The 144,179-nt window shown below is 38.5% G+C and overlaps 3 protein-coding genes across 6 annotated transcripts; 1 reads left to right on the top strand and 2 right to left on the bottom strand.

Annotated features, from left to right (window-relative positions):
- Positions 1-1,169: 1,169 nt before the first annotated feature.
- Positions 1,170-11,552, bottom strand: gpatch11 (G patch domain containing 11). Its single transcript, XM_046835178.1, has 8 exons — positions 11,398-11,552; positions 8,388-8,614; positions 2,549-2,590; positions 2,329-2,449; positions 1,829-1,919; positions 1,605-1,715; positions 1,445-1,526; positions 1,170-1,365 (listed from the first exon to the last, which is right to left on the bottom strand). Exons 1-8 carry the CDS (start codon positions 11,445-11,447, stop codon positions 1,307-1,309), a joined length of 783 nt encoding a protein of 260 aa, XP_046691134.1. The 5' UTR covers positions 11,448-11,552; the 3' UTR covers positions 1,170-1,306.
- Positions 11,553-53,745: 42,193 nt separating this feature from the next.
- On the top strand, positions 53,746-133,884 carry LOC124398912 (signal-induced proliferation-associated 1-like protein 2). Its single transcript, XM_046869428.1, is given in 23 exon segments — positions 53,746-53,897; positions 61,913-63,619; positions 77,972-78,105; positions 89,556-89,744; positions 90,845-91,019; positions 91,266-91,369; positions 97,358-97,515; positions 97,744-98,320; positions 99,086-99,360; positions 101,057-101,308; positions 102,891-103,040; positions 107,369-107,481; positions 108,403-108,485; positions 108,570-108,605; positions 115,609-115,705; positions 115,708-115,919; positions 115,922-115,974; positions 116,360-116,513; positions 120,701-120,920; positions 126,502-126,633; positions 131,847-131,964; positions 132,495-132,576; positions 132,883-133,884. Coding segments are annotated over 22 exon segments (4,833 nt in total). The 5' UTR covers positions 53,746-53,897; positions 61,913-62,256; the 3' UTR covers positions 133,039-133,884.
- A 2,314-nt stretch (positions 133,885-136,198) lies between these two features.
- Positions 136,199-143,816, bottom strand: tsnax (translin-associated factor X). Of its 4 annotated transcripts, none has more exons than XM_046837110.1 (7): positions 143,700-143,816; positions 143,069-143,182; positions 142,694-142,768; positions 142,248-142,362; positions 139,231-139,361; positions 138,365-138,486; positions 136,199-136,773 (listed from the first exon to the last, which is right to left on the bottom strand). In XM_046837110.1, exons 2-7 carry the CDS (start codon positions 143,082-143,084, stop codon positions 136,405-136,407), a joined length of 828 nt encoding a protein of 275 aa, XP_046693066.1. In that variant the 5' UTR covers positions 143,085-143,182; positions 143,700-143,816; the 3' UTR covers positions 136,199-136,404. The 4 variants fall into 4 exon arrangements, with proteins under 4 accessions (XP_046693066.1, XP_046693048.1, XP_046693056.1 ...); XM_046837092.1 differs by lacking the exon at positions 143,700-143,816 and adding an exon at positions 143,435-143,581; XM_046837100.1 differs by lacking the exon at positions 143,700-143,816 and adding an exon at positions 143,357-143,575.
- Between the last annotated feature and the right edge of the window lie 363 nt (positions 143,817-144,179).

Here is a 144,179-nt window from a genome sequence, read left to right as displayed (position 1 = left end):
CTATTGTAAACAAGCTAACGTTCACTAGATAAGTCATATTTTAATCGCTAATAGAGCAGATTCATGGAAAATTACATTCGGTAATCAGCATTTCTCCCGCAACTAATTTATGAATGTGTCTGCATCAACTACATTAAAGAGAATCGTTTTATTTAAAGTGAATAAAATCCCGGAGTTGAACATTAATTGAGCTGCAGACACACACCTGACTCGTGTGTGTAGAGTAGGTGAGATGAACTGGGAAAGCAGGCAGTGGGTCAAACCACTGTGAGGAAGGGGAGGGGGAACTCAACTGTTTCTAAATGCATTTTTGCGTTTTTTTTTTCCTACTTACACAATTATTTTAGGTATACATACATATATTTTTCATATAATAGAGAACTGGACTTCTTTGGACTTTCTGTTTAACATGGTTGAGTGATTGAGTTTCTAATATCATTTCTGGCAGCTTTGCTCTGAACTCTATTAACAACAAGGCATTTACACACACACAACTGTGGCTCACTCAGTGTTTTTTGTTTTTTTCTCTACTCCATTATGTCTAAACTGTAGAGAATGTTGTGTCAGTAGTTTATGAAATAATCAGACCAGCCATTTAGGTACTAATATTTAAACATGCTTTAAGACTCTGTTTTGGCACCTCGTGTTGGAACAAACTTCCTCTGGATGTCTCAAACAGCTAAATCTCCAGCCATCAAATGAAGCAGAAAGACAAATCTCTTCCAGTGGTTCTTAAATTAGCACTATAAAAAAAAAAAAAACAAAAAAAAAAAACATCGCTTTTTAACTATAATCTCCCAACAGAGTTTTAGTCTGTGAACCAGATGAATTATGATTCATCATATTAGCTAGTGCCTGCCTGCCTGCCTGCATACAGTAGTTTTGGCATTTGACCTACTTCTTGTAATTCAACATTCTCAATAACATTTAGAATAATGTCTCATGTTAACAGTCTAATTAAACACTAGGGTGTTTTGTGTTTGTTTGTTTTTTTAATCCTTGAGTGATAGGAAAATCTAGGCCACTAGTGCACTAGCCACAAACAGTGGGGGGAAAAGAAAAAACTGATTAAATTAAGTACACAATTAAATTTGATAAAATGATACATATACAAACTTCCATTAAAACATTACAGATTTTTACAAAGAAAATTACAAGCCAAAAACAACTTCAGCAGAGCAATCAAAATATATTTAATAACAAAGCGATCGAAACAAAATATATAACTGTCCTAAAGGTAATAAAAGGCCTGCATGCAAAACAATAGTAAAAAAGGGAAAGAAAATATAATGGCAGATCTCTTCCTCTACTCATTGTGGTGTGATGCTGTAAAACCTGGACAGTTGGTGTTTATATCCTCCTCATCTGTAATGAGAGAAAAGACAGTTATATCATAAGATTTGTCTCCAAAACACAAAACAGGACCAGAAACCGAGTGCGCTACCTCTATATGCTGTCCCACACCATATGCAGTAGAAATGTACACTCCTCAGGTATGATGTGATAAGCTGTAGCTTCAGTATTGACTGAAAGTGCAAGGACATGTTATAAAAAACATTTTGACATAATACTTTTCACAACCATATTTATTATATAATTTTTACCGTCAATTCTTCATCTTTACTTTCTTCAGTGTTGGTTTCATCATGCTCATCCTCTTGATTATCATCATCTACTTCAGGCCAATACCAACTGTCCTTCGGGACACTTATTTTCTAACCAGGAACACAAAACATCACAACATATTTAAATATACTAAGAGACACAAACAGGGGTGTGCAGGAGCAGAGAAAGACAAAATATATCGTTTTTTCTTTGCTAAGCAGACCTTTTGTCTGTCCAGCTGTTCACAGGCAAACTGACTCTTCCTCAGGTCTCCTTCAATTTCAAGCTTTTCTCTTTCAGTTCTTTTACGCTCTCTGTAATTAGATTAGTATATTAAAATAAATAAAGATTACATTATGCACAGCGTGGCCCACTGGCCAATATAAAGCTGCAGTGTGCTTGCCCAGCTCTACATTAGAAAACTATAAAAGCATCACATCACATCCCTATAAACCGTACGCTATTCAGGACGCCCCATTATCAATTCTAGAGTATTTGACCTTCCAAAACCACCTTTTATTTTATTATTATGCATCAGATTAACCATTTATTAGTTATTTTTTATGATAATATGATATTGTAATTTGATTATTAATATATTAATGGAAAAAATATTGAATTATGACACACCTATGGTTAAAGATCTTGCTGTAATCTTTAAGTTATAATATTTAATAAACTTTGGCAATAATATAATGTTGAGAATGTTGAGAATCTGCAAACCTGAAATCCTCAAGAGACGACTTCTCCATACGTTGCTTCACCAGAATTTTCTTTCTGTATTTTTCCAAGTTCTCCTCTGCCTTCCTTTTCTTTAGTTCTTCCAACCCGATGCCCCCTCTACCTAATAGATACATATTAGTTTATTAGAGCACAGCTTATTTATGTGTACCGATTAACAATATTCATATTATATACGAACTAGACATAAAAATGTACCAACCAGTTTTTACATTAAGGGGAATTGGTTCAACTCGTCCAGTACCTAAAAGACAAGAATTAGTACAGAAAGATAAGACAGTGTAGGGAAATGGCACTGTTCAATACAAAGTGCACACCAGCAATATAACTGCTATACTTTAAACTGGATCATTCATTCTCAAAACATAATAATCAGTATATGTAGAAAGCTCATCTACACGCACCGGCCACTTTATTAGGTACACCTGTCCAACTGCTCGTTAACGCAAATTTCTAATCAGCCAATCACATGGCAGCAACTCAATGCATTTAGGCATGTAGACATGGTCAAGACGATCTGCTGTAGTTCAAACAGCGCATCAGAATGGGAAAGAAAGGTGATTTAAATGACTTTGAACGTGGCATGGTTGTTGGTGCCAGATGGGTTCAGAAACTGCTGATCTACTGGGATTTTCAAGCACAACCATCTCTAGGGTTTACAGAGAATGGTCAGAAAAAGAGAAAACATCCAGTGAGCGGCAGTTCTGTGGGCGCAAATGCCTTGTTGATGCCAGAGGTCAGAGGAGAATGGCCAGACTGGTTTGAGCTGATAGAAAGGCAACAGTAACTAAAATAACCACTTGTTACAAACGAGGTATGCAGAAGAGCATCTCTGAATGCACAACAACATAAAAGCATGGATCCATCCTGCCTTGTATCAATGGTTCAGGCTGGTGGTGGTGGTGTAATGGTGTGGGTGATATTTTCTTGGCACTCTTTGGGCCCATTAGTACCTACCTGAGTATTGTTGCTGACCATGTCCATCCCTTTATGACCACAGTGTACCCATCTTCTGATGGCTACTTCCAGCAGGATAACACGCCATGTCATAAAGCGCGAATCATCTCATACTGGTTTCTTAAACATAACAATGAGTTCACTGTACTCAAATGGCCTCCACAGTCACCAGATCTTAATCCAATAGAGCACCTTTGGGATGTGGTGGAACGGGAGATTCGCATGGATGTGCAGCCGACAAATCTGCAGCAACTACGTGATGCTATCATGTCAATATGGACCAAAATCTCTGAGGAATGTTTCCAGTACCTTGTTGAATCTACGCCACAAAGGATTAAGGCAGTTCTGAAGGCAAAAGGGGGTCCCGGTACTAGTAAGGTGTACCTAATAAAGTGGCTGGTGAGTGTATGTTATGGTTGTTAGGGTATTGCTATTTATTTATTGTTACTCTATAGAATTTTGGTATTCACACAGCAGCCAGTTTATTAGGTATACCAAGGTAAAAACAATACAGTGTTACAATAAATCCTACCTTAATATAACCCGTCACTAAAGCACTGTCTACCAATGTGTGTAATGACTTTATTAACCAAGGAACTCTCGAATCGAAGTAGCCTTGTTATCTAGTTGAGCTAGCTAGCATTCATTGGCATATCGCAACTAAAAGGTTGATCTTATTTTTCCTTCACATAAATGGAAATTGATGACCGGGTGGCAGGATGTAAATCCAAAAAGCGAGTTTAGAGAGAGATTAAAGGAGAATCACAGTGATGCGTGCGAGTCCCTGTGTTTAAAATAATACTCAATGCTCCTCTGATACTCTGCTAATTAATCCTAGGAATAGTTTACATAAGGTTTTGCATATTAATCAAGACATAAGTCTGACTGAATGAAAAAGTTTTAAGATATACTTGTTTATAAGTGCAAAGAATTAAACTCCATGAGTGAATTAGACCCTTTAGAACCCACTGCCGGGTGGTGGCAACTACTCATAAATATGATATGACACAGAACTCTCAGAGCAGATCCCAAAAAGAGTTTTTGCAATTTTTACACAAAATTAACAAAAGGTAAGTGGGCAAAAGCAAGAGGTTAAAATTGGTTGAACAAAAAACTATTGGTTTCTGGGCCCATGATACTGAAATATGATTCAAAAGCTAAAAAGATTTGTATGCTTTTATGCTGTTATGCTGCAATGCCACATTTAGACTAATCACTTCTCCTTCCACTGAGAAGAGGGAGTATGTACTACATATTATCCAAGTTTCATGTGTGTGGCAGGTACAGTTTAGTCTGTACAGCCTTCCAAATATTTAGGAAATTCCTTCCATAAAATGTAAATGAAGACAGATAATAATAATAATATTGCACAGTGTTTTACAATGAGAAATTTTAATAACAATAATTATAGATGCAAGCAGCTTTTACAAAGGCCAAGCACACAGATGCTCTACAACAGTTGCATAAGCTATCACAGGAAAGCAGTGCTGTACTTTTTATACATTTTACAGGAGGATTTAACAGCATGATATTGTAACACTACTGACCAGAAGGTGGCAAGAAATATGTTGTATCATCATGTTCCTAATTGAGACTGAGAATCGCTTCCTGCTTCCTGACTTGGTGCTCAGGTTCGTTGGCCAAATATTTTTTATTATTTTGGCCGAGAATTAAAAATTGGAACCAGTCTGTCACTACATAACTGTTGGTGTTAAGATGGACATTACACTGGTTTTCTAGACACATTCCTATGTTATTATTTCAGTCTATAGGGTCTTTACGAAGTAAGTATTTAAGGTACACTTTGTCTGCATCACACATCTTGGTTACTATGTCTTCTTACCCAATCAAGAATAGTTTTATGTTAAGTTTTTTTTTCCAGCATGTATATAAATTTGTCTGTTATCTGCAATAAATTGATGAAGAACATTTGTCTCATGCTGTGTGCTTCTTCCCTGATCAGAAAAGGCAACAACGGGCATCGTAGCTCTCATGGAAAACCTCTCCAAGAATTACGTTTTGTTTGGGCATGATAAAAATCTAACAATAACTCAATCAGTTGAAGACTATGGCAGTATATTATTTTAATAGTTTATCAATAGTAGTCAATAGATTTTGTAGAAGAAAATATTCCCTAATTTGCCAAAGCTGTAACTCTATATTCTTGATATCACACTGACACATTGACAAGAGCTGTGAATGGAATCTCTTGGATCACCTAAAGATTCCTCTACTGAAAACAGTCTCATTTATCATTCAATGTATAATTTCTCTTGGACCTGATATTTATAAAAGACTATAATAAAATCGTTGAGTCTTTAGTATGACCCAGCTGTTCATACTCAAGACCCCATCAACACACTCAATAGCACTTATAGACTTTATTTTAATTTGGCACATTTTATTGGATGCCCTTCCTGGTGCAGTGAGAGCAGTGAGAGTGGGATCCTTAGCCTAGCTATCTGGAATAGGTTTAATTATGAGTCTCCTCTTGAGGTTTATTCCTCATGTCATTACTGTGAGTTTTTCTTGTCACCTCTGACTTGCTTTTTAAAGATTTAAATCTACAAACCCAATAAAATAAACTAGGAACGCAAACATTTGTAAAATTCATAAACCCGTATTTTATTCACAATAGAACATAGAAAACATTTCAAATGTTTAAACTGAGGAAATGTACCATTTTAAGGTAAAAAAAAAAAAAAAAAAGGTAATTTTGAATTTCAGGGCAGCAATATGTTTTAAAAAATTGGGATGGGGCAACAAAAGTCTGGAAAAGTCAAGTGTTATTAAAAGGAAACAGCTGGATGAACAGTTTCCAATTAATTAGTTTAAATGACAACAGGTCAGTAACATGATTGGGTATAAAAAAGTATATCATACAGAACCAGAATCTCTCAGAAGAAAAGATGGGCAGAGGTTTAACAATCTGCAAAATCTGCATTTACAAATTGTGGAAACTATTTTAGAATAATGTTCTTCAACATAAATTTGTGAAGTATTTAAATCTCTCATTTCTATTAAATACAGTGGTACCTCGACATACAAGTTTAATTCGTTCTGTAATCTTGCTCGTATGTCAATTTGCTCGTATTTCAAAGCAAATTTCCCCATTAAAATTAATTGAAATGTCATTAATCCGTTCCAGCCCCCAAAATGCCACCCCAGTTGTTTTTATTACGTGTTTTTGAATAAGAAAAATTTATTTATAAATGACAAATATTGTACAAAAACATAATAAAAGAGAATGTAAAGAAATGGTTAAGCGTAGTACAAGCGCCCGTACCGCCTCGCCAAGTCAATCACTCACACACCTTGCTCATGTTTTCCTATGATTTCATGCTTTAATTCAATAGACATCATCTTCTTCTGAGCACTGACCTTTCCACTCACTTTCTTCGGACCCATGGTTATAAAAAGAAATGTGATAAAGTACTGTAATGTACAAAAAGCACAAAACGCGAGCACAACTTATCAAAGATGCTTCGACAGCGAGGCAAACAAGCACACTGACTGAGGCCAGTGTTGCTGATCCATCTCGAGATTCGTCACAGTCACGTGTTAGTGCGCACGCACATTCAAACCTTTGTTTGTGTGCGTGTGTATCAAGACGAATCAATCTGACTGAGGTGCGGGGCGCACTCGTATCTCAAAAAACTCGTATGTTAGGGCACTCGTATGTCGATGTACCACTGTACAGGCTTTAAAGCAACAAATGCTTCCATCCAGACATCATCTTTTTTTAGGAAAGGCTTTGAATATTTTAGCAAGACAATTCTAAACCTCTTACTGTATCTATTACAACAGAATGGCTTTATAGTAGAACAATTCAATTCAATTAATTTCATTTTAATACAATTTTATTTGTAGAGCGCTTTTAACAATGGACATGGCAAAGCAGTTAAGCGGTAATAAAGAATTTATAACTTTGTTCCTTATAATTGTATGTTTATCTCTAACGAGCGAGTCAGGGCATCTGTGGTGAAGGAAGAACTCCCCGAGATGGTATGAAGAAGAAACCTTGAGAGGAGCGAGACTCAAGAAAGAACCCATCCTCATGTCGGCACCGAATGTCCATTAATTACAGTTCGGGTGCTGAACTGACCTGCCAGCAGCCCAGAACTTTCACTAATTGAAAACATATGCAACATCATGAAATAAAAAATATGACAAAAAAGCCCCAATGACAGCATCTAGAACACAAATGGGACAGCAATTCCTTCACAAAACTCCAGCAACTGGTTTCCCATGTTTATAGATTGTTGTTAAAAAGTAGGGGATTCTACACAGTGGTAAATATGGCCTTTTTGATACGTGTTGCAGCAATTATTGAAAATTCTAAATTACCTTATTTTTTTACTTAAAATTTTACAAATTTTTTATATTAATTTTAACAATTGATAAGTTTTCTATGTTCTATTGTAAATAAAAAAAAATTGTTTTTGAAATGCAAATCATTGCATTATGAAATTCTGAAAACTTTTTGAAATTGGGGTTATAAATCCTTATTTCTGGAAAGCTGCTGTGCAACAATGTCCATAATAATGTGCTTAGTTAACAACACTGAACTTAATTATATGTATGTGATTTCCTCTTCTTCTTTTTTTTTATGATAATGATATGATGAATGATATTTCTCAGTCAGATTTCCCATTCAGCATGATTCACTGCTGGCCAAAGTGCTTACTGACCTACTATTTGACTCCTGTTGTTTTCCTGGGAACTTTAATACTCTTAAACGTTAAGCACATATCACACCATAGAGTATAATATTATAATAGAGCAGCATATACAGTTAGCATTGAATAGAATTATCTATGGTTTCTCAGAGCCTGAATAATAAATTCAATAGACTGCAAAATAAAGTAGGTTGTTTACATTAATCAGTACAGTGGCACAGCAAAACATCTCCCATAATACTAACGTAAATATAACATTTAACGCAGAAGAGATTCAACAACAAATGAAGAGATTTTGTGAGCACTGCTGTGTGCTGATCTGTAGAACAACTTCAGAGCCGAACAAAGACTTCAGCTTCAATCGCTTATTATAATTATTATTGTAGTTGTTGGATCAATACTGACCTTCTTTCCCAAGACCCTGTCCTGCAGTGTAGCCCATTTTCTGCAGCAAAGCAAAGCCTTTATTCTCACTGCTTAGAGAGCTCTGCAGGGCCAAATCTCGTCTGCTTCGCTCTTGCTCCTTGTAGCTTTTCTGCTGGTTAAGAATATTCTTCTCTTTCTGCAAAGTCTCTCGCTTTAATGTCTCCTTTAAACGTTTCGCCATTGGCACACCAGGCCGAACGTCCAATCTAAAACATCAGTCACAAACATAACACATTTTACAGATCCACAAAACAGAAACACTGAGAAAATTGAGAATTCATTTGAATCATACTGTTTAATGTAATTAATTAACAAACTGTTTAATTAAAAAAAAAGTAGAAATACTTATCTAATCTTTTGATAATCCATTATCAATATATTCTAATACTTTAGAAACAAAGACTCTGAAAATTTACTAGTAAATTCAAGTGGTAATAAATAATTGAAAATGAAATAAAAAGAAAATAAATTTAAAAAGAAATACAATAAAATGGGGGTGGCCGCATGGAACATGGTTTGGAACATTACACAAGCTAAAAAGCCATACAATGAAGGGGAGTTCATTAAAAAATGCCTCAGTGACGTTGTTGAAATCTTGTCTTCTGAAAACGACAAACTTAACCGCATGGTATCAGATGTGCAACTGTCCAGCCACACTGTTGAACACAGAATATGGGGCATTAACACGGCTGTTGAATCACAGTTGCACTCTGACCTGGAATGGAACATGCATAGTAAAAGAAAAACGCTACTGTAAATTATTATATCTTTGTTTGTGGACTTGGTTGAACTGAGAGTTTGTGTGTGTGAGACAGTACACACAATGTTTACTGTTGAAAATGACTGGCCTGTGGTCTTGTAGTGTAGGAGTCAATTTCTGTCATTATCATGTTGGTGTGTGACATTTACAATAAATCTGGCTGAGCAGAGGTGTGTGTGTGAGAGGAAGGGATGGGTGATGTTTGTGTGTGCCCATGTGTATGATGTGGCTCTTTGCAGTAACACAGTAAAAAATGTGGCTCTTGACTGGTTGGCCACCCCTGGTTTATAACATCAAACTTGCTTTTTTTTCAAGATAGACACAATCCTTTCTAAAATATTCTGGGTATATATACAGTATCCCACAAAAGTGAGTACACCCCTCACATTTCAGCAACCATTTTATTATGTCTTCTCAGGGACAATACTATAGAAATGAAACTTGGAGATTTTTAGATTAGACAATGTGCAGCTTGTATAGCAGTATTTTTTTGTCTGTCCTCTGAAAATAACTCAACATACAGCCTTTATTGTCTAAATAACTGGCAACAAAAGTGAGAACATTCTAAGTGATAACAGCTGTACAACATGTAACCTGGCAAAGCCACATGTCCTATTCAACAAGTTCATGTTTTGTCTGCTTGACAGGACAATAAAAATTTGTGTATCTCATAATAGAGCATTTAATTGTTGGTGTTTTGAGTGCAATTCTCTCATACTGACCACTAGATGTTCAACATGGCACCTCATGGTAAAGACTCTCTGAGGATTTGAGAATTATAATTGTTGCTCTCCACAAAGATGGTAGAGGCTAGAAGAAGATGGGTAACAACCTAAAACTGAGTTACAGTACAGTGGGTCATACAGAGGTTCCACTCGGAACAGACCTCGCAAGGGTCCATCAAAGAAGTTGAGTCGTTGTGCTGTGTGTCAGGTGCAGAAGCTGCCTTCAAAAAACAGTCACATGGGTGCTGACAGCATTGCTTTAGAGGTTGCAGAAGTGGAAGGTCCACGCTGTCATCCCAGAAGGAAGCCTCTTCTGAAGATGGCTCACAAGAAAGCCCATAAACAGTCTGAAGACAACTTGTCCAAGAGCATGAATTACTGGAACCATGTCCTGTGGTCTGATGAGACTAAGATAAACTTGTTTGGCTCAGATGGTCTCCAGCATGTGTGGGAATGCCCTGCTTAGGAGTACCAAGAAAACTGTGTCTGGCCTACAGCCAAGAATGGTGGTGGTAGAATCATGGTCTGGGACTGCATGAGTGCTGCTGGTGCTGGGGAGCTGCAGTTCATTGAGGGAAAACATGGATTTCTACTTGTGAAGCAGAACATGATGCCCTCCTTTCAGTAACTGGGCCGAAGAGCAGTTTTCCAACATAATTACAACCCCAAACACACCACCAAGATGACAACTGCTTTGCTGAGGAAGCTGAAGGTGATGGTGATGGAGTGGCCAAGTAGGTTTTCAGACCTGAACCCTATTTAGCACCTGTGGGGCATCCTCTAGCAGAAGGTGGAGAAGTGCCATGTGTCTAACATCTAGCAGCTCTGTGATATCAATATGGAGGAGTGGAAGAGGATCTCAGCAGAACCTGTGCAGCTCTGGTCAATTCCATGCCCAGGAGGAATAAAACAGTCCTGGATCACAATGGTGCTTACACAGAATATTGACACGTTGGACACAGTTTTGACGTGTTCACTTAGGCTGTACTCACTTTTGTTGTCAGTTATTTAGACAATAATGCTGCATGTTAAGTTATTTTTGGAGAACAGTAAATCTGTACTTATATACAAGCTGCACATTGACTTCTCTAAAATATATCCAACTTTCATTTCTATAGTTTTTTCCCTTAAACAGATATAATAAAATGGTTGCTGAAATATTAGGTGTGTACACACTTTCGTGAGATACTGTATAAAACAAATAATAAATATATATTTTTTATCATGTTAGTATTTACCTCTCGCGTTAGCATCCATAAATCCATTATTATCATTTAACCACCGTTGTGCAAAGCATTATGGGAATCATACTGTTTTATTAATAATATTACAGAGAAATCTGAAATATTTTGCACGGCATGACACGGTATAATAAATTATAAAATGATATAATACCGTATGGACGGTATGGTGGTATAACACGGAATGAGAGACACGATATGATAAGGCATACGATATATTATATTCGTAGAAATCATGAAACCTGCACATGAAAGTAACTTACACTGGATTTAGAAAGGCATCGGACATATAATCATCTTCCTCCTCCGACATCTTCTAGTTTATTTAGGTAACGTTATGTCGGAACAAAATATTGTAAGCGTTTTACTTCCGGTTAAGGGAACCGGTGAGACTTTTTCAAAATAAAAGCTTTCCATCTAAAATAATTATATAAACGAATTGCAATCAACAACAATACATTGTAAATGGAATTTGATACTGCTTATAACAGTTAATGTCTATATACGGTATAGGAGTTATTTCGAAATGTCAAAAAATGTGCTGTAGAATTGCTCCCGTGGCTGATCCAGCGTCCAATGTGATCGTGTAACTGCAAGTCCCAACCTTCAACCAGTAAAAAAAAAAAAAGAACTTAAAGTGACTACTTATAAACATAGCATAGTATTATTACCTACTGAGTTTAGCTCATAGTCACAACTTGTAATCCATAACTTTCAACCTGTAGTACTAGAAAGAAAGCACACAATTTAAATTACTTTACAACATATCTAAAATATAAACTAATCCAGTATAAACTAGTAAAAACTACTACAATAGCTTAGGGCTGCAATGGTCAAGAACAGTTTTGTGTGAACAGCTGATCACCTCAACAATGATGGAAGTGTAATGAATGGACATTTGGTGTCCCCCAGATGAGGATGGTTTCCTTCTGTTTTTATTTTTTGTTTGGTTCCTTACAAGGTTTATTCATTATACCATCTCAGGATTTTTTTCCTTTCAACAGTTGCCACTGGTTTGCTCTTTAGGGATTAATGTATGACACTGAAATGTATATTTGTAATCTATTTATTTCTGTAAAGCTGCTTTGGCAGTAATGTCCATTATTAAAAATGCTATACAAATAAAATTGAATTTAATTGAAAATCTAAACGGCTAGACACAAAATGTATAACCAACAAATATAATGATTATATTAATTATTGTTGTTGGTGCCAGACATAGCAGGTCATCTCAGGTTTTTGTGAAAGCATAGGTTCTTTAAAATAGTTTTTCATACAGGAGCTAATGATATATGCCTTTGACAGTCAGAGGTTACTTAGAGTAACATTATAGAGGTGGCAAAGGCTATGTCCGATGCTGTAATATGCACTGGCCCCATCCCAATGTAGCATACAGCAGGTTATGGTCGCTGAACTGCTGAATGTCCAATTGGTGTTCCAAAAACAATGTGGGCTGGCCTGTTCCATTCCACTTGGGAAGGTGCCGCTCTCATTTCTTGTAGTATAGGTCATATTCTCAGAACAGCAGTTGACCAGTGACTATCCAGAGCCAAGTCCAGGGAGCAGACAAACAGGCTAAATCGATTGTCAGATAGCTGCACAGAGTTGTCACTCAGGGTCCACCAAATTAAGACTGTATCTGTCTCCCGAGCAAAACCAAAATGTAGGAATTCTCAGAAAGTAACTTGATTAACATTAATTTAAATAAGACTGAATGCACAGCCAGCACCTCTGATTTAAAGATAGAACTGTTTCCTGAACAACAAATTGGATTACATCCGACTCCAGCAGAGAATGCTGCGTCTTTGTTTTCACAAAGACGTGGCTCAGCGACAGAGTTCCGGACACCACCATCCAGCTAGACGGGCTAACCGCGTTCCGTGGCAGTTCTGTGTGGTAAGACTTGCGGTGGTAGGATCACAAGTCAATCATCAACGGGTCATTAACATCTGGCTATGTACCAACTACCTTCAAGCGAGCAAGGGTCATCCCTATCTTGAAGAAACCTGCTCTGGATCCATCAGACATCAACAACTACAGATCGGTATCACTTCTTTCCTTTCTTTCTAAATCTCTGGAATGCACTGTTTTTAATCAACTGTCTGTCTATCTCTCACAGAACAACCTCCATGATCATAACCAGTCTGGGTTCAAAGCGGCACATTCCACAGAGACGGCCCTTTGGCTGTTTCTGAGAAACTGCATGCTGCTCGGTCAGCCAAGCTGTCATCTGTACTTATCTTCCTGGACCTTTCAGCAGCATTTGACACAGTCAACCACAAGACACTTTTGTCAACCCTCAAGAGCCTTGGTATCTGCGGAACAGCATGGGAATGGTTTGCTTCCTACCTGGAAGGTCGCTCATACCAGGTAACATGGAGGATCCACATCTGCCCGTGCAGACTCACCACTGGTGTCCCACAAGGCTCTGTACTTGGTCCCCTCCTTTTCTCCCTCTATACCCACTCCATTGGTGAAGTCATATCCTCACATGGGTTTTCTTATCACTGCTATGCAGATGACACTCAACTAATCTTTTCTTTCCCTCCATCAGATACCACAGCTTCCGCTCGGATCTCAGCATGCTTGTCAGACATATCTTTATGGATGAGTGCTCACCAACTAAAACTCAACCCCAGCAAAACAGAACTGCTGGTCATCCCAGGTGATTCATCTCCAGGTCAAGATCTCCAAATAACACTTCATGACTCTCTGCTCTCCCCTTCAGCCACTGCTCGTAACCTTGGGGTAACTATGGACAATGAACTGTCCTTCTTCCCACATGTCGCTAATGTTGCTCGTTCTTGTCGATTTCTTCTCTATAACATCCGAAGGATTCAACCATTTCTGTCAAAAGAGGCTGCCCAGGTGCTTGTTCAGTCTCTTGTCATTTCAAGACTGACTACTGCAACTCTCTGCTGGCAGGTCTTCCCCTGAACGCTATTCGTCCACTGCAAATGATCCAAAACGCAGCTGCACGACTTGTGTTCAATCAGCCCAAGTTCTCCCACACCACCCCACTGCTGCGCTTCCTTCACTGGCTTCCAGTAGCTGCACGTATCAGATTCAAAACACTGATGCTTGCCTACAAGGCCAAAATGGACCAGCACCATCTTACCTCAGTGACCTCATCACATCTCGCACTGCACCACGCTGTCTGAGATCCTCCAGCACTGCTCGACTGGTACCACCTTCTCTCAGAATGAGAGGTAAGTACACTTCAAGGCTCTTCTCTGTTCTGGCACCGAGGTGGTGGAATGAACTTCCCCTAGATGTCCGTACAGCGGAGTCCCTGACTATCTTCAAGCGATGATTGAAGACCTACCTCTTCCTGAAACACTAAAATTAGCACTTTCCAAGTTTGTAGAATTCGAGTTATATTTATATTAAGTTTGTAATCTGGCATACCAGTGTAGATTTATTCATTGCTAGAGACTCAAAGCAGTTTTGTACGTCGCTCTGTATAAGGGCGTCTGCTAAATGCCATGAATGTGAATGTAAATGGTAGGATGTGTGTTTGTATCAACACGGAATGGTGCAAGAACCCACTTGTGACCGTGGAGCCTCCCTCCCAGATGCACTGAACTAATTCTACGCCCGTTTGAGGTGCAGAACAACGAGAAGGCAAGAAAGACCACCCCTCCTCCCAGTGACCAGGTGACTATTCAAAGCTAAAGTGAGGAAAACGCTATGCAGAGTGAACCCACAGACATCTGCTGGACCAGACAATGGTTTTGGCAGAGTGCTCAGGGAATGTGCAGAACATCTAGCAGATGTCTTCACCAACATCTTCAACATTTCCCTGAGCAGCAATGTTGTTTCTACGTGCCTCAAGACAATGACCATCGCCCCCCGTGCCAAAGTCTACAGTCTCCTGCCTCAATTAATATCGTCCTGTCGCAGTCACTCCCATCATGATGAAGTGCTTCAAGAGGCTCATCATGAGACACTTCAAGACCCAGCTTCCACCCTCACTGGACCCCATGCAGTTTGCATATCGCCCAAACCATTCCACAGACAATGCCATTGCCACGACCCTCCATCTGGCCCTCACTCACCTGGACAATAAGGACACTTACGGACAAATGCTGTTCATAGACTTCAGTTCAGCATTCAACACAATCATCCCTCAGCACCTGATTGAGAAGCTGAGCCTACTGGGCACTTCCCTCTGCAACTGGATCCTGGACCTCCTGACTGGAAGACCTCAGTCACACCCTTTTCACTCTCCTGCCATCAGGAAAGACGTTCCAAAGTATTCAGGCCTTACATCCAGACTGTGCAAAAGTTTTTTCCTCAAACTATCCGGCTCCTCCACACACAGAACTGAACTGAAACACACACACACACACCCACACACACACACACACACACACACACTCACTCAACTGTGTTACTGAACTGTACAACACACACTCATTACTCATCTCAATTTATTCCACCACCATTTATTATTTATATTTAATCATATTATACGTACATATTTTACTTTCGACTGCTGTTACTGCTGTTTTGTATGTTAACATATACTCTCTTGTATATAGTCCTTTATAGTCCCTTTTACTGTATATTCAGAGTATACAGTAGGTTTACTGGTTGGCAATATTTTGTGTTTTGTGTATCTGTCCCACACTGTCTTTTGTTGTCTTTATACATTTTCTTTTTTTTTGTCTGTTTGCACTAGGTTGCACATGATGCACTTTATGTGGCAAGGACACTTACTTTAGTACTTAACTTTGTGTTCTGTTATGTAGCTTTATGTTGTGTGTTGTAGCTCTATGTTGTTTAATGTCGCTAGGGATCTGGAGGAACATTGTCTCATTTCACTGTGTACTGCGTCAGCTATATATGGTAGAGATGACAATAAAAGCTTCTTGTCTGGTCTTGTCTTGTTGAATATTAGATCTCTTATGTCAAAAGTGTTGACTATAAATACAATTATTACCAACCAGGAGTTTAATGTACTGTTTTGACAGAAAGCGTGGATCAAACCGAGCAATTTCTAGCATTAAATGAAGCAAGTCCTCCTGGGTATAGATGCATACACCAGCCCTGCCTAAATTGCAGAGGAGGCGGTGTCACAGCTATTTAAATACTAAAAAACTAAACACAGTTCTTTACACCAACATAAAATTTTTAGCATCTGAAAGCAAGCCAATCAGTCAATTCCATTAATTATTATTTATAGACCCCCAGGGCCCTACTCTTATTTTCTTGAAGGATTTGCAGATTTCATCACAAATCTAGCTACTTCTTTAGACAAAGCATTAATTGTCTGTGACCTTAATATTCATTTTGATAATTAGGATGACTCCTTAAGAACATAGATTTTTATTCAGTGTTCATCTGCAAAATTAGCAGGAAATAAAACCACTGCACTAACATGCAAACCATCAATAGGTAGTAATGATTTCATTAACTTTTTCAATGATGTTGAAAACATCCAAACTACTACTATTTTATAAAAAGACAATCAATTACAAACTTTTACTCCTACTCACAAGAATGACAATTTCATTTATTCCCTCATCAAAATCAACTTGTATTCTCAATCCCTTGCCTACAAGTTTCTTTAAACAGAGAATTCTATCCTCTGGATAATGTTCTCTTCTATTGGATACCATTCTGTACAGCTGGGAATGGTTTCTCATCAATAGCATGGGGATCCATGAAATCACAGGTGTTTTGAGGATGGATTTGAACTGTAGTTAATGTCAACACATTCAACGACACATAGAGAGGCTGTATGGTTTGGCATCCTATCTGATCTTAAATTTGATTGGCTCACAATCTCGCAGGCCAAAATCTCAGAAAGCACTGTCCTCAGTGCTAATATAATTAGCTCTGCTCACCAGTTTCATTTCACAGTTTTATGACTAAGGATGTTGGTGGTGTATGGGCCTTTTACAACATAAGTCCAGATACTGACATTTAGGCTAAGAACTTACCGATAGAGTCCGGTTTGCTACATGGACTACTGATGTCTGCTAGTGTTTTAGTGGGTTTTCGTAAGATGAGGGTGACAAGGAGGTTTTAGAAATGTTTGGTCAGACATGACTGTATTTGCATCAGTACTGATCTTAAATTTAACAGTCGTCCCATTCATTGGTAGCTTCACATGCCACTCATCCTCATTAGCATAACCAGAAACTGTCCCCAGAAACCATGTTCCCTGAGTTTCATGTTGACTGTCACTGGTCATTTCTTACTTCAGTCTTTGTTTTTGCAAGCATTCCCAAAAGGCCTGTTTTGTTACACCTGCAGCAATGTTGTTTCTACGTGCCTCAAGACAATGACCATCGCCCCCGTGCCAAAGTCTACAGTCTCCTGCCTCAATTAATATCGTCCTGTCGCAGTCACTCCCATCATGATGAAGTGCTTCAAGAGGCTCATCATGAGACACTTCAAGACCCAGCTTCCACCCTCACTGGACCCCATGCAGTTTGCATATCGCCCAAACCATTCCACAGACAATGCCATTGCCACGACCCTCCATCTGGCCCTCACTCACCTGGACAATAAGGACACTTACGGACAAATGCTGTTCATAGACTTCAGTTCAGCATTCAACACAATCATCCCTCAGCACCTGATTGAGAAGCTGAGCCTACTGGGCACTTCCCTCTGCAACTGGATCCTGGACCTCCTGACTGGAAGACCTCAGTCACACCCTTTTCACTCTCCTGCCATCAGGAAAGACGTTCCAAAGTATTCAGGCCTTACATCCAGACTGTGCAAAGTTTTTTCCTCAAACTATCCGGCTCCTCCACACACAGAACTGAACTGAAACACACACACACACACACACACACACACACACACACACACTCATTACTCATCTCAATTTATTCCACCACCATTTATTATTTATATTTAATCATATTATACGTACATATTTTACTTTCGACTGCTGTTACTGCTGTTTTGTATGTTAACATATACTCTCTTGTATATAGTCCTTTATAGTCCCTTTTTACTGTATATTCAGAGTATACAGTAGGTTTACTGGTTGGCAATATTTTGTGTTTTGTGTATCTGTCCCACACTGTCTTTTGTTGTCTTTATACATTTTCTTTTTTTTTGTCTGTTTGCACTAGGTTGCACATGATGCACTTTATGTGGCAAGGACACTTACTTTAGTACTTAACTTTGTGTTCTGTTATGTAGCTTTATGTTGTGTGTTGTAGCTCTATGTTGTTTAATGTCGCGCTAGGGATCTGGAGGAACATTGTCTCATTTCACTGTGTACTGCGTCAGCTATATATGGTAGAGATGACAATAAAAGCTTCTTGTCTGGTCTTGTCTTGTTGAATATTAGATCTCTTATGTCAAAAGTGTTGACTATAAATACAATTATTACCAACCAGGAGTTTAATGTACTGTTTTTGACAGAAACGTGGATCAAACCGAACGAATTTCTAGCATTAAATGAAGCAAGTCCTCCTGGGTATAGATGCATACACCAGCCCTGCCTAAATTGCAGAGGAGGCGGTGTCACAGCTATTTAAATACTAAAAAACTAAACACAATTGTAATACATTGGAGTTCTTTACACCAACATAAAATTTTTAGCATCTGAAAGCAAGCCAATCAGTCAATTCCATTAATTGTTATTTATAGACCCCCAGGGCCCTACTCTTATTTTCTTGAAGGATTTGCAGATTTCATCACAAATCTAGCTACTTCTTTAGACAAAGCATTAATTGTCTGTGACCTTAATATTCATTTTGATAATTAGGATGACTCCTTAAGAACATAGATTTTTATTCAGTGTTCATCTGCAAAATTAGCAGGAAATAAAACCACTGCACTAACATGCAAACCATCAATAGGTAGTAATGATTTCATTAACTTTTTCAATGATGTTGAAAACATCCAAACTACTACTATTTTATAAAAAGACAATCAATTACAAACTTTTACTCCTACTCACAAGAATGACAATTTCATTTATTCCCTCATCAAAATCAACTTGTATTCTCAATCCCTTGCCTACAAGTTTCTTTAAACAGAGAATTCTATCCTCTGGATAATGTTCTCTTCTATTGGATACCATTCTGTACAGCTGGGAATGGTTTCTCATCAATAACATGGGGATCCATGAAATCACAGGTGTTTTGAGGATGGATTTGAACTGTAGTTAATGTCAACACATTCAACGACACATAGAGAGGCTGTATGGTTTGGCATCCTATCTGATCTTAAATTTGATTGGCTCACAATCTCGCAGGCCAAAATCTCAGAAAGCACTGTCCTCAGTGCTAATATAATTAGCTCTGCTCACCAGTTTCATTTCACAGTTTTATGACTAAGGATGTTGGTGGTGTATGGGCCTTTTACAACATAAGTCCAGATACTGACATTTAGGCTAAGAACTTACCGATAGAGTCCGGTTTGCTACATGGACTACTGATGTCTGCTAGTGTTTTTAGTGGGTTTTTCGTAAGATGAGGGTGACAAGGAGGTTTTAGAAATGTTTGGTCAGACATGACTGTATTTGCATCAGTACTGATCTTAAATTTAACAGTCGTCCCATTCATTGGTAGCTTCACATGCCACTCATCCTCATTAGCATAACCAGAAACTGTCCCCAGAAACCATGTTCCCTGAGTTTCATGTTGACTGTCACTGGTCATTTCTTACTTCAGTCTTTGTTTTTGCAAGCATTCCCAAAAGGCCTGTTTTGTTACACCTGCAGCAATGTTTCCCTCGAGCAGGACAGACCCCGTGTTAGTGCACACATTCTTGACCAGATCAGTTAGCTACTTTCATCTCTTTATTTAGTGTCAGAATTTCTGCATTTGCCTCCTGTGTTTCTTTAATTGTTTTTTGTGTTTAGACATCACATGCACCTCGAACGTCCGTGCTTTGTAATCAGTTCTGACTGGCGAGCAATCTGTTTCACTTTCTCCAGCATCAAATCAGGCTCTAACTGCAGTTTTTCAAACGTCACTATCATTTTCCTCTTCCGCTGAAAATTTAAATGTGCTGAATATGGGTTCAGCATGTTTGCCATCACATACAATAGTGAATTCACCTGTACATCACCTTCTTCTTTGTCAAGTTTATTTGCAATCCTCAAAATGTGCAAAATGCTGCCTCCAGACCAGCTAACATGATGGCTGTGCAAAATTTTTAACTTCGGCGTGTGAAACTTTTTAAAAATCTCCTGTTCAAAACATTTTAATTATACTGATTATATGAGTAAAACTTTGCAACTTTATGGAAACTAAGACAAACCAGAATTTAATTTGTCATTTAGCATTTGTGAAGTGTTATGCATTTTATGAATCATTGTCACCTAGAGAAACAAAAAAACAAAACAGTCAAGGAGTAATTAACATTTATTCAGTGGATCTTTCAGTGGTTATAGAAGAATTTTAATTTACAGTCAAGGAGTAATTAACATTTATTTAGTGGATCTTTCAGTGGTTATAGAAGAATTTTAATTTACAGTCAAGAAGTAATTAACATTTATTCAGTGGATCTTTCAGTGGTTATAGAAGAAGTTCTGGTTAGTAGCTACAAAAGTGGTCCAAGAAGGGACAACTAGTAAACTTGGAAAAGAATAATAGGCAACCACGGTTCATGGATATGAGTGGAAAGAGTGAAGGACAGTAAAGGCATGTGGAGGTTTCTTTGACCACCTACATAAACATTGCAGACCAATACACCACTTTCTTGGCAACAGTATCCTTTGTGTCAGTGGCCTCTTTCTGTAAAATTATTCAGCCTTCCACATAGCAAAACTTCCACAGATTTCTCGGATCTTCTACAACATCTGCTGGATGTGCTGGACAAACACACCTGTTAAATGGAGCCCAACGACACCTTTAGAGGTTTTTTGTATTCCAGAATGTGCAACACCCAAGACAGTGAAGGATCTGCAAAGGGTAACATTTCTAGCTGTAGTTAGATATATTACGTGTGGCTCATTGGGAGCCACAAAAATAACCGGTTTGCATTGATTGCTTCTAAAGCTTGTGCAACACAATATTAGGATTAGGATCCTATTATTTTGTTCGTGCCATTTTCATTTGTTACTTTCACCAATTAATTTTGCCCATTTCAAGTTATTTTCAGTTTAAAAAATTTATTAAAAAAGCATTCTTAGAAAAAAGTGACTATAAGAGAATTAAATTAAGATATCTTCACATCATCAACAAAATGTCATGATTAGTGTTGCAAGGGCAATAAAGTGGCAATTGGTCAGGTGATCAGCAAAGATGACCAGTAGGGCAAAACACTTGGTGAAACATGAAACAAAGGCTTGGTTTACACAGAGACTTCATAAAATTCAAATTAACATAAAAGTGTATATATACACAAACTAATAAAAGGTTAAATTCAAAACAGCTGTAGGCAAACGTATGTAATAGAAACAACCAGTGACAGGACAGGGTGGGACATAATATAAATCAAAACAAAAACACACAAAGCTACATGAACACTAGATAAAAATATGTGTGCTGTAGCTCTGTGAGCTGGCATGCAATTTGTGAGCTGTCAGCGCTGGGGACAAAGGGAATAATCTCTGATAACATATCATATTCAACATATCATATTCAGGTTGTTGGAATAAGACTTTGGCCTCTTTGGCCGCTGCCATATCCATGGCTTGTGAGGCCATGCTATCAGCCCCTGGTGTGAGCAGGTTGTCCGAGCATGACTTGCCACTCCTGCTAAACAGTTGTTTATTCTAAACCAAGTTGATATTGAAAACACAAAATGCACTGCCTTAGTAAACTGGTCTAGAATAGTAAAGATGGTGGTGTTACCTTGGGAGAGTGGTAGGCCAGTAACAAAGACGAGTGCCAAGTGAAACCAGATTGAATAGGGATAGACAGGGGATGAAACAGGCATGCAAGGGGTTGATGATAGCACACAGAGCAGTGAGAGACAATTTTGTTCCACCAGAACTATTGCACTCAGACACACAAGATTATGACTGGTACCAGGATTACAAGTGAATGAGAATAAATTACCTCACTGGAGCACCTGTAAAAGCACAGAGTTATGGAAAGGCAAACAGCAAGTGGGTCAATTACCTGGGTCACCTTGAATGCTTTAAGCAATTTTAGCGCTGCCTCAACTTCCCAAGTGATGGCCCTCATTATCCAGAAAAGAGAAAGCATAGTGTAAGGACTAAAGGGGGTTCATCTTGGGCAAATTGCCATCTGAGGACATCAGGTTTGGTATTATTTAATCCCAGGGTGTTCTATGATAGTAAGGTTAACAACAAAGGAATAGGGCCTATTATGCCTGATGAAAATTCAGCTACGTGGCCATCTGGAAATTGGCCAATTTTCTGTGGTAAGTCCACACTATGAATGGCTGTTTATGTTCCTTGAGCCAGTGCCTCCAATCCTGTAGGGCCAACTTTATGTCCAGCAACTTGCCATAAATGCCATTAAGAAATACTTCCAGGAGGTCTGCAATGTTTCAGCCTGACTAAGGTTTGTATGTTGAAGGTGATTGCATATTTATTTAGTTGTTAAACAAACTGCAAACCTCTGCAAGTAAGATTAGAAATTAAATTACTTAGCCACACTGCATTGCCCTTGATGAAGGATGAGCAACTGTTTAGCAGCCTTCTTCCCTAGAACAGGATAATAAAACACATAAAAAGGTTCAAATTGGCAGTAAACAAGAGAAAAGGGGGTACACAGGGCTGGCTGACTGTTTTAAACTTTTGAAGCCATGCAGTCCCATTAGGGTAGGAAACCTTAGTCTTAAATTTGTTCTGTGGAATAGATCAGTCGCCACTGGCTGAGGGTTGGAGAGAGAGGGCAAATATGTGATTTAGATGCTGGTCAATTTGAATCATTTGTTCAGACAGGTTATGCTGGTTATTAGCAAGGTCCGACAGCAGCTGGTCATGCTGTCTGAGAGATTCTGGGAGCAAGGAACCTAGTTCTGCTATGTAATAGTCACCCGTCACATCTACAGTTGTGAAAGGACACTGATGTAAGAGCTAAAGACAAGTTGTTTATTTTAATCTAAGTGGGTAGAATTGTTGTATGGGATAGAACTAGAAAAAAACTAATGGGAAAAATGATGAACAGAACAATCTGGCTGTAAATGACTCGAAAAATAGAGTTTATATATGCTGCCGTCTGATGAGAAAATGAGAAACAGGTTTGTTTGCTGGTGAATTGGGAGCACAGAGAACAAAATTAAATTTAGAAACAGGGGAGAACAAAAGTACACCTGGACGGTAAGTTTAGCACAAGAAATAAATGATCTCAAAATTTATGTTCAAACATATTGTATTCAAGAATCATGGAAAATAATTCAGAAACTCTTGTCTGGATCATATATTCGATTTTGTTGTGTCCTTAGCAATTGATTTGAATGCACATTCATGTATATCACTTCTCTGCATTAAGCATCTGACAGATGAGTGGGCAGAGTATTAGGGCCATCTTACTAAACCAATGTCAGCTCCTCTTGCATTCCTTTCCTATGTTGTGCTGAGGCTGTATCTGTAGGCTTTTATGTATATGCTATTTATGTACAGTGGAACCTGGTATTGTCGATGTCCTAGGGGGTTGCCAAAAAGCATCGAGATAACCGATGATCGAGATAAACGAAAATCAAAATGGCGGCAATATATTAATGTGCTTGAAATTTCTTTATGTACATGATGTGCGTTAATAAATGAGAATGTGCATGCACGTGTTTTTGAAGGGTTTTTTTTACACAACAGCGTTGCTGCGATTTGTTTGATGAAGGCATGCTATAAAAATACATACAGTACATGCTTATCTGTCAGGAATCCACCTGCCACGCCCCCTTCGGCCTCCTTCAGCGTGTCAGGTGCTTTCTCGGCCGCTTTCTCTGAAGCTCCCGCAGCTTCAATCGCGCACATATGGTGCTCGTTTAGCATCATCACCAGCTCCTATTTAAACTTCCACACTCTCACTGTCCGTTATTGTTGGTATATGTTGGTTCACGGTGGTCGTTGTTATCGCTCATGTGTATCCCGGTATGTGCCTTCCCACCGGCACTCTCTCAACGGCTGTGCTTTTCTTCCCAAAGCGCACCGCGGATTCCCCCCGATCCTGCCGTTGTTCATTCTATGCTTTTGCTGCTCATCCCACGTTCCGTGCCCGTTCATCGCATAACATTTAACAACAAAAGGCATATGTGCACTAACTAACAGCAGAGATTCACCAGTATACAATACAACACCTGTAGCAGCTGTAAGCCTTGATTTTTCCGCCACTTCCGCGAGTTCTTCTGCGGCTGCACCGAGATAACCGACGTTAAATGGCAAATTTTCCCCCCCTTGTGCTCGAGATATCAGGGTTCGGCGACAAAAGAATCGACATAACCGATAAAAAATGCTAAGACAAAGCGAGAATTTGCCGGTTCCACTTCAAAAACGTCGACTTAATAGGGTTGTTGAGATAACCGAGGTTGAGATAAGCGGGTTCCACTGTATATGCTTTTATGTATAAGCTAAAAGTGTGGACTGAATAAACACTACCCCATTGCTGTCTCCTAAGTCTTTTTGGAGCCACTTTGTATCAGGTAGCAGAGGTACATAAGCACCTCTGGCTGAACATCAACATCAACAGCTAAGAAGGACTGTCTGGTCACTAAGTGAATAGTTCTTAGCCTACTTCACATTGAGGTACCCTTTAATTTTTTGATACATAAGAACATAAGGAGACATTTGAGAGCCACAGAGAGCTTAACAATCACTTTGAAGGAGCTGAAGTGTTCAGTAGCTTGGAGTGGAGTAATGGTGCACCAATGCAATTTGTAAAACTACCCATTTCTTTAAACACAACATCCTTGCAGTGTATGAAGAAGAAAAGGGTAATAATAAAATAGGTGGGGAAACATCAACTGCAACTTTGAAACTTTTTGGCTTTAGATGAATTAATGGCACTTGTTAAATTTCCATCATATTAGACTGTTTGCTCATTTGTATAAATATGTAAAAAATACTTTTGACTGGGTAGGAATTTATCTTTGCAATGGTGTCAACGTAAGGCAGCGTTAGGGCTAGACTAAGCCTAAATTCACATCAACCATCTCTCGCATCAACCTGCATCTATCCCCAGCATCTTCCTTAATAATGTATGGTCTCATGTGAACAAAATGGACGAACTGCTGCTCTGGCTAACAACTTCCAAATGTTTTAAATTATGTAGTGTCATCATTTTGTATGAAAACATGGTTTAACAATAACAACAGTGGGCTAGAGGGTTGCAGTGTTTTTTGAGCAGACAGAATAGCAAGTCAAGTCAAGAGTTATTGTCATAAAAAGGCTTTTGTCGTCATTTCTGCTATACACAGTGGTACACAGTAAAAAAGAGACAATGTTCCTCCGGAACCCTGGTGCTACACTAAACAACATAGAGCTACAACACAATACAAGCTACATAAAGTGCATCGAGTGCAACCTAGTGCAAACAGTGCAGACGAAAATCAGTACAGACAGACATTGCAGACAAACAACACAAGACAAGACAAAACCTGAGATAGCGCCAACTAGTAAACCTACTGTATACTCTGAATATACAGTACTGTGTGAGGAGAACTGTAAAAACTATAAGCGGGAGTGAATATAAACAGACACAATGTAGTGCAAAAAACAGCAGCAGTCAAGAAGTGCAAAAGACAGCAGGTAAACAGTATAGTATAATGACAGTATAGTATAATAAGTAACAGTCAAAGGTGCAAAAACAGCATGTAAACGGTATAATAGAGTCAAAGGTGCAAAAGACAGCATGTAGTAAACAGTAAACAGTGTAGTACTATTATACTTACAGTGTAGTATAATAATAAATAAATTATGGTGGAATGGGCTGAGATGAGTAATGAGTGTGTGTTAAGTGTTAAGTCCAGGTTATACAGTTCAGTAACACACACTGAATGTGTGTGTGTGAGTTTCCTTTCAGTTCTGTGTATTGAGGAGCCTGATGGCTTACGGGAAAAAACTGTTGCACAGTCTTGATGTGGCGGCCCGAATGCTTCGGAACATTTACCTGATGGCAGGAGATTGAAAAGTGTGTGTGACAGGTGTGTGGTCATCCACAATGCTGTTTGCTTTGCAGATGCAGCATGTGGTGTAAATGTGCATAATAGAGGGGAGAGAGACTCCGATGATCTTCTCAGCTGTCCTCAATATCCTCTGTAGGGTCTTGCGATCCGAAACGGTGCAGTTCCCAGACCAGGCAGTGATGCAGCTGCTTAAGATGCTCTCAATGGTCCCTCTGTAGAACATGGTCAGGATCGGGGGAGGGAGATGAGCTTTCCTCAGACTTCTCAGGAAGTAGAGACGCTGCTGGGCTTTCTTGGTGATGGAGCTGGTGTTGAGTGACCAGGTGATGTTGTCCGCCAGATGAACAACAAGGAATTTAGTGCTCTTGACGATCTCCACTGAGCATCCATCAATATTCAGTGGAGATTGGTCGCTCTGTGCAGGTTGTTTGCTCCACACCAGGCAGTTAATCGTTGCACCTCCTCTCTGTATGCTGACTCATCGTTCTTGCTGATTAGACCCACCACGGTCGTGTCATCTTGCCGACTTGATGATGTGGTTCGAGCTGTGCATTGCTACACAGTTGTGAGTCAGCAGAGTAAACAGCAGTGGGCTGAGCACACAGCCCTGAGGAGCCTCAGTGCTCAGTGTGGTGGTGCTGGAGATGCTTTTCCCGAATCCGGACTGACTGAGGTCTCCCAGTCAGGATGTCCAGGATCCAGTTGCAGAAGGAGGTGTTCAGGCCCAGTAGGTTCAACTTCTCGATCAGGTGTTGATTAATGATTGTGTTGAATGCTGAGCTGAAGTCAATAAACAGCATTCGTACATATGAGTCCTTGTTGTCCAGGTGGGTGAGGGCCAGATTGAGGGTTGTGGAGATGGCATCGTCCGTGGAACATTTTGGACGATACGCAAACTGCATGGGGTCCAGGGAGGGTGGAAGCTGGGTTTTGATGTGCCTCATGACGAGCCTCTCGAAGCACTTCATCACGATTGGTGTGAGCGTGACAGGACAATAGTCATTGAGGCAGGAGACAGTAGATTTCTTCGGCACGGGAACAACGGTTGTTGTCTTGAGGCACGTGGGAACAACGTTGCTGCTCAGGAAGATGTTGAAGATGTCAGTGAAGACATCTGCTGGCTGTTCTGCACATTCCCTGAGCACTCTGCCAGGAAAGTTGTCAGGTCCAGCAGACTTCCGTGGGTTAACTCTGCATAGAGTTTTCCTCACTTCTGCTGTGGTTAGACAGAGCACCTGGTCAGTGGGAGAAGGGGTGGTCTTCTTCGCCTTCACGTTGTTCTGTACCTCAAACAGGGCGTAGAAGTCATTCAGCGCATCTGGGAGGGAGGCATCACGGTCACAAGCAGATGATGTCTTGTAGTTAGTGATCGCCTGGATGCCCTGCCACATGCGCCGGATGTCTTCGCTGTCCTGGAAGTGGTCGTAGATTTTCTTTGCGTGTGCGTGTGCGCGCTTCGCCTCTCTGATGGCACGGGACAGTTTGGCCCTTGCTGTTTTTAAGGCCGTCTTGTCCCCTGTATGTCCCCTGAGTCTCTTTGTTTAAACAGCACATGCACATTTGCAGTAATCCACCGCTTCTGGTTGGAGCGTGTAGTGATGGTCTTGAAGATAGTCACATCATCAACGCAATTGCTGATGTAGCTGGTCACTGTCGATGTGTACTCCTCCAAGTTGATGGAATTGCCATTGGTTGCAGCCTCTCTAAACATGTCCCAGTCAGTGCATTTAAAACAGTCCTGAAGAGCAGAAGTAGCTCCTTGTGGCCAGGTTTTCCCCTGTTTCAGAACCGGTTTAGAGCGTCTGACGAGCGGTCTGTATGCTGGTCTAAGTAGCCGAGATGGGGGCGGGGCTCCACACAATACGCGACGGGGATGTTTGTGTAAACAAGATCCAGCATGTTCGCTCCTCTCGTTGCAAAGTCCACATGCTGATGGAGTTTAGGGAGTTTACGGTCAAGTCAAGTTTATTTCTATAGCGCTTTTCACAACAGACAATCAGCTTTACAGAAATCAACAGTGAATGGTGTGAAAGGTGAATGGTGTGCAATTATCCCTGATGAGCAAGCAATAACAAATAATGACTGTGGCAAGGAAAAACTCCCTTAGATGTTATGAGGAAGAAACCTTGAGAGGAACCAGACTCAAAAGGGGAACCCATCCTCATTTGGGTGACATCAAGAGTTTGATCATAAATTTTCAACAATACAGAACACTGGAGAGTGAAAACTAACATGAGCACTGGAGTATAAGATTATAAGTAATGTTCTTTCTACAGTCTTATATAGTCTTTATGGTTATAAAACTAGGAGCTACTGAGCTCAACATTTGTGATCATCACAGATCCAGCACCAGCTTCTCCATGCCAGAGCCTTTAAACACTCCAGGAGGTCCAATGTCAAAACTCCACACATGTAGTGGGATCCAATTGGCACTGGTACATCCCTAGATGGTAGAGGATGTTTGCGAGTTCGGCATCTACTTCTTCAAAGGTCCATTAACTTCATGAGGTGGGACGTGACTGGAGCTGGCCAAACCTCAGGATGCCTCGGGATGGGGAGAGAAAGAAAAGCAGTGGAGAGAAATTAGCGTAGCTGCTGTTCATGATATTTACAGCGCAAGTTAATAATGTGCATGTTAATAATGTTCTGGCTTTAATCTGCACTTAAACTGGGAGAGTGTGTCTGAACCCCAAACACTGTCAGGAAGACTGTTCCAAAGTTTAGGAGCTAAATGTGAGAATGGTCTACCGACTTTAGTGGACTATTCTAGGAACTACTAGAAGTCCAGAGTTTTAAGATCTCAGGGAGAGTGACGGATTGTAGCGTGTAAAAAGACAGGATAGATACATGGGAGCCAAACCATTTAGGGCTTTATAAGTAAGAAGTAGTAGTTTGTAGTCTATTCGAAACTTAACAGGAAGCCAGTGTAGGGATGATAAGATTGGGGTTATATGATCATATTTTCTTGACCTTGTAAGAACTCTTGCTGCCGCATTCTGAACTAACTGAAGCTTGTTTATTAATGATGCAGGACATCCACCTAGTAATGCATTACAATAGTCTATTCTGGACGTCATGAAAGCATGGACAAGCTTCTCTGCATCAGATATAGATAACAGGTTTCTTAGCTTAGAAATATTTCTAAGGTGAAAGAAGGTTTTTGTGACTTGGTTGATATGATTTTTGAAAGACGAGTTGCTGTCTAAAATAACTCCCAGGTCTTTTACCGTTGAACTAGTGGTTACAGAACATCCGTCTAAATGCAGGTTGAGATGCTGTATACTGGTTTTTGGGCCGATGAGCAAAATCTCTGTCATCAGAATTTAATAGTAGAAAGTTATGGGTCATCCAATCTCTTATTTCTTTAACAATGCCTGTACCGTAACAATGTCTGGTGGTTGTACACATGAACACAGCTGACTCTGGTGTCCATGTATTGTGAAAGGTCAGGCTAAATATGGTGAAAGCGCAATTTTTGGATCTAGAGAGGCCGCTGCGAGCTACTGCGGTGCCGCCATCTTGGATTCAAGTGGACTAATCCAGCCATTAGGGTGGTACAAGCCAGTGCACTCTTAGTGCTGGATGAAGAGTGGAAAGTCAGTTGGACCAGATGTAAGACCGATAGAAGCATGTAGATTTAGGAGAGATGGAAGTGGAGTTTTTAACCAGATTGTTTAACAAGATTTTGGAAGGTGAGAGGATGCCTGAGGAATGGAGGAGGAGTGTGCTGGTACTGATCTTTAAGTACAAGGTAGATCCTGTAGTAACTACAGGGGATTTATGTTGATCAGTCACACCATGAAGTGGAAGCCAGGCTGAGAGAAGAGGTGACCATCTGTGAGCAACCGTATGGTTTTATCCCGAGGAAGACCACCACAAACGCATTATTTGCTTTGAGAATGTTGATGGAGAAGTATAGAGAAGGTCAGAAGGAAGTGCATTGTGTGTTTGTGGATTTAGATTAAGCGTACGACAGGGTGCCGAGAGAGGAATTGTGGTACAGTGTGAGGAAGTCAGGTGTGTCATAGAAGTATGTGAGGGTGATGCAGGACATGTATAAGGACAGTGTGACAGCAGTAAAGTGTGCATTAGGAACAACAGACTGGTTCAAGGTGGAGGTTGGACTGCATCATATGTAAAGCGCTTTGAGTGCTGCAGAAAAGCGCTATATAAATGTAACAAATTATTATTATTATTATTATTATTATCAAGGATCGGCTCTGAGCCCTTTCCTGTTTGCAGTGGTGATGGACAGGTTGATGGACGAGGTCAGACAGGAGTGTCCATGGACTATAATGTTTGCGGATGATATTGTTATTTGTCGTGAGAGAAGAGAACAGGTTGAGATGAGCCTGGAGAGGTGGAGGTACGTGCTGGAGTGAAGGGAAATAAAAGTCAGTTGGAGTAAGACAGAATACATGTGTTTAAATGAGAGGGAGGGCAGTGGAGGGGTGCAGTTGCAGGGAGGTGGGGAAGGTGGAGGAGTTCGGGTACCTGGGGTCAACAGTGCAAAGCAATGGAGCGCGTGTTAGAGAAGTGAAGAAAAGAGTGCAGGCAGGGTGGAGAAGAGTGGCAGGAGTGATTTGTGATAGAAGGGTATTTGCAAGAGTGTAAGGAAAAGTGTATAGGACTGTGGTGAGACCTGCGATGTTGTATGGTTTAGAGACAGTGGCATTGAGTAAAAGACAGGAGGTGGAGCTAAGGTGGCAGAGCTGAAGATGTTGAGGTTTTCTTTGGGAGTAACGAGGATGGACAGGATTAGAAATAAGTTTATTAGATGGACAGCTCATGTAGGATGTTTTGGAGACATGGTGAGGGAGGCGAGATTTAGATGGTTTGGACATATGCAGAGGAGGGACATTGGGTATATCTGTAGGAGAATGCTGAGGATGGAGCCACCAGAAAGGAGCAAAAGCGGTTTATGGATGTGGTGAAGGAAGACATGCAGATAGTTGGGTTGAAAGAGAGAGATTTAGAGGACGGGGTATGGAGATGGATGATCCGCAGTGGCGACCCCTAATGGGAGAAGATGGAAGAAGAAGAAGAAGGAGAAGATGGAAGAAGAAGAAGAAGATGAAGAAGAGCAATGGACTCTGCTAAGTGCAAGGGTTCAGGTCTGTGCATTTATGGAGTAATGTTGCACCAGCCTGATTTGTAAAACCACCCATTAAATCCTTCAAACTGGCAGTTATCATAATTAAGAAACCTGACCTTGACCCTTGTCAGCTGTTCAACTACAGGTCAATATCAAACCTCCCCTTTATCTCCGAAGTTTTTGAAAATGTTGTAGGACAGCAGTTTTGCTCACATCTACTTAGAAATACAAATTTTTTAATGTATCAGTCAGGATTTAGGCCTCATCATCTCAGAGACAGTGCTAGTTAAAGTGGTAAATGACCTGTTATTGTCTCTGATCAGGGTTTTGTCACCTTACTTGTTGTGCTCGACCTTAGTGCAGCTTTTTACACCATTGATGATACTGTCCTCCTTGCTAGACTATAGAATGTTGTTGGAATATATGGAACAGCTTTCTCCTGGCTCAGGTATTATTTGACTGATCGCAATCAGTTTGTTGATGTAAATGGTAAGTTCTCCACACTCTCTGAGGTAAAGTTTGGTGTTCCACAAGGATCAGTCTTAGGTCCATTGCTTTTCACTTTTCATATGCTGCTTCTGGATGAAATTAAACAAACATGGTATTTGCTTCCATTGCTATGCTGATGATAAACAGTTGTATATTTCACCAAAGCCAGATGAGAGGGATCATCTTAAAATTGTTGAGGAGAGTGTAAAGGACATTAGAGAGTAGATATTTGATAACTTCCTTCTGCTCAACTGTAATAAGATAAAAGTACTTTTACTCGAACCACATGTGGATATAAGTAAACTTTTCGATTACGTAGAATCTCTGGATGGTGTTTCTGTCTCCGAGTGTACAGCAGTCAAAGACCTTGCTGTGATTATTGTCTCTAGTCTTTCCTTTGAGCTTCATGTGAATAACATTACCAGGATAGCCTTCTTTTTTAACTAGTTTATGTTTTTGTTACATCCAGATTAGACTACTATAATACTTTACTGTCTGGGTGTTAAAGTGCATAAATAAGCTTCAATTAGTTCAGAATGCAGCAGCAACAGTCCTTACTAGATCTAGAAAATATGACCACATCAGCCCTGTTTTAATAAGTCTACACTGGCTCCCAATTAAATATCGCATCGATTATAAAATACTACTACTGACGTATAAATCACTTAACGGTACCATGCCTACTTAAATCAAAAAGTGCAGGCTATTTGTTGGTACTTCAAATAATGAAGACTCCAGCAGGTGGCAGATTTTGCAGCCTTTCAATCAGTGTTTGACACTCAGACACAGTCTGTGTTCAAGTCGAGGCTGAAAAAATTTTTTTATTCAAGCCTTTCACTGGTAGATTTTTCTTAGGTAAAGGAGCAGATCTGGATGGATCGTTAGTATAGAGTGTTCAGTGAATTGGGATATTTGTATGTTGTCGTTCCCTCACTCTCACACATTCACTCAGATTTGTTGACGGTGGTGTGGTGGGCCGTCCCTTATCCCATTATCCCTCATCTCTTATTCCTGTCTTTCTCCTCTCCTCAGATCTGCTGGCTTCGTCCAGGCCTGCCCCTGGATGATGTTTTCTTTGATTGAATGCCACTCTGTGCAGCTGGGGATGGTTTCTTCCTAACGGCCTGGGGATCCATGAAATTATGAAGAACACAAGCTTTGAGGATTTGGATTTGGACTGTAGTTAATGTCAACAGTCTGCTACACTGACTCAGGACTACAGTTTGCAACTGATCACTATCACTGCACACCTCAACATTGCTTATGTGTTATAAATGGATATTTATTGCAACCCAGATGGGGATGGATTCCCTCTGGAGTCTGGTTCCTCTCAAGGTTTCTTCCTTGTGCCATACCAGGGATTGTTTCCTTGCCACAGTCACCATTATCTTGCTCATTAGGGGCAAACTTACACTTATAAACTATAATCGTATTGATAATTTTTACCATATTATCTGTGTAAAGCTGCTTTAAGACAATGTTCCTTGTTAAAAGTGCTATATGTGGCGGAGGGGAATATGCCACCGCCTTGTGGGGCAGACAACAAGCCTTTGACTAAGGAAGACTGAGTGGGCAACAGGATCCTAGTCCTCCCACCCAATGCTTTAGGTCTCAGTATAACGAGTGGTTAAATGTTGTTGTCTATCGTGTTGTCATGTGGGACTACAGATAAGGTGAGGTGGGCTTCAGGATCTATCTTATTCACGGTGGTAGCCTGAAGCGTACGTGAGTGTGGAGAATACTCAGGAAAACCCACCCTCCCAGATCTAACAGGATAGATGAGATGGCCCCACTCCTTAGTATAAAGGACTCAAGTTAACTTACAGACATTCAATTTAACTAAACAAAAATATTTATTTAAATAAAAACAATTAGTTTTATGAAAAGGCTCAGGGAGAAACATATATATATATATATATATATATATATATATATATATATATATATATATATAACCATAAAGAAAATAAGAACAATGTGACTATTTCAGTTAAGACTTAAACAACCACAAGGAAAATAAAAACAATGTGACTGTTCAATTGAAACTTAAACGTGTTCTTTTGCCACACTGAACATTTCACATTCACAATTAGTTGGTATCAAATCAGTTCACCTCAAATTTTAAAGAGTTCGTTTCAAAAATCAAGGGAAAAATTATACTCAGTCCTTTAATGAGTCAAAATGTCCAGAGACTGGCAACAAAAACGAGTCTTTGTGTGGAAAACTCACATATTAGTTTCTCGAACAACAGTTTCTTTAAACACAGTTCTGTTTTGATACTTGTTGAAAGGAAAAGGTAACTTGCTTATCAACTTTTAAGGAAAAATGAACAAATTATTGTACATCACCACCCTTAGGTCCTGGACAGAACGCTGAAAGGTGTCCGGATAGGCAGGGTACTGTACCCTTAACTATTTGATCCCCAATGATTGCCCTCGTGATCCTTTAACACAGAGCACGACCCGACGAGGCCACAATCCCGACTTTTTTATGTGCTCCCAATGGTGATCAATTAGAGGAAACAACGAACACACGATGCCATCCAACGAATCAGCTAATAGTCCCCGCAACAGCATCCACTACACTTTGAGTTCGTTTGAACTAACGAAAATCTGGATGTAAATTGCAAAAGAACCCAAAAATACGGGGGTATTCAACTTCCTCAACGAATAACTCAAATGACCTTAACAGGCCTGTTGTCCCGCCTTATTCAGAAGCACAACGAAAAACTTGCTAATAATAACAAACTATTTAAGATGAACGGAGACTTAGAAGCACGTCAGGTAGCTTTGATGCATGTCATCAGTCTGAACTAACTTCCTATGCTGATTAAGAAGTCCTTCTTCTCCATACATTTTTCGCGCACATGTCGGAGCAAAACAAAATGGCGGCGCCCATATCAAAATAAAAGTCCCCTCATAATTGAATCTGTATATCCACTACATATAGAAATAAAAATGGATTGAATTGAATTGAATGTTTACAAATGAGGAGCACAGACTCTACTGCTGCTCAAAGTAATTGCTTTGCTCACTTTGGGTATATGATGATTAGGTGCATCCGGAGGAATGTGCCCTGCAGTCACAGTAAAGGCAGTCACAGTAAAGGCAGAGAATTCTCTCTGTAAATATTACAGAGAGAATTCTCTGCCTTTACTTTGACTGCAGGGCACATTCCTCCGGATGCTAATGCTAAACTAGATATGGAAGAACTGCATACAGCAATCAGCAAACAAAAGTCTTCCCACAATGAAAGAGCTTTTATTGTTGCTGTAGACTTCAAGCATTTTTACTTAAAAAGTGTATTTTTAAAATTTCATCAGAATGTCTTCTGTTCTATCAGAGGGGACAACACAATGGATTAGTTATATGCAAACATTGCTGAGGCATATACACCTACTCCCTTCCCCCAGTTGGGTCAGTTTGATTACCTATTTTTGGTAATGCTAACTAATAACACACCACTCTTCAAACGTGTGTAACCAGCTGTGAGATATTGCCAGAGAGCGACATTTCTTCTCTACAGCAAAAGCGTTAGGATACTGACTGGAACATAATTGCCTCACAGACCACACTGGTGGACCATATCAACACGTGCATGTACATTTTTCCTAATCAGAAGCCACGGATGGACTCTGATGTTTTAAATGCTTTTAAATCTGGCTAATCTGGCTGGTGAACATACCACCTACACTGGACTCACCAGATTCCCTATCGCCCGAACAGGTCAACAGAGGATGCAGGTTCCATGGTTGTTCATTCAGCCCTCACCCACCTGGATAAGAACAACATATACTGAACAAAATTATAAACGCAATACTTGTTTTTGCCTCCATTTTTCATGAGCTTAACTCAAAGATCTCAAACTTTTTCTATGTACACAAAAGGCCTATTTCTCTCAAATATTGTTCACAAATCTGTCTAAATCTCTGTTAGTGTCAGGCTGACGACCCTGACGCGGAAGCGGAAGTAAGTCAATCATAGTTTATTCAACCAAAAACCCTCATAAACTGTGAAGAGAAACAAACAAAGGATATCCTCTCGGGACGAGTAATCCAAAGTCCGAAAACGAAAGTAACAGTCCAACAGCAAATAGTAAACCACTCGGGGACGGAGTCAGGAGACAGAACCAGCAGGAAAGGCTGGCGGTGCGGAATTCATGCAATCACCAGCATGACCTTCAAGAACCCACAGCCTGTGACTCGAGAACGTGAGTTTATATAGTCCTCCTCTAAACGAGCCACGGCTGTCGGGAATCAGAGCTGGCGTGGCATAACGAGGCAGCGTCACACCCGACGCCCCAAAACCCAACTACGCCAGGCAGACCATGGCTCTCCGAGGAAGGTCCCCTGTGGAGGTCCGTAACGGAGCGACGCCCATAGAGAAGACCGGAGGCTGAGCAAATTCCCTGGCAAAGATCAGAGGCAGAGTGTTCAGAGGCCGAGCAACGCCCACGGCGGGGAACCGGAACTAGATGGCGTCCATGACGAAAACCTGATGTTGGGGGGCGTCTCTGGCGGAGATCGGAGGCCGAGCGACGTCCTCAGCAGAGATAGGAGACCGAAAGATGCCCACAGCGGAGTCCTAAGGCCATGTGACGTCCCCGTCAGAGACCAAAGGCCTAACGACGCCCACGGCGGAGTCCGGAGATGGGTGACACTCATGGCAGAGTTCAGAGGCCATGCGACACCCACGGCGGAGGCTAGAAGCCGAATCACCATCAGGGAGACCGTGAGGCGAGCCGTTGCTTTCAGGGAGACCGTGAGGCGAGCCGTTGCTTTCAGGGAGACCGTGAGGCGAGCCGTTGCTTTCAGGGAGACCGTGAGGCGAGCCGTTGCTTTCAGGGAGACCGTGAGGCGAGCCGTTGCTTTCAGGGAGACCGTGAGGCGAGCCGTTGCTTTCAGGGAGACCGTGAGGCGAGCCGTTGCTTTCAGGGAGACCGTGAGGCGAGCCGTTGCTTTCAGGGAGACCGTGAGGCGAGCCGTTGCTTTCAGGGAGACCGTGAGGCGAGCCGTTGCTTTCAGGGAGACCGTGAGGCGAGCCGTTGCTTTCAGGGAGACCGTGAGGCGAGCCGTTGCTTTCAGGGAGACCGTGAGGCGAGCCGTTGCTTTCAGGGAGACCGTGAGGCGAGCCGTTGCTTTCAGGGAGACCGTGAGGCGAGCCGTTGCTTTCAGGGAGACCGTGAGGCGAGCCGTTGCTTTCAGGGAGACCGTGAGGCGAGCCGTTGCTTTCAGGGAGACCGTGAGGCGAGCCGTTGCTTTCAGGGAGACCGTGAGGCGAGCCGTTGCTTTCAGGGAGACCGTGAGGCGAGCCGTTGCTTTCAGGGAGACCGTGAGGCGAGCCGTTGCTTTCAGGGAGACCGTGAGGCGAGCCGTTGCTTTCAGGGAGACCGTGAGGCGAGCCGTTGCTTTCAGGGAGACCGTGAGGCGAGCCGTTGCTTTCAGGGAGACCGTGAGGCGAGCCGTTGCTTTCAGGGAGACCGTGAGGCGAGCCGTTGCTTTCAGGGAGACCGTGAGGCGAGCCGTTGCTTTCAGGGAGACCGTGAGGCGAGCCGTTGCTTTCAGGGAGACCGTGAGGCGAGCCGTTGCTTTCAGGGAGACCGTGAGGCGAGCCGTTGCTTTCAGGGAGACCGTGAGGCGAGCCGTTGCTTTCAGGGAGACCGTGAGGCGAGCCGTTGCTTTCAGGGAGACCGTGAGGCGAGCCGTTGCTTTCAGGGAGACCGTGAGGCGAGCCGTTGCTTTCAGGGAGACCGTGAGGCGAGCCGTTGCTTTCAGGGAGACCGTGAGGCGAGCCGTTGCTTTCAGGGAGACCGTGAGGCGAGCCGTTGCTTTCAGGGAGACCGTGAGGCGAGCCGTTGCTTTCAGGGAGACCGTGAGGCGAGCCGTTGCTTTCAGGGAGACCGTGAGGCGAGCCGTTGCTTTCAGGGAGACCGTGAGGCGAGCCGTTGCTTTCAGGGAGACCGTGAGGCGAGCCGTTGCTTTCAGGGAGACCGTGAGGCGAGCCGTTGCTTTCAGGGAGACCGTGAGGCGAGCCGTTGCTTTCAGGGAGACCGTGAGGCGAGCCGTTGCTTTCAGGGAGACCGTGAGGCGAGCCGTTGCTTTCAGGGAGACCGTGAGGCGAGCCGTTGCTTTCAGGGAGACCGTGAGGCGAGCCGTTGCTTTCAGGGAGACCGTGAGGCGAGCCGTTGCTTTCAGGGAGACCGTGAGGCGAGCCGTTGCTTTCAGGGAGACCGTGAGGCGAGCCGTTGCTTTCAGGGAGACCGTGAGGCGAGCCGTTGCTTTCAGGGAGACCGTGAGGCGAGCCGTTGCTTTCAGGGAGACCGTGAGGCGAGCCGTTGCTTTCAGGGAGACCGTGAGGCGAGCCGTTGCTTTCAGGGAGACCGTGAGGCGAGCCGTTGCTTTCAGGGAGACCGTGAGGCGAGCCGTTGCTTTCAGGGAGACCGTGAGGCGAGCCGTTGCTTTCAGGGAGACCGTGAGGCGAGCCGTTGCTTTCAGGGAGACCGTGAGGCGAGCCGTTGCTTTCAGGGAGACCGTGAGGCGAGCCGTTGCTTTCAGGGAGACCGTGAGGCGAGCCGTTGCTTTCAGGGAGACCGTGAGGCGAGCCGTTGCTTTCAGGGAGACCGTGAGGCGAGCCGTTGCTTTCAGGGAGACCGTGAGGCGAGCCGTTGCTTTCAGGGAGACCGTGAGGCGAGCCGTTGCTTTCAGGGAGACCGTGAGGCGAGCCGTTGCTTTCAGGGAGACCGTGAGGCGAGCCGTTGCTTTCAGGGAGACCGTGAGGCGAGCCGTTGCTTTCAGGGAGACCGTGAGGCGAGCCGTTGCTTTCAGGGAGACCGTGAGGCGAGCCGTTGCTTTCAGGGAGACCGTGAGGCGAGCCGTTGCTTTCAGGGAGACCGTGAGGCGAGCCGTTGCTTTCAGGGAGACCGTGAGGCGAGCCGTTGCTTTCAGGGAGACCGTGAGGCGAGCCGTTGCTTTCAGGGAGACCGTGAGGCGAGCCGTTGCTTTCAGGGAGACCGTGAGGCGAGCCGTTGCTTTCAGGGAGACCGTGAGGCGAGCCGTTGCTTTCAGGGAGACCGTGAGGCGAGCCGTTGCTTTCAGGGAGACCGTGAGGCGAGCCGTTGCTTTCAGGGAGACCGTGAGGCGAGCCGTTGCTTTCAGGGAGACCGTGAGGCGAGCCGTTGCTTTCAGGGAGACCGTGAGGCGAGCCGTTGCTTTCAGGGAGACCGTGAGGCGAGCCGTTGCTTTCAGGGAGACCGTGAGGCGAGCCGTTGCTTTCAGGGAGACCGTGAGGCGAGCCGTTGCTTTCAGGGAGACCGTGAGGCGAGCCGTTGCTTTCAGGGAGACCGTGAGGCGAGCCGTTGCTTTCAGGGAGACCGTGAGGCGAGCCGTTGCTTTCAGGGAGACCGTGAGGCGAGCCGTTGCTTTCAGGGAGACCGTGAGGCGAGCCGTTGCTTTCAGGGAGACCGTGAGGCGAGCCGTTGCTTTCAGGGAGACCGTGAGGCGAGCCGTTGCTTTCAGGGAGACCGTGAGGCGAGCCGTTGCTTTCAGGGAGACCGTGAGGCGAGCCGTTGCTTTCAGGGAGACCGTGAGGCGAGCCGTTGCTTTCAGGGAGACCGTGAGGCGAGCCGTTGCTTTCAGGGAGACCGTGAGGCGAGCCGTTGCTTTCAGGGAGACCGTGAGGCGAGCCGTTGCTTTCAGGGAGACCGTGAGGCGAGCCGTTGCTTTCAGGGAGACCGTGAGGCGAGCCGTTGCTTTCAGGGAGACCGTGAGGCGAGCCGTTGCTTTCAGGGAGACCGTGAGGCGAGCCGTTGCTTTCAGGGAGACCGTGAGGCGAGCCGTTGCTTTCAGGGAGACCGTGTTAAAATCCTATACGTTTTTTTAAAAAGCCATATTGCTATCATATACAATATGAACTTAATTAGAAATTACACATACAATCAAAGCTTAAACAATGACTGTGACTGATAGGTAAAGTCCTTAGATAACAATAGCTTCATCAATAATTACCCCAAACCACTTAATTACAATCTCTCTTGACCTTTCTTATTACAACAAATGAGCTTTACAAACACAGTTGGCACAACCAGAAAAAAATAATGTTAAAGGGTCAAGGGTCAAAAGCCCAACTAAAGCAACCACTGATCTCCAAAATGGTGAGGTCAAACAATACAGTTTCGAACAAATATAGTGTCAAAGAATGTTTTGTATATATACATTATGACAGATATAAATTCAAATATGTAAAGCTTAATATTCCTCTCTTTTAATTCAGATGGATTTGTCTAAGGCTGTGGGTGTATGTCACTTGTATTTTTGTTTCTTGTTCACAAATGTTTCATTCACTCTGTCAAGTGGACTATGAACTAATGTAGGAAATAGTGAATGAGGGTGTAGGGCAGTGCTTAAATTGAGAGGGGGCTGGGGGGGTCTGGGGGTTCAGGACCCCCATAAGGCATTAGGGACCCCCAATGACAAGTAAAAAATAGACTTAGGGGGTCCCCAAGATTAGTTTAGTAAAAAATATATGAATTACACAACAACTGGGGACCCCCATAAGATTTGACTCAATTCGAGCACTGGTGTAGGGTGTGATTTCAGACACATTCTCTAAATGTTGACTCTGAACACTGTTAAGTATACTGTTTATACTTTATCGAAAACAACTAAATTATCTAGAATGCATTGTTTTATAGGTGATTTTGCAGTTTATATGAAACAACAGCATGTTACTGCTGTTTTTACAGCAATTTTTACAGTCTATCTATCTATCTATCTATCTATCTATCTATCTATCTATCTATCTATCTATCTATCTATCTAAAACTATGGGACAATCAAATGAAATTCAATTATGTGAGGTAGAGATTAATATACTCAAACAGATAAAACCCATGCAAGGCCTATGTGGCTCTACACACATTTTTTAAAAGACGTACAAGACAAGATTCTAAGGTGATGTTCAAAGTTTGTTGTGTGGCCTTACAAGGGGGGAGGTTCAAATTGCTTTTTTCTCAAGAACTATAAATCTGTTTGAGTATGCTGTATACCCAGCAAAAAATCTATTTGGCACACATGTAGTATAGTGTAGGCAGCCCACAGTGGTCCCAAAAATGGTTAAATGGTGTCTCTAATGACATTATGCAAAGTCAAAACAGAAGGTATCACAGACAACGAAATAAGAAATTAAAACGTGCATTTACCTCTGTGTCGAGCTATGGCATCATAGAAGCCAGAGTGGGAACAACAATAGCAGTAACCCCAGAGTTCTCTTAGTGCTGCTAGATCAGCATATTTCTCCACCCTCATAGAAAATAACAAGCATAATCCTAGATTTTTATTTAGCAAAAAATTAACAGGGAATAAAAACACTGCACTAACATGCACACCATCATTAGGTAGTAATGATTTCATGAACTTTTTTAATAATAAAATTGAAAACATCAGGCAAGAAATCCAGACGGTTAATATAAATCCAAATTATTTTACAAGTAACCCTGTAGACAGCAGTGTAATTATAGCAGACAATCAACTACAAAGCTTCACTCCTATTCATGAGAATGACTTAATTTCATTAATCTCCTCATCAAAATCATCAACCTGCATTCTCGATCCCTTGCCTACAAGTTTCTTTAAACAGATAGCTCCAGAGGTAATTGAACCTGTTTTAAAAAGAATTAACTCTTCCATTAGCACTGGTTATGTGCCTAAATCCTTCAAACTGGCAGTTATCCACCCCTTATTAAGAAACCTGACCTTGACCCATGTCAGTTGTCCAACTACAGACCAATATCAAATCTCCCCTTTATATCCAAAATTTTAGAAAAGGTTGTAGCACAGCAGTTATGCTCACACCTACTTATGAATAACATTTTTGAAATGTATCAGTCAGGATTTCGGCCTCATTATAGCACAGAGACGGCGCTTGTTAAGGTGGTAAATGACCTGTTAATTGGCCTCTGATCAGGGTTTTGTCTCCTTACTTGTTTTGCTCGACCTTAGTGCAGCTTTTGACACCATTGATCACACTATACTGCTTGCTAGACTTGAGAACGTTGTTGGAATAAAGGGAACAGCTCTCTCTTGGCTCAGGTCTTATTTGACTGATCGCTATCAGTTTGTTGATGTAAATGGTGAGTTCTCCATACTCTATGAGGTAAAGTTTGGTGTTCCTCAAGGAGCTGTCTTAGGCCCACTGCTTTTCTCTTTATATATGCTGCCTCTTGGTGAAATCATTCATAAACATGGTATTCGTTTCCATTGCTATGCTGATGACACACAGCTGTATATTTCAGCAAAGCCAGATGAGCGAGATCAGCTAAACAATGTTGAGAAGTGTGTAAAGGACATTAGACAGTGGATGCTTAATAACTTTCTTCTGCTCAACTCAGATAAGACAGAAGTACTTTTACTAGGACCACATGCAGCTAGAAGTAAACTTTCCGATTACATAGCATCTCTAGATGGTGTTTCTGTTTCAGCATGTACGGCTGTCAAAGACCTTGGTGTGATTATTGACCCGAGTCTTTCCTTTGAGTCTCACGTGAATAATATTACCAGGATCGCCTTCTTTCACCTTAGAAATATTGCTAAAATTAGAAATATGATATCGTTACAGGATGCAGAAAAACTAGTTCATGCTTTTGTTACTTCTAGATTAGACTACTGTAACGCTTTACTGTCTGGGTGTTCGAGTAAGTGCATAAATAAGCTTCAGTTAGTTCAGAATGCAGCAGCAAGAGTCCTCACTAGATCTAGGAAATATGACCACATCACCCCTGTTTTAATCAGTCTACACTGGCTCCCAATCAAATCTCGCATTGATTATAAAATATTACTACTGACGTATAAAGCACTTAACGGTCTCGCATCGCATCTGAGTGAACTTCTGTACCAGTATGATCCTCCACGCCTACTTAGATCAAAAGGTGCTGGCTATCTGTTGGTTCCTCAAATAATGAAGACTACAGCAGGGGGCAGATCTTTCTCTTATAAACCCCCTCAGTTATGGAACAGCCTTCCAACCAGTGTTCGGGACTCGGACACAGTCTCAGTGTTCAAGTCGAGGTTGAAAACTTATTTATTTAGTCAAGCCTTTTATCAGTAGATTTTCTTAGGTAAAGGCTCAGATCTGGAGGAGCATGGATATAGAGTGTTTGGTGAACTGGTATATTTGTATGCTGTCGTCCCCTCACATTCACACGTTCACTCGGGTTTGTTGACGGTGGTGTGGTGGGTCGTCTCTTATCCCAGAGATCCCTCATGTCTGTGTTACCTTCTGGTTCTCCCTTTTAGTTATGCTGCCATAGCGAGTCTTGCCGGAGTCCAAACTGCACAGTGACATTAACTTTCATACACCAATAGGGACACTTAATAATCCTTATCTCTCTCTCTCTCTCTCTCTCTCTCTCTCTCTCTCTCTCTCGGTCGAGTTAAACATGCTCCTGAGGCTCCAGTGACCACTGTTCCTGCCCCTCTCCCTCCGTGGATCTTCACACTTCTGTGCAGCTTGGGACGGTATCTCATCAACACCTTGGGTGGTTCCATGTAATTCCGGAGTAGAACGGGTGCTTTGAGGATGGATTGGACTGTAGTTGGTGTCGGCGGTCTGCTGCACTGACTCGGGAGTGCAGTTTGCTTCTGATCGTCATCACTGTACCCCGCAACATTGTATATCTGCTTCAAATGGACATTTGGTGCAACCCAGATGAGGATGGGTTCCCTCTTGAGTCTGGTTCCTCTCAAGGTTTCTTCCTTATGCCATCTCGGGGAGTTTTTCCTTGCCACAGTTGCTCATCAGGGACAAACTTACTTACAAAGAACATATTTATGTTTAATCACCACATTATCTGTGTAAAGCTGCTTTGAGACAATGTTCATTGTTAAAAGCGCTATACAAATAAAAATGAATTGAATTGAATTGAGTTCTGAAGAATAGTGGCAGCAATCCCAGAGGGGGAGTGACAGTGGTAGTGAGAACAGAGGAGGTAGCAATTATGAGTTAAAAACAAAGCGGCAGAGCAATATGTCAAGCAAAGCCAAGCCAAGCAAAGAGGCTGAGCCAGGTAAAAGGGCAGAGTTATGTTCTCAGCCAAGTAAAGAGGATGCACAATGTCACAATGCCAGGGGAAGTTAGTGGTAAAAATCACACACCTATGCAGAATGTTACTAACTAGGGCGGGCCATTTAACTCTCATCCTATGAATTTATACATTTAAACAAGTCAGAGTACCAGAACAGCATAACCTGATGCTGGGCCACAAAGGTAAAAAAAACATTAAATTGCCTAATGGCCCATATGCATTGGCTAGGCACTGTTCACAGCTGGTAAATTAGCCATCCACCTCAATAACAACATTGTGACCATTTACCTTAGTCAATGTGATACCCAGAAGCAATGCCTTTGTGCAATATCTCAGCTTCTAGTGTTGATGAATAGTCTTATACATCCTTCTTAAAGTTGGGAGAGATCCTTTCACAAGCTACTGTTTATGAATTATGAATTTATGATCCACAAATGATTGGCCAGGTGGAGCAGTATAATCAGACGTTTAACTAAACTTTAAAAAAAGATGATTTTTTAATATAATGAAAAGATTTGTGGCAATTTTAGAGGCCCATGAGCCTCAATGGAGTTTTGCCTTTTTAACTAATTGCACACAGGCCTTGTGGCATCCTGGGTGTATTATGAAAAATTGTGAAGAGCGACCTTCTAATAGTAAAAGTTACATTTATTATGTTCTTGACCTGAAAGCAAAATTCCACATATGGAATTCAGGAAAATTAACAAAGAAAAATGTTTCAGGAATTGTCAATCAAAAGTTTTTACCTGAAGATACAGTGCTTATTTTGGTATACTAATCAAGCTGTAAATTACTTGCCAACTTGCAATTACTTGCTCTCTAAATTCTAATACTGGTAAATATCCTTGACTCCAATATTTCATAAAATTGCCTTTACCAATCTGTTTGGGTTAAACCAATTTGGGACTCTTCATTTTTTTCCCGTTTCATTGAATTAGATAGAATCCAACTTCCACATGTTGTTTACACTGCTGCATATTTAAAATGTAGATAATTATTTAGATTAATCAATGACAGCTGGCAGGTGGGACAGCAACGCCAAATAAGTGTTTGAATAGGTGGAAGAAGGGTACCTGAGTGGGACATGGGCAGGTGCATCCACAAAGAGATAACTCTGCAGCAATTGTGGATCCAAAATGAAAAGATTGTTTATAGAATTGGAATAATATCATCATATATAAATGTATAGCCATCAAATGGGTGGTTCTGACCCTTTAGAAATCATCAGCTGTAACAGGCCTTTAACCTCTGTTTGGAATATGCCCTGATCATGTGAATCCACCAAAGATGCCAACACATGGATTACTCATTGGTGTTGGTTCAGCCATTTGAGTGTGATGTGGTCCACAGGCCAGAAACTGTGGTGGATTTCCATATCACCATGTTTAATTTGTGCAGTGTCATGCATAGTGGTGACAAATGCATGCATTAAGCAGTCTACATATAAACTATTGTTTATGTTGTTTGCCCCAACATTGATCAGTCCTCGAATAAACTATACAAAAATGTTGTAGTTTTAAAATACAAGTAGAAGTAAAATGTATTCTTTTTGCATCATTGCTTTGTAAAAACTATTCGGTCCCCTGGTGGTCTAGTGGTTAAAGTGCTGCGCTCTCACCGCTGCGACCCGGATTCGATCCCCGGTCAGGGAACCATCTCCAGCCACTCTCAGTGCCGATCCCAAGCCCGGATAAATTGGGGAGGGTTGCGTTAGGAAGGGCATCCAGCGTAAAACATGTGCCAAATCAAACGTGCGGAGGATCCGCTGTGGCGACCCCTAACGGGAGAAGCCGAAAGAACTGGCTTTGTAAAAACTATTCACCACATTAGTTTACTAGTATAGTCCACTTGACAGAGTGAATGAAAACAAATAAGTGAATTCAGACACTGATGAACGTTGCTGTTAATAAGCAGAATCACTGAAGGAAAGAACAAGAAACAAAACTACAAGTGACATACAGCCTTAGTGTTAGATTTTTATCATGCCCAAACGAAACTTAATTCTTGGAGAGGTTTTCCATACGATCTGCGATGCCCGTAGGCCTTTCTGAATTCAGGGAAGAATCACACCGCACACAGCAAATGCTTCCTCTTCTGTTTATTGCAGGTAGCAGAGCGTATTTATACACATACAGAGAAAAGAAACCTGACCTAGTTGTTTCCTGTTTAGACAAGAGGATATACTAGCTGGCGATGTGTGAGTCCAGATAAGACTCCCTGTTTACCTTACAGACTAACATCGTAAATATTCTATAGACACTGAGCAGACAAAAGAATGTGTGTGAAACAGTGTGAAAACCATCTTAACACTAACACTTAGACAAAACCAGCTGAAAAGAAACAGGATAATTAAACAGCAAAAAAACAGCATTACCAGCTTTACTAACTACAGTTTGACTTTATTTTTGTTTTATATACCGTATTTTTCGGACTATAAGCTGCTACTTTTTTCCCCACTTTTGAACCCCACGGCTTAAACAACAAAGCGGCTAATATATGGATTTTTTCCTGGGTTTTCCGAACGGAAACGAAAAAACTCACCTCACCTGTGTTCTGAGCTGCACGGCATCGGGAGAAAAACCTTCCACCGGTGGCGCACGACGATGACAAAAGATAAACTCCCGAAAGAAATACAGTAGTACCTTAACCTACGAGTTTAATTCGTTCCGTAAACTAGCTCGTATCTCAATTCATTCTCAAGTTTTCCATATTGAAAATACTTAAAATGGCATTAATCCGTTCCAACCCTCAAAATGACACCCCGTTTTTTTTTTATGTTTCATGTTATTAAATTGGAAAATACATTTCTAAATAACAAAGCTTGTATAAAAACATAATAGAAAGAGTATGTAAAGATATGTATTTTTTGGAGATGAGACGACTTGAGCTAACGAAAATGCCGGTGGGGTGTGTGTGTGTGTGTGTGTGTGTGTGTGTGTGTGTGTGTGTGTGTGTGTGTGGAGGGGGGGTAGAGGCGATAAGCGGAGGCGGAGGGAAAACTCGTTTTTTACTATCACTTCGGTACACTACGTATCCATAAACTTTAAAATTTTACTTTTTTTTCTTCGCTTATCTTAATTTTCGTCACAATCTTCGCTTAGCCATCTAACAGCTAGATAGCTCACTAAAACTCCAGTTGCAACAGAAATCATATAAGCACAGACAGGTTTCCAAAACTCATGCTTTTTTATTTTTCTTTGCAACAGCGTTATGGGTTTGTCAAAGAAACTTAGAAGAGCATCAGAAAATAAAAAGGACATAATCCTCGGTCTCCACACACGCAGTAATACAGGGAGAATGCAGTGGCAGGCTGTATTCCCAAAATACCGCTATGCTCCTAATAGAAGCGCAACATATTGCATTTAGTGTCTTTTTTTAAAGCCTGTGTAAATTTCATTAGTTTCAGTGTAGACACCTGCGGCTTATAGACTGGTGCGGCCTATTTATGTTAAAAAATAATAATAATTGTCAAATTCAGTGGGTAAATATATATACACACAAAACATTCTTTGAATGTTTTATATAAAGCATGTTTGTTATGATCAAGAATAATTTTTATTTAGAATCATCACATAAAACACAAGAATGGTGACTATTAACAAACTTTCATTCCACAATGCATGCTGGGAGCCAGAATAGAACAAAAATCCCAGCATGCATTAGACCATGGATAAATAATGCGGCTGAATGTTCTTTCTATTTTCTTTATATGGTTTTACTTTTATGTTTAATTTATTTTCACTAAACTGTATCATGTTGATTATAGTTGATTTCATTTTTTTATATTTTTTTCTTAAACTAATTTTAAAAGGTCATCGTTTAAGAGCACCATTAAAGCAAACACAGATTTCCATTATGGTAACTACAAATGAAAGTACACCTAAAATTTTAATTAGATCTTTTTTACACATATGGCAGAAATAAAGTCACACCAGTTAGTAATAAGTAAAGCTGGTACTGCTGTTTTGGGGGTTGTTTAATTATCTAATGCTGAGATCTTGAGAGATTTAATGTGTTTTATTTTCAGTTGATTTCATCTTTAGTTTTGGCTGTAAGATGTGTTTCTTTGCTCTTGTTTCTCTTTCCTTCAATGATATTGCTTAGTCTCAGGTGTTCATCACTAATGTTCAATCCTAATTAGTTACTTTATTTTCTCATTAATGTCATCACTGCTTCAGTGTTACTTAAACAATTTGTTGTGGGGACACATAAAAGAGCTCTTTTAAAACTGAGGATTTTGTTGTGGGATTCAAAGGGTTGAGTGCGTGCAATGAAACAACACACTGTGAAATGTATTTTAACAGTAATATTTTATACATTTTATTTATGTATGCAAACTGTAAAAAAATACTAATAAATTAGCAACTAGCAACCCTGCTACCAGTATTTTACTGTAAAATCAAGAACAGTCAGATTCCTGTTGTGTGTTTTGTTATCATTGTGTTATCATTGTGTAGGAGAGTAGAGGTGGAGTTTAAGTCAAGGACAGACAGAGCACTTTTGATTTTATGCTGTATGTTGCTTTATATAAAGGAAGTAATTATCTAGTGGCTGATGCAGTTAAAATCTCTTCAATAGTTTCAATTGCACATGAATGTGTGCTGCTATTATCTGCAAGAGATTTGACTCGAATCAATACTTTTAATAATTTTGCATAATTCTGTGAGTTTTTTGTAATGGACTTAAATAAAATACATTCTGAGTACTACTATGCTCACATTTTTTAAATGTAATAAATATTAAACAAATGACCGTTGGCTTATTTAAGTGCAGTCGGTTTCTGCAAATAAAATCGAGCTGACAGTATTTTACCAATAATTTACATGAAAACATTGTTACACTATAAAATACAGTTCAGCTGTATTTTTTACAGTAGATTTCTGGTAACCACAGCTGTCATTTTCTACCGTAAATTTTACAATTGTTTTTTACAGTGTACTTTTCTGAGGGATACTGATGCAGTCTATCGACACCATGCTGTAACTAAACTACATGGTGCAGCTAAACTAACTTAAATACAGTAGTTTTTGTATTTGGGTTTCTGCTAATATTACTAAGCTAAAGGTGTAGCGAGTAACATTTAGCATGCTGTGACTTGTAACAATTGGCTATAGATAGTGTTAGGTAAAGTTTGATTAAGCCTCATGTCACCTCATAAGTATCCTAATTCTCCCTGCTAATTTTTTCTTCACTCTGTTAGAAGGAAAATATGTTTAATAAATTCAATATGTTAAATTTATCTGGAAACTCTCCAGTGTAAATACTGCCACATATTGTTTTCCACTGTCAAGTATACCAGCACAACTTGGAGAACATAACTTAATTACACTCCAATTTTAAGTGTGGTCTTTTTCCTTTAAAAGTGTTTTAGGTACCCATGAAAATCTTCCCCAAACTACTTTGCTGCTGTGACCAGCGTTATTGTTGTTATTATGGTATTACGAAATTTATCTATTTTGTCACAAAATGGGTAATTATGAACCTTTTCATTCACGTAAAGTCAGACGGAATTCAGATTTTACATTACCAAGGCTGGACCAAACATGGACCAATTTTGCTGTGGAGAGAAACAGCATAACGTTGACTCCTGGAAGGTGCAGATGCTGCCATGTCGTATCAATTTGGTCGTATTTGAAATATTTATCAGAAGCATAAACTAAAGCAAAAAATATAGGAATTATTCTTGGACCAGATTTAAATGGGAACCTATCCTAAAATAATTGTAAATAATTTATTTGATAAATATAAAATACATAAAATCCCAAATAAATAAAAAAAATGTAAATAAAAACATTTTATTTGTATAGTGCTTTTTACAATGGGCATTGTTTCAAAGCAGATTTACACAGACAAAGCGATAATAAGGTTATATAAAAGAATGTGTAAGTTTATTGCCTATAAGTTTGTTCCTTATAATTGTTTATCCCTGATGAGCAATACATTGGCGACTGTGGCAAGGAAAAACTCTCTGAGATGATATGAGGAAGAAATACATTGTCTGAGTCTAAAAGCATTTGTTGCACAATTAAATGTGTGTCATTGTGCACAATTGACCAAACTCTTAGAATAAAAGGAAAATACAACTTCTTGGCTATTTATAACCATTAGATACATACATCTATATCCATATTATATAGATGTCTTTTAAATTAGCTTTTTAGCCTGGTGATTCTTACTAAAATCAGAATAGAATCACAAAAAGAAACCATTCTTAAAGTTAGTTAAACAGAATTTTTTTTATTGTTGCCCTATGTGTTATAGCATAGCAGGAAACATAGCATAACCATAAAGTTATGTACAGTTATTAGCACACTGTAAAAAAAACAATGACGGTAAAAAACTGGCAGCTGTGGTTCCCAGAAATCCACCGTATAAATTATAAAGTGGTACATACATTGTAAAAAATTGTCCTGTAAATTAACGGTAAAATACTGCTATCTTGATAGACTCATTTCGTTTGCAGAAAATGTAATTTGACAATAGTCATTTGTTTATAAGCTAATATTTATAATATTTAAATAATTTGAGCATATTAGTACTGAGAATGTATTTTATTTGTCAATGACAAAAAACAGAGAATTATGCAAAATCATTAAAAGTACCAATTGTTTTGACCAAATCTCTTGTAGATAATATCAACACACATTCATGTGCAAATAAAATTAGTGAGGAGTGTCTCACTGCATTAATCCTACACAGTTACTGTTTCTTTGTCCATCTTTGACTAAAACACAAGCTCTACTCTCCTACACAATGGTAACCCACAAAACACACAACAAGAATTTGACTGTTAGGTTTTACAGTATTTTGCTGTATTTTTTATTTAGTTTTAGTTTGCTTCTGTAAATTAAATTTACAGTATATTACTGTTAAAAATACATTTAATAGTTATTTTCATTTCACACATTTAAACCCTTTAATCCCACAGTTCAATCCTCAGTTTTAAAAGAGCACTTATGTGTGGCCACACAACAGAGTGTTAAAGTAATACTGAAGCAGCGATGAAGTTAGTGAGATAATGAACTGACTAATTAAATGAGGATTTAACTTTGATGGACACCTGTGGACAAGCAGGGACACTAAAGAGAAGAGAAACAGGAGCAGAGAAACACAACTTAAAATTGTTGGTTTTGGTTAACAATTCCTAATGAGCTAATATGTAATTTTATTGGAAGGTTTTCCTTAATTTCTTACTCTTTCTGATAGTAATATGACCTCATAGTAACATGATAAACTATTAAGGATTTTAAAAATATGCACAAAACCTTTAGAGCTACTGCACCATTTAGGCTCACAGGCACCCAGCATACATTGCAGCATGGAAGTTTGTTAATAATGACCATTCTTGATGCCTGTGAGCCTAAATGGTGCAGTAGCTCTAAAGGTTTTGTGCATATTTTTAAAATCCTTAATAGTTTATCATGTCACCATGAGGTCATATTACTATCAGAAAGAGTGAGAAATTAAGGAAAACCTTCCAATAAAATTACATATTAGCTCATTAGGAATTGTTAACCAAAACCAACAAATTACAACTTCTCTTGACTTTTCCTGTAAAACGTGCCTACAAACACAGTTACAACAGCTAGAGAGAAAACCACTGATCTCAAAAATGGTGAAGTCGAATCAAACATTTTAATAATTGTCCTGTAAATTAACGGTAAAATACTGCTATCTTGATAGACTCATTTCGTTTGCAGAAAATGTAATTTGACAATAGTCATTTGTTTATAAGCTAATATTTATAATATTTAAATAATTTGAGCATATTAGTACTGAGAATGTATTTTTATTTGTCAATGACAAAAACAGAGAATTATGCAAAATCATTAAAAGTACCAATTGTTTTGACCAAATCTCTTGTAGATAATATCAACACACATTCATGTGCAAATAAAATTAGTGAGGAGTGTCTCACTGCATTAATCCTACACAGTTACTGTTTCTTTGTCCATCTTTGACTAAAACACAAGCTCTACTCTCCTACACAATGGTAACCCACAAAACACACAACAAGAATTTGACTGTTAGGTTTTACAGTATTTTGCTGTATTTTTTATTTAGTTTTAGTTTGCTTCTGTAAATTAAATTTACAGTATATTACTGTTAAAAATACATTTAATAGTTATTTTCATTTCACACATTTAAACCCTTTAATCCCACAGTTCAATCCTCAGTTTTAAAAGAGCACTTATGTGTGGCCACACAACAGAGTGTTAAAGTAATACTGAAGCAGCGATGAAGTTAGTGAGATAATGAACTGACTAATTAAATGAGGATTTAACTTTGATGGACACCTGTGGACAAGCAGGGACACTAAAGAGAAGAGAAACAGGAGCAGAAACACAACTTAAAATTGTTGGTTTTGGTTAACAATTCTAATGAGCTAATATGTAATTTTATTGGAAGGTTTTCCTTAATTTCTTACTCTTTCTGATAGTAATATGACCTCATGGTAACATGATAAACTATTAAGGATTTTAAAATATGCAAAACCTTTAGAGCTACTGCACCATTTAGGCTCACAGGCACCCAGCATACATTGCAGCATGGAAGTTTGTTAATAATGACCATTCTTGATGCCTGTGAGCCTAAATGGTGCAGTAGCTCTAAAGGTTTTGTGCATATTTTTAAAATCCTTAATAGTTTATCATGTCACCATGAGGTCATATTACTATCAGAAAGAGTGAGAAATTAAGGAAAACCTTCCAATAAAATTACATATTAGCTCATTAGGAATTGTTAACCAAAACCAACAAATTACAACTTCTCTTGACTTTTCCTGTAAAACGTGCCTACAAACACAGTTACAACAGCTAGAGAGAAAAACCACTGATCTCAAAAATGGTGAAGTCGAATCAAACATTTTAATAATATATAAACCCTGTTAAGTCTCAAAGGATGTTTTGTAGATATTTGACAGAAATAAAGTAAAACTATAATAAATGAAGCTGGTAATTCTGTTTTTGGAGTTGTTTAATCATTCTGTTTTAAATTCAGTTGATTTCATCTAAGGTTGTATGTAGTTTTGTTTCTTGTTCTTTCCTTCAGTGATTCTGCTTGTTAACAGCAAGTGTTCATCAGTGTCTGAATTCACTCATTTGTTTACATTCACTCTGTCAAGTGTATTATATATATATATATATATATATATATATATATATATATATATATATATATATATATATATGTGTGTGTGTGTGTGTGTGTGTGTGTGTCTCTGTGTGTGTGTGTGTGTGTGAAACAAACATCTCACCAGTTTGGGCATTTTCATGCAATAGGAATGAATGTTTCTACTGCTTTAAATTTAAGATATTCAGATTACTTTTTTTAAATGGTAAAAATATATGTCTAGTAGGCTTTTTGAAAGGGGTTAAATGTTCAATTAACTAATAACAAGATATTGGAGTTTTATATCTACAAGAGACTGGGGTCAAAGCCATTACAGCGATTTTTCCTCATAGTTTCCTTCATGTGTTATTGACTGTTAAAATAAATGTGTGTAAATATCTAAGCATGTACACATCTCTATTCAAGGTATAAATGAGCAAATAAAATGTATATTGCAAGAGTGCAATATTGCATATACTTTACCTTTTTTTAACCTCAAAATAAAACAATTAAATAATGAATTCCAATTTAAAACCTTATTTAACCATCTGTTGCATGTATTTATTTATTGGCTTATCTATTTATAGAACAAACAGTCATTTTACAACAACATGCGAATCAGTAAGATCTTTAAAACTTTAATTTAAAAAAGGCCAGAAATTACGTACCTTTATGTTTAATGCTTCTTTACTTCTTTATTTATTTATTTATTTATTTATTTATTTATTTATTTATTTATTTATTTACTTATTCTGTATTGCCCTTTTTGTGAACTGATGGCTGCGTTTCAGAAAAATCATGGCGTAAACGTGGGGGCGGAGCTTCCAGGTTGCTTGGAATGTCGGGGAAAGCGGTCTCAATAATCAGAGGACTGGGTTCTGTGGGAAGGGTGCAGGGATTTGTGTCTTAAATATAACGTTCTTCTGTCTACACGTTATTAAAAACTATTCGGATTTATGTCCACTAATGTTGAAGGTAAGATCTTTTTGTTTTCTTGGTCGAGGCAGCATCCGGTAACGAGTATGTGTTAAAATTAGCTTTGTGCCGTCTGTTGCATTCAGCCTGACAATGTTATTATTGATAAATAAACATAAAATATAAGCTGAATAAACGTTAACGCCGTACGGAAACAGTTCTTCCTTGTCTTTAAATATGCATTTATGTTTCTTTTGCCTAACTTAATCGACTAGCCTACTTTTTTTGTGATGCTCTAAGTAGGCGACGTTATTCGGTTTTTGTCTCTTCACCACCCCATAGAAAGCGCGAGCAGCATTGTGTTTGTGTTTGCGCCTTTCCCAGCATTTCTCTCAGGTCGATTCAGATCCAGGTGTATGTTTCTGATCGAGGTCAGATCCGATCACATAGTGTCCACTTCCACATTTATCGAAGGCGTTTTGGAAGAAACTGCAGGCCTTTCACCTTTGTGTGTGTGTCCCTGTTCTCCACAGTGTTCCCCTCTCATGTTTCCCACATGATGTTGCCAGGCCAAATAAGGTGAACTCGGTTTCAGAAGCTGATTTCAGCAGCTTATTAATGTATTCAGTTTTGTTTTATTGTATTTAAGGTGTCTTTCTGTCCGAGGCCGTTAAAGTGACCTCTGTTGCTTGAACTGTAGCATTTCTGGTACATGGTTTATAGTAGTCCTCTTGTATGAACTGTATTATTTTGTACCGTTAGTATTAGCGATATTAGTTTGGGAGCAGCGATGCATATGTAATGTATAAATTCCTGATCACTAGATCACTGTGTGTGTGTGTGTGTGTGTGTGTGTGTGTGTGTTTTTTTTTTTTTTTTTTTAACCCTCCTTCATTACAAAATACATGTGTTTCTCTGGGTTGTGGTTACTCCCGTCATTCACATGATCTAACACCACCAGTCGTTTGGTCCAAGAGCCGAGGCCACTTTTATACATGTAACGCCAAACCTCAAATGGAGGAGGACATATTCCATTAAAATACCATGCAGTCCAGAACTATCCTTACACTCCTCTCATGATTCCTGTCACACTATACTGAACATGAGTGTAATGAAAAACACTGTGTGAATTTTTGGAAACATGACAGTAAATAAAATGCTTTACCTACTTGGGGCATCACAAGAAAAGTAGGCTAGCCTTCGATGAAATAAATGGTGTCTGGCCAAGGGATTTTGCGAACAATTGAGTAAAACATAATGAGTTTTGTAGCAGAAGTTCCAAAACATCAAAGTGGTTCTAAATGGTGGACCAAAATTCTCGCCTTCTTTTGTCTTCTTTTGTCTGGTGTTTAAAATCCTCGTAAGAGATTTTTTAAAAATGTTAAAATGTTGCCATGCTTCTATATAAATTAATGTGCTATGCAGGCTGGCCATAACAGAATGGAATATCAGGCTGTCAGAAAGTCTTGCTCTTTTTAGAGTTTAACTCTATGGGTTGTGCAGTATGGCCCTCTGAGGCATCATTTATAAACAGTGTGTACACATAAAAACGCTTTGAGGTATCTCATCTACAGAAACTGATTTTTAAGGATATTTCCGTCCGGAAATACCTACGTGTAGCGCCTTTCACAACATTTTATAAATAGCATAAATTATGAACAGTCTGAGTATATGTTAAGAAGTATAGCGAACGTTGCATATATATTCTCTGACACTGTAAATGTAACACTTTGGATCAGATTAGCCTGCCCCATAAATGCAAACAGTCAAGTCAAAAAGCATTTAATTTTCATTTCAACCATATACAGCTGACACAGCGAAATGAAACAACGTTCCTCCAGAACCCTGGTGCTACATTTAACAACATAAAGCTACATAACAGAAAACACAAAACTAAGGACTAGTAAGTGTCCTCGCCACATAAAGTGCACCGTGTGCAAACAGTGCAAGACAGACAGTGCAAAGACAACACAAGACAGTGTAGGACGAATACACAAAACACAAATTAGCGCTGCCAGTAAACCTACTGTATATTACGCAGTGCAGTGTACTGTAGTGCACTCTACTTGTCAAATATAGTGATACTTATTGAGCCAAATATGCAGCATATTTTGCAGTTTAAAATGTTTCATTCTCCTTCTGGAAGAAAAGGGAAAAAAAAACAGCTGGCTTGTATTATTTGAGAGTAATTGCAGGCACAATGGTGGGAAGCACAGGTTATCTCAGTGGTTAATATGTTGGAATTATGATCTGAAGGTCATGAGTTGATTAGATTAAAATTAGATAATTGTAAGTCACTGTGGTTGAGGACATCTGCCAAATGTCATAAATAAAAATGGAAGTGGTAGCTCAGTGGATAACATATTGGACTTAAGAGCAAAAGGTTGTGAGTTTAAATTCCAGCACTACTAAGCAGACTTTCCTGGGCCCCTGAGCAAGACCCTTACCTCAGTTGTATAGATGAGTATAGTAATCTTCCTAAGGATCTTTTCCAAATGTTGTAAAAATATATTATACTTTTTGAATCAATTATTGAATAATGTGTTTGCCACAGTGTGGTGGATTTTTAGAAGACAAGGCGGAATGATATACAAGACAAATGCTTGCGTTTAGAGACCATGAGCATTTACTTGCATGACAATGACTTCCTGATGAGCAAGTGTACATTTTGAAGAGTACAGTTTTGCTGTAACTTGAGTTGTCCTCAGGTTTAACGTCATCAAATCAGGAAAAAACTCACTCACAGGTTTGACCAATTTAGGAATTCCTGGTTACTGGTTGCTTCTGAATCAAATTGTCTTATGACTAAGAAATATCCAACCTATCCTTAAGCCCCATCATATCAAGTGTATACTAGTTGGCATAATTAAATTGCCAAATTTATACATTACATTTTCTATACATAGTGAGTGAACAGGCTACTGTCGAAGCACAATTTGCTGCAGTTTCTCAAATTCATCACATGGCTCAGTGTGTAGGAAATATACATAATTTTATAGTTTATTGACAGTATAGTTTAATTGGCTTATTGTTAAGTAAAAAAATGAAACATATTTGCATATGTATTGAGTTTTAATCCCTTGTGTCTGTGCCGTACTTAGTATAACGGCCTTAAACACTGCAGCTAGCAGGTGACTGTGGATATCCCCTGCAATTATTTGGCTTTATTCCGTAACCCATATAGTGCAGAGGAGAGGAGCTGCAATGTAGGGCTGCTGCTGGTGATTATTTTAGTAATCGAGTATTCTAATGATTATTCCATCGATTAATCGGATAAGAAGCACATTTTCTTTATTAAAGAGCAACACTAAATATGAAGGAGAAAATAAGACGGGTCTCTTAAAATTATTCTTTTTAGAAAAATGTACATATTTATTGCTGAAATTGCCTACACGAATATAAGTGAAAACTAAACCATTTAGTGATTTTTAAATGCCATATTACATCTTCTTTTTCATCTTCTTCTTCTTCTTTCTCTTCTTCTTCTTCTTTCGGCTTCTCCCATTAGGGGTCGCCACAGCGGATCATCCTTCTTCATACCCCCTGTCCTCTACATCTGCCTCTTTCAACCCAACTACCTACATGTCTTCCCTCACCACATCCATAAACCTATTTCTGATCAGCATATTTGATTTGGCACATGTTTTACACTGGATGACCTTTCTAACGCAACCATCCCCATTTATCCGGGCTTGAGACCGGCACTAAAAGTGCACTGGCTTGTGCAACTCTAATGGCTGGGTTAATTGCCATATTACATTAAAATACATAAAAATAGTGTGTACAAAAAGTTCCTCCACAGTGGCCATGTAGAGCAGGTTATGGTAAACTATTTGTTTAATTATTCTCACTCGTGTATTTATGTATCAAATCTCGCACAGTATCATAATGCGGTTTTCTTGTCTCCAGAAAAGCTGCTTGAAATTTTCCACGCACTAAATCTGTGTATTTATCTCCAGCTCTGCACAGCTCTGCACGGCCACTGCGGGGGGACTTTCAGAACACGCCGTATATAAATACAGATCTAAAATCAATTTCAAACTACTTTAAAATGGTAACCGCACTGTACAGTGCTTTCTTTATGTTTTAGTCTGAAACGACCCCTTGGCTTGAATCTTCTCCTCGCCCCTCGCTGTTTTCTTCCCCGTTCTTCCATTTTTCATTCTGCAGCGCCTTCTGTGTTCCCTGTTCAGAGCACTCCAGAGTTTAGCAGGTGGTGTGTCAGTAATAATGGTCCGTGGGAAACACAGTGCTCCATGTTTAGTTAAATGGACTAAACAAAAGATCAAGGCAATTTATTTGAAGAATTTCTGTAATCTAATTACTCGAGGAATCATTATAGCATTACTAGAATGACACACTTTCTTTCAATCAGTGGGTTACCCATTGGACTATTCAAAGGGTTATAGGGATGCAAGGTTTCGTCATGTGGAAGGCTGTTATACAAAGCGAAAAAGTCTGTCACATTAAGAGGCCATGTGGAGTGCTGCACAACATAGCACAGCAGAAAGTCCTTCACTCATCATCTCCCAATATCAACCGATTGCCCTGACCCTAATCCACCAGACAAGTATAATCTTTGCGCTGTGGGAATGGCTGGGGATGTAACATGTAGATTGTGAATAACAATGCAAAGATACATTATTTTACCCACACTGTTAATGTCACAAACTCCACCAGAGAATCCACCAGAGGCTTGTGGGACAGCATAAATGCTGCAGGTCCACAGTCTTGAGACCCCACCACCTTTATCCACACCAGATATTTTCTCTACTAATTTAAACAGTTTTACTTAAGATAAATCTTATTATTGTAGAATGTAGTATTTGCATCTTTTTTTTTTTTTTTAAACAACAAATACATTTTTCTTTCAGTGGAATTCCCCAATAATCGAAATGATTTTAACATTTTATGTTTTGGGTAATAGTGTAGGAATTCTGAATACTTTTTAGTATTGCTTGTTTTGCAAACATTTCTGCATCAACTCAGTAATCTTAAATTTACTGCACATAGAGTTCTAATTAGACTTTTTCTTGTTTCACTTTTTAACACGAGCACATTTACTTTTTAATCACCGAATTTCCTCTTTTGTTTGCCATTGCTGCAGTGATTTTCATACAAAATAAAAGCCTGCATTTAAACGAGTGACTTAATTTGCACTGACCATTCATGGATCGTTGTGGCAGGAAATGAGTATGACAAGTGTCTTATTTACCTTTTCACATTTCTAAAGGAAGTGGTTTATAAAGAAGGAATAGTCCCTAAGATGTACCAGAGAACATGTGCCTCGAGCATGTAAGCCAAATAAAATCTGCTTTGGTTTTGTTTTGCCTTGATTTGCTTTGCAAGCACCACTAATTTATAAGATACAGATTTCCATCATGTGGATTTCCACAATGCACATTGTAACATTGTTGCATGTGGTTGCATTGTCATGGTGTGTCATTACATCTATACTACAGTATGTAGCTTAATAACCACAATGTGATTATTTTATAGACAGTGGAGGTGCACAGTCAAAAGTTGATGTGGATAATAAGTGTGGAGAATAAATGTTTATGAATACTGTAACAAATTTTGATACATTTTACTTGTTGGGTGTACTTGCAGTGCTTCTTGTTGTTATTAGGGTTATTGGTTTTCTTCTTCTTCTTCTGCCTTAAAACGAATCCTGCATGCCAGGTTAGAGACGTGAAACTTGTTCAGCAGGTAGTGCTTTTACAATCCACAATCCTGATGAGTTCAATGCTAGTTGCTGGAGCATGTTATGCTTTAGTTTATATATTAAATTACTTGTTATTTGATTTATATTTAAAGCATTTAAGTTGAGTTCAAGTAGCTGTTTCTCAAAAACCATAAATCCTATGTAGCTAAAATTTGTTCTAGTTTGAGGATGACCTGGTTACTTAAAACCTGAACACCTTTAGCCAAGCAAAGTTTTAACAGTTTAACAGTGTTTATCGACCTATATTTATGTAACATTAGTGGTAGGTTTGGACTGACAGCCAAAGTTTACTCATGTTGTCCACTGGGAACACTTTCGTGTTTGTGCACAGATGAACAAGCATCTCTGTTGGAAATAAGGTCTACAGTGAAAATAATTTTTCTTGGTTGAATGTGTTTAGTTTTTTTTTTCCTTTAACTAAAAAAACCCTTCAATTTAGACCATTTATTTCTGTTTATAGAAATATGAGATAATTTGCGTTATATACTTTTGGTCACAACTTTGATAAACGGTTAAAATAATATCAAACAGATGTTATTTGTAAACAGTTTGGCTGCAAGACCTCAATCAATTCAAAGAGGGTAGAGAATAATTCACACACACACATACATACATATATATATATATATATATATATATATATATATATATATATATATATATATATATATATATAGCTCTAACTCACAATTGCTTGCTTGGTTTCACACAAAACCTAAAATACACATACAACGTGGGAAAAACGTGTATACGAACGGGGAAAAACAACAGAGTAATAATGAAAAGCTATTTCCTACTATGTCATTAAATATGGCTGAATACATCAAATCTGGCTCTTTGTCCCACTTACCACATCCACTCAAAGAAAATACATTTGTATATTTTCTATTTGGGAAATATTCAATCTATATTTTTATAATCTAGTCATTGGATATTTTTTTTTCGTATGCTGAAAAAAATTCGGGTCAGATTATTTAGAAGATTCTAATATTCAATAATTATATATATATATAAAAAAAAAAAAGTTGGCACATGGCATTACAGCAACGTTGGTTGTTTGCCTCCTCAGAGTGATACAAGACAACAACCCCGATCATGACATTCATTCATATGATTTACATAGATTTTAAAACCCTAATCTTTAAACCTTGTTATAATATGAGAGAATTGGTGGTAACACAGCCAAAGAAAAGGGCACATTGTTGGCAGTGCTCTATTGTATTGAGGGAAAGTGTAAAGGCTATGTGGAATAGCATGTCCTGAAAGAGGAAAATACATAATGTTATTTGACCCCTTTGTACCTCTGAGTAATTTAAATACAACTTTTGTCTACTTTGTTGTGTTTAACCGGCTTAATTAGCATGAGCCTTATAATATGCACATTGCTGGTAATTAAAAAAGAACTAATTTCTTATTTAATACTGCAAGTCTATGTAGGAATCAGGCTTTCATGCTTTATAATCAATCTGTCCATAAATGATGAAGTGGCTACAAATGTAAACTTCACACTCGGATGTCTGACAAAGCAGTGATGAATTAGAATCAATTAACAGTGAAATGGTTTTAGCTTTGGATAGAAAGAAAAAAACTTTTAGACTGAGATAAGTTCCAAAATTGACCTAATAATAACTTTAAAATCACATTATCTGAAATCCTATTCTTACAAAGAATTGGATAGTAAAATAGCTTTAGTGCATAAATTTAATCAGAGCCTCATAACAATGATACAGCATGGATAGTGGGTTTCACTATTCCACTTTTAAACTTGTAAATAGATTGGTTTAATGTTGGTGATAGGACAGACACTTATAATCCATTAAGAAATAATCACATATTGCTATTTTGTCAGTGGCAGTTCAGGAAAGAGTATTTGTGTGTGGTTCAGAAAAAACATTGATAATGTATTCCCCTTTATTTACTGTTAACGCTTACCTTTGCATATACTGTTTTGTGCATTATTTGACAATATTAATTTTTTTATGAATTATATAAATTGTTAAGTCAGTGATATACAAGCTTATGCAGAAAGGGCTGATGTAGGAGCAGGTTTGTATTCCAGTCAGGCAGAAGACACACCTGATAGTCTGTTTTAAAAAATTATTTGAATTGATGATTTATGGTTTATTGGAATGAAAACCTGCAATAAACGGACCCATTGTGGCTTAGATTGGAAAACTCTTTGATAGGAGTTCTGTGTTTCAAGATATTGTAGAGATCCGTATAGCAACATACATTACATCTTAACTGCTAATCTTTTATAGAAATTGTCTTTATAAATGTTTCTAGATCTCTGCAGATCTTCTTAATAATAATGCATTGTCTATCTTTGTTTGTGTTTGTTTTGTTGCAGATTCCGCTCTTCCAATGCACTACAAAGATCACTCCCTATATAAACCTCATTTTGCTCATCAGCCAGTCTTACCACCCAAATTCTTTTTTGTCTGTCACTGACCAAGCCAATCCTATGGAAACATGGACTATGGCTATTTGCCTTATTTAAGCTTATTTTCCCATCTTTAAAGAAGCAGGAAGCAATCTTGTTTTGTTTTAGTGCAATGTAATTAACAGGGTACTTGCGTTCCTGCTTTCTCGAACATTTGCCAACAGGGTTTCATCTTTAGCATAAAACCTGGCATTGACAAGACAGTTCTCTAGGCTGCAGTGACTGGAGGCCTTCAGGTCTCCTATAAAGTCATGCAGTCTTCAGAGGAGCTGTTCAACAGGAAACTCAAGTCATTAAATGGAAACAAAGAAATGCCAACTACCAGCCTACAATGCAAATTTAATGGCACATTTGCCGTGCCTAAAATGGGGGTGCGTGCTCGGATATCAGACTGGCCACCCAAAAATGAAGGGTGGGAAAATCGATGCGGATCAAACTATGAAAGAGTTATTATGGCCTTTCAAAATGGACAGCCAGACCAAAGCAAAGAGATCACTGATGTGAATGAAGCGCCCTTAGACTTTGATCATTCTGAGACAGAATATTCGCTGAGTGACCTTTTGAGTCAGTCCACTTTAAAGGGACTTCATCCTATTCGACAACGAAGCAACAGTGATGTGACTATCAGTGATATAGATGCTGAGGACATAAAGCATCAAAAAGCTGTCAATCCAAACACAGGTGCCTCATTGCACCGGGAGTATGGCAGCACATCCTCTATTGACCAACAGGGTCTAAGTGGGGATGGAGTCCTTGCACTGTTCAAGGGTTACAAAGTAGATAAATTGGGTCATTTGAATACGCACTCAACTAGTTTCCCAGAGATGCGATACAACAGTGCTCTCTCACCTAGCTTGCAAACAGCAGCTCAGATAGCACGTGGAGAGATCATTTGTATCTCAGGCTATGATTATGTAAGCAGTTCCCTTCTCTTTAGTCAAGAAAGAGACAAATCCTTTGTGCACCGGCTCAAGTCAGAGTCATCAGAAACATCTCTCTTCCGAAAGTTAAGAACTATTAAAAGTGAGCATGAAAGTTTCAGGGTCTCAATAGAACAGGACGACCGTCAAGCTCTTGGTGTCCCGAAATGCTTTTCTCACTATGATGTGCAGAGTGCACTCTTTAATGTTAGTGATGCTGTGGCAAATCAAGTCAGCCTTGTTCATAGGAAGAACACTACTACTGGTGCCTCAGCAGCTTCACAGTATCAAGTCCCATGTAGTGGTCCAGTATATGGAAATACTAGTGGAACTGCACCACTGTTTGAATCTCCTTTGGGGAGTGAAGAGTTGAACCCTAAACAGAATCTTGACACAGATGAGGGGGATGGAAAGAGCAATGACCTAGTGCTAAGCTGCCCACATTTCCGGAATGAGATTGGTGGTGAAGGTGAAAGAAGGATTTCTCTGTCCAGAGCCAACAGTACCAACTACAGTGGAGGAGAAGGCTGCTCTTTTGAGTCCTCGTTAAGCTCTCACTGCACGAATGCTGGTGTTTCTGTCCTGGAGGTACCTCGAGAAAACCAGCCAGTCCATCGTGAAAAAGTGAAGCGATACATCATTGAGCACATTGACTTAGGCGCATACTATTACCATAAATACTTCTATGGAAAAGGTAAGCATTGTTTGCTCTCATTATTATTAATTGGGTATAATAATAATAATAATAATTATTATTAGTGTTGTTGTTATTAAAAACTGGGATTGGAAATGCACAATGCAGTGCTAATTAGAGGGGATTCTGTACAATAACAAGCCAAGACTGGGTGAAGGACTATTATTCATTCATCTTCATTTTTCCTTAAGGTTTCTGGGAAATTATATTATAGAATTAGCCTTAGGATTACTTTATTTGTCTTTAGTTCTTAGTTTGTTTCCTGTTTTTATCCTCTGGAAAACAATTACTGTATGTAGTATTTAGGAAATCTCAACCATGCCAAGTTATGGATTAAAAACACAAATGTGTCCATCAGAAAACATTGTATGACCTATTAGTTTGGCTATAAGGTTGGTTAAGTTAAGTAGCATGAATGTTGTTCAGCTAAATAATAATATTTAAAATATAATAATAATTATATTTAGTAAAATGTGGCAGGAACCTGTGAAATGAGTATATTTTGTTTAAGGGATCTGATTTTTTACTAAAGTAAAGCATGATATATTATTAGAGCATGCATATAAAAAGGTCATTATCACCCAGGTTTTGCTTCTACATGAAGTTTGTAGGTGTGTCAAACCAGACCTGGCTGTAATCTTAAATATCATTGGCTAACTCATTATTCTGGGAAAAGTTCTTATTGACATTCTGTCACTGGATTTTTCGTGTTTTCAAAAAAGTATTATTAATAGGTGTTTTCTTTAAATTCCAAGGGATAAAATTTAGTTTTTCAATGTGAAAAAGACCAATGGTTTTAATGTATTTACTTTATTCCATATATCCTTCTGAAATGCTTTGGAAGCAACCTTTTACAAAATGTAACATTTTATACACTGTCTGTTTTTTCTTTGGTGACCTGCATTGATAAATAAGAATTAATTGGTTGTTTTAATGTAGTTTTTGTTAATCAAAGATCTGACATTCTGTGGTATTTACAAAGATTACAAAAATACTTCCCACTGGGAAGCACAATGCATGGCTCTAGTCTTTAAAGTTTGGTGGCTCCAGAGTGTTACTGTTCTATCCATTTTGGCTACTTCATCTAGCTTTTGATGCTACCTGCATTTGGGTACATGGTATACCTTTAAGTGTATGTAAAATAATGATTTGCTTTCTTACATTTCATTCTCCTTTTGCCACATTTAGAGACATTTGACTCACATTTCTATTTGCAGCTAATGAATCCCATGCAAAGTCCATAGAATGCTGGATAATATTTGGATTCAAAGGGATTAACACATTGTATCAAAGACAGAAAGAGTCCACAAGCAGACAACTAGGACTTGTGTTGCACTTCCGATACTAAATTAATCGAGGAGCCATATCTGAAATCCAGAGGAGTCCTAACGTGGCATCATTTAGATCCATAAATATTAGCACATTAACAAAGTCAATGTTATTGTCACTGTATTACAATATATTAGAATAGAAACTAAATTCCAAGTAATGAATATTTAGTTATCACCCTACAAACTACCGTAATTTCCGGACTATAAAGTGCACCCATATATAAGCCGCACCCACTGAATTTTACAAATATTTTTATTTTTAACATAAATAAGCCGCACCTGTCTATAAGCCTACACTAAAACTGTCTACAGGACACTGCCTACAGTACACTGTCTACACTAAAACTAATGAAGTTTACACAGGCTTTAATGAAAGACACGTTACAGTTAGCGAGCTCTCTTCACCCAGACTCAATACGCTACAACGGCTTGTATCTAAACAGTAGCCGACCAAGAAAGTCATTGTTCATTGTCTTCCTCCTTCCTTTCACAACTATTTCTCTTGGGAGTTTATCTTTTGGCATCGTTGTGCGTTTTTTTTTTCGTTGTGGTGTGGGTGTGTGTGGTGTGTGTATACACCATAACATTAAAAAACACGGACATGTGAGTTGAATAACATTTATTATCTGGATACAGTGGCTCTGTCAAGTTATAAGGTATAGCAGGCAGGAATTGAGCAGTCAGTTCTTGCATAAACATAAACATGTAGTTTTTCCAAAAATTATTTTCAGTTTTAGCATTTTGAGCTAAGATAGAACTATCAACAAAAAGTCTAACTTTGTTTACAAGGGCTTTAAGCCGTTTATAACTGCACCAGTTTACTTAGAATCTGGTTGTAATGTTTAGGGATTCCCTCTGTTGTGTTTGTCATTCTGACAGGGGTTCTTTAAAAATATTGTTTTGTCAGCAGTGTGATCTGTTCTTGTGTGAAATCAGTCAATGGAGAGTGGTCAGTGGAATAAAAGAAAATCGGAGAAGTGTTAGGTACAGGTTGCAGGAGAGCACTTGATGATCACAAGGGGCTTCTTAGCTGCAAGTCAGTCTCATCTAGCTGTTCAGGGGCAAGAACGTCTGAAGGTCTTGATTCGCACGGTCTCTCCCGCAGTGGTTGGTCAGACAGGCTCTCGGTTGGACTCAATATGGCAAACATCAATGTGAGTTAAATGTCTCTAAATGTGGCACAGGGAGAATGAAAATTTAAGAAAGCGCACTAAAGTAAAACTTTGCAACCCCAAATTATTCAATACGTCCTTAATGGGCTGAGCAAAGCATTTAATTTAAATTTTTTTTTGCATAATGCTGAAATTTTGTGGAATGCCAGAATAAAGGGGGAGAAGGTGTTTTCCTGTGGTGTTATCTGTATGCTCTCAAGGACACATTACAGAGCCATCTGGTCTTGGCTAAGGCTGTAAATCCATGTGTTTGACAAAGGTTGGTTCTTGGCTTAGACGGTACCCTGTTTGGTCAGCTCTCCCAAAACACAGACTAGTCAGTTGCAATCATGTCATATTCGACATGTTTCCTCTGAGTCTGGACGGGCAAAATTAGAGACAAAATATAATCCCTTTTGCTTGGATTATTCAACCTACATGCATCAGTAAGCCCCATGTATCACTTATCATTTGAATAGATTTTTTCTTTTTTATCTGTGCATGTGTCTTGCATGAGCGTTTCTCTAAAATAGAATCAATCGTATCATTTGATGAAAGGACATTTGTTCCTTTGTACTGCTCACAATGTTGTTTACCTTATAAACAGTGTAAATATTACATGGCACCAATTATCACTATCAGCTATGGCTTCAACCCATATAATGTGTTTATCATCTTTAGTTTGCTTTATGAGTACAAAATGTACATTTTATGTACCAATATGATCACACCACTGTGCCATGGCAAATATGTCTGTCTACGATGGCATGACTAAGGAAGGCCTGCCTACATTAATGCTCACAACTCCTCTTAGTGCCTACATTAGTGCTTGCAATTATTTTCTACATTATTGTTTGCATTATGCTTTATAATGAACATTTAACAGTATCTGGCTTAATAATAACGGGGACTGTAATGATTTCTAATTCGATTAAAAAAAAAAATTGCTTTGTAATAATAAAATTTAATAATTGTCTAATTATTTTGCCTCGATGCTTAGTTTAGTCTATTTAACTAAACATAGAGCACAATGTTTCCCACGGACCATTATTACTGACACACCACCTGCTAAACACTGGAGTGCTCTGAACAGGGAACACAAAAGACACTGCAGAATGAAAAATGGAAGAACAGGGGAGAAAACAGCGAGGGGCGAGGAGAAGATTCAGGCCAAGGGGTCATTTCATACTAAAACATAAAGAAAGCACTGTACAGTGCGGTTATCCTTTTAAAGTAGTTTGAAATTGATTTCAGTTTTGTATTTATATACGGCGTGTTTATATACCCCCAGCCCCCTGCAGTGGTCGTGCAGAGCAGGTAGTGGAACACGTTTTTAAAGCTGCCGATAAATACACAAATTTAGTGCATGGGAAATTTCAAGCAGCGTTTCCGGAGACAAGAAAACCACATCACGATATTGAGAATTAATACATAAATACATGAGTGAGAATAATTATGAGTTTCATTAAATAGTTTCCCATAACCTGCTCTACACGGCCACTATGAAGGGACTTTTTGAATGCACTGCATTTGTATTTTTTTATGTAATATAGTAAAAGGTTAAATTCACTATATGGGTTTAGTTTTCACTGATATTCTTGTATGCAATTTCAGCAATAAAAATGTAAATTTTTCCAAAAAGAAAAACTAATTACCGTAATTTCAGGACTATAAAGCGCACCCATATATAAGCCGCACCCACTGAATTTGACAAAGATTTTTATTTTGAACATAAATAAGCCGCACCTGTCTATAAGCCACACGTACAAAGCGTGGGAAAAAATAAGCACGGCTTATAGTCCGAAAAATACGGTACTTGTTCATTTTGAGACCCATCTTATTTTCTCTCTTATTTAGTATTGCTCGATTTTTCGAGAGGTACTTCTTATCCGATTGCTCGATTAATCGATAGAATAATCATTAGAATATTTAATTCCCCAAATAATGGACAGCAGCAGTCCTAATAATAACCACATATAAGTTCAACAAACCTAATTCAACTTAAATTTGAATATACTTTACTTAATCTATATTTTAAGTTTTCTGCTTGACCCTAACTGGCCTTTGGGGGTCACTCTGGGCCATGTAAACAATGGATTTGCTTTTCTTAGAGCAGTGGTCCCCAACCCTTTTTGCGCCACAGACCGGTTTAATGTCGGACAATATTTTCACGGACCGGCATTTAAGGTGTGGCGGATAAATACAACAAAATAAAATGATACGACCGGCATAAAAACTGGTATTTTCTAAATATAATAATACTCGTGAATCCACTGCGTTGTTTTTTGTTCATTTTGCATTATGTGTTAGCGGCCAGAGCAGCCCCTTTAAGAAGGTAGCGGATGTTGGTAAGTCTTGTGACTGAGGCATCATGACATGCATCAAGAGATGTGGAGAAAATCCAGTCTTCTTCTTCTTCTTTCGGCTGCTCCCATTAGGGGTCGCCACAGCGGATCATCCGTCTCCATACCACCCTGTCCTCTACATCTGCCTCTTTCACACCAACTACCTGCATGTCTTCCCTCACCACATCCATGAACCTCCTCCTTGGCCTTCCTCTTTTCCTCCTACCTGGTGGCTCCATCTTCAGCATTCTTCTACCAATATAATTCATGTCCCTTCTCTGCACATGTCCAAACCATCTCAATCTCGCCTCCCTCACCTTGTCACCAAAACATCCTACATGTGCTGTCTCACATCCAACATCGCAGGTCTCACCACAGTCCTATAAACTTTCCCTTTCATTCTTGCAGATACCCTACTATCACAAATCACTCCTGTCACTCTTCTCCACCCACTCCACCCTGCCTGCACTCTTTTCTTTACTTCTCTAACACACTCTCCATTACTTTGCACTGTTGACCCCAGGTACCTGAACTCCTCCACCTTCTCCACCTCTTCTCCCTGCAACTGCATCACTCCACTGCCCTCCCTCTCATTCACACACATGTACTCTGTCTTACTTCTACTGACTTTCATTCCCCTTCTCTCCAGCGCATATCTCCACCTCTCCAGGCTCTTCTCAACCTGCTCTCTACTCTCACCACAAATCACAATATCATCTGCAAACATCATAGTCCAGGAGACTCCTGTCTGACCTCGTCCGTCAACCTGTCCATCACCACTGCAAACAGGAAAGGGCTCAGGGCCGATCCTTGATGCAGTCCAACCTTCACTCTGAACCAGTCTGTCGTACCTACTGCACACTTCACTGCCGTCACACTGTCCTCATACATGTCCTGCACCACCCTCACATACTTCTCTGACACACCTGACTTCCTCATACAATACCACAACTCCTCTCTTGGCACTCTGTCGACGCTTTCTCTAAATCCACAAATACACAATGCAATTCCTTCTGTCCTTCTCTATACTTCTCCATCAACATCCTCAAAGCAAATAAGGCATCTGTGGTGCTCTTCCTCGGCATGAAACCATACTGTTGCTCACAGATGGTCACCTCTTCTCTCAGCCTGGCTTCCACTACTCTTTCCCATAACTTCATGGTGTGACTGATCAACTTAATTCCCCTGTAGTTACTGCAGGTCTGCACATCTCCCTTATGCTTAAAGATCGGTACCAGCACACTCCTTCTCCATTCCTCAGGCATCCTCTCCCCTTCCAGAATCCTGTTAAACAATCTGGTTAAAAACTCCACTGCCATCTCTCCTAAACATCTCACGCTTCTACCGGTATGTCATCTGGTCCAACCGACTTTCCATTCTTCATCCTCTTAATCGCTGCTCTCACTTCCTCCTTACTAATCCTATCTACATCCTGCTTCACCAACTCCACATCCTCCAACCTTCTCTCTCTGATTTTCCTCATTCATCAGCTGCTCAAAATACTCCCTCCACCTTCTCAACACACTCTCCTCACTAGTCAACACATTTCCCTCTCCATCCTTTATTGCTCTAACTTGCAGTACATCCTTCCCAGCTCGGTCCCTCTGCCTGGCCAATCGGTATAACTCCTTTTCTCCTTCCTTAGTGTCCAACCTCTTATACAGCTCCTCATATGCCTTTTCCTTGGCTTTCGCCACATCCCTTTTACCTGCTGCCGCATCTCCTTGTACTCCTGCCTACTTTTCTCATCACTCTGTCGATCCCACTTCTGTTTTGCCAACCTCTTTCCCTAATGCTCTCCTGCACTTCCTCATTCCACCACCACGTCTCCTTGTCTTGCTTTCTATTTCCAGATGTCACACCAAGTACTTTTCTAGCTGCCTCCCTCATCACTCCTGCAGTAGTTCCCCAATCATCCGGCACCTCTCCACCACCACCGAGCCCCTGTCTGACCTCTTCCCTGAACCTCACACTACACTCTTCCTCCTTCAGTTTCCACCATCTTATTCTTCTTTCAATCCTTACATTCCTCCTCTTCTTCTTCGCCTCCAAAACCATCCTACAGACCACCATCCGATGCTGTCTAGCTACACTGTCCCCGCCAACACCTTACAGTCTCAATCTCCTTCAGGTTGCATCTCCTGCATAGCACATAGTCCACCTGTGTGCACCTTCCTCCACTCTTATCGTCACCCTATGATCCTCCTTCTTCTTAAAATACGTGTTCACCACTGCCATTTCCATCCTTTTAGCAAAATCTACCACCATCTGCCCTTCCACATTCCTCTCCTTAAAACCATACCTACCCATCACCTCCTCATCACCTCTGTTCCCTTCACCTACATGCCCATTAAAGTCTGCCCCAATCACCAATCGTTCTTTCCTAGGTACACCATCTACCACTTCATCTAATTCACTCCAGAATCTTTCCTTTTCCTCCATCTCACAGCCAACTTGTGGAGCATAGGCACTGATGACATTTATCATCATCCCTTCAACTTCCACCTTCACGATCATCACCCTATCAGAAACTCTCTTCACCTCCACTACACTCTTACTGTACTCTTCCTTCAGAATCACCCCTACACCATTTCTCTTCCCATCCACACCATGATAAAACAGTTTAAATCCACCTCCAATGTTCCTGGCCTTACTCCCTTTCCACTTGGTCTCCTGAACACACAGCATATCTACCTTTCTCCTCTCCATCATATCAGCTATCTCTCTCCCTTTACCCGTCATAGTACCAACATTTAAAGTACCAACCCGAACCTCTACTCTCTTACACTGCTCCTTTTCCTGCCGTCTCTGTAGACGTCTTCCTCCTCTCCTCCTTCTCCTCCTTCGGCCAACAGTAGCCCAATTTCCACCGGTACCCTGTCGGCTAACGATACCTTTGGCGGTCGTTGTTAACCCGGGCCTCGACCGATCCGGTATGAAATTCTCCTTTGTGATCCGCATATTTGATTTGGCACATGTTTTACGCTGGATGCCCTTCCTAACGCAACCCTCCCATTTACCCGGGCTTGGGACCGGCACTAAGAGTGCACTGGCTTGTGCCCCCCTAATGGCTGGGTTGTGGAGAAAATCCAGTAACTTTCAAAAATAAAACATTGTTCAGAATCAGATAAAAAATAAAACGGAAATAATGTAAGTTATGTATTCTTTCTGTGCGGCCGGTACCAATTGACCCATGGACCGGTGCCGGTCCGCAGCCCGAGGGTTGTGGACCACTGCCTTAGAGAACAGTGATGACCAGGAAAATCCGGTGTGAGGAACTGGGAACAAGCCAAGGCACATTGCACACCAATGCTCCAACTTAAGAAAAATTTGGGGTAGTGGTGCGCATCAGCTACAGATGGTAGAGTTCAGAGAGCACCCACCTGCTCATGGAATTACGTTTATGATGTGGTAGGTGCAGCACTGGAATTACCAAGCATAAACAATGGACAAGATGCGCATCTCTGGAGCATCTCTGATTGCATCAGCAGCGGTGCTTGGCTATACAGAGCATCTGATAAGAGAGACCATTCCCACATGGTCCCACATGAAAAAACTTTTTCCCCGGTCAAAAGTCATTGGTGGATTGATCCATGAGGGAGCTCTGTATGTGCGAACAGCTTTTTAAGACCTCAACTAACATTCCTGTCCCCAAAACACCCCATTCATCCTCCATGAGTGACTACCATCCTGTAGCACTCAAATCCACAGTGATGAAGTGCTTTGAAAACTGGTCATCAGCCATCAGATAATGCCAACCACCACACCATCACACTTCTTTTCCCCACTGGTTCAAGGAAAATGTGTGGATGCTTTTAAAGAAAAAAAAAAAAAGCGCTGCCTTTTTACACCCTCATATCCTCACATCTCTGTAAAAAAGTTCTAGGACCTGTAGCTGAATCGGAATTGAAAACCACACCTTCTCCATGCTCACTCTCAGCATTGGAGCCTCCTCAGGGCTGTGCCCTCAGCCTTCTGCTGTACTCCATTTACACCAATAACTGCACCGCTAAACACATCACTTACATGTTAGTTGATGACACATGGTGGTCGGCCTAATCAATAACAATGACCAGAAGGCTTATTTAAAAAAACAGATGTCCTCTCCTCATGGTGGTACAAGAAGACTCTTTCCCTGGAGTTAATGGAGACTAAAAAAATCTATTAATTAGGGGGAAGCGGGTGAGGAATTAAAGTTTCCCAATGATCAAGTTGCCAGAGAGAGCAGCTTCAAATACCATGGGGACCATCTCATAAGAGATTTTATCTGTTTAACACAAGCAAACAGATTGGTGACAGTAAAACAAAAGTTTTACTTCACAACAGACAGAATATTTCTGGAACTAGCAGGACTATATTACTAAATTTGAATATTTCTGTAAAGGAGACAGTATAAGAAACTGCTGATGTCTGACATTGTTCTACACCACTGTAATTTTTAGCAGGACATGTGCAGCATTTATCTTGAAAGTAGCTGGCCCTCTTAACCCTCATATTTATATGGTTTGTTAATGTGAGCAATAAATGTCTCACCCTCAAGTGTTGGATGGCTTCTCAAATGTCTGCATGCCTGTAACACTGTATTCATGTGAATGGTTTGCTAGCTCAGGGTTTGGCAGTATAGACCGTTTTGATCAGAAAACTTTAGTGGGGGATTGCAGAGCATGTGGAAGACGTGGAAACCGCACCACATAGCATTTGAACATTTGTACACTCTGTAAGATTTTGGTGTTCTACCAGCACTGTACATTTAAAGAGCTTAGTACTGTCATTGATGGCTTAGGCCAGTGGTGAACCTTATCTATTTGGAACCCTATACCATTCTTCTTCTTCTCATTTCACTGTGTACTGCATCAGATATATAGTTGAAATGACAGTAAAAGCTTTTTGACTTGACTTCACCCCCCTAGGCTCTTCTCAACCTGCTACCTGCAGGTCTGCACATCTCCCTTATTCTTAAAAACCAGTACCAGCACACTCCTTCTCCATTCCTCAGGCATCCTCTCACCTTCCAAAATCTTGTTAAACAATCTTGTTAAAAACTCCACTGCCATCTCTCCTAAACATCTTCATGCTTCTACTGGTATGTCATCTGGGCCAACCGACTTTCCACTCTTCATCCTATTAATTACTGCTTTCACTTCCTCCTTATTAATCCTATCCACTTCCTGCTTCACCATCTCCACCTTACCCAACCTTCTTTCTCACTTATTTTCCCTATTTATCAGCTGCTTCTCAACACACTCTCCTCACTAGTCAACAGATTTCCATCAAGTGTAGTAGCTGTTATCGTACTATGACCCGCTCTAAAACCTGACTGAAATGCGTTTAGAATATTATGACTACCTAGATATTCTTTCATTTGATCATTTACTATAGATTCAAAAACTTTTGCTAAGATCGGTAATTTAGAAATAGGTCGATAATTATTCAAATCACAGGGATCACCTCCTTTAAATAATGGCATAACCATAGATGATTTCTATAGAAGAAGTTGGAATTACATTAGTGGATAGACTCAAATAAAAAATTGATGCAATAGGTTCAGCAATAATATCTGCAGTCAATTAAAAAAAAAATTGGTTAAATTTGATCAGATCCACCAGATTTCTTACAGTCTAAATTTGAGAGTAGTTAAACTTGGCTGGGCAATATAGAGGTAAATGAAAATAAATCTAAGTCATTATAATTTGTCAGCTCTTCAATTTCCTGTTTGCCAGTGACGCACTAATTACTGGTGTCTGTTATCAAACTAGCTTAAATAAAATGATTATTGAACATATTAACAATATCAGCCTTGTCTGTAATTAATCTTTGGTCCACTTTTAAAAGTTTTGGAAGATCAGTAGATTTATTTGAACCTACAAGAGATTTTGTTAATTTCCAAAATTTTGAAGGATCGTTCATGTTATTGTTAATTAGATTATAAGATAATACTGGCTTTTGGAATTTTTTTATCAATTTTGTACACTTATTTCATAATAATCTATAACATGACCAGTCCTCATCTCTATTTTTTTTCTTTGCTTTGGACCAGGCCACATTTCTTTTGTTTAATAAGATTAGAAACAGATTCATTAAACCAAGGATTATTTTTCCCCACTCACCCAATATCTACGTAAAGGAGCATGTTACTTTTCCTTGGCTTTCACCACATCCCTCTTCACCTGCTGCCTGATCTCCTTCATCATTCACATCTCTTTGTACTCCTGCCTACTTTTCTCCTCACTCTGTCGATCCCAATTCTGTTTTGCCAACCTCTTTCTCCACATGCTCTCCTGCACTTCCTCATTTCACCACCACGTCTCTTTGTCTTCATTTCTATTTCCAGATGTCACACCAAGTACCTTTCTAGCTGTCTCCCTTATTACTTCTGCAGTAGTTTCCCAATCATCCAGCACCTCTTCACCACCACTGAGCCCCTGTCTGACCTCCTCCCTGAACCTCACACTACAGTCTTCCTCCTTCAGTTTTCACCATCTTATTCTTCTTTCAATCCTCACTCTCCTCCTCTTCACTCTCCTCCTCTTCTTCTTCACCTCCAAAACCATCCTACAGACCACCATCCGATGCTGTCTAGCTACTCTGTCCCCTGCCAACACCTTACAGTCTCCAATCTCCTTCAGGTTGCATCTCCTACATAGAACATAGTCCACCTGTGTGCACCTTCCTCCATCTTATACGTCACCCTATGATCCTCCTTCTTCCTAAAATAAGTGTTCACCACTGCAATTTCCATCCTTTTAGCAAAATCTACCACCATCTGCCCTTCCACATTCCTCTCCTTAAAGCCTTACCTACCCATCACTTCTGTTCCCTTCACCTACATGCCCATTAAAGTATTTCCCAATCACCAATATTTATTTTCTATGTACACAATCTACCAATTCATCTAACTCACTCCAGAATTTTTCAGAATCTCACAATCTCCTTGAGGAGCATAAGCACTGATGGCATTTATCATCACCCCTTCAACTTCCAGCTTCACGTTCATCATCCTATCAGAACCTCTCTTCAACTCCACTACACTCTTACTGTACTCTTCCTTCAGAATCACCCCTACACCATTTCTCTTTCCATCCACACCATTATAGAACAGTTTAAACCCACCTCCAATGTTCCTGGCCTTACTCCCTTTTCACTTGGTCTCCTGAACACACAACATATCCATACTCCTCTCCATCATATCAGCTAACGTCTCTGTAGACATCGTCCTCCTCTCCTTCTTGTCCTTTGGCCAACAGTAGCCAAATTTTCACTGGTATTCCATTAGCAAACAATACCTGTGGTGGTTGTTGGTAATCTGGCCCTCGATCGATCTGGTATGGAATTTAGGTTTGTGATCCGCATATTTGATTTGGCACATGTTTTACACTTGATGCCCTTCCTAACGCAACCCTCCCCATTTATTTATACACTGGTGTGTGCAGCCCTAATCGCTGGTTTGGAACCCTAGATCATTTATTTCTATTTAATTCTGTTCTACTTTAAATTATTAGGAAGCCAGGCACTGCTTGTTTATTATTACAATTATTATAGTTATATATACTAATGGGTACCTTATGCACCTCCCAAGATGCACAGAATTATTAAGTATGGAAAAGTCCAGAAAAGGCTGGCCCTTCATAATGATCAATTTAATTTCTTGCCTTAATTGAATAAATGGCATTTATGTGATTCATGCAAAACATTAAATACAATAAAGATTTCTGAGGAGGTTTTAGACCCTTTCAGTCATGTTTATACATTATACAATTTAATTGCTCTTAAACTGAAATTTCACATTGTCCTAAGTGTTCATACCCTTTACTGTCATATATGTTTATCTCGTTATGTTTGATTTGCATAAACTGTGGATCATTTAATATATTTTTCACTTCAAATGGAGTTTAAACTGCCTGCAGTGGTCAAAGTTTTTGTGTTGAGGCACATATTTGGGGAAGTCTAAAAACTTTTTCTGCTCTATTGAAAGTTTCAAAGTGTCCAGTGGCCTCCATTATTTTCAGATGAAAAGTTGAGAACAAGCAGGACTCTTTCTAGAGTTGGCCACACTCTCAAGCTGATCACATGCTTGAAATTGGCAAAACACATGCCTTACACTGAGGAGAGTCTTCCATCTGACAACTCTGTGATTAAGCTCAAATTAGTGAAGTGTTGCAGTGATTGATGCAAGTTCCGATATGGAAATGGGAATCTCCATACACAGTCTTTGACACTTGATCAGTAAGATCCTCAGGTTCTTGGTCATCTCCCATAACAAGGTCCTTTTGCCTTCATTGCTTGATTTTGACAGATGACCAGCTAGTTTGTTCCAAACTATTTTTCTTCTTCTTCTAAAAAGTCTTAGGCATCACTGAATTTTAATTTTCCATATATGGGATGTTTTGTACATTAAACACACAATGTTTGTTTTGCAGACAAATTATAAACATTGGCAATCTACACATCTAGACTTTTTGACTTGATTTTAGTATCTAATGGCTGTATATGAAGATCATCATCAGAGCATTGTTAGGGCATACAAAGAGTAACTGCTAGGTTTTCCATTATTCTACTTGGAGTAAAAGGTAAAAAAAAAAAAAGAAAATCAAACTCTTCAGCTCCCTCTCAGTTCTCAGAAGTCCTTCTAGGTGTCCCACTCTCCCTTCCATGCACTACACTTTATCATTTACATTAACATTTCAACAGTGATAATTAATTGCTGACAGTGTACCACCACAGTGCACTTGTATATGTGCACTAGGGCTGAAACCATTCCTCAAGTTACTCGAGTAATTTAAAAACTAAAAATCACAGAAGCAAATAATTTGCCTCTATGCTTTTTTTAGTCCATTTAACTACACACAGAGCATTGTGTTTCCTCTTTATTAGCCAATATTTTTGGTTCTATAGGACTCGGGCCAAAGAAAACGACAGAAATTTTCCACATTTTTGGATAATTTCAAACTAAAACATAAAGAATACACCATACAGTGCATTTACTTGTTTTAAAGTAATCTGAAATAAATGTTTGTTTTTATTTATTATTTATGATTTATATATTTGTATTTGCATTTTAATGTAATATGGCAAATAGGTTTAGTTTTCACAGATATTGTTTTATGCAATTTCAGCAATAAAATGTACATTTTTCTAAAACAGGAAACAAATTACTTGTTCATTTTAAGAGACCTGTTTTATTTTTTCTTGTAGATTTTTAGTGCTGCTCTTTAATAAAGAAAAAGTACTACTTCTACTCAATTAATCTGAATACTCGATTACTAAAATAATCAATAGCAACAATCCTAATGTGCACTGGGTTTTGAGTGCTACATAGTGTTATAATACAGTATACGTGTTGAATTTCACACAATGCAGTTGCACAAAGGGCATCCAAGATTTTCACCACCTGCACACTTGTAGTTATGGTGAAGTGACAAAGTGATGATTACTTAGATTTTGATTTTCAATATATGAAACCGTGCCTACCTTTATTGTCATGAATTTACTTTTCCACTATGATCTTCTCTGTTGCGCTTATTTCAGAACATCAGAACTACTTCGGCATGGACGAGAACCTGGGTCCTGTGGCCCTCAGTGTGCGACGAGAAAAGCTTGAAGAAATGAAGGAGAAGGACTGGTCGCCATACAATTACCGTATAGTCGTCAGGACCAGTCAGGTAACACAACTTATAAATCTATGAGTTGTTGTCTGTGGGTTGACTATATAAACATCATCATGCCTCAATGCAATTTTATTTTCCATTTAAGCATTCTTTTCTGATTTATCCATATTAGGTTAGGTTAGGTATGTTAGGTTATCTCCAGGAGCCAGTTCTTGTAACCAGTGGGCAATTACAACAACAGTGAAACTCCTGTTTGGTGGACCAGCTAATTGAGAGGATCGCTTTTAATAGCTTTAGTCTCCCACAATAAGTAATATGGCAATAACTTATAACTTAATAACGTACTTTGGTTGTTACGGATACTATAGCAAAGAAGATTACAAATATATTTAGTGCTTGCTGTAGTGATATACAGTCGAACCCACTTATCTCGACCTCGGTTAACTCGCCAACCCTATTAAGTCGACGTTTTTGAAGTGGAACCGCCAAATTTGCCACTTGATGTCGGTTATCTCGATCCGCATAACCAATCGCCGGCTTTTGCCACGTCACCATCTCACTACCGTATTTTCGCATAAAACTTTTTTTTATAGAAAGTTTGACATACCCCTCACCCAGGGTGCATCTTACATACGCGAAAATATGGTAGTGAGACGGCACTGTGCAGCCGCCGAAAAACTCACGGAAGTGGCGGAAAAATCAAGCCTGACAGATGCTACAGGTGTAGGACACTTTTCAGAGCTGTGTGTCAGAGTGAACTGACTTGAAAATTAAATTTTGACACTGGTTAGCTTTTTGTAAAAACGAACTACACTCCACACGTTGTTAGTGATTTTGTGAGCGATCTTTGTGTTTGCAATGTTGGAGAATATAATAAAGGTTTGTTTTGAGAATTGACGGTGGTTTGTATTGTATACTGGTAAATCTCTGCTGTTAGTAGGTGCACATATGCCTTTTGTTGTTAACAAACATGTATGTACATTTTTATAGCATGCCTTCATCAAACAAAACGCGGCAACGCTGTTGTGTAAAAAACCCTCCAAAAACATGTGCATGTACATTCTCATTTATTAACGCACATCATGTACATGAAGAAATTTCAAGCACGTTAATATACTACCGCCATATTGGTTTTCGTTTATCTCGATCATCGGTTATCTCAACGCTTTTTGGCGTCCCCTACGCCGGCGACATAACCGGGTTCCACTGTATATATATCAGTGATATTCATTTTTTGCTATCATCTTTTGAATATATTTTTCCTTTTAAGCTTTGCGTTGCTGTCCTACACTTTCTGCTGTTATACTGATTACATTGTTCACTTCGGAGATGTTCGCACTGCACTGTCACTTTAATTCTCCTTAAGTCTGTTTGTGTTTATAATGTTCACACATGAAACACTACTGCACTACCACATAACACCCTCTGTACACATCTGAATTTACGTTTTATACTTATATATCTCTTTATATACTGTATATATGTATTCCCTTTTATCTTTCATCTATAATGCAAATACTTTAGTGTAGGGCTGCTGCTATCAATTATTTTAGTAATCGAGTATTCGAAAGATTATTCCAGCGATTAATCGAGTGATCAGATAAGAAGTACTTTTTCTTTATTAAAAAGCAACACTAAATAAGAGAGAGAAAATAAGAAGGGTCTCTTAAAATGAACAAGCTATTTGTTTTCTTATTTTTTAGAAAAAAAAAATTATATTGCTGAAATTGAAGAATATTGGTGGAAACTAAACGCATTTAGTGATTTAATTGCCATATTACAACGAAATACATCAAAACAGTGCTTACAAAAAGTCCCTCCACAGTGGCCGTGTAGAGCAGGTTATGGGAAACTATTCATTAAATGAAACTCATAATTATTCTCACTCATGTATTTATTTATTAAACGTCGTACAGTATCGTGATGTGGTTTTCTTGTCTATATAGAAAAGCTATAAACCTGCTTCACTAAATACTCTATGCAGCTACTGTGGGCCTTTTTTTATGGAATGTATATAAATAAAAAGTGTGGTCTAGTGGTTAGGATGCGGCGCTCTCACTGCTGCGGCCTGGGTTCGATCCCCGGTCAGGGAACCCACCCCAGCCATTAGGGTTGCACAAGCCTTAGTGCCGGTCCCAAGCCTGGATAAATGGGGAGGGTTGCATTAGGAAGGGCATCCAGCGTAAAAACATGCCAAATCAAACATGCAGATGATCCGCTGTGGCGACCCCTAACGGGAGAAGCCGAAAGAAAGTTTTTTTTATAAAAATCTATTTGAAAATACTAAAAAAAAAAAATTACTTTTTTTAAAAAGGTAACCGCATTGTAGGGGGTTTTCTTTATGTTTTAGTTTGAAATGACCTCAAACTTTTCTTGTTTTTTTTTTGGCCTGAATCTTCTACACGAGTTTAGCTTCCAGAGTTTAGCGGGCAGTGTGTCAGTAATTTTGGTCTGTGGAAAACACAGTGCTCCGTGTTTAGTTAAATGGACTAAACAACACAATGGTGCAAATTTATTTAGGATAAATAAAGTTATCTACCTGATAGGGTTGTAATGGTACACATAGTAAAACTGGAATTTTCGGTTCGATGCACATGTGTCTTTTTTACTTGCAGAACAAAGTTAAAATCTGAGTTCCCTTAGGGAGGTATTAAGTGTCTCCATTTAGTCTCCATTTCACACTTTGAGTGTATATTTTTTATTGTTGTTATTAAACCTGAAAACATACACAACAATGCCAGTGGTATAAAAAAGAAACGCAGTGTCACTGTGGCTACTCACTCCGTACCGTAAATCAGATTTCTTTTGTGCATGCGTGATTCTTTTGTTTTATGTCCATCTTCAAGAATGTCTCTTAAAAGGAGAAAATCCTGACAATTCCACATATCGAGGGATAACAGATGGAAGTAATGAAGACATTAGTCAAGTAGATGTAGTAGTGTTACACACTTATAAAGGATTACATTTAGTACACGTGCGTGCCGAACCGAAAGCCCTCCACCGTAAAGATTTCGGTACGACTAAGTGCACCGTTACACCCCTAATAATTACTGCTTGTATAAACTGGCTTTCAGTAGAGCATTGATGGTTCTAGATTGATGTTGGATAGTGTTTAAGTTTGAGCAGCTGTACATATGGCTTTATTGGGATTTGAACTTGTATTTTATTAAGATGGGACTGATGAAATGTTATCCATATTTTTCTTGGTACCTGCAGTCTTACAACAGTCTATATTTTGTTTTTTTCTTCTTTAATCATGGTAATATCTGATAAAGATGCTTGTCTGTGATGTTCAGAATGCCCCTGTGCTTCACCTTCAGAGATCTTCCCTCCAGACTTTGGTAGAGGTATCCATGTCCTTTGAAGCGTTTCCATTTCCATTTGTGCCATGTGCAGCATGGATCCCAGCAGCTGAGGCTGGACATTATTTGGTCTCATCAGTGATATATGGTGACAGGTGGTCTCTGGCATCTGAAGTCACAGCTCTTGCTCAGCTGTTAGGTGCACTTTAGAAGCAACACCTTCTGTTCCCAGAAATGCCCTAAATCCTTGAACCTTCTGTCCCAATATTTATTCCATTGTTCTCATGTGACTGTATTCATCTTGATATTCTCCTGAGTAAAAATTCATTCCATACAGGAGTGATGCAGTTGGTCCAAGGTTTTCTAAATAATCCTGAATAATTAAGAGAGAAGAGATTATTCGATGGACCAATCTGTACAGTACTCACTAAAACCGGGGTCACCAACGTGGTGCTTGCGGGCACCAGGTAGCCCGCAAGGACCACATCGCCCGTGGGCCTTTTTCAAAAATAGCTGTTTCTAACTTTGTTAAATCATTGTTGATAATTATTATGAGAAATGATTAACATGATCAGTGTCTTCACATAAATGAATATCATAAATTATTAATAATAACATATAATAAAAGGTAAATTGAGCAAATTTGTTATTTCAGATCAAACGAAAAACTGTGTGTATTAAACTGGTAGCCCTTCACATTAATCGGTACCCAAGAAGTAGCTCTCAGTTCAAAAAGGTTGGTGACCCCTGCACTAAAATAACCGAAAGGCTGCAGCCCTAATTGACAACGATGGTAAAAGATCCAATTTATACAGATTATACAATTTTATGTAACATAATTAAAAATGCTAACATTTTATATCTAATAATACAAGTTCATTAATCCACTCAAATTAAAATGGCAAAATACTGAGGGCAGATAAACAATCTATAAACCCACACATAATGAAAAATGCCCACTCATCTATCTTCTCTCTTTCCCCCCATTATCTCCTGTTCTCTAAGAATAGTTACTGCAGCACAAACATCTGGTTTAAATATTAGAGGCATCAAATTTTGCCTATTACTCCGAGTGGTAGTGCCACCTGTGGCAAAATCTGTACAAGGCCTTGATTTTGAACTGTATAAGGCCAGCAGTGATTATCCTCCAAGAGGCTTGGTAGAGCTTGCTAGAGTTATACTAGTGTGGGTACTGTGCAGACCATGCAGAAGAGCTGACCCTTGTCCAGTAGTTTATCTTTACGGAGTAGAAAGTTTAGATGAATATCTTGAATTAAAAACACCTCCACCCACTCAAGCAGTCAGGCTGTTTTTTCCTCACCTCTGGCCACATACAATGTGTTTATTTTACATTGCCATCTGCTCACCTTTGTCTTTTATTAAAATCAGATTATTGCTTATTCTCCAGGAGGGCATCATTGTGCTGTAGTAGAGTGTGTACTGTGCAGGGGAATTACTACTAGAGTAATGAAGAATTTGATTAAACCACCTCTGCCTACCATTTTTCCCATAGTGACCAGCAGTCTTCCTCTGCCTTGGCAGTTCCACCCCTCAGGGTAATTGCCTTCCTGCCTGCCTTGCCAAATTTTGTTGTGGGGAATTTTGATCTGGCTTGCACTTCTTGAGGATAAGTGGAAAATCTTCCCCCAAATTAGTAACATCTGTATTATAGAAGAAAACGTCTTGAATTAGAGTAAAAACTAAAAAGCTGACCATAAATCATAATCTTTCATGTCCATTAGGCAGGCTATGCTTGCCTCCTCCATTTGGAAATTAGCAAACAAAGTTTGTTGATTATTTGTCTAATGATAAATTTACTTGTGTATCATCTCAATGTATCTTAAGTCTGTTAGGATTCTTCTTTTTTTTTTTTTTTTTTTTGGTTACTATTTTTATGATCTTTGATTTTTTTAATGTATCTTACTAAGTCTGATAGGATTCTTCATATAATTTCTTTATTATTTATATATAGATTAATTATTATTATGCTCATGTTCTTTCATCTTTGAATTTTTATCATGTTGGTTTTCATCTTTATTTTGTTTATCTAGTCCTTCTTTGGTACTCTCACTAAATTAATCATGGTTCATTCTCACCCAGCAGTTCTCACACCACTGCTACCAACCAATGAGAGCTAGATACCTCTTGTGAGACACATGAAACCAGCTGATTGCATCAATTTGAACTTCTGATTATTACTTAAATTTTTTGGTGTAACATTTTGCACTCAGAGGAAATCACTGTCCATGCACAATTTTTCTGTGTTTGTAAACGGAGCAAAAGTAGGCCACTGTTGAATCACCGATTTTTGCTTTCAGACTTTCAGTGGTTTACAGTGCACAAATGTGTACTTGGATAAAGAATACAAATACTCTGCTTAAATATTAATCCAGTAAATATTTTTTATTTCTACTTGAGAAAAATGTAAGTGTACTCACTACTTGAGTGTACGCTCAAGGTTTGATATGCTGTGCATCCGAAAGACCAGAGCATAGTTATTCTTCTCTGATTGCTGTCATCAACAAGGTGTTTTGGCCTGCAGACTCTTTGCTCTGCTTATGTGAAGGCTGCATACAAACAAATCAGCTTCTAGATATAAAAGTACTGACTACTTTGATTTAACTATATTTTAATAATTTGTGCAATTCAAAATTCTATTATTTTGTGCATCTTAAGTAGAGTGGTTTGTTATGCACAGACAGTGAGAGTACTTTTACTATGCAGAAACTATTCACATGATGAGGAACAGCATGTTTTTCTAAAAAGTAGTAGAAATAAAAAGTAACGTACCGTAATTTCCGGACTATTAAACGCACCCAAATATAAGCCGCACTGAATTTTTACAAAGATTTTAATTTTTAACATAAAAACGCTGTACCTGTCTATAAGCCGCAGGTGCCTACACTAAAACTAATGAACTTTACACAGGCTTTAACGAAAGACAGTGTCTGTTACATGGCTTGTATCTAAACAGTAGCCTACCAAGAAAGTCATTGTTCACTGTCTTCCTCCTTCCTTTCACAACAATTTCTTTTGGGAGTTTTTCTTTTGGCATTGTCGTGCGTTTAAAAATCATCATCGGTGAAGCTTTTCTCCCGATGCCGTGCATCTCAGAACACAGGTGAAGTGCGTTTTTTTTTATGCCCGGTTGTTTTCAGCGTGACGAATGATTTGCATTTCCTGTTGACAGTCCGAGTGAGCGGCAGGTCAAACGTCAGAGGAACCTCATCCATATTTATGATGTGGTGCGGCCCGATTCAGTGGGAGCGCATCTGATTTATTATAAAGAGTTTTACTGGTTCACCTAAACCCGTTTCGGCAATTTCATTGGTCTAATGTAATGAAGCTCAGTTTTTTTGGTGGCTTGAAGCTTGTGAAACCGGGAAAAACCCAGGAAAAAAACAGAAATTTGCCGTTTCACTGTTCACTTGTATCCCTAATCATCATGCAGAGACCTGTGTTGTGCCACATAGATCAATCCATTGGGCTTTGCTTTTCTCTATATTCCAACCTCTGCAAAACAACCTACTTTCTCATACACGGTATCTAAGATCTGGGACATTCTCTCTACTGCAGACAGTAAGAAACCTGTGCATGCTTTTGTCCCATCAAGATTAGACTAATTCATTTTTATCTGCTCTAGCAAAGAGCTCAATTACATAATGCTGCTGATTGAGTTCTAACAAGCAAGAAAAAGGAGGATAACATTACACTTGCCTGTGGCTTTCAGAATTTATTTTAATATTTTCTTATTGATTGTAAAATGTCTCCATGGACGTATTTCATTTAAATGATTGCTAGATAAGTTTTTTCAAGAGCACTTGGTTTTTCCCATGGTAATATGCTAGGATTTTCCCAAAGCATAAAGAGTGGGGCGTTAACATTTTGGACACTGTTGTGGTCTGTTGTATCTACTTCAGGGTCTGATCCACATTATAAGACTCTTTTTGGCTGACCATGACTGTAAAGGGTTTTTATTTGACTTCCATTCATTCAGAACATGACTATTCTTCTCCAATCACTCTTATTAACAAGGTGTTTCAGGCTGCAGACGATTTGCTCTGCTTATGTTAAGGTTACATAAAAATAAATCAGTTTCTAGATGTAAATATTGTAAATGTTGCAAATAAAGTTCGTGTGACACACCTCATCAAACACTGTGGGAAATGTTTGGCCTCGTTTATCAATGTAGGTAAGTGTACAATGTTTATTCAGCCATACATAATTTTGGTAGAAAGATTTAGAAGATTAGAAGAAAGATTGGGAAACCCTTGCATTCATGCATGCATTTGTACAGTGCAAAGCTCGTTCCTGACACTGATTCAAGTTATTTTGACTCTACTTTGACTTTTATGCCAGAAACATATTTTGTAGGGTAACAGAATCTGGCAAGATTCCAGGATAGCTGAATAGTACATTAAATGAGATAACAAATCTCATTTTGTTGTAGATAGGGATCTACACTATACCCAAGAAATGTTCATCCTCTTTAAAATATTATTACATCTTTTCTATCATAAGTGTGACATTAATCTTCAGTGAGCCATTTGCTGTACAGCTTATGGGTTATGGCAAAGAGAGCCTGTTTGCTGCCTAAATGGTCATGTGTCAAGTAAAAAGCACAAAAAACTAAGTCCATTTAATATATACATGGGATGTACATTAGATTAGCAAATCGTGTTTTTTTTTCCCCCTTGTAGGCCTGTGGTGATGGTGTTGTTCTGTTGCTATCATTTTGCACTCCAGCAACTTACAGCTGAATAATACTTTCCTTATTACTCTAATCCATACACTGTTACTGTGAAAAAAGCTTCATCTCATTTTTTTTTCCATGTCCTTTATTTGCAAATAAATTCTTTAAAAATCAGACAATGTGATTTTCGGAATTTTTTTTTGTCATTTTGTCTTTCATAGTTGAAGTGTACCTATGATGAAAATTACAGGCCTGTCTCATCTTTTTAAGTGGGAGAACTTGCACAATTGGTGCAAGTTCTTTTTTAAATACTTTTTTGCCCCACTGTATGTTGTGTATCTGTTTCACTCAGGGTTTAGTCTGGTTTTTGAACCACACATTTTTTTTTTTAAATATATTTGCCTATTTAGGTTTGTCTACCTCCATTTTAAATGCAATTTTAGCATTTTTTAGGCATGCAGTTTAAAATTTAAACATTATAAGATGAACTTACTAGTTTTTTGTATTATGTTTTTTCTTTTAGCCAAATTATTGCTTTTAAATACTTTTTATGAAGAAAATCTAAACTGAATATTAATGAACACAATTGGGTGAAAATGACAGTGCACCCTCTTTGAAACCTATGGTTTCGTGTACCAAGACATAATAAAATTATTTTGTCTTTATAAGGTCTTAGAATTGGGTAAATACAACCTCAGATAAACACCACCACATGACATATTACAAGCCGAATTCCAGAAATGTTGGGACTTTTTTACATTTGAATAAAACTAAAACTAAATACTTTCAAATCAGATGAGCCAATATTCTATTCATAATAGAACATGGAGAACATAAATGTTTAAACTGAGAAATGTTATACTTTTATGCACAAAATGAGCTCATTTTCAAATTTAATGCCTGCTACAGGTCTAAAAATAAATTGGCACGGGGGCATGTTTACTATGGTGTAGCATCTTCTCTTTTCAAAACAGTTGAAGACATCTGGGCATTGAGGTTATGAATTTCTGGAGCTTTGCTGTTGGAATTTGTTCCTATTCTTGCTTGATATTGGTTTCCAGCTGCTAAAGAGTACTTGGTCATTTTTGGCGTATTTTTTGTAATGATGCACCAGTGATTTCCAACCAAAATGTCAAATTTGGACTTATTTGACACTTTTCCAATTCGAAACAGTCCATTTAAATGGGCCTCAGCCCACAGGACATGATGCTGCTTCTGGACCATGTTCATATATGGCTTCCTTTTTCATGATAGAGCTCTAGTTGGCATCTGCAGATGGATTGTTTTCTCGACAGTGGTTTCTGGAAGTATTCCTGGACCCATTCAGTAATGTCAATAACACAATCATGCCGATGAGTGATGCAGTGTCGTTTAAGAGCCTGACACACCCAGATTTCTCCAGTCTCTCTGAATCTTTTGATGATGGTATGTATTGTAAATGATGAGATTTGCAATTTGATGTTGTGGAACATTATTTTTTTTAAGTATTCCACAATCTTTTTACGAACTCATTCACAGAATGGAGAGCCTCTGCCCATCTTTACTTCTGAGAGACTCTGCCTCTCTAAGATAAACCTTTTAGCCAATCATGTTACAGACCTGATGTCAATTACTTGATTATTTGTTTTCTTCCAGCGGAATATAAAAAAAATTAGCAGACATCAAATTTTAAATGAGCTCATTTTGTGCATAAGTGTTCAATTTCTCACTTTTAACATTTTTTATGTTCTCTGTTCTATTTTAAATAAATCGTTCATGCGATTTAAAGTCTTTTAGGTTTAATTTTATTCAAATGTAAAAAACGTCCCAACATTTCTGGAATTTGGGTTGTACACCGTCATCATTTTTTATACAAAAAAATCAACCTAAAAAGGATTCATGTGTGGAACTGTATATACATATTATTTAATAGGTTGTAGAACCTAAAGCAGCAATAACTTTTAATTGTTTGGAAATGGCCTTATAACCCTTCCCAGATTGATGAGCAGCAGCAATCGCTTTCTTAGACGATTGCTGATATCCTTTCTCCTTAGAGTTGTGTTACACACCTGAATGTTCAAGATCAGCAAACTGATAAAACTCTTATAGAGAAGTTTAATCTTGTGAATGATCAATCAATCAATCAATCAATCAATCAATCAATCAATCAAGGGCATTTAAATAAGAGCACCTGGATGCTATTTGGCCTCTTAATTCCTGTGGAAGCAGTAAATAGTGTAAAACAGGGGTCACCAACATGGTGCCTGCGGGCGACCTGGGACCACATGAGTCGCCCGTGAGCCTTTTCTAAAAATAGCTGTTTCCTACCTTTGTTAAATCATTGTTGATAATTATTGTGAGAAATCATTAACATGATCAGTGTCTTCACATAGATCAGGGGTGTGAAACTTAGTGTCAAATCCAGCCCGACGTACAATTATATCTGGCCTGTGAGATGATTTTATACAGATCTATTATTATTGTTATTAATGTCCCGGCGATAAGAAGCGCTGATAACACAAACTACAGACCCCATAATGCAGCGCTTCAGCTGCCTTACCGAACGCTAGACTACCTGGGAACATTCCAGCAGCAATCAAGTTGATCTTCTGTTGATGTATTTAACCCTATTGTTGTAAAGTTACTGTGAAGCCCCACACAATGGTGAAGAGAAAAGTTGATTCTGAAAACCGATGGGATTCTGAGTATATGTTTACTGACACTGCCGGTAAACACGTGTGTCTTGTGGATCGAATGTGGCTGTAATTAAGGAATTGAATCTAAGACGGAACTACGAGACAAAACATCAGGAGAAGCTGAAAAACCTGAATGCAGAGCAGAAGATACAGAATGTAAAAGAGTTAAAGAAGAATCTGACATTACAGCAGACGTTTTTCACCAGAGCAAAATCACAAAGTGAAGCTGGTGTAAAAACAGAGGAGAAATCAGAGTCACATCAGCCAGTTATTTACTCAGGGAGAGTTTCTGAAGAGCTGCATGATGAAGCTGTGAGATGTCTGGTGTTTGACAGGAGATATTTTTATGGAGAGCAAAATATTTTAAGTTATTTAAAGTTTAAGATTATTTTTTATAAAATGGAATAAGAGCCACACCAAGCTGCTACTCCAGGGCCCCTGAGCAAGGCTCTAAACCCCATAGCAACTCAGTTGTATAAATGAGGTCAATGTTAGTCGCTCTTGATAAAAGCGATTGCCAAATGCCGTAAACGTGATGTAAATGTCATGTGTTGTTCATCTAAGGTTGTATTTAAAATAAAGGCCTGCTAAGCGCCAGATGATTTTTTTTAAATTCAAAGAGGGTGTACATTCTTTATTTACATGACCATAAAATAAAGTTGAATATGGTTATTCATTAAAGTACCCTTATTAATAGTGCTAAATAGTACACTGGTCATTTGGTTACTTGCTTCTTATCATAAACGCAAAAAATATATATATATTTGATATTAATTTTCACATTTATTTATTTATTACATAGCTTACTTCTATATTTATTCTCTTGCCTGTTAGCTGACAACTCTTCGAGGAGCAATTATGGAAGATGCGGTGCCTTCTACAGCAAGGCATGGCACAGCCCGTGGCCTCCCCCTAAAGGAGGTGCTGGAATATGTAGTTCCTGAGCTCAACATTCAGTGTCTCCGACTGGCTCTCAACTCCCCCAAAGTCCCTGAGCAGCTTCTCAAGCTGGATGAGCAGGGGGTGAGTGATTTATGCACTTAATCACCCATCATGATGTATACTTTCACACATACATACAAAGAAGGGACCATTACATATTATCATTTCATCTATTTGGACCTTGGTGTAAGTTTTTTTCTTTCTTTTTCTTTTAATAAGTACTGTTTAGTTTAGCTGTATATGCTGATGTTTGGTTGATTTGTAATCCTTAGCATTTTATTTGTTGACTGAAAGAGAAAATGCAAATATTGCAGGACAGTATGATAAGACATTAATTCATATTTAAATTAAATAATAAAATATTTAATAAGATAATTGTTATTTTCCTAAGAATAATAGTAAATAAAATCCCTGGATGAATGGGTGTTTTTTTATACTCAGCATTAGTTCTTCAGTAGTCAATCAATAGTGGAAATTAATAGGATATAAAACTTTAACAAATCAGAACATTTTTAGGAAGAAGCAGAAAAATAAACACTTGCAATAATCTTTTTCTAGATTTGCCGAAAAGTAACAGCTCCAAATTCGCTTAATTGCAGACTGAAGTGTAAAATCTGAAGATTTTACACTGAAATGGACTGTAATTTGTAGCTATTTAAAATTCCCTTTACTTTGTGACAGTTTTGGATAAAGAAAGGCAGCCCTAATGATTGTCGCTGCCACCAGGTTTGGGGTCATTTAGTTGAGCACATGTCACATGTAGAGAGAGTAATCAGTACCTGTCAGATTTAGCAGCAGGTCCTTCAATTTTGAATAATGTTAGGTGTCTTGGCATCCTTCCTGGTAAGTTTCTAAAGGGACATCTGGGTGATGGCACTGTAAACATGGCCACATCAACCAATTTTTAAACTGCATGTACAATTTATCCTACTTTTTATTTTCATGCAATCAGAATTTTATATTGTATTTTAGAATTCAGGGTGTAAAATTACATGAATTATCATTCTGGAATTATTTATTTGGGTTATTTTTTGTATATTTTCACCAAAACCATTTCGCCATTTTTGCCCATTTAACAGGGGGATGTGGAATTTTTACATCCATTGTGGGTGCAGTTTTGTTACTGTAATATTACAGAATATTGGCTAATCAAGATGTCAAAATGCCTGTGTGTTTTTCAGCTAAGTTTCCAGCACAAGGTGGGTGTATTGTACTGTAAGGCGGGTCAGAGCACAGAGGAAGAGATGTACAATAATGAGAGTGCTGGGCCTGCACTGGATGAATTCTTGGACCTGCTTGGACGGAGAGTGCGACTAAAGGGCTTTAATAAGTACAAGGCACAGCTAGATAATAAGAGTATGTTTATTAAGCATATATTTATATACCTACATATACACCTGTCTTATTTATGTTTTCTTGTATGTTATTTGGTAGTGGTATATTGAGTTATGTGTAGTTTAACTGTGTCTAAAATCGCCTAAAAACATGGTTTCCTTTGCTTGGGGTTAATAAATGGCTGTAGATGGATCACATCTGTTTTAAGCATATTGGTGGTGTGCTGCGTCTGTATGTCTGTGGCTCATGGTTCTTTTTCTGATACAGCGGACTCTACAGGAACCCACTCACTCTACACTACTTACAAGGACTTTGAACTAATGTTTCATGTGTCCACTCTCTTACCCTATACACCCAACAACCGACAACAGGTCAGTTATTGTTTTATTTGTGGGTTTTCCATGAAGCATATTTCTTATGAAGAGAAGCTGTGTATCTGTGGGAATGAATGGGGGGGTAAGTAGGTGGGTTATTGCTTAGACAACACACTGCAACACTTATTAAACAATATGTCCATTGTTTGCACCTGGATGCATGTCTTCTCATGATGATTAGTAGACATCTCAATGGGGCGGAATATTGTAAGCAACTTCCAATCCAAGATTAATGAACAGGAATGAACTCGAATGTATCACTTTTAGTTTAAAGTGCTTGGAGCTGCATGGGCAGGTAGTTGTGCATCCTAATAGTGTTTTACATGCTAGTACACTGTATTGGCAAAAAAAGGGTGCAGCGAGGCTGAAGTCTGCACTTTGTACTGGCCACTTGAGCTCTTCCATAAAACCTAGTCCAACCATAACTTCATGAATCATGCACAGGTGATGTAGTGCTGCAACATGTTCAGGCTAGGCCTTCAAATTCCAGCATAGGGAAACTGTAATTGTATAGTACAGTAAAACCCCGTTGTACGAGCATAATTTGTTTTTGAAAATTGCTCGTAGGTCCATTTGCTCGTACGTTCAAACAAATTTTCCCCATAAGAATGAATGTAAAAGTGATTTAATCCGTTCCGAGATCTCATTCGATCGCTTATTTCTGCACTTAAAAAGTATTTGTAGCATATTTTAACAAACAAATACACCGCAACTTACCGTAATGTAAACATAATTTAACACTTACCCATGTGGTAGTGGTTGATTGCGAGTGTGAGACGCACACCACGCTCGTAACCTTCTTGGTTTCAATGGTAATTCCATTTACTTTAGTTTTCACAGCACCATCACTGATTTTCTTGGGAAACATTTTTCAAGATTTCTAGTGAAATAAAAATATAACACTAAAAAAAAGTTATGTTTTTGCTGCACTAAACAACGAGAGCGACTGAGCGATACGTCTTCAACTAAGCAACTAATGCTACGACCAGAAACCTGAACCGGCAGCGTGGGTTTGCTCCTGCCTTAGAAATTTGCTCATGAAATAGGGTAAAATTTCTCGAGCAAGGTCGCTCGAATCCCTGTTTGCTCGTACTATAGGTTGCTCATACAACGGGGTTTTACTGTATACATAAACTTTCTTTTTAATTGTGCTTGTCCAGCTTGGTGGTGACAGTTCAATCTTCCAACAGGAAGGTCCAGAGATATAATAGCAGTGATTGTCAGGTGTCCCCAATTTTGGCTAATAGTGTAAATCTTGTTTTTCTTTTCTTTTTTTTTTATTTGTAAACAATTCATGTATAATAGGTTTATATTTGCATTCATTTTATTATTTATGTTGACCAGATTACAAAAACTCTTTTGATACTCATAGTTAAAAATTGAGAGATAGTGGAGCAGAAATTGAACCTTGAAACAAAAAGGAAAACCAACACCCAAGTGTCTAATTCATAAGTTACATGATTGGTTGATTGGATAACTCGTAAATGAGCAGGTCTGCAGGAGTTCCTATTCAACTAAATGAACAAGTAAAGGTAACTAGCATGAAAGCCTATTAAAGGACTCTTGCTGGCAGCAGTGGCTCATGATAGATTTTGGTGGGGAAGGAGGTCATTAATAACAACATAGTTTCAGACTAAATTGGGTCAAGGGTCTATCACTCTTGGCTTATACTGTAGGATACTATCTTGTATGTTTTTAGAGCAAACCTGTAATAGGGAATTGAGTGTAACCAACATGCAACATACAGTCTAGCAGCTCAATTTGATTACCGTATTTTTCGGACTATAAGCCGCTACTTTTTTCCCACGTTTTGAACCCTGCGGCTTAAACAACAAAGCGGCTAATTTATGTACTTTTCCTGGGTTTTTCCCGGTTTCACAAACTTCAAGCCAAAAAACTGAGCTACATAACATTAGACCAATAAAATTTCCGAACGGAGAGGAAAAAACGCACCTCACCTGTGTTCTGAGCTGCACGGCATCGGGAGAAAAACTTCCACCGGTGGCGCACGACGATGACAAAAGATAAACTCTCCAGAGAAATACAGTGGTACCTTGACCTATGAGTTTAATTCGTTCCGTGGACGAGCTTGTATCTCAGTTTGCTCGCACATCATATCATTTTTTCATATTGAAAATACTTAAAATGGCATTAATCCTTTCAAACCCTCAAAATGACACCATGTTTTTGTTTCATGTTATTAAATTGGAAAATACATTTCTGAATTACAAATCTTGTATAAAAACATAATAGAAAGAGTATGTAAAGATACAGTTGTGTTCAAAATTATTCAACCCCCAATGCTGTAAATGGTTTTAGGGAATTTAGTGTACATTTGTAATTGTATTCAGAATGAAATCCTACAAGGACTTCTTAAAGAACCATATGCAACTAAAATGACATCAATTAGTTTTGTAATACAGTAGTAAATGTTTCTTTTGTGATTTCTTCATTGACATAATTATTCAACCCCTCAAAGACTACCACTCTGAAGAACAGAGGTTCAATGAAGTGTTTTCAATCAGGTATTGAAAACACCTGTGGATATCAGGGAGCAGCAATAAAGCCTAATAAGCATCAATTAGGCAGCTTTAAAATGACTGTGATACTCAGCTCCTTCTAGACATTTACTGGTGTGGTTACAAACATGGTGAGGTCAAGAGAATGGTCCAGGAAGACAAGAGAACAGGTGATTACTCTTCACAGGAAGGGCAATGGCTATAAGAAGATTGCAAAGATGTTAAACATACCAAGAGACACCATAGGAAGCATCATTCGCAAATTCAAGGCAAAGGGCACTGTTGAAACGCTACCTGGTCGTGGCAGAAAGAAGATGCTGACTTCGACTGCTGTGCGCTACCTGAAGCGTAGAGTGGAGAAAAGTCCCGTGTGACTGCTGAGGAACTGAGAAAAGATTTGTCAGATGTGGGTACTGAAGTTTCTGCTCAGACAATACGGCGCACCCTGCGTAATGAAGGCCTCCATGCCAGAACTCCCAGGCGCACCCCCTTGCTGTCCCCAAAGAATAAGAAGAGTCGACTGCAGTATGCCAAAAGTCATGTGGACAAACCACAGAAGTTTTGGGATAGTGTTCTGTGGACTGATGAAACAAAATTAGAACTGTTTGGGCCCATGGATCAACGCTATGTTTGGAGGAGGAAGAACAAGGCCTATGAAGAAAAGAACACCTTGCCTACTGTGAAGCATGGCGGGGGGTCAATCATGCTTTGGGGCTGTTTTGCTTCTGCAGGTACTGGGAAGCTTCAGCGTGTGCAAGGTACCATGAATTCTCTTCAGTACCAGGAGATATTGGATGACAATGTGATGCAGTCCGTCACAAACCTGAGGCTTGGAAGACGTTGGACCTTTCAACAGGACAATGATCCCAAGCATACCTCCAAGTCCACTAGAGCATGGTTGCAGATTAAAGGCTGGAACATTTTGAAGTGGCCATCGCAGTCACCAGACTTAAATCCGATTGAGAACCTCTGGTGGGACTTAAAGAAAGCAGTTGCAGTGCGCAAGCCTAAGAATGTGACTGAACTGGAGGCTTTTGCCCATGATGAATGGGCGAAGATACCCGTAGATCACTGCAAGACACTTGTGTCAAGCTATGCTTCACGTTTAAAAGCTGTTATAACTGTAAAAGGATGTTGTACTAAGTACTAAGATTGAATGTCACTTAAGGGTTGAATAAAACTGATAATGATGTGAGCTCAGAAAAGACATTTGTGGTTATTTCATTATAAATGTTATGTTATATTTGATGTAACGAAGGTGGAGGGAAAACTTGTTTTTACTATCAATCCTGTACACTACGTATCCCTAAACTTTAAAATTTTTACTTTTTCTTCTTTGCTTATCTTAATTTTTGTCACAATCTTTGCTTTCTGGCTTCGCTTCGCCTTTGAGCAGCGACGTCTCGAGCTCGTACCTCATTTTTTTGCTCGTGTAACAAAGCAAAAAAATCGACCGAGTGACCGCTCGTACCTTGGAAAACTCGTACATTAATGCACTCGTAGGTCAAGGTTCCACTGTAGTTGTGAAAGGAAGGAGGAAGACAGTGAACAATGACTTACTTGGTCGGCTACTGTTTAGATACAAGCCGTTGTAACGCGTTGAGTCTGGGTCATGGGAGAGCTCACTAATACTCCAGTTGCAACAGAAATCATATAAGCACAGACAGGTTTCCAAAACTCGTGCTTTTTTATTTTCTTGGCAACAGCGTTATGGGTTCGTCAAAGAAACTTCAAAATGAGCATCAGAAAATAATAAGGACATATTCCTCGGTCTCCACACACGCAGTAATAGCGGAAGAATGCAGTGGCAGGCTATTCCCAAAATACCGCTGTGCTCCTAATAGAAGCGCAACATATTGCATTTAGTGTCTTTCATTAAAGTCCGGCTTATATATGGGTGCGCTTTATAGTCCGGAAATGACGGTATATTTTTAAATGATTATTTGTTCCGCTGTGTCTTTCCACAATTATTATGGTCCGAATAATTAAGAAATATAGCTATCACTAGCTTATCAGCTTTCAGCATGAAATTGACAGTTAAAATTTAACTATTGTCACACAATTGGTAGGAATGGTAGGTTCTTGTTGGGACCCACAATAAATGGGTGCAAATGTGCCTTTTGAATTATTTAGTTTTACCCCAAATAGTTCCCATATCCCACCCCCTAATAAGACATGCATATACCTACTTAAAGAGGATGCTTAAAAATTAATTTACCTTCTGGTTTATTTCACCACAGCTATATCTGATAAAGTAAAGCTTGTTAGATTAGCAAAATTCCTGTGGCCTATTGGATCTTCTTGTGCCAGTTTGTTCATATTATTTCTTTTGCCAAAATGATTCTCTCAGAAATTACTGGAAAAATAACTTTTTCTTACTCCTAATTTTGGGCAATTGCATGTATGTACTTCTTATTCAAAATGTACAATATGTAATGACCAATTCCCAAATTTCATCATACTGGGAAAATAAATGGTACAACGACTGAACATGCATACAGTACATACATTTCCTTTATTGTTTAATACAGGAAGAAAATTATGCTGTGTTTTTCTTAGGCTAAAAAACTTCATCTGCAATAATTTTTCTAATTAATACATTTGGGACAGAATCATGGCCAGCCTAATGGTGCATACTCAGAGTTGGCAGAGTTTTAGACCCAGGGGCTTAAGAAAAGGCAGCATGGACATGCGCTTGGAAAATGTGATGAAATTATGTGATGTAGCCATACCGACATAACATGTTCGAAAGAATGTTTCAAACATTATGAGGACTTCATGTAGCAAAGCATGTGAGCATCGACACTGGTGTCCTTTTTCCTGATCGAGGCGTATAAAAAGTGACTTTTTACTTAAATCTTACATCTTTCATTCCATTTAAACTCACAATATTATGTGGTACAAAAATAAGTTAATGGCGTAATGTTGTTAATATACAAATATTTCTGGACTGTATCCAAATCCAAATCAGTGACATTCTGAGTGTTATCCTTCTGGTCATTAAAATAGTTTTGTGCTTAATTTTATGCACTAGTGAAAATTATAAAGTACATTTACAAAAACCATGCTACATCTTTCAAATTTCTCACAAACACTGTTTATAATAATTGTATTAGATGCATCTGCTTAGTACCAAGAGGAAGGTACTCTCTTTATTTTAAATATCATGTGACAAATTATATGAGTCATCTTTTTAACTGTGGTACTTTTAACTCTTGAACAAACTACTAATGCAGCAACAAGCTTGCGAAGTTGGTGATGGCACACTTATGGTATAATTTTTTTTTTTTTCGGAGTCACTATATACTTTTAACAAAGATAAAATTATACTGTTTATTATGCAATGTGAAGTTTAAAGTAAGTGATTTAAAACTGAGGGACTAGATGTCATTATAATTGCATAATACTGTGCAACCTTTGTATGTAACTTTTAAAGTGTTCTGCACCTCTTTCTTCTTCCTTCCAGCTGCTCAGAAAAAGACACATTGGAAATGACATTGTCACCATTGTGTTTCAAGAACCAGGAGCCTTGCCCTTTACACCTAAAAACATTCGCTCCCACTTTCAGCATGTATTTGTTATTGTTAAAGTCCACAATCCATGCACTGAAAACGTCTGCTACAGGTATGTTTCATATAGTTATTTATTTAACCCATTGAAGGTATTACAATATCTCTTTCACTCCTGCCTGTTATTCTTAAAAAAAAAGACTGGTTACTTTCAAATCATTTAGTCAAATAATGCATTTTTAACTGTTTTTAGCTTCAGTCTGTTGAACTTTTACTTCTATGCCTTATTGTGTAACAATATAGATGTTAAAAAGATGTGGTTCCATTTCTCCCTCTTATGCAGTGTTGCTGTATCAAGATCAAAAGATGTGCCTCTCTTTGGTCCTCCAATTCCTAAAGGTGTTACTTTTCCAAAGTCATCTGTCTTCAGGGACTTCCTCCTTGCCAAGGTCATCAATGGTGAGAATGCAGCACACAAGTCAGAGAAATTCTATGCTATGGCTACTCGAACACGCCAAGAGTACCTTAAAGACCTAGCAGAGAATTGTGTAAGCACAGCTACTGTGGACTCTGCTCTGAAGTTCAGCTTCATCACACTGGGTGCCAAGAAAAAAGAGCGGCTCATACCACGCAGGGACGCCCACCTTCATAGCATTGGAGCCATCATGTGGAGTGTGGTGGCACGGGATTTCAGCCAGTCAGTGGATGTTCATTGCTTGCTTGGCATTTCCAATGAGTTCATTGTTCTGATCAATGAAGAGTCGAAGAATGTGACCTTCAACTGCTCCTGTCGTGATGTGATAGGCTGGACGTCCACCATCATGAGCATTAAGGTATTCTATGAACGTGGTGAATGTATAATGTTCTCAGCCCAGGAAGGCTATGGAGAAGACATCAGGCAAATCGTCCTGCGGCTTGAGGTGAGCAATTAATCACAACACAAGACTCACACTAGAGCAAGTCATGATTTTTCTTTTACTTATATTAGGTTTGTAAAAGTTTGTTAATATCTAACTCGATATGTGGGCCTTCATCAAATTGTTGCCACAAAGTTGGAGGTACAGCATTGTTTGTGATGCCTTTGTTCACTATAGCTTTATAATTTTCTTCACTGGAACTAAGACGCCTAGCTACGGACGACAAGTAATTATTTGGAGCAACTATTGAACAACATAAGCCAATTGCATTCTTCTGTGACTCATGTCTCTTGTCTTCAGAGCCGAAAAATCAATCAAACTGAATCTAAGCAAATGTATTCATACCAACACTGGAATCTGCTTCGAATTCCATCATATTTACATGTACTTTACCAAATTGTTTCCTTTTTTTTGCCATTAAAGTTTATGCTTTTGAATAAAGATAGTCTGTTTGGCTTGCCATTGGTTGTCCATCACACTGATGAAAGGCTAAAAAAAGGGCTACATTGCCACCGAAATATTTTAAAGTAACATCATGCAATGCATTTTGTTAAGGTGATATTCAAATGCAGAGTTAACTGTGGCAACAGTACCCAAGTATTCTGCAGTATTTTACAGCACAAAGTGTCCTAGAAAGACACAAATATAGTTATTTTTAAACACACTGACAGCTGCATGATTTTTTTTTTTAAGTCTCCTTGCTTTTTGAAGTGTACTGCTGGTATACTTAGAGAATTCTCCACTGTCCCTCTCTGTGCATGATATTAGATAACCACCCATGGCTGTGAGACTACAGAAATGACACTACGTCGGAATGGCTTGGGACAGCTGGGATTCCATGTCAACTTTGAAGGCATTGTGGCTGATGTCGAGGCATTTGGATTTGCATGGAAAGCAGGCCTGCGCCAGGGCAGTCGCCTGGTGGAAATTTGCAAGGTGGCTGTAGCCACACTTACCCATGAGCAGATGATCGACTTGCTACGCACATCCATCACAGTCAAGGTGTTGATTATTCAGCCTTTTGAAGATGGTACTCCCAGAAGGTATTTCATTCTTTAGCTCTTTTTTTTTTTTTTTTTTTTAATCAAACCCTGTTTTCCCTCATTCTCTCTCTCTCTCTCTCTCTCTCTCTCTCTCTCTCTCTCTCTCTCTCTCTCTCTCTCTCTGCCTATCCTTTTTAAGCTTTCTCACTGGACAGAATGTGTTGGTTAAATCGGTTTCTAAGCAAGATATAATTTTGGTTTAATGCTATTTCAAGTCCAAACAAAACTGATATGAGTCAAATATGTTTTTAGATATGGTTGACCAACACAGAATTTCTTATCATTGCTTGTTATGCAACAATGAACTCCCTTTTCTCTCTTTCACACACACCATTGCAGTTTGACACCAGTGAAGAGCCTGCATAAAGCAGATATGCAGATATTCCAAGACTCCTGAAGATTGACAAGATTGTCTTGTGGATGACTGTATTGAATGCTTCAGAAAGTGATACATTGATGTTGTATACAGTGATGCAAAAGTGAAATCATACACTGTTCTACCAGAAAACTCCATATCCAAACATCCAAACTCTTTCATTGTTATTGCTGAATATATTTTTAATGAAACTAACTATGATCTTACTACCGGCCAAAAAAAACAGACAACTTTGGCTCTCCTGTCAACAAGTGTGAAGAATACATACATTTAATCTGTTCTGGCCCCACCGGGAAGGTCTGACCACAATCTCTTTTTACTGACAACTGTGACAATGAAGACAATAAGGAGGTGGCCACAGGAGGCAGAGATGGTTATGCAGATCTGCTATGAGAACAAAGACAGATGTGTTATGTAAACCACATGAGGAGGACATAACTAACAAGATGGAGTGCAGAATGTAGTACATCAGTTACAGCATGGATGCTATAACTGATATTATGACATAACATTATGACAGGTGAAGTGAATAACACTGATTATCTCATCATCATGGAACCTGTTAGTGGAGGGATATATTAGTCAGAGCATCTCCAAAACTGCAGTGTTTTGGGGTGTTCCCAGTCTGCAGTGGTGGGTAACTATCAAAAGTGGTCCAAGGAAGGAAGAGTGGTGAACCAGAGACTGGCTCATGGGCGGCCAAGGCTCACTGATGCATGTGGGGAGTGAAGGCTGGCCGGTGTGGTCAGATCCACCAGACAAGCTGTAGCTCAAATGTTAATGCTGTTAATGCTTGATGGGTCAGGACTGTTTTGTCAACAAAAGGGTGGCCAACACAACACACGCTCGACAAACTCAGCCATTCTGGACAATAAACAGCATCCTTTCTGTGACTCACTGAATTAAACAGCTAAGAAGAACAACCTTTGTAGAAAACACGTTCAGACCTTCTTGTTTAGTACTAACAGCAGTAACACATCATTGTGTTAAAACATGACATTTAAGATAAGCTAATTGAACAATACTTTACTCCCATTAACTATCCACTTTCATTCTTTGTTTGTTTGTTTTTTGTCTTTTCTGTGCTTTTCAAATATCACTTATTAAAATACTGTTTGTTTCTGTTACACTGCACTGCAAAATGTAAAATATATTCTTATGGCTATAAGAGCAGCATTATTGCAACGTTTGCCTCAACAATCCAGATGTGCTGATCAGAAAGCTAGTGAAAGCTTTAACTGATGGAATTGTTGTAACTGATTCTGCATGTTAACATTTTTAAAGAGGAACCTTATTTAAAATTATTGCCTGCATTTTCAGAGGCTGTTCTGAGCTTTACCGCATTCCCATGGTCGAATACAAACTGGATAGTGAAGGCACACCCTGCGAGTATAAGACCCCATTCAGGAGGAACACCACCTGGCACCGTGTGCCCACCACTCCAGGGTGCCAGGCCCTACCTCGAGGCTCACCCACTCAAGGTCCGGAACAATTGCAATGCCAACTTCAGCACAATGAGATCTCCATCCCATGCAGCACATCATTTGACAGGAAACTGTCAGATATCTCCAGGTATTCCCACAATCTAACCCGCTAACATTTAATATCTCTGCATATTAATAATTGCTATAAACTGATCCCTTGTACCCAAAAGACACACGTTTGTCTTTTTACAACAAATAATAACTATACCCTGTGAGACAATTTGTCTTACTTTATAATACCGTAATTTCCGGATTATTAAGCGCACCCAAATATAAGCCACACCCACTGAATTTTACAAAGATTTTTTTATTTTGAACATAAATAAGCCGCCCCTGTCTATAAGCCGCACTTAAATTAACTTTACACTTACACTTACATTTTAAAATATGTTGTGGCTCCTTTAAGAGCAGAGCAGCATTTGGGGAATAGCCTGCTGCTGCATTTTTCCGGTATTACTGCATGTGTGCAAGACCGAGGAATATGTCCTTATTATTTTCTGATGCTCATTTCTAAGTTTCTTTGACAAACCGTAACGCTGTTGCCAAGAAAAATAAAAAAGCACGAGTTTGGGAAACCTGTCTGTGCTTATATGATTTCTGTTGCAACTGGAGTTAGTGAGCTCTCCCTTCACCCAGACTCAACGCGTTACAACGGCTTGTATCTAAACAGTAGCCTACCAAGAAAGTCATTGTTCACTGTCTTCCTCCTTCCTTTCACAACAATTCCTCTCGGGAGTTTTTCTTTTGGCATCGTCATGTGTTTAAAAATCACCACCGGTGAATCTTTTCTCCCGATGCCGTGCAGCTCAGAACACAGGTGAAGTGCGTTTTTTTTATGCCTGGTTGTTTTTAGCGTGACAAATGATTCTCCTTTCCTGTAGACAGTCCGAGTGAGTGGCAGGTCAAACGTCAGCGGAACCGCATCCACACTTATGATGTGGTGCGTCTCGATTCAGTGGGAGCGCATCTGATCTAATATAAAGAATTTCATTGGTTCACCTGAACCCGTTTGGCAATTTCATTGGTCTAATGTTATGGGGTTCAGTTTTTTGGCTTGAATTTTGTGAAACCGGGAAAAACCCAGGAAAAATCTATATATTAGCCACTTCGTTGTTTAAGCCGCGGGGTTCAAAGCGTGTGAAAAAAGTAGCGGCTTATAGTCCAGAAAATATGGTACTCTTCTTGAACAGTTCATCCAAACTAATTTCCAAATTAAAACTCAATATGAAAATGTAATATGTAGGTATTATATTAAGTCAAAACAAATGTTGGAAATGCCTTGTTCCACTCCTAGCTTCTACCACCAATAGCATTTCAAATACCTTTAGCAATTCTTGACTCTATCCAAAATGTTATCTTTAAGATTTGTAACTGGATTTTTAATCATACTTGTATTACATCAAAATCATGAGCACTTTTAGTCAGATAGCATTCAACAGAAATTTTAAACATATAGCACTGATCTATCATCCAAAACCCTGATCATTATGGTCTCTTCTTCTTCTTTCGAAGAGCTAATCTCAAATAACATGATTTAAAAAAACATGGTCAGCAGGACCTTCTCGCCTTCACATTTCATAACAGTTGTTTCACAGAGCTTTATTCTGCAGTGCTGGTACACCACTACGTACAGCTTGTAATCATTTATTAGAATCTGTTGCTCTCTGCAGGATGATACATGATCTGGAAAACCCACAGATATTCTGCAGTAAGTCACAGGCCAGTCAACACTACCGTAGTTCACCCAGTAATCAGTCGTCATCCAGTGACCCAGGGCCAGGTGGCAGTACAACTTGGATCCAACAGCCAGTATATGAGGGGTACGTCATGCAAACATAAATGCATGCTCACATACTACTTCTTATTGTTTAGGTTTAAAGTCAATACAGTGGTTTATTCAGAGAAGCTTATTTAAGTTCCATAAAAAAGACAATCTTCACACATACATTATTTTTCAATAAATATTATTAAAGGTAAGAGATCTTGGACTCATTTATCTACACCCTTGTGTAACTGTGAGAACCTACAGCCAGGTGTTTACAAGCTAAACATTAGCATGATAATGAACATTATCTGTTTATTTTTTACTCTACAGTCTGATTATTTTTTATAAAAGATGCAAGTCCTTTTTCTGTTTGTGATATTCAATGATAATGTTTCTATCGTGTTAATAAAAAGTACCCTCTATTTAAATTCTTGGGTTTTATGTATTAGGACATAAAAAATGTCCTTATCAAGTTTTAGAATGAGGTAGATACAACCTCAGATGAACACCAATGACATATTATGCTGTCATCATGTATTTAAAAAAATAAAGCTAAAATGGAGAAACTGTGTGTGTCAAAACTAAGTACACCCTACGATTTAGTAGCTTATAAAACCAACTTTAGCAGCAATAACTTGAAGTGTGTCGCATTATTGTGGAGGAATTTTGACTCACTCTTTTTTACGATGTTGCTGTAGTTCAGTGAGGTTTGCTGGAATTTGTTTATGCACAGCTTAATGTTTTTTGTTTTATACTTGTTTAGTCTTTTTCTTATTGTGCTGCCATGCAATGGCGCTGTACAGTCTGAGCTGTAGTCCATGTCTCCAAGGATTGCATGGTCTGACCCTTTGGGGTGAATTTCCTCGGATGTCCACTCCCCAGAAGACTGGCACCTGTCTTGAATAGTTTCCACTTAAAAATGTTTTTTGCTTTTCTTACTGTAGAAAGATGGTAAGTTTGTATCTTATTGCTGATGTCTTTCCTCCATGCCGTTGTGTTCATACACACCAGAATGCACCAGAGGTGGTCACACTTGCTGATGATCAGTTACTCAAGGGCACTAAAATCCTATGGAAGCAGTAACGGTGTTTCTTAATTATTTACATAGTTTTACACACATTTGTTTGTCCATTTTGGCTTAATTTTTGTAAAATAAATAATGACCGTTTTAATATTATGTGTTGTTAATTTGGTTGTATTTGCCTAATTTTAAGGTGTGCTAAGGACAAGATGTTTGTTATTATGCCCTGATACATAAAACAATAGAATTCAAAAAGTTTGTTCTTTTATTTTCACATGACGGTATAACATTCTTAACAATAAGCAAAAATCAGCTTTACAGTAATCTAGATAAGAGCTTCCAACTCCATAATGGGGTGAATTTAAATAAAGAATAACAAAATAAAAAGGGGACAAAAACATAATCCAATTAAATCCAATTCAGTTAACCTACAAACCAAACAATAGTCAATAAAAAAAGCTTCCTAAACTATGGTTGTTAGGTTTATGTCTTGGAATTTTATTTTTGAATTACAGTGGAACCTCGGAGCTTGTGGCCTCAGCGCTCGCGACCTCGCATGCTCGCGACTTTCATTCCGACCGGCGACTCTCATTCAGATCGGCTCGTGAGCAACTGCGAGCTGCTCAAAACGCTAGTTTTAACTTTTCTAATCAAGGTTTATCTCATTAAAATTGTCTAATAATTAAGTGTTATGGAGTGAAATAGTGTTATTTACTCATTTAAATCGATTTCGTATAGTGTTCTTTGGGTTTTTTACTGGGTTGGAAGGGGCGTATCAAAAGGTCGCGAAAATTCCGAACTTGAGACCAGTCTTGGTCCCTAACCCTCGCGAGCTAAATTTTTATTTAACCAGATGTTGACACTTTGGATGTCTTTAAATGCAAGCACACTGTGAGACATTTTATGATAAGTAGGGCTGCTCCTATCGATTATTTTAGTAATCGGGTATTCTAACGATTATTCCATCGATTAATCGAGTAATCCATTAAAAAAACTTCTTTATTAAAGAGCAACACTAAATAAGAGCGAGAAAATATGACGGGTCTCTTAAATTAAACAAGTAATTTTTTTAATTGTTTATCTTTTAAGAAAAATTTACATTTTTATTGCTGAAATTACATACAACATAGCAAAATAGCTGTGAAATCTAAACCCATTTCGTGATTTAACAAAAGACAAATACAGTGCATTAAAAAAAATTCCCTTCGCAGTGACCTAAATCCGTGTATTTATCGCCAGCTTTAAAAACATGCTCCGCTACCTGCTTTAAGCGGCCACTTCGAAGGGATTTTTTTAACATACTTTGTATAAATAAAAATATAAAAATCTATTTCAAATGACTTTTAAAAGGTAACCGCACTGTACAGTGTTTTCTTTATGTTTTAGTTTGAAATGATTGTAAACTTTGGAACTTTTCTGCCATTTTCTTCGGCCTGAATCTTCTCCTCACCCCTCTCTGTTTTCTCCCTGTTCCTCCATTTTGCATTCTGCAGCGTCTTCTGTGTTACCTGTTCACAGCGTTCCAGAGTTTAGCGGGTGGTGCGTCAGTAATAACTTATGAAAACAGTCATGAGTTCATTCACAAATTGGCAGTAAATCTGATTTTTCAGATAATGTAAAGTTCAACACTGTTTTATCCTGCTCAGATTAGAAAAACCACAAATCCAGTCCAGTACCAGCTACATCATTGATTTAAAAAATGATGAACACCTTTAATAAAATATGAAAAAAAAACTATGAAATTAATGGTATACCTTAACATGCCTGATGCTTGAATATTGTATAATAGAATGCTAGATACCTTGTGTCATTTCCTTGAATTTTCTGGGTGATTGCACAAGTCCAAAATCAGTAGATGCTACAGTGGAGATTGATGCTCTGTTGCCATTTGAAGTCTAACACACACTTGTGCAGTGACTAGTTCAAGTTAAAACTAGAGTAAGTAGCTTAGTGAGACCTGTCAATAGACATGAAACAGGAGAGTAAACAGTAAGTCATCCCTGAAAAAGTTTCTCTGAAATGGGGTGTTATATCTTGTACTGTGTTATAAGCAATTAGAGCCCTATTATATAGCCACTATGAAAGTTCAGGGATATAGGTATCAGTATATAGGCAGAAAATTCGCTCTCAATCTGGAAGGATTAATGGACCAACTGATCTTTCTGAGTGTGTCTTTCCTTCAGCTGTCATTCACCCATATTGCATCAGCAATCGCATGATCCTCCTGCACAAATTGTTGAAACCCACTGACTACCCTTTGCCCAGCCCGAGTGAGTTCGTAGTAAAGGTGTAACAGCGATGCCTCTTAATTTGTATTAGGTGCACAAAATGAAATTACATGCTTTTATTTTTAAGGCCGCGATTGTTTTTCTTTATTAACATCATCTGTGCGCTTATGCACGACAGCGAATTTGATCAGTGAATTACTATGACACCTTATAATGAATGTGTGCATTTATTTTTTGTTTGTTTGTTTATTGCATTAAGGTAGAGACATTTGTTTATGTTATTAAGAAATACAGAGGAGAAGCTCATGTGACACCATCGTGTTACTTCATATTTTTATTCCTGTTAGTAAAAACATTAGCAAACCATGATCCAGTGCTGTCTTTTTGAGACATTGTAGGAAGGGAGGCAGTTTGCAGTTCATTACAAGGCTTTGTAAATTCGTATTTATTGAATTATCAGTGTTTCCTATAATTCCCTTTGTTGCATTTCATTATTAGCTACTGTCACTTTTTTGCCTTTGTTTAAAGATATCACTTTGGCATTGTTTATAGAATTATATATAAGGGAGCCCTTAAAGCCTTACCTAATTTTATATTCCTCTACTCTCACTATGTAGTTCTCTCAACTCAGAAGCTGCCTTTCTGAGTGAAGTAAAATTGCTGTGTGTATAAATCAGAGACATTGTGTGGACAAGTTGCCACAGGGTTGTCACCTATCACCCACTTTATACTGGCTTTCTCTCTCTGCCTAATGCATTCAGAACTAAATCAGTCAAATAAATGTATATTTCTTTCACTCTCACTGGTGCCCTCCAACATACTAATGCACACAAGTGAAACTATTCACATATTTTAGTTTACCTACTTTTGTTAAATAAAGAATAATAATAGTAATATTATTATAATTATTGTTTTTTAATATATTTTCTTTAACTGTATAATAAAATAATTATTTTAAATATTCAATATTTCAGAATTAATATTTCTTAAATCAGGAAAAAAAGTTCTTTGTGTCAATTTAATAAAATGTCTTTGCTAAAATCACATGAATATTTTCTCAAACTGCATTTAATTCGCTCTCAATCTGGAAGGATTAATGGACCACTGATCTTTCTGAGTGTGTCTTTCCTTCAGCTGTCATTCACCCATATTGCATCAGCAATCGCCTGATCCTCCTGCACAAGTCACTGAAGGTGGTGAATGCTTGAGAGAGAAACAACCGATACTGGAGAGGACTCGCTCTGCAGGTAAGGTACAATTCAAGATATAACCTCAAAGACTATACAGGTTTAATATGGAAATTGTTGAAACCCACTGACTTCCCTTTGCCCAGCCCGAGTGAGTTCGTAGTAAAGGTGTAACAGCGATGCCTCTTAATTTGTATTAGGTGCACAAAATGAAATTACATGGCTTTTATTTTTAAGGCCGCGATTGTTTTTCTTTATTAACATCATCTGTGCGCTTATGCACGACAGCGAATGTGTTGGACAGTTATTATCCCTTAAATATGTCAACTATGTTGATGAAATTTAGAGAAATGTACAGAATGTAGAGTTTTCTACAAGGCATGGACTTCTAAATATTTATTTGCTCAAATCAAAAACAAGGCAAAGCTGTGTGCTTAGTGTGTGGAGAACATATATCGGTGTTTAAGGACTACAATGTGAATCGTCATTACGGAGAAAAATACAAGAATTTGACTGATGCAGAGCAGGCACGAGCTTTGGAAGCTTTACTAGCTAAACTGCAAAATTAAGGATTTTCTACAGAGCTTCACTCATCCAGGGATGCAGCAGTCAGGACCAGCTTTGTAATATCCAACAAAATTGCAAGATACAGTAAGCCATTCTTTGATGGGAAGTTTATCAAAGACTGTTTGGTGGAGTCTGCAGTGCCAATGTGCCTTAAGAAAAAAGTCGCTTTAGCAAATGTGTCTCTCTCAAGGCTTGTCGAGAACATCGGGGGAAATTTGGTGCTTCAACTGCAAAAGAAACCGGACAATTTTGTCTTGTTTATCAATGTAACTTGCTGTTTCACGTTTAGTTATTATGCTAGTTTTTTAAACATTGCAAAAGTTAAAGTTTTCCAGACCATTTTTTTAATTATTCATTTTATATATATATATATATATATATATATATATATTTCTTCTTGGTTTCCCCATCCAGAGGCCAAGTGGCACACTTCCTCCACAAAGATTCTCAACTCTTCGAATGATAGAGTCAAGGACTCACCTAACAAACTGTCCAGGGTGAGTTTCATTCTAATTGCTGCTAAAAACTTTTTGAGGTTTTAGGCAGACTATAATTGCTTAAGTCTTATTCATTTTTCTTAGTTCTACCCATCTCAAGGACTTCAGGACAACTCTCAGGTGTTGTAAATCATTGTTTGTGCAGAGAATTATTTCAATAAGAAATTTTAAATGTTGCTATAATTAACCCAAATAGAAGGGTGACAAATTTCTGTAATTCAAATGGAAAATCAAATGGATTTTTTTTTTCCTTTTTTTTTTAGTCAAATGAAATATGCATGTATCCATTGGTTAAAGCCAGTGTTAATCCACATCTAACCAATGAAGCAATTTATCTTTCTGTGATATGAGGTGCATCAAATTTCGAAACAATTTTCTAGACTCTTATAAAATTTTTCTTTTTACAATATTTACAATTTAATGTTGAAAATTAGGCACAAAGGTCACTGAGCTCACTGTCACTGTGTAATCACTTGATTACTCTCATGTCATGGAGCATTCTTGAGTCTTCTACTACAGACAAAGTACTTGGTCAGCTGGCATATTGTTCTGTGCTTCAAATTGTGTAGAGATTGTTTGTAGAAACAAAAATTGTTTGTGTAGAAATTGTGTGTAGAAACTCAATTCAATTAATTTTTATTTGTATAGCGCTTTTAACAATGGACATTGTCAAAAAAGCAGCTTTAAACAGGCAATGTGTTAATAAATAAAATTGTTCTTAATAAGTGTAAGTTTGTCCCTAATGAGCAAGCCCATGGCGACTGTGGCAAGAACATTTCCCCGAGATGGCATAAGGAAGAAACCTTGAGGGAACATATCCCCATATGGGTGGCACTAAATGTCCATTTATTACAGCTATGGCAGCATAACTAAAAGGGACAGCCGGAAGGTAACATAGACATGAGGGATTTCTGGGATAAGAGATGACCCACCACACCACCGTCAACAAACCTGAGTGAACGTGTTAGAGTTAGAGGAAGACAGAGTTAGCGGAATATCCAAGTTCACCGAACACTCTATATCCATTCCAGATCTGCTCCTTTACCTACGAAAAACCTACCAATGAAAGGCTTGAACAATAAGGCTGAGTCTGAGTCCCAAATAGTAATTGGAAGGCTGTTTGGAAGGCTGTTTCTAAGATTCTAGAAAAGGTTTAGCAAAGCCGTTCCTTTCAGACCTACTTAGTTATGAAACTGTGGAGCTTTATAAGAGAAAGATCTGCTCCCTGCTGTAGTCTTCATTATTTGAGGTAGCAACAAATAGCCTGCACCTTTTGATCTAAGTAGGTGGGGATCATATTGGTGCAGAAGTTCACTCAGAACTGCATTTCAAAAATTTTATTCCTAAGTAGGTCTGAAAGGAACGGCTGTGCTAAACCTTTTCTAGAATCTTAGAAATGAAGGTGAGGTTTGATATTGCCTTAAATTTCGATAGCTGGCAGGGGAGAAGTTCAGGTCTCTTAATTGGGGGTTTGATAACAGCCAGTTTAAAAGATTTAGGTACATAACCAGTGCTGATATAAGAATTAATTATTTTTTAGAAACTTGAAGGTAAAGGATCGAGAATACAAGTTGAGGAAATTAATTAAAATAATTAATTCTCTTGAAATTAGTGTACAACTTTGTAATTAATTATGTTATAATTATAGTGCTATCTACAGGGATGTCAATTTATGTTCTAATTTCAGAGTTGTCTGATTTAAAGTGCACATGTAATTTGTTATTCCACAGTGCTAATTTATTCTCCTGATCATTTTATTTTTAAAGGAAACTTCATCATTTAGAGTGAAATGGAATGTTGATTCTAGACATTCAGTGGCCCAGTCAAGCTCTGCGAGGTCAAATGAAGATTGAATTCATTAACTTTAGAAAATTATTGATAAAACTCACTTGAGGTGAATGTACGTTTAACATGGTAACGTGGTGTGGTACTTCTGCTATGACTGAGGCAGATTTTCACCTGTTAGGTTTCGGCACAGATTTTGGGACTCACAGCTGAAAATACCCTACCTAACTTTAAATGTTAACAGTTCCCGATAAAAATGTGCTACGTACACAATTTAAATATCTTTAATTAGAAGACACTTTGAGCTTTACTGTCCATTATTTAAAGTTGATATTACTTAAAAAGATAAGTTATAAAAAGTTATAGATTATGAAATACCGTAAAAAAATGTTTCCAGAATTGAATTTTTTTCTTTATATATAAATACAGGTTTCTGTCAAACATAGTACATTAAACTCCTGATCGGTAATCAATTCATTTATAGTAAGCAATTTTAAAATAAGAGATCCAATATGCTGGCTGTGCATTCAGTCTTATTTAATTTAACATTAATCAAGTTACTTATACAGACTTTATGAGAATTTCTATATTGTGGTTCAGGAGACAGATCTCAATTTGGTGGACCCTGAGTGACAAGGGTTGATTTAGCCTGTTTGTCTGTTTGTCTCCCTGGCCTTGGCTCTGGACAGTCACTGGTTAACTAGTGACTGTAACTGTTCTGAGACTATGACCTATACTACAAGGAATAAGAGCAGCACCTTTCCGAGTGAGATAGATACCGTCCCGCCCTAACAGGCCAGCCTTGCCCTCTAAATTGTTATCTATGAAGCCTACATTGTTTTTGGAGCACCACACCACATCATGCATTTCAGTGACCATAACCTGCGGTAAGCTACATCACCATGCCTCATTGGGTTGGGGCCAAACCATATAACAGCATCGGACATTGCCTTTGCTAATTTACACAACTCTATAATGTAACTCTTAGTTACCTCTGATTGTCGAAGGTGTATAACATACTTCTGTGTGAAAAATTACATTCATGGCATTTGGCAGACGCCCTTACCCAGACATCTGGAAATAGAAAGCAAGACAAGGAGATGTGGTGGTGGAATGAGGAAGTGCAAGAGAGCATAAAGAGAAAGAGGTTGGCAAAACAGAAGTGGGATAGACAGAGTGATGAAAAAAGTAGGCAGGAGTACAAGAAGATGCTGCAGCAGGTAAAGAAAGGCGAAAGCCAAGGAAAAGGCATATGAGGAGCTGTATGAGAGGTTGGACACTAAGGAAGGAGAAAAGGATTTATACCGATTGGCCAGGCAGAGGGACCGAGCTGGGAAGGATGTACTGCAAGTTAGAGCAGTAAAGGATGGAGAGAGAAATGTGTTGACTAGTGAGGAGAGTGTGTTGAGAAGGTGGAGGGAGTATTTTGAGCAGCTGATGAATGAGGAAAATCAGAGAGAGAGAAGGTTGGATGATGTGGAGTTGGTGAAGCAGGATGTAGATAGGATTAGTAAGGAGGAAGTGAGAGCAGCGATTAAGAGGATGAAGAGTGGAAAGTCGGTTGGACCAGATGACATACCGGTAGAAGCGTGGAGATGTTTAGGAGAGATGGCAGTGGAGTTTTTGACCAGATTGTTTAACAGGATTTTGGAAGGTGAGAAGATGCCTGAGGAATGGAGAAGAAGTGTGCTGGTACCGATCTTTAAGCATAAAGGAGATGTGCAGTCTTGCAGTAACTACAGGGGAATTAAGTTGATCAGTCACACCATGAAGTTATGGGAAAGAGTAGTGGAAGCCAGGCTGAGAGAAGAGGTGACCATCTGTGAGCAACAGTATGGTTTCATGCCGAGGAAGAGCACCACAGATGCCTTATTTGCTTTGAGAATGTTGATGGAGAAGTATAGAGAAGGACAGAAGGAATTGCATTGTGTATTTGTGGATTTAGAGAAAGCGTCGACAGGGTGCCAAGAGAGGAGTTGTGGTATTGTATGAGGAAGTCAGGTGTGTCAGAGAAGTATGTGAGGGTGGTGCAGGACATGTATGAGGACAGTGTGATGGCAGTGAAGTGTGCAGTAGGTACGACAGACTGGTTCAGGGTGAAGGTTGGACTGCATCAAGGATCGGCCCTGAGCCCTTTCCTGTTTGCAGTGGTGATGGACAGGTTGACGGAAGAGGTCAGACAGGAGTCTCCCTGGACTATGATGTTTGCGGATGATATTGTGATTTGTGGTGAGAGTAGTGAGCAGGTTGAGAAGAGCCTGGAGAGGTGGAGATATGCGCTGGAGAGAAGGGGAATGAAACGCAGTAGGAGTAAGACAGAATTCATGTGTGTGATTGAGAGGAAGGGCAGTGGAGTGAGAAGAGGCAGATGTAGAGGACAGGGTGGTATGGAGACGGATGATCCGCTGTGGAGACCCCTAATGGGAGCAGCCGAAAGAAGAAGAAGAAGGCAGACGCCCTTACCCAAAGCGACTTACAACTAAGCAGGGGAGGGTTAAAGACCTTGCTCAAGGGCCAGGAATGGCAGCTTGGTGGTGGTGAGATTTGAACCTGTGACCTTTCGATCCAAAGTCCAATGACTTAACCACTGAGCTACCACCCAAGCTATCTTAGAGAACCTATGCTTTCCTAGAAACCTAAGCTGACCTGCTATGTCTGGTGCCCTGGCTGCCGGTATACACCGGTGCCCCTCAAGGTCTACACTGCTGGTGCCCCTCAAGGTCTAGCTAATTTCATGTGCCTCAGAATAGTCTCCTATATCCAGAGCTCTATCAGGTTTCTCAGTGGGTGCTTTAGTATGGAGAGTAAACCCGTTGGACACGTGAAGCGGAGAGGAATGGTGCTTTCGTGGGCGAGCCTTAGCGTTAGCTTTGGCTTTGTGAGTATGCTGCCAAGTCATCACTCACTCGTCCAGCTGCAAGGGCACTAATGCTGGAGTCGGGGGAATGCTAACTCAACCTAAGGCATCCAGACTTTCCCCAGAAAAACTCGCACTCACTCATTTTCTTTAGACTCTGGATGTGCTCATCTAAAGCTAGGATCCTCTGTGTCAAAAAGCAAACTAACTTATACTTCTCACAGATAAAATTATCGCTAGCGTCGGAGAAAGATACACTAAGATACTATACATTCCACTCTCCACACACTGAATGAGCTGGGTGCTCGCCATATCAGAGGAATTGCTTACCTTAATGTGGCTACTGCAGTGTGTGTGTTTGCAGTTCTGATGAGAATGGCCTCCACTCACTGCTTCAAAACAGGGGAAAAAGCGCTCTTCCAAAAAGAAAAAAGAGAAATGCAGCCGACAGAAAGTAGAGAATACAGGAAATCAAAAAGATAAGTCAAGATTCTTGAAATTGAAATTGCAATGCAGACACGAACATGAAATTTGTGGCAAACAAATCAACAACAGGAAACTGTGTCATAAATAACTCCATTGTTCTTATTGTTTAGGGGGAGACCATGAATTCTTTGTCTCTTTGATAGTGTAGGTTTTTAGCAGTGTGTGGACTTCAGCAGTCATCCACAATTTTTAGTTTGCATATGTGGTGATGGTCCTGCAGGAAATCAGATTTATGCAGATAACAGTCATTAATACTGTATATTACTCCATGCAAGTGGTGTCATGGTAGGTAAGAACCTCTCTGAATATACAATATTTCTGGTTATGCTCTTAATTGTCTTAAAGTGCTGAGATGGCTCCCTCAGACCAGGTTCTTGGTTTGACACATATCCTTAGTGTTCTATATGGTGGGATTAGCAAAACAGATGGGTTTTGTGCTTGAGCGCTGTGTTAATGTCAACAAGATAAAAAATATTTTTCCTCAGGGTGTGAAATCAACAGGCCGGTTGAATTTTGGGAGCATTGATTTTAGGATTACATGGCAAAAGTCCCTAGTGACAGTGAATAATCTGGCAGGGTGTGCTGTCTAATTTACTGACTGTTAGGGTAGAGGCTGACTTAGTCATCGGTTTTGCTGATTAATCAATATCGATAGTTAATCACTGCAAAAATCCATCCATAGATGGTTGTGTCTGCACTGCTGTGGTTAAGAAGGTCCACTGTCATTATACAGTACGAGAGCTGCCTCTAGAGGCGAATCACTGACACCACATGATTTTTGTTTTGACACATCAGTTCATGGTGCATTAACTAAAATTAACATATATAATAAAAATTTACTTAATTTAAAAATGTATTAGTAAATGTTGAATTAACAAACAATACTATATATATATATATATATATATATATATATATATATATATATATATATATATATATAAAATATAAAATAACAAAAGCATTTATCAACTTAAGTTAATATTACAAATGTAATTTTACTGTAAAGCATTACCATTTCGCATGAATACAAACAGTCGTGCTTACAATGTATTCACAAAATCCAGATTTCACATTTATTCATTGGTGGACAGTAAAAAAAAAATTACTCTTAATAAAAAAAATTTTTAAAAAGGAAACACACTGTATGGTGTTTTCTGTGTTTTAGTTTAAAATGATCCCAAACAATGGAAACCCATCGTTTTCTTTGGCCTAAATCCTTTGTAAGCTTGTCTCATGAGTTTTTTCTCGCCATTACAAGTTTATTTTTTATAATTCAGACTTTTTTCATAAGCATCCAACATTTCTGGTGCATCCACTGGTAACCAAGTTCCTCTCGAGCTGATTGTTAGACAGAGTTCTCTCCAGAGATTGGAGGCTTAGTTTGATACTATGCAATTCTCTTAATTGTAGCCCATTTTATTTTCAATGTGTAATGCCTTCTGACACTACAAAGGGAGTGATTTTTGCATGCTCCATTTTTTAAATTCTGCAACATCTCCTGTGTTACCTGTCCAGAGCACTCCAGAGTTTAGTGGGTGGTGCGTCGATATTAATGGTCCATGGGAAAACACAATGCTCCATATGTATTTAAATAGACTAAACTAAAATGATTTGCCTCAATGATTTTTTTGTATGTGAGTTACTCTCCATTCGGGGAGACCTTTACTTTAAATTCACTACATTTTAAAATGTAATCAAAGTGGAGTCAAAATGCCAGCATTTTAAGCTCTCCAAATAAGAGAATTACTGAAAAATATAATTCACTCATTTACAAAGTGACAAATAAATTCAGATTGTTAGTCTGCAGCAATAATTAAATTCAGTTAATTTTTATTTGTATAGCACTTTTAACAATGAACATTGTCTCAAAGCAGCTTTACACAGATAATGTGGTGATAAAAATGAATAAGATGTTCATTGTATTTAATACAAACTTTGTATTCAATAATGTATTATTGCAAATAAATATATGTATTTGTATGTGTTTACCAGGGTGGAGATAAAACCTCAAGTCACTCAAGCAGCAACACACTGTCAAGCAGTGCCTCGAGCAGTAACAGTGATGAGAAGCACTTTGGTTCAGGTGACCGATGGACCCAGAGTTGATTGGTCTCACTTGTATCAAAGGAGCTTCCACAGACAGTGGCATAGACACAACAGTTCCACCCACAGGGGATCCCCTTGCTGCCATGGCGTGCCAGGTTGCAGTTGATCGGGGCATATTTGGACCCAGGAGAATCCAGAAAACAGAGGCGAGAAACCTATACAGCTGTACCAGCCTCAGAGTTACACTATGACCAGACCCCCAGACATGAACAACAGTATAAAAGATCTGAGAGAGATTGCATCACACTCAAGGTGAGAGACAAGTAGATTTGGTTCAATATAGCTATGTTTTTATTTGAGTAAGATTAATAAATGTACATTTGGTTGAATGAATCGCTTTTCTTTACAACAATTTCTTTACAGCTCCTTTAGGCCACTGGCTGTCTTGCTCTTTCTAGACTTTTTCTATGGAATATCTTTAATTTAAATGTTCAGACTACAGTCTATTATTACTTTATGTACTATGATCACTTTAAATTAAATAGATTCATTTAATAAGTGTTATTAAATAAAGGTTATTGAAAGAGTCTGATCTGAATCTTACCATTCTAAAAATATAATCTACTGTGCATAATAATAATAATAATCCTGAAGTTGTAACTAACTTTAGGCTTTATTTGGCATTTGTTCTTTATAGACAGCTGTATGGGATGGAAGCAGCATGCCATATCCAGGAAGGAGAAAGAGAAATGGGTCGCAGGGACCAGTCAGAAATGACGAAAACCCATTCAAAGGTTATGCTTCCCAACAGCCTTTCTGGAGAGGAGGTCTGCAGAAAAGTAAACTGCAAAGTACATAACAGCAATATACTTAATATAATAATATTATTCGACACTAAAGATGCTTCACATTAAGAATAGGTGAGCAGCAGCAGAGAAACAATGTCATCAGGTCTAGAAGGAGAACTGGGAAGCAAAAGATCTGAATCAGAACAAAAAAAAGTTGGGGTTTTTTTTAAGTGAAAAAAGTTTTCATTGAACCATGGACAATAGTTGAACTAAGTTCAAATTGTAAGTTTCCTTACAATTTCACCTTAACCACTGTTCCACAGAGCAAACAAAATTCCAAATACAGTTCAACTCATAAACAGATAAAGCAGATTTCCAAAAACAAGTTATGTAAGTAAAATTGATAAAATATCCAAAAACCTCAATATCAAGATTAAAAAATGACAACAATTACAAAATATCCAGCAAAAATTCAATTCATAAAGTCAAAAGATAGTTGCATGGTACTCACACGAAGAAAAGTGAGGGTTTAATTAGCATAGCAAATCAAAGACATGAAAACTGTAAAAAGAAATGTAGAATGCCTCAATCTAGTATGTAAAATTTATTTAGAGAGAAAAGATGGATAGATAGTAAACATGCTTCATAAGACTTTTTTTGTTGCAAAGTTTTTTACCGAAACCCAGATAATCAGAGCATTCTGGAAGAAGTTACAAGTTTGAGAGAACACTACTGTCTTGTGCATATAACAATGAAAATAATATTCATGGAGGAATATATATATCAGAATGAACACTTTTAAAAGAAGGTCTCAGACAAATGTTTTCCAAAGTCCTGCACTTCTGGACTGCGTAGCCAATTACAGTCAGGTCCATAAATATTGGGACATCGACACAATTCTAACATTTTTGGCTCTATACACCACCACAATGAATTTGAAATGAAACAAACAAGCTGTGCTTCAACTGCAGACTATCAGCTTTAATTTGAGGACATTTACATCCAAATCAGGTGAACGGTGTAGGAATTACAACAGTGTGCATATGTGCCTCCCACTTGTTAAGGGACCAAAAGTAATGGGACAATTGGCTTCTCAGCTCTTCCATGGCCAGGTGTGTGTTATTCCCTCATTATACCAATTACAAAGAGCAGATAAAAGGTCCAGAGTTCATTTCAAGTGTGCTATTTGCATTTGGAATCTGTTGCTGTCAACTCTCCAAGATGAGATCCAAAGAGCTGTCACTAACAGTGAAGCAAGCCATCATTAGGCTAAAAAAAACAAAACAAACCCATCAGAGAGATAGCAAAACATTAGGCGTGGCCAAAACAACTGTTTGGAACATTCTTAAAAAGAAGGAACGCACCAGTGAGCTCAGCAACACCAAAAGACCATGGAAAACAACTGTGGTGGATGACCGAAAAATTCTTTCCCTGGTGAAGAAAACACCCTTCACAACAGTTGGCCAGATCAAGAACACTCTCCAGGAGGTAGGTGTATGTGTGTCAAAGTCAACAATCAAGAGAAGACTTCACCAGCGTGAATACAGAGGGTTCACCACAAGATGTAAACCATTGGTGAGCCTCAAAAACAGGAAGGCCAGATTAGAGTTTGCCAAACAACATCTAAAAAAGCCTCCACAGTTCTGGAACAACATCCTATGGACAGATGAGACCAAGATCAACTTGTACTAGAGTGATGGGAAGAGAAGAGTATAGAGAAGGAAAGGAACTGCTCATGATCCTAAGCATACCACCTCATCAGTGAATCATGGTGGTGGTAGTGTCATGGCGTGGGCATGTATGGCTGCCAATGGAACTGGTTCTCTTGTATTTATTGATGATGTGATTGCTGACAAAAGCAGCAGAATGAATTCTGAAGTGTTTTGGGCAATATTATCTGCTCATATTTAGCCAAATGCTTCAGAACTCATTGGACAGCGCTTCACAGTGCAGATGGACAATGACCCAAAGCATACTGCAAAAGCAACCAAAGAGTTTTTTAAGGGGAAAAAAGTGAAATGTTATGCAATGGCCAAGTCAATCACCTTACCTGAATCCGATTGCGCATGCATTTCACTTGCTGAAGACAAAACTGAAGGGAAAATGCCCCAAGAACAAGCAGGAACTGAAGACAGTTGCAGTAGAGGTCTGGCAGAGCACCACCAGGGATGAAACCCAGCGTCTGGTGATGTCTATGCATTCCAGACTTCAGGCTGTAATTGACTGTAAAGCGTTTGCAACCAAGTATTAAAAAAGTGAAAGTCTGATTTATGATTATTATTCTGTCCCATTACTTTTGGTCCCTTAACAAGTGGGAGGCACATATGCAAACTGTTGTAATTCCTACACCGTTCACCAGATTTGGATGGACAAATTAAAGCTGACAGTCTGCAGTTGAAGCACAACTTGTTTGTTTCATTTCAAATCCATTGTGGTGGTGTATAGAGCCAAATATGTTAGAATTGTGTCAATGTCCCAATATTTATGGACCTGACTGTATGTAGCAAAAAAAGCATAATTTGTTTTCCTTACTATTTGCATTCCAAGCATTTAATTTAGAAATGTAATGATCTATTTTCTGAAGCATAGCTGTGAGTGCTGGTTACATGGATAGCATAGTAGTGTGTATAGGGATTGGTCAAACCCAACTGCTCCAGCTGACTGTAGATTTATGCTGAGTGGTGACATCATTACCAGATGAGTGAATCAGAGCTTAACTGGGAAGAGCCTCACATTCTTTTTGTGATCCAGTCTACTTGTGGAACTGCACATTGATACACTCTATATATTCAACATCAATCTAATGCACAATTGGCGACCTAAGGGTAAAGCAGTGGTATTGATTAAATTGATTCTAGCACAGAAGATTCAAAAGATTGCATTATAAGTAGCATTTTGAACACTTTTTGACAAAATAAAAGCTGATATGGTAACGCACCCCCTTTTTTTTTTACATAATCAATGGCATTTTGAATAATTGTTTACTTTACCTGCCTAAAATGGATCACATCTCTTAAGACAATATTGTGAACACAAACTAATTATTATCTCAAGCCTCCATCGCTGAATTCAGACTTCACAAAATCAGGGGATTCTGTAGCATTGCTTGTGACAGTTTTAAAAAAGCAGAAAAAGTAATTAAACGCTATTAAACCTTATTGTATGCCATGTTATTGCTGTGTTGAGATCTGCAGTCAGAGACAACAAAAACATGGAGAACATGCAGACAAAGCGGTCACGCTGACTGTGCCTGCAAAAGCAAGTATCCAACTCCAAATATAAAACCAGGGGAGATGGCTTGAAGTTTCTTAGGAAGATGTGATTTGCTCCCTAAATAGCCGACACACTTGTAAGTGTGCGATGAATCTTTTGTGGCTTCTGCATTCCCTAATGACTGGCAAAATAAAACCCTTTAAATTGGGATGTTACCCCAGAATTGTGCGTGTTGGTGGACAAGGGCAGAGTGTTATCAACGTTGAACGTTGACTTGCCTCTGCTACTGCTTAGGAGGCGTGATTGCTTGCCACCAGTCTGATGTTTGCTGTCATCTGCTGCATTTATGTTATTACCAAGTTTTCTTTCGTGTGATGGAGACTGTGCAGAATGAGAAGCTTTAATACATGTTTGTAAAAGCAGTCTAAAAAACTAGAAAAAAAGGTAAAAAAAAAAAAGCAGGCTTGGTCAGGTGAATAACTACAGGATAAAGTGGGTTAGGCAAGACACAGAAACATGAGTAGAAACAAACAGGTCAAACCACAATATCTGTGGCAGAGAAAAAAGGCTTAGTACCATCAGAAAGGTAAGCTGAGCGCATGTGTTGCATACCTTTGAAGTCTTATGTGTCAGTGTATGTGATTGTAAACAAATGTCACTAATCGAAAGTCCAGTCAAAGGCCAGCCATGTTTTTAGACTGTGCTGCATGTTGAAAGCTGGCGTTTGCAGTTTTGGTTGGTTTGAAACCCACAGCCTATTTCTCTGTATACTGTGTACTATAACATATCATAACCCTTACCATCACTTACTGTCTGGTTCACGACTACAGCTCATTTTATGGTTTATGTCTACCTGGCCATCTTCCCCTACAGGCATCAGTCCAGAATTGACCATTACATTCATGATCTTTGGCAGACATCCTTATCCAGAGCGATTTACAATAATGAAATGATTATATTAACATGGCCCCACCATGCCATCTTTCTGTGTAGTAAGTGTAACCTCTGTCTTGTTGTGTCTGTCTGTCTTTAATCAGGCTTTGGTATCTGAAATTCATCTTCCCTGCCGTGTACTGTACCGCACTCTGTCAGAAGAGAGTATGTGCAGTAATCGCAAAGGCTCATCCTATGCCAGCTCCCGCAGCTCAGTGCTTGACCAGGTTCTACCAAATGATATACTGTTTAGCAGCACTCCACCTTACCACAGCACTCTCCCCCCTCGCATTGGCCGCACTCAGCCGTTATCCAACCTCCGGAGTGAGTACTTTTATTGTTACCAATGCTTTATCTCTTTGGGTGTATTACATTTTTTTTTTTTAAACCATCTTGTCCATCTGTTAGCCATTATTTTATCACAGCAGATCATTTTTACATTGTAGTAACAATACAAAAATTATCATGTAGCTCTTTTGTTTGAAAGACAGAATAAAATAGTTTCTGCTATAGCTATATTTAAAAAAAAATTTAAAGGTTATGAAATTATCTGGATTTTCGGTGTCAGTGTTGCCACTTTTTAATACACTGTAAAGCATGTCAAACACTTAAAGTCCCTCATTTTCATCCGTTTTTATTCATTTATTCTGTTTTATATATATATGTGTGTGTGTGTGTGTGTGTGTGTGTGTGTATATATATATATATATATATATATATATATATATATATATATATATATATATATATATATATATATATATACAGTATGTGTGTGTGTGTGTATATATATATATATATATATATATATATATATATATATATATATATATATATATATATAAATAAAATGTGATTTGTTATATTATTAACTATTAACCGTTAAGCAATCTTTAACTTTTATAAAATATATTTATGAAATATTAAACTCATCACCAAAATATTTAGATCTCACACAATATACATTACATTACCAGTAATTACATTACATTAATAATAATAAGAAGGTGTATTACCCCCAAATGTTTTTTAACCAGTGCTCTCAATCCCTGTCCCCCCTCAGTGTTAAAGTATATGTATTAAATGTAAGCAAAAAAAATAATATGGAACTTTTTCGAAAAATTTTATTTTTTCCAATAATTTGTTTCCATAAGTGTGCAGATTCTTTTTAATTAGTTAATTCGACTGTTTTATGAAAAAAAACAATAATAATTTAATTACAGCTGTAATCAATAGAATTGTTTTTTATTAAAGTCCTCAAATAAAGCTGGAGGATTTTCTTCTTTCTAAATTTATGACACTTAGCGCATAGCATAATCAATTTCACTGTTGCACCACCAGTGGGCAGATAAGACCGCTCTCGATAGCCTGACTATTACCTATTGATCAAATTTCATTTACAGTTTGGTCTGTACAATTATTTTAGGTTAGAAAAAAAAACAAATAAATATAACTGCAAGCAGTGTACTTGCCAAGCATTGGGTACATGCTATTACTATGGTAGCTTTGTGCTAAAATGGTAGATTAATACTAAAATTAAATTTATGATGCAATGTGAAATGGCTGATGGCCCTTATTGTTTTGAATTAATCTAGTTCATTCAAATGACTCTTATTGTCATTTCACTATATATATATGGTACAGGACACACTAGGAGTGTAATGGTACACAAAATTCGTAGTTCAGTGCATACCTGGCTTTTTCGGGCTGGTTAGAGGGAAGAAAAGCAAAACTTTGCTTGACGTTTTCTATTAACGCAGTTTATTATTATTAACATTTGTGAACATCAACAGTTCACATTTTGAAAATAATTTCAAATAAAATGCCTGCTTGGTTTAATACAATATAAAATAATATTTTATCATATTTTATCATAGTTTATAAAAAATTAAATTAGAATAAATCAAATTAATATGTTTTATTATATTGATTAAAATGAGTAATTAATTAATGAACTGCACATAACTCTAAACTTACAACACAAAGTGCACATGTGCAACATTACTGCAAAAAACTGAAGGGGGGAAAATAAAACAGAAAAGAGACAAGATGAGGATAAACAGTAACAGTAGCGCCGACTAGTACAGTACAAAAGGTTGTGCAAAAAGGATTGTCTATATACAAATTAAAAATAAATACTTTACATTTAAACATTTTGCTGGATCTAAATTTTTGGTTTAACAGAACTATGCAAACAGCAGTTTGTACAAAGACTTTCCAGACGGCAGAAGCGTGAAGAGTGTGTGTGAGGTATGTGTGTGGTCAGCCACAATGCTGGTGGCTTTACAGATGCAGTGTGTGGTGCTAATGTCTATGATGGAAGGAAGAGAGACCACGATGATCTTCTCCGCTGTCCTCACCATCCACTGTAGGGTCTTGTGGTCTGAGACGTTGCAGTTCCCAAAGCAGGCAGTGATGGATGCTTGCGATGGTCCCTCTGTAGAAGGTTGTTATGATGTGTGGTGGAAGCTGTGCCTTTCTGAGCTTTCTCAGAAAGTAGAGACGCTGCTGGCCGTCCCTTTTGTTATGAAGCTGGTGTACGCTGCTGGTGGGACCAGGTGAGGTTCTCTGCCAGGTGAACACCAAACTATTTGTTGCTCTTCATGATCTCCACGGAGGAGCCATTGATGTTCAGCGGGGAGCGGTCGATTTGAAGTTGACCTGAAGTCAACAACCATCTCTTTTGTTTTGTCTACGTTCGGGAGACGGGTTGGCTTTACACCGGTCTGTAAACCTCCGCACCTCAGTCCTTAGGGGCCTCTCTGCACTTCAGGCCTGAGGGGCCCCGGTGCCCAGTGTGATGCTGTGGGAGATGCTGTTGAACTAGTCTTAAACGCCTGTTGAGTGGTCTGTATGCTGGAATCAGCATAACAGAGATGTGGTCTGAGTGGCCGAGGTGGGGGGATTTTTGTATAAAAAACATCCAGCTTGTTTTCCCCTCAGGTTGCAAAGCACAGTCCTGAGATTTGCATGATTGTTTATTGTCGCTGGAGATATCAGTCCATCAGGTTGTGTGTGCTGCAGTTCACTTATGGTCCCGTAGAGTACACAGTGTGGCTCCTTTGCATTAGCGCTAGGTGGCAACGCTTTTTTAACTTTCGTGCTTCCGCTTTCGAGGCCCCTTCTCTGTCGGTTGGCCACGGGTGACGCCAAGGTCTGGAGGCCTGGTTCTTGAAGCAAGCCGAGGTCGTGTAGCATCTCCTGCAGATCATCATTAATGATGATTTTGGAATTATTCCTGGAGAGGCTGGCGATGGCACACACAGACACCGGTTGCTCCGATGTCCATATGTTGCGTGAGATGGGCTACAGATAAGATATGAACTACTTAACTGTTCTGCTTATTTCTGCAAACTTTAACAAATGTCTTCATTCCATCTTTCATTCATTCACTCCCACAAAATGCAGAATTGTCAGGATTATTTCCTTTATTCGCTAAACAAAATCTTTTATAACGCACTACGAATTGTATTTCCGGTACAGAGTGAATAGCCACAGTGACACTGTGCTAAATATACCGTATTTTTCGGACTATAAGCCGCTACTTTTTTCCCACGTTTTGGCTTAAACAACAAATCGGCTAATTTATGAATTTTTCTGGGTTTTTTCCCGGTTTCACAAACTTCAAGCCAAAAAACTGAACCCCATAACATTAGAGTTGAGTCAGGGTGAAGGGATAGCTTGCTTCTGGCAGGCTATTCCCAAAATACTGCTATGCTCCTAAAGGAAGCGCAACATATTTTACCCGTTACACCGTGTGTAACGTGTCTTTTGTTAAAGCCTGTGTAAAGTACATTAGTGTAGACATTAGGCTTATAGACAGGTGCGGCTTATTTATGTTAAAAATAAAAATATTTGTAAAATTCAGTGGGTGCGGCTTATATATGGGTGCACTTTATAGTCCGAAAATTACGGTAATTTATTTTTATACCCCTTGCATTGTTATGTCTGTTTTCAATTTTAATTAAAAAAAAAAGTGCTAGGTGGAGACATACCACTTAATATGTTTGCAAGGGTACTCAGATTTTATCTATGTTCCCCAGGTAGAAAGGATGCATTCGGTACACACCTGCACCGAACAAAAAACCCTGTAACAAAACGACTCGGTACATATGGGTGTACCATTACATCCCTAGTACACAGTGAAATAAATGACCTTTTTTTACATTTTATGGAGACCAGTGTGCTACATAAAACGTTTAAAACAACAGTTACCTAAAACAACACTAAACTAAGGCATTAGTGGACGACACAGAGGACAGCATAAAGGTGCAAACATGCAAACAATGTGATAGTACAATACATTTTTGAGCTGAATGTTCAAAATGGTAAAGAAGTGTTCCTTGACTGTGTGTATCCAGTCTGTGTGTATTTAGGGAGTGTGATAGCTTTGAGGGAGGAGGCTGTTAAATCATCTGTGAGAACTAAATGCTTGGGTACCTGTAGTAGTAGGGTGACATGTTAATGTAAGGGACGTGTGGGAACATTCACAATGCTGGTGGCTTTGCAAATGCAGCTTGTGATATAAATGTCTGTGATGGAAGGAGGAGGGACCCTATGGCTGTCTGCCGCAGGATCCTGTGACCTGAGATGGTGCAATTCCCACACCAGGCAGTGATGTGATTCTTGATAGTCCTTGGCAAGCTGTTAAACCATCTGAGAGTTGGGTTTTTCTTCAGCCTTCTAAAAAAAAGTAGAGATGCTGCTGGGCTACTTGGCAGGGTGGTCCTCCGTTCCATTTCTGAGTGTAGAAGCAGTTTAGCAAATCTGGAACAGATTTTGCATTACATTCACGGCCAGGTGATGTCATCCTGTAGATGTTAATGGTTTGGATGTCCTGCCACATAATGTGTCACCGTTGTGCTAAAAGTGGCTGTGGGTTATTTGTTAATGTGACTGCTTTGGTTTTCCAATGGCCTGAAACAGTTTGGTTCTTGCTGTTCTTAGGGTCACCTTGTCACCTGTATTGAAGAGGGAGTCTTGGAATTTTAGCACTGTCTTGGAACCTTAGCACAAAGCTCTGTAGCCATCCTAGCCTGTTGGAAAGCAACAGTTGTTTTTCTTAGAACATTGCGGATGTCTTTCCTCCTTGCCACTGTATTAACACACACCTAAACACTCCAGACCAGCAAACTGATAAAACTTTTGTAGAAGTGGTCACAAAATGATCAATTAATCCGGGACATTTCATTCGGAGATTTCGGAGATTCTGACATTTCAATCTGGCTGCTAGTTGGCCTTTTAAATCCTATGGAAGCAGGATTTTTTTTTTTTTTTAAATAAATGACTGCATAATATGTTGCTGTGTTGTTCATCTGAGGTTGTATTCCTAATTTTAACACCTGCTGAAGACCAGATGATTTTATGATCTGACAGATAACACCATAGAATTCAAAGAGGATATAGTATAGTTGCTGAGCCTATAGAGATGCAGCTCTGTGCAAATAAAGATGCAGCAGTCTCAACGCTGTCTCAACACTGTTTAAGTTAAAAATTAGTCCAATTGACTGTTCAGAAAGCAGACATCGAAGAGCAGGATGGATGGGAGGGCTAGGCTAGAACCTATAGCACAGACTTTGACCATTTGTTGTGCTTTCCTATAAAATTGCAACTAATTGTGATCATACAGAAAACCCCTAGAACAATCATAGCAATCAGTTGGGATAGCATAGGAACAAGTTATCATAGTAATATTTTCAGAACCAACTTGAATAAGCCAACAATATTTATGGGTTTATTCTTTAACATATATTTTGCCATATATCATGCCAACTAGGTGGATTTCAGCAGTTCATCCTGTAACTAGTGTGAAATGGCCCAGCGCTGTGTGGTGGAGTGGAACAAATACATCCTTGCGAGTGTGTAGTAGGTGTAAGTCATTAATTTGTGTGTGTGTGTTTTTTAGATGAGGTCTGGTTTTCTGATGGCTCCTTGGCAGACAGGTCAAAATTTAATGATCCAGGACTCCTCCCCCTCCCGGACACTGCCACAGGTCTGGACTGGTCACATCTTGTTGATGTTGCACGAGCCTTTGAAGGTAGGAACAGTAGCATAAATGTGTGTAGATTATATTATACTGTATACATACACTGGCGATCAAAATTAGAGAACAATTTATAAACAATTGAACAATTCTGAAATAATGTCTTCTTCACTGCTCAACAGTTGAAGGAGTTTTTGTCCTGTCTATACCATGCTACCAGAACACCTTTTCCACAAATTAACTAAGGCATTTAAAAAAAAGACATTATTATATATAAAGTCTCGACCTCGGTTAACTCACCAACCCTATTACGTCGACGTTTTTGAAGTGGAACCGCCAAATTCTCGCTTTGTCTTAGCATTTTCTCGACGGTTGTTTGTATTGTATACTGGTAAATCTCTGCTGTTAGTTAGTGCACATATGCCTTTTGTTGTTAACAAACAGGTTAACAAATGTATGTACATTTTTATAGCATGCCTTCATCAAACAAATCGCGGCAATGCTGTTGTGTAAAAAACCCTCCAAAAACACGTGCATGTACATTCTCATTTATTAACGCACATCATGTACATGAAGAAATTTCAAGCACATTAATATATTGCCGCCATATTGGTTTTCGTTTGTCTCAATCATCGGTTATCTCAACGCTTTTTGGCGACCCCCTAGGCCGGCGACATGGTTCTGTTCCACTGTATGTGTGTGTGTATATGTGTATATATATGTGTGTGTGTGTGTGTGTGTGTATATATATATATATATATATATATATATATATATATATATATATATATATATATATATATATATATATATATATATATATATATATATATATATTCAGATTGGCGTGAGCAACATGAGCTGCTCAAAACGCTAGTTTTAACATTTCTAATCAAGGTTTATCTCATTAAATTGTTTAAAAAATGCTTTAAAACTATTTTTATTATGTATGGAGTGAAATAGTGTTATTTACTCATTTAAATCGATTTCATATAGTGTTCTTTGGGTTTTTACTGGGTTGGAAGGGGCGTATCAAAAGGTCACGAAAATTCGGAACTCGCGACAGGTCTTGGTCCCTAACCCACTCGTGAGCTCCGAGGTTCCACTGTATAATATATACAGTGAGGAAAATAAGTATTTAAACACCCTGCTATTTTGCAAGTTCTCCCACTTAGAAATCAGGTGCATGTCCACTGTGAGAGACATAATCTAAAAAAAAAAATCCAGAAATCACAATGTATGATTTTTTAACTATTTATTTGTATGATACAGCTGCAAATAAGTATTTGAACACCTGAGAAAGTCAATGTTAATATTTGGTACAGTAGCCTTTGTTTGCAATTACAGAGGTCAAACGTTTCCTGTAGTTTTTTACCAGGTTTGCACACACTGCAGGAGGGATTTTGGCCCACTCCTCCACACAGATCTTCTCTAGATCAGTCAGGTTTTTGGCCTGTCGCTGAGAAGCACAGAGTTTGAGCTCCCTCCAAAGATTCTCTATTGGGTTTAGGTCTGGAGACTGGCTAGGCCACGCCAGAACCTTGATATGCTTCTTACAGAGCCACTCCTTGGTTATCCTGGCTGTGTGCTTTGGGTCATTGTCATGTTGGAAGACCCAGCCTCCACCCATCTTCAATGCTCTAACTGAGGGAAGGAGGTTGTTCCCCAAAATCTCGTAATACATGGCCCCGGTCATCCTCTTTTTAATACAGTGTCCCATGTGCAGAAAAACACCCCAAAGCATGATGCTACCACCCCCATGCTTTACAGTAGGGATGGTGTTCTTGGGATGGTACTCATCATTCTTCTTCCTCCAAACACTTTTAGTTGAATTCTGACCCAAAAGTTCTATTTTGGTCTCAGCTGACCACATGACTTTCTCCCATGACTCCTCTGGATCATCCAAATGTTCATTGGCAAACTTAAGACGTGCCTGGACATGTGCTGGTTTAAGCAGGGGAACCTTCCGTGCCATGCATGATTTCAAGCCATGACGTTTTAGTGTATTACCAACAGTAACCTTGGAAATGGTGGTCCCAGCTCTTTTCAGGTCATTGACCAGCCCCTCCTGTGTAGTTCTGGGCTGATTTCTCACCATCCTTAGGATCATTGAGACCCCACGAGGTGAGATTTTGCATGGAGCCCCAGTCCGAGGGCGATTGACAGTCATATTTAGCTTTTTCCATTTTCTAATGATTGCTCCAACAGTGGACCTTTTTTCACCAAGCTGCTTGGCAAATTTCCCCGTAGCCCTTCCCAGCCTTGTGGAGGTGTACAATTTTGTCTCTAGTGTCTTTGGACAGCTCTTTGGTCTTGGCCATGTTAGTATTTGGAGTCTTACTGATTGTATGGGGTGGACAGGTGTCTTAATGCAGCTAACGACCTCAAACAGGTGCATCTAATTTAGGATAATAAATGTAGTGGAGGTGGACATTTTAAAGGCAGACTAACAGGTCTTTGAGGGTCAGAATTCTAGCTGATAGACAGGTGTTCAAATACTTATTTGCAGCTGTATCATACAACTAAATAGTTTAAAAATCATATATTGTGATTTCTGGATTTTTTTTTTTAGATAATGTCTCTCACAGTGGACATGCACCTACGATGACCATTTCAGACCCCTCCATGATTTCTAAGTGGGAAAACTTGCACAATAGCAGGGTGTTCAAATACTTATTTTCCTCACTGTATATTTAGTATAATATGAAAAAAACCCAGAAATAAGTATAAAATAAAAAACAAAATAGAATATATTGTAGTGTGTGTGTGTATATATATATATATATATATATATATATATATATATATATATATATATATATATATATATATATATATATATATAAAATGGATTAAAAATGGACAGAGATACCAGTATAGGATGCAGATGATATCGCAAAGGATTTTAAAGCTTTCTTGTCCAAGATCATCATTTTTTTTTCTCTAAATCTCACACCTTATTTATACCTTTTTGTCCCCCAGTTTATATTTATCAGAATATCACCAAATATCAGAATATTAACCCCAATGAAACACAATATAGCACAAGTTTTTAAATGTTTAATTATTAAATTATTATAATTGTTTTACTGTTCTCTGCAGTCAGCCAGCTGTATATACTGTACTATAGATTCCAGTGCCCTCACTTTATTTGCTTGCAGTTCCATTACTCATGTATGAGGTACACACATTATCATATTTCCCAGATCCCCTTATCTGGAAATCATACATTTAAAATAATAAAATTTAAAAATAAAAAGGACATTTGAATATTTTTGGAGAAAGGATTGCTTAAAGAGATATAGACAGCAAACAGGGAATAGAAACACTGCTGTTTTTATTGTGTGCATATACATTTATTGCAAATATTTTGCAAATCTGAAAGGTAAAAATGTTTTACTTATTGCAAAAGGATAAACTGAATAAATGTTTGTATCTTTATCTTTTGGCTGGTTTCCTGGGGTGTAGTCAGACTTTTTACATTGGGGTAGCCAGGATAGACCAGTGTTTCTCTGAGTGTGACATTTGTTATCTGCATTTGTTGTAGGGCTGCAACAACTAATCGATAAAATTGATAATTGGTAATGATAATAAATCCGAATTTCATCAGTTTTTTAAGTAAACAAATGCCGTTATCATATCATAGACAACAAGACAATGCAGCCGCTTGCGAAAATGGCGGAGAGTACAGTGTAGTGACCTGCACAGGACGGATTTTTCAGTCCCACTCCCACAAGGTTCTGTTTTGCTCCCACAAAAATAGATGTTATTTTCTCTTGCTCTCTCTGCCATTTGATCCCCCTTCATGTGGAGTTTGGACATTGGACCTCTTTGAGTGTTTAAAGGCTCTGGGAGGGAGAAGCTGGTGTTGGATATATAATTAATCGCAAATATTGAGATGTTTTGTGAGTTGTTCAGTAGCTCCCGGTTCCATAATCTCAAATGACTGTATAAGACTGTAGGAAGTACATTACTCATAATCTTACATTACTCACAACATTTCAGTGCTCATTAGTTCTCACTCTCCAGTGATCTGTATTGTTTAAAGATATATAATCACACTCTTGATATCACCCAAAAAAGGATGGGTTAGGGTTAGGCGAGAAAAAAATAATTTTTTCTCGCAATAATTTTTTCTTACATTTCCGACTTTATTTCTTGTAAACATTCAACATTTCTGGTGCATCCACTGGTAACCATGTTGTCGGCCTGAGTTTGAAGCTGTTGGTGAATAAACTAAGCTCCTCTGCTTCATCTGTCTTGTTCCGTCTCCTCCAGAGCTGGTTGTTAGACAGAGTTCTCTCCAGGGATCGGAGACTGAGTTTGATAGCATGCGATTCTACTGATTGAATTAAAGCCCATTCCATTTTTAATATGTAAAGCTTTCTGGCACTACAGAAGGGGTGACGTTGCTTGATTAGCCGGAATTTTGAGAAATAAAGTCGGAATTGTAAGAAATAAAGTCGGAATTGCGAGAAAAAAACTGAATTAGGAAAACTTTTTTTTATGTGGCAGAAACTGACTTCCATATGAATCTTCTCCTCGCCCCTTGCTGCTTTCTTCCCATTCCTCTTTTTTTTTTATTATTCTGCAACGTCTTCTGTGTTTACCTGTCCAGAGCGCTCCAGAGTTTAGCGGATGGTGCGACATAATGTTCCGTGGGTGGAGAAACAGTAGTTAAAAGTCTTAATGAAGCATCGAGGCAAATCATTTGCGTTGATTTTTTGTATTTGAGTTACTCAATTAATTGTTTTGGCCCTAGTCTGCTGTATTTGATTATTTGTCTCAATTAGAGTTTATGGATCTCCTATGTCTGGTGTGAGTCTTAAGGTCCTACATTGATCTTACCATTTGTTGGATTAGCCTTTCTGTTTGCTATGGTGTCCAAGTACAGACAACATTACATTACAGACAACAATGTCATCTTGGGTTGTGTTTAAACATGAGTTTGAGCAAATATTTGTAAATAAGCAAGAACACCTTTTCAAAAACCTATGCATGTGAGTATGTTTGTGTTGTAATTCCATGTCAAACAGAATTATATACCATCTCAGAAGCCTCTGGTTTTGATTCCATATGTGAGCTGTATGAAATGTTTGACTAAAACCTAAACTAAAACCCATTTGAATGAAGGATCTTCATGCATGAAGTATTTTGATAGAAATTAAACACCAGTTAATAATTTGAGAAAGTTTGAGCTTAACTTAAATGTTTTTAATGTTTGTCTGTTTTTAATCAAAAAATCTCTGTGTGTGTTTTGCTGCTAGATCAAAACATGGCCTCGGTCTACATCATGACTGACATGCAGGAAGCTGAACCTATTCAGATCTCTCAAGAGCCCACCAGACAGGCTGCTGCAGTAGAAAGACCTACACTACAATCTGGGTGGGATTTTACATTGAAAGTTCACTAGGCAGTGTGTCAGAGTGTGACACACGTAAGATTAATGAATTGTTCAAAATAGACTTTTTGACTTCCTTGACCTTTTTAGTTTTAACAATGCAGGGCAAAAAAATTTATAGATTGCTGTGCAATTTATGTAGAAGAAGGAAAAAATGGAAATGTCCAAATGAATGCATAAATAATGCATTAATGCAAATTCATTTTAACGGCACTAATCCAGAGTGTAAAATAATTAAATAAATATAAAATAATAAATAACAAAGGGAGAGATTTTGAGTGAAATTAATATATTTATAATATTTGTAACAATTAGTTAGTTAACAATTAAGGTACATTTAGAACAAATAAAAATGTGCGATCAAGTCACGAGTAAACTCCTGACAATCATGTAATTAAATATTTAATTGATTGACAGCCATAGTTAGTTTACTCTTGACTATATTTTAACAAAGGGTGCTGTAAGTAGAAATCTCTATATATATATATGCAAATAAACATGCTTTATTCTTTAGAAATGGTTCATCTGCCACTTTGACTGGAAAAGTCAACCAGCTAGAAGTCATCCTGAAGCAGCTCCAGCATGACTTAAGAAAGGTAAGCAATCTCACTGTTGTCATGTTGACTTAATTAAGATAATTAAGAGGGGCTTTCAAGCATAAAATGTGGCTCAAGTCAGAATTTTGACAAGGCTACTCCAAAATTGTAATTCTATACTTGTAGGCTATTCAGAGGTGAACATGGTCTTTTACTTTAGATAATTGTTTTGCTGCACATCCTAAATGACTCTGAACCTAAGGTCATTGACTGAATACAGGAATTCCTTACTTTATAACTTTGTGCTCTTTTGTGTTTTTTTTTTATCATTTGTTTTCATGGATGTATCTTGCTTACTCTTCTTAGGAGAAAGAGGATAAAGCCATCTTGCAGGTGGAGGTCCAACATCTTCGACAAGATAATATCCGTCTACAGGAGGAGAGTCAAACTGCAGCTGCCCAACTCAGGAAATTCACAGAATGGTTCTTTAATACTGTTGACAAAAATCCTGAGAACAACTGAGCCTAATGTGTAAGTTAAGTGCATAGGTTACCCTTTAATAGTGCAGCTAGTTTCCCAGTGTGAGTTTGTTTTCAAAAGCTAAAAGGACCCTTTGGCAGGGTAGATCAGCTGCTGTATCATTTCAGTCGTTGCTAACTGACTGCTGGGATTCCCAATGGAGAAATGAAAGAGGCTTTGGAAAGAGATTTGTCTGATTAATGAACATGAAATCTTGGTAAGTGAATGAAGATGGAAATGAATGTATTTCACATAATAACCTACTTTTGCTTGGCATATCATTCATATTGTCTGTATATCCCTAAATAGCTTTGTTGGTTTTGATTATCTCCAGCATTTTAAGCTGAAGTTGTTGGTAATGTTGCTGTTATGGCACCAGCAGTGCCATAATATTTTATGAGCATATTTTATATGCATTTTTAACAAAATAGTTTTCATAGTAGTTTATAATCACAGACATGTCCTAGCAATGACGTGGTAGAAGTAGGAGAGTTAGTGCAAAATGTGGTCAGTTCCTGTTAAGGTTGCAGTTGTATAGTATTTATGCTTTATGCTTGAAAAGGGTAGAAAGGATAGGTTTATAATAAGTGTTTATCAGAATGATTTCTCTTTTTTTCATTATTGACTGAGCACAAGCCTTGTCTATGGCTCACTAATTTCCTTGTGTGTGCGTGTGTGTTTGTTTGTTACATCAGCAAATTGTTTAATAGAGTTAGTTTTTATTTCAGTGTGAGATAGTAAAACACACTCAATGCCAAAATGTATTATATCTGTACCTCAGTTGAAGTGGCTTCTATTTAACAGCTATTTATGTTTATTTAATCTAATTTTGTTTATATATATATATATATATATATATATATATATATATATATATATATATATATATATATATATATATATATTTTCTTTTTTTTTTTGGATTTTGGCTTTTGCTTTTGCACAAAGATTTGAAGAGGCTCTGAGAAGGCTAGACTAAAATGTAGATGCCTGATCAGGGCTGTGTTAAATATACAATTCTTTTTTCCATTCCAACATTTGGATGCTGCTAGGTTACTTTTGTAGTAAATGTGTTTTGGTGGTGGTTGTGGGGTTTTTGTTTGTTTGTTTGTTTTGATTTTTTTAAGTCATTTTTTTAGGTTTTTAAAGTAAATGTAGTGTGTAACTACGATTTTGGTAGTTTATGCAAATTATTATTTCAGCGGTATCCAGGAGTAGTTAAGATTAATGGAGGAAGTTAGAAAAGCACTGGTTTAATACTGAATTTTCAAAAGCACTGGTTTGATATTGAATTTCCAAATTGACTGGTTCTTGGTGCTTACAGTTATTGTGCCCTTTGACATTTTTTTCCCTCATTTTAACTGACATCAGAATTATATAGGGGCAGCAAATGAACTCTGAACCTGTTTAGTTGGAAAATATGATTTCACAAGTAGCCATGGTGGAGTCATCTGTTTTGTTTTGTTTTTATTTGTTTTTTTTTTAATGTTTGTACCATTTATACCAATTAAAATGTATTTCTGTCTATTACTGCCTTTGTTGATTTTTCTGTTTGTTTCCTTGACCAATAGCAGTTATATATTAGAATTAAATTAATATTGTATAGTAATTTAATATACATTTAAATATTGCATAGTAATTCAAATATTTCCACAATCTGCAAGGCTAAACAATTCATGCAAATAACGTGCCCAGTAGCCAGCGCTTGCCAAGATATATAGAACAATAAATGTAACAGATGAAGTGTGGAATATCTGAAATTGTGTGATTTATTGTTGGCAGCCAAATGGCTGAAAGCAGCCATGTTTTAGATGTAACTAAAATCAAATAGAAATTAAAGTTGAGCAGATCAGTGGTTCTTCAAACAACTATGTGAATTTAAATCTGCTTCATATACACTGCAAACTTTCCACATCTGTTCACATTTCTGAAACTTTCACATTTTTCAGCTGGCCCTCTGTAGTGTTTGGTAGGGTGGATTGTTCTGTGATCACATACATGCCTAGTGGGAAGTGTTCGACTAGTTAAGTTTTTTTATATAAAGGCTGTGCTATGTAATGCGAGGTTGTTGATTTTTTTTGGTGAAGCAAGTAAACAGAGCACTAACTGCTAAAAGAAACCTTCTCCTTCTAAGTATTTTGTGTACGCAGCATTCTGCAGACGAGGATTGCTGATTGCTCATAACCCCCGCCGTCACCTTTCCTCACGCACCCAGGCGAGCCGCCCATACCATGACCCCACTGGCTGCAGTCTTTTGAAAATGATCTCATCCGGTCTCACTAAAGTGAGCACAGCCAGTAAAAAACGCGCTGCTACACAACTGCTTGGGTGCGGAAGGACGGCGAGTGCTTGGAATGCTCAATGTGGAGAAAAAAAAATCACGTATGACGAGGCTGTTAGTGTTCTATTTTTATACATATGTGCCTAGTTTTACAGCTGTGACCAGCATGCAGACAGATCTCACATAAAAATATATGATAAATAAATTGGATAGGGAACCTCTTCCAGGCATTTGTAAATAATCCTTTAAATGTTTAATACTAGACCACTTTAAGACTTTGCTAATCATATGAATGTTACCTGTTACAAATGTTTTTAATGTGCTGGGATTTTCCTACACTGAATTATTAAAATGGCCAAATGATGATGCTGACATTAACCAATCTTCATATACTGTGCAAATGATTAACTTGAATTCTTCATTTCATTCTTTCATTCATTCATTTTTATGACCCATGAGTTGTGTTACAACCCGCGAGTTGTATTGTATTTGTGTGGTTTGTGTACAGGCCTTCTCTACACTCCAGTTAACTGAAGCACCGCCCACCACCCGTAAATGACGACCTATAAAGTCAGATCGGAAGCAGGAATCAGGAGTTCGCTTTAACCGACGTTCATTTTGATCATTATAGTGATTCTGTTCCGTGTTTTGTGCTTATCTGTTATTGACTACGCCCGTTCTGACTCTGAGTTTGCTCTGTCCCGCTCTGAAGTTTGCTTTGCTATTGTGAATACTCACTGTGTAGTGTGTGTGTGTGTATATGTATGTGTGTGTATATATATATATATATATATATATATATATATATATATATATATATATATTTTATAAATAACACAACCGTATAATACAGTAAGTATTATATATTAGCTCAGACATCTGTTCCAATCAAAAACAAGCTTTATTTGAATTTCATGTGTTCTGACATGCTAAAAAAGCAGGTTTTATAGATGAAATGAAATCATGCTACAATTAAAGTACCTCTAAAATCAATTACAGAGGCAAACATTTATAATTATATAGAACAAATAACAACCTGTTCAACCATACACAACATGCATATTTTAGATACAAGAGAAGCAGGAACTTTAGTCATCTTCCTCCAACACAGGTACCCTGTTTGAAAAGACATCAGCTAGCATGTGTTTGGGAATCTCTGAACCGCGCACTCTGAGTGTATAGCAGGCATCCTCCACCTTTCCAAGGCTCTGCCGGAGAGTATGTAACTTTTTAGAAACCTCATAAGGACCTACGTTACCGATATATGAAAAACCATCATGGATCTGACGCAGGAAGTTACTGAGCTCAAACGGTGTGTCCACATCACCATTTCCCACACTGCTGATGCACATGCGCATCAGCTCACCAGTCAGATCAGCCACACCCAGAAGGTAGTCGGTCGGTGTAACTTGGAATGTTAACACGCAGGCTCCTGGCCACAAGCTCCTGCCACAAACCTGAACCAAAGGGCAGGTCACATAATGAGCAATTACACAACGAAGAGAATGTAAAACCACCAATATGATACAGTAACATGCAAGTAATACGAGAGGAAAATTACAGAATGAAATCATTGTTAGCAGGACAATTAAATAAAAAAAAAAGCATAATGTGATGGCAATCTCCATATGCTCTTTTAGTAACACATGAGGTTATCAGAAGGGACCAAATGACACTGGTAATTAAATGTTGAACACATTTCTGCTACTATTCTGATATTTAAGCTTATTATTATTACTCAAAGGCCCCAATTTTTAAACACTACTCCACTTAAATTACGAAACTACATGCACTAAACCTGCCACAGAGCTGTTCTGGCTTTCTTGCTTTGGACCTTCAAAATGGCCAAAATTACCATTGACTTTCATTTTAAATTCTGGAGGTATAACTACTAAACCTTTCAAACTACATTCACCGAACTCTGCATAGCACTTCAGGCTGTTTAAATTGGTTATGGTAGATTTTTTTTTAACTGATCACCTTGCATAAGGAGTACACTAATCATATCTCTATCAATCTATCTGGAATTTTGACTTGTGTCACTCTTATTATCTATCTCTATCTCTCTCTACATTTTATATTATATATATATATATATATATATATATATATATATATATATATATATATATATATATATATATACACACACACACACAGTACAGACCAAAAGTTTGGACACACCTTCTCATTCAAAGAGTTTTCTTTATTTTCATGACTATGAAAATTGTAGATTCACACTGAAGGCATCAAAACTATGAATTAACACATGTGGAATTATATACATAACAAAAAAGTGTAAAACAACTGAAAAATGTCATATTCTAGGTTCTTTAAAGTAGCCACCTTTTGCTTTGATTACTGCTTTGCACACTCTTGGCATTCTCTTGATGAGCTTCAAGAGGTAGTATATATTTATTTTAATTTTTTTTAACCAGTAACTGCCTTTCTTTTAACTTTAATTGATGTTCAAACATATACCAGCTTTATCAGGCCAACATCAATGTTTGTTCGCGTCAAACTTATCCTGTCCTTTAAGCCTTTATTGCGGTCTTCTCTGTGTAAAAGACATGCTCAGTTGGGTTGAGGTCAGGTGACTGACTCAGCCATTTAATACAATTTCAGTTCTTTGCTTTAAGAAGCTCTTTGGTTGCTGAAATGGAACTAAGGATTAAATTACATTGGACTTGATTGCATTATATGCAATTCAATCCAATTTACTCCAATCCTTATTTTCTCAATATCATTGTTTTATAGATTTTTTTTAAACATCACTAATACCCAAATATTTTTAACCTAAATCACTTCAGAAGCATTGTATTAAATTATCTGACATGAAATAATTTTTTCTTTAAAGCATTTACAAATTTGGGTTCTGCTGACGCTTGTTTCACTCCACAGAAAACAAGACAAAAAACTGTAATACTAATACAGACAGAACACCATTCAATGGTAACAGATGTAAACGTCTACGCAAGTGTTTATGTGGATCACTGTCAGCATTAAAACAGTTTTCTGTACATTCCTGGCTTTTAAATATTCAAATACCTTCGCTTCTGTCTTCTCATCTCTCATGAACACAAGACGGGCATTTATCTCCTCCAGACTGATCAGGGTTCGATGTTTAATGAAATGATGGAAGGACACTGCCTCTACATACTCCTGAATACCTTACAGAGGAAAAAGAAGTCCTCATTTTACTTAATGGCTTACATGATACAATGAAAATATATCATAATCTTTGACTATAAACTAGGCCAGGTGCATGAAACTAACAGCCTGCGATCTGAAACAAAGGTTCAGCCCACCAAATTAATTTCAAATCTTGAACCAAAAATATTGAATTAATCCCAGTGGTGTGGGATTAATTCAATATTAAGATAAGAACAATATCTTATTGTTCTTATTAATAATAATTATTATTATTATATCAATAATAATTATATAATAATCATAAAATATTATTATAAAATATAATAATTATTAATTCAATAATAAGATAATATTAATAAGAACCTCGAAGCAACAAAGCTTAAAATTACCTTTATGAAACAAACAATAATGGAGACTTATATCTGTGATATGAATTATTAATCCTCAAGGACAGAAAATGTAATGATTTTTTTTTAATATAGTGAACATTCTTGAAAGCCTACATTGTTTTAATAAAATCATCTATGAATTTATCAAAACAAAGAGATGCTTACATTTTTTTCCTACAATTTATATTTTAATCAGCATGACAATTATTTCACACATTTTTACCAAATCTTTGTTATTTTTTGTTATTATCAAGTATAAATTTGTCTGCAGTTTGTAACATTATACTTTTAAAAGGCCTTGAATGGTCTGATGAACTCTGCTTTCTACCACATAATTAATCTTTCTTTTGATTCCATGATATGAAAACTAACCTGACATGAATGCTTTGTGAAACTGATAGAGATCATCTTCTCCAAGCTCCTCTGCTATGTGACTAATCTTCTGCCTCACAGCATTCAGTCTCACTTCTGCCTCATTTAAAACCTCCTCGACATTGGGTGCACTGTGGATCAGTTACAAGCAAAAATTCTTCAAATAAATTGTTAATTAGACAACAAGTATTTGATTTTATTACACTATGTTCACATTAAAAATGAAGTAAACTATATAAAATTGCAGTTCCAGCTTCTTAAACGACTTAGTATAGAAAACATTAAAATGCATGACAAAACATGAACTATTCATCGTCAAGGACAGAAATGTAATGATAGTTTTTTAATATGGTGAACATTCTTGAAGCCAACATTGTTTAAATCAAATCATCTATGAATTTATCAAAACAAAAAGCTGCTTAGCTTAGCCTTTTTTTAATTACAATTTGCATTTTGATCAGCATTATAATTACTTCACACACATTGTAACCAAAACAGTTCTTTTTTTATTAATAGCTGGTATGAATTTGTCTGCAGTTTATCTTCAGTCTTTACATTTTAATGAATATTTTAAAGTAACATTTTTTGTTTTGTGGAGTTATGTACTCATTTTTCAGTAATAAGATGTGCTGTGTTGAAACTTTTCAATTAAACATGAATTAAAACTTGCCAATTCTAACTGAAATTGTCCTCATTGAGCAGAACGTTGTGATATCCCTTGTTTCTAAAAGCTACTTTACAGTAATTAAATTGGCTTGACAAATCTAATCCCAGGTGCACACTGTGCAATTTTTATAGAACATGATCCCCATGTCACACTGTAGGATCTCAGTTATCATAATGTCAGACTGTACGACAGTCAGAAACAGACAAAGTTTCACAATCCGTGACACTTTCAGAACTGTGTTCTCTCGCTAACGGTAGCTAGCAGCAAATAAATACAATCTGTAGTGTTCATTTGGTTCATTTGGCATGTCAATCTATATGACATGCCTTCATAATAAAACCTAATACAAACATTCCTTTTTCCCCCCTATAACTCTCCAAGTTTCAACATTTTCCCTGAGCTGGTTTGAAGTTGTCGCGCTAATTGCATCATCAGGTTCATCGCCCCTGTTGTCTTGGTTTGATGCTCGCCATTGGAGAAGTCACACTGCAGGAAAGAGTTTGAAAACTTCTGACACTGCCAGAATTTCCAAAAAGGAAATTCACATATGGGATTTTATAAATCTTTCATTCCTAGCCAAACATTTAGACATCATTTCACAATGAGGTCACTGACTGTGTTGGGTGGGGTCACAAATTTCCAGTTATTGTCAATAGAACCTGAATAAAACCATCTTCAAGAAATTCTGAGCAAAAATGTAAAAACACCATTGTGCATATGCAGTCAGCTCCCTACTTCATGAGAGGATATGAGATACACGAATGAGATACACAGCCGAATACTATGTTTGAGACACCAGTGTTTGATTTTCGTCTCCCAATTAAACTTAACAAATTCTATTTAAAGTATGTTTCCCCAAATTAAAAACTTAGTATGTATAAGGACAGTGTGACAGCAGTGAAGTGTGCAGTAGGAACGACTGGTTCAAGGTGGAGGTTGGACTGCATCAAGGATTGAGATGGTGAATGGGGATGATTGTGGGTTGACAGTGCAAAGTAAGAGTGTGTGTTAGAGAAGTGAAGAAAAGAGTGCAGGCAGGGTGGAGTGGGTGGAGAACAGTGGCAGGAGTGATTTGTGATAGAAGAGTATCTGCAAGAATGAAAGGGAAAGTTTATAGGACTGTGGTGAGACCTGCAATGTTGTATGGATTAGAGACAGTGGCATTGAGTAAAAGACAGGAGGTGGAGCTGGAGGTAGCAGAGCTGAAGATGTTGAGGTTTTCGTTGGGAGTGATGAAGATGGACAGGATTAGAAATGAGTTTATTAGAGGGACATCGCATGTAGGACGTTTTGGAGACAAGGTGATGGAGGTGCGATTGAGATGGTTTGGACATGTGCAGAAGAGGGACATGTTGGTAGGAGAATGCTAAGGATGAACCCACCAGGAAGGAGAAAAATAGGAAGGCCAAGGAGGAGGTTTATGGATGTGGTGAGGGAAGACATGTAGGTAGTCGGTTTGAAAGAGGCAGATGTAGAGGACAGGGGGGTCTGGTCCTTAAAAAAAACTAGCTACCAATCATTTCATTGTCTTGTTCTTGGACCTTTTAAGTACTTATTGGTTGTGCAGCAGCACTACTTCCAGAAAACTGCCTGTCTGGTTCAGTGGACAACATTCATAGATTATCTCCTTCCTACTGTATCAAAGGCAAGATCTTATCTAACACCTAAGCATCAGTAAAATCGGTTGCTGTCTATAATGACATTTTAGTTCACTGAAAGGTCACATACCCCTTTAGATGTCCCTAATTAATGTAGACCTGTAAACTGTATGGTTTATTGTACCTGGTATAGAAATGGTGAAGTGTACATGGATCCACATAAGGAAGCTTATACAATGCCTAAGGCAAACTTTATTCGGTTACCTTTAATCCTATGCCTACTAAGGGACCTTTAAAAGAATTTGTCTCTTTAGTATCAAACCTCTAGGTGATTTGTAGGTGTTTTCTAACTATGTGATATATGATCTTGTGAAGGCTGAAGACACTGCACTAGGTCTTATATCTAATCTAATATTTCAGAGGTATCTGTGAAGTAGGAGGCCCTGAGTGCTAAATGTTTACGTGACCCTCCCATAAATAATATATTAATGACCTAAAGGAGTGTGTGAGTGTTTTAAGAACACTGCTCAAGTTAACAGTGATTAGTAGTGTGGTGTGAGGCATTTCTGTGTGTTTGTAAGGATGTTCTGGTGGCTCCTTGGTCCTGAGACAGTGCTATTGATATAAAAACTGTGGTAGATTAACAGGTTTGAAAGCTTAACTGAAAGAAAGAAAGACAGAAAGACAGAAAAAAGAAAGAAAGAAAGATTGTGTAGCTGTATATATAGATACCAGACATGGCCAGCTTTTACCTTGTCACTCTGTGCAGAAGGAATATCGTCCTCTTGCTCTCAATAGTGATGTCTCGACTCAGTTTCACCAGACGCTCATATTTGTCATGCTTGGTGTCAAGTTCTTGTTGAAACACTGAGGTCAAAAAAAAAAATCAACAAACACCACAATTTTATTTATCTGAAATCATTTACAATCAGAAACGCAGCTCATTTTTTTTACTCATCTTGCTCAAAGTCAAATGATAATGTGATTTTAAACAAACATTTCAGAACCCAATGGTTTGAAATTTAGAGTTAAATTTATTTTAGATTTAGAATTGTTTTTAGCAAGACTGATTTCACTTCTTATACAGGAGATTCTGTTCATGTCTTGAAACTGTTGGTGCTGGTGACACTTAATCTTTAAATCCAAGAACTGACAGAAACCATGATCTCACAGTTAGACATGGTTATTCAAGTATTACCTCTGAAAGCCTCAATGACAAAAGAGGATCTGTTCACACATTCCTCTGTCTTCCTTTTCCGGGTGCATCCGTCACCTGAAACAAAGCCCAATCAGTTTATTATAACATCCACAGATCAATCAGTTTATTATAACATCCACAGATCAATCAGTTTATTATAACATCCACAGATCAATCAGTTTATTATAACATCCACAGATCAATCAGTTTATTATAACATCTACAGATCAGTTTATTATAACATCCACAGATCAATCAGTTTATTATAACATCTACAGATCAGTTTATTATAACATCTACAGATCAGTTTATTATAACATCTACAGATTTAATATTCAAGTTAGTCAATAGGTGATAGAAAAATGTAAAGCCTACCTTCTCTTTTACTCATTTCTCTTGGGAGAGAGAAGGTTGCAAATGAAAGTGTGTGTCAGATGGCACACAGCCGTTAATTTGTTATTGAAGCTGGTGTGTAACTGTAAGCTGGAACTGTGCGTAGCAGGTGATAAAAAACAGACAGACGTCATTAATGTCAGGGTTCATTATGATAAATTAACAGCTCGTGCAGTACAGAATAATTTACAGTTTAGTCTTAACGCGCGTTTATATATACAAAGAAACCCATTATGTTCGCATCCCAGTGTGGTGTGTACCGTGTCTAACCTGTACATGTTACTGCACGCAATGGAGTGTGTACCGTGTCTAACCTGTACGCGTTACTGCACGCAGTGGAGTGTGTACCGTGTCTAACAGACTGTAGCAGTTACTACACGGGTGAGAAGGTGAACATCAACGCGGAACTCTAGCAGAGCGAAATACAGCAGCGTGTACAGAGAAACGCACGTACGAGCGCTCCGGAAGTAATGGCCCGGAAAAACGAAAACAAATCTTTCAAAATAAAAGTCACAAGAAACAAGGCGCATTAAAAGAATAAAAGTATTTAAATATAATTAAAGGTGCTCCTGAAAGTATGCATTTCACACCAAGGCCTTTAGTGGTATCCGACCTGAATTAATCCACCTCTTAATACCATCAGAGACCCTCAAGAGCATCCTGTGCAGCTGCATCAATGCCTGGTTTGTAAACTGCACCGTCTCGGATGGCAAGACCCAACAAAGGATAGTGAGGACAGCTGAGATCATCAGAGTCTCTCTCCTCTCTATCAAGAACATTTACACCACACACTGCATCCGATTGTGGACGACCCCACACACCTGTCACACACACTTTTCACCCTGCTGCCATCAGGAAAGCATTCGGGCTGCCACAGCCAGACTGCGTAACAGTTTCTTCCCTCAAGCCATCAGGCTTCTCAACACAGAACTGAACTAAAACTGAAACGCACACACACACTCACTCAACTGTGTGTACTGAACTGCTACAAACTGAACTCAAACTCAAACACACACTCATACTCATTTCACACATTCATGTCTTAATTGTACATTCATTGACTGCTGCTATTGCTGTTTTGCACAACCTATAT

Source organism: Silurus meridionalis, chromosome 2 (genome assembly GCF_014805685.1).
Source record: "Silurus meridionalis isolate SWU-2019-XX chromosome 2, ASM1480568v1, whole genome shotgun sequence".
Classification (NCBI taxonomy): domain Eukaryota; kingdom Metazoa; phylum Chordata; class Actinopteri; order Siluriformes; family Siluridae; genus Silurus; species Silurus meridionalis.
This window is presented reverse-complemented; position numbering and strand designations above follow the sequence as displayed.

Excerpts from the sequence above, each read along its gene's own strand:
- gpatch11 (XM_046835178.1), bottom strand. The coding sequence starts at position 11,447 with ATGTCGGAGGAGGAAGATGATTATATGTCCGATGCCTTTCTAAATCCA. Across the intron at positions 2,450-2,548 it reads TCCCCTTAATGTAAAAACTG|GTAGAGGGGGCATCGGGTTG; the intron begins GTTGGTACATTT and ends TGTATCTATTAG. Across the intron at positions 1,527-1,604 it reads GTAAAGATGAAGAATTGACG|TCAATACTGAAGCTACAGCT; the intron begins GTAAAAATTATA and ends TTGCACTTTCAG.
- tsnax (XM_046837110.1), bottom strand. Across the intron at positions 142,363-142,693 it reads TGTCATTGAGGCTTTCAGAG|TGTTTCAACAAGAACTTGAC; the intron begins GTAATACTTGAA and ends TTTTGACCTCAG. Across the intron at positions 136,774-138,364 it reads ATGAGAAGACAGAAGCGAAG|GTTTGTGGCAGGAGCTTGTG; the intron begins GTATTTGAATAT and ends CCTTTGGTTCAG.